The 144179-nt window shown below is 35.8% G+C and overlaps 12 protein-coding genes, 2 long non-coding RNA genes and 3 pseudogenes across 26 annotated transcripts; 7 read left to right on the top strand and 10 right to left on the bottom strand.

Annotated features, from left to right (window-relative positions):
- The first annotated feature begins 19465 nt into the window (after positions 1–19465).
- Positions 19466–22501, top strand: LOC125200909 (uncharacterized). Its single transcript, XM_048098735.2, has 10 exons — positions 19466–19762; positions 19870–19948; positions 20046–20140; positions 20346–20450; positions 20586–20665; positions 20972–21062; positions 21145–21252; positions 21622–21708; positions 21943–22011; positions 22150–22501. Exons 1-10 carry the CDS (start codon positions 19574–19576, stop codon positions 22312–22314), a joined length of 1068 nt encoding a protein of 355 aa, XP_047954692.1. The 5' UTR covers positions 19466–19573; the 3' UTR covers positions 22315–22501.
- Positions 22502–22595: 94 nt separating this feature from the next.
- LOC125200908 (membrane protein of ER body-like protein) lies at positions 22596–27039 on the bottom strand. Of its 3 annotated transcripts, none has more exons than XM_048098732.2 (10): positions 26543–27039; positions 25777–25878; positions 25295–25489; positions 24686–25186; positions 24482–24613; positions 24196–24372; positions 23831–24097; positions 23511–23744; positions 23331–23392; positions 22596–23222 (listed from the first exon to the last, which is right to left on the bottom strand). In XM_048098732.2, the coding sequence occupies exons 1-10, from the start codon at positions 26715–26717 to the stop codon at positions 22749–22751; spliced, it is 2319 nt and encodes a 772-aa protein (XP_047954689.1). In that variant the 5' UTR covers positions 26718–27039; the 3' UTR covers positions 22596–22748. The 3 variants fall into 3 exon arrangements, with proteins under 3 accessions (XP_047954689.1, XP_047954690.1, XP_047954691.1); XM_048098734.2 differs by having other exon boundaries at positions 23061–23222; positions 23471–23744; XM_048098733.2 differs by lacking the exon at positions 25777–25878.
- A 3467-nt stretch (positions 27040–30506) lies between these two features.
- Positions 30507–31076, top strand: LOC125202235 (protein RESPONSE TO LOW SULFUR 3-like). The gene has a single exon (XM_048100598.2). It carries the CDS (start codon positions 30570–30572, stop codon positions 30891–30893), a length of 324 nt encoding a protein of 107 aa, XP_047956555.1. The 5' UTR covers positions 30507–30569; the 3' UTR covers positions 30894–31076.
- Positions 31077–33373: 2297 nt separating this feature from the next.
- Positions 33374–36056, bottom strand: LOC125199321 (chloroplastic import inner membrane translocase subunit HP30-2-like). 2 transcript variants are annotated; one of them, XM_048097396.2, is made up of 6 exons: positions 35614–36056; positions 35058–35173; positions 34212–34338; positions 33886–34034; positions 33727–33789; positions 33374–33648 (listed from the first exon to the last, which is right to left on the bottom strand). In XM_048097396.2, the coding sequence occupies exons 1-6, from the start codon at positions 35908–35910 to the stop codon at positions 33606–33608; spliced, it is 795 nt and encodes a 264-aa protein (XP_047953353.1). In that variant the 5' UTR covers positions 35911–36056; the 3' UTR covers positions 33374–33605. The 2 variants fall into 2 exon arrangements, with proteins under 2 accessions (XP_047953353.1, XP_047953390.1); XM_048097433.2 differs by having other exon boundaries at positions 33374–33645; positions 35614–36052.
- A 2822-nt stretch (positions 36057–38878) lies between these two features.
- Positions 38879–40008, bottom strand: LOC148932711 (uncharacterized). Its single transcript, XR_016135473.1, has 2 exons — positions 39059–40008; positions 38879–38963 (listed from the first exon to the last, which is right to left on the bottom strand). It is a non-coding gene; the product is annotated as an uncharacterized LOC148932711 (long non-coding RNA).
- A 4665-nt stretch (positions 40009–44673) lies between these two features.
- On the bottom strand, positions 44674–46998 carry LOC125201611 (F-box protein At5g07610-like). 4 transcript variants are annotated; one of them, XM_048099792.2, is made up of 2 exons: positions 46853–46998; positions 44674–45997 (listed from the first exon to the last, which is right to left on the bottom strand). In XM_048099792.2, exon 2 carries the CDS (start codon positions 45945–45947, stop codon positions 44838–44840), a length of 1110 nt encoding a protein of 369 aa, XP_047955749.1. In that variant the 5' UTR covers positions 45948–45997; positions 46853–46998; the 3' UTR covers positions 44674–44837. The 4 variants fall into 4 exon arrangements, with proteins under 4 accessions (XP_047955749.1, XP_047955750.1, XP_047955751.1 ...); XM_048099793.2 differs by having other exon boundaries at positions 44674–45978; XM_048099794.2 differs by having other exon boundaries at positions 44674–45983; positions 46853–46991.
- Positions 46999–49751: 2753 nt separating this feature from the next.
- LOC125201342 (transcription factor TGA2.2-like) lies at positions 49752–54975 on the bottom strand. 5 transcript variants are annotated; one of them, XM_048099413.2, is made up of 9 exons: positions 54668–54975; positions 53822–53919; positions 53573–53632; positions 53436–53495; positions 51691–51768; positions 51550–51601; positions 50916–51187; positions 50245–50490; positions 49752–50140 (listed from the first exon to the last, which is right to left on the bottom strand). In XM_048099413.2, exons 2-9 carry the CDS (start codon positions 53879–53881, stop codon positions 49994–49996), a joined length of 975 nt encoding a protein of 324 aa, XP_047955370.1. In that variant the 5' UTR covers positions 53882–53919; positions 54668–54975; the 3' UTR covers positions 49752–49993. The 5 variants fall into 5 exon arrangements, with proteins under 5 accessions (XP_047955370.1, XP_047955366.1, XP_047955365.1 ...); XM_048099409.2 differs by having other exon boundaries at positions 53822–54012; positions 54668–54974; XM_048099408.2 differs by having other exon boundaries at positions 53822–54007; positions 54668–54974.
- Positions 54976–56497: 1522 nt separating this feature from the next.
- On the bottom strand, positions 56498–61600 carry LOC148932709 (uncharacterized). The gene is made up of 4 exons (XR_016135966.1): positions 61308–61600; positions 60025–60101; positions 59610–59696; positions 56498–56765 (listed from the first exon to the last, which is right to left on the bottom strand). It is a non-coding gene; the product is annotated as an uncharacterized LOC148932709 (long non-coding RNA).
- On the top strand, positions 56722–58902 carry LOC148932710 (uncharacterized). The gene is made up of 2 exons (XM_089063755.1): positions 56722–57984; positions 58088–58902. Exons 1-2 carry the CDS (start codon positions 56790–56792, stop codon positions 58900–58902), a joined length of 2010 nt encoding a protein of 669 aa, XP_088919881.1. The 5' UTR covers positions 56722–56789.
- Positions 61601–61911: 311 nt separating the features above from the next.
- Positions 61912–63121, bottom strand: LOC148932708 (uncharacterized; annotated as a pseudogene).
- Positions 63122–67319: 4198 nt separating this feature from the next.
- LOC125202820 (uncharacterized) lies at positions 67320–68156 on the top strand. Its single transcript, XM_048101296.2, has one exon. It carries the CDS (start codon positions 67345–67347, stop codon positions 68020–68022), a length of 678 nt encoding a protein of 225 aa, XP_047957253.1. The 5' UTR covers positions 67320–67344; the 3' UTR covers positions 68023–68156.
- Positions 68157–82581: 14425 nt separating this feature from the next.
- Positions 82582–86063, top strand: LOC125218750 (glutamate receptor 2.7-like; annotated as a pseudogene). Its single transcript, XR_016135908.1, has 5 exons — positions 82582–82933; positions 83123–84439; positions 84523–84835; positions 84925–85331; positions 85405–86063. The product of XR_016135908.1 is annotated as a glutamate receptor 2.7-like (transcript).
- A 1329-nt stretch (positions 86064–87392) lies between these two features.
- On the bottom strand, positions 87393–88091 carry LOC148932707 (secreted RxLR effector protein 161 pseudogene; annotated as a pseudogene).
- Positions 88092–108414: 20323 nt separating this feature from the next.
- Positions 108415–112151, bottom strand: LOC125190497 (uncharacterized). The gene is made up of 9 exons (XM_048087852.2): positions 111897–112151; positions 111079–111322; positions 110823–110972; positions 110237–110294; positions 110037–110129; positions 109573–109671; positions 109268–109359; positions 109044–109103; positions 108415–108939 (listed from the first exon to the last, which is right to left on the bottom strand). Exons 1-9 carry the CDS (start codon positions 112061–112063, stop codon positions 108676–108678), a joined length of 1227 nt encoding a protein of 408 aa, XP_047943809.2. The 5' UTR covers positions 112064–112151; the 3' UTR covers positions 108415–108675.
- Positions 112152–113041: 890 nt separating this feature from the next.
- LOC125202526 (large ribosomal subunit protein uL6) lies at positions 113042–114454 on the bottom strand. The gene is made up of 3 exons (XM_048100931.2): positions 114021–114454; positions 113368–113490; positions 113042–113236 (listed from the first exon to the last, which is right to left on the bottom strand). Exons 1-3 carry the CDS (start codon positions 114393–114395, stop codon positions 113150–113152), a joined length of 585 nt encoding a protein of 194 aa, XP_047956888.1. The 5' UTR covers positions 114396–114454; the 3' UTR covers positions 113042–113149.
- Positions 114455–117424: 2970 nt separating this feature from the next.
- On the top strand, positions 117425–121386 carry LOC125201973 (WAT1-related protein At5g64700-like). The gene is made up of 8 exons (XM_048100285.2): positions 117425–117541; positions 117629–117853; positions 117932–117994; positions 119104–119220; positions 119308–119533; positions 120335–120493; positions 120848–120999; positions 121145–121386. The coding sequence occupies exons 2-8, from the start codon at positions 117663–117665 to the stop codon at positions 121317–121319; spliced, it is 1083 nt and encodes a 360-aa protein (XP_047956242.2). The 5' UTR covers positions 117425–117541; positions 117629–117662; the 3' UTR covers positions 121320–121386.
- A 15610-nt stretch (positions 121387–136996) lies between these two features.
- Positions 136997–140505, top strand: LOC125221323 (putative calcium-binding protein At1g02270). Of its 2 annotated transcripts, none has more exons than XM_048123769.2 (10): positions 136997–137338; positions 137793–137897; positions 137992–138097; positions 138514–138734; positions 138823–138899; positions 138992–139100; positions 139179–139322; positions 139490–139600; positions 139690–139797; positions 139891–140505. In XM_048123769.2, the coding sequence occupies exons 1-10, from the start codon at positions 137192–137194 to the stop codon at positions 140221–140223; spliced, it is 1461 nt and encodes a 486-aa protein (XP_047979726.1). In that variant the 5' UTR covers positions 136997–137191; the 3' UTR covers positions 140224–140505. The 2 variants fall into 2 exon arrangements, with proteins under 2 accessions (XP_047979726.1, XP_047980523.1); XM_048124566.2 differs by having other exon boundaries at positions 136998–137338; positions 139197–139322.
- Positions 140506–144179: the final 3674 nt, after the last annotated feature.

Genomic DNA, 144179 nt, shown 5'->3' with positions numbered 1-144179 from the left:
CTTGCCTCAGTAATACCATCAACATATTCCTTATCATCATCCAGCAAACCTAAAGCAAAAGAATATTAATTCAGCAATTTAGCATGATAGAAAAGATCAATTTCAACTGCAGGAATTTCAGCTGAAATAAACTTATCAATCTGCTCAACAACAATCATTCTGTCTGCCTTACTAAGAAAAAATAATTAGCTGAAATCACATGTTCTTAACTCACCTATTTAATATTTTAAATTTATATAGTTAATACTTTATATTTTTTTATAGAATATTACATAGCAAAAAGTATATTATACAGTGTTGTTAAATTGTATATTATATTGCTAAGGTTGGTACTACAATCTAGCCCAACAGATTACTAAATCCTATGGGGATAGATTTAACTTCGATCACTTAGTGAACACTATGCTATTGAGTCGGTACTACACTCTAGCCTCGCGGACTATTAAAATAATGCGCATATGATGATATTGATAGTAACCAAATAAGTACGTAATAATGTATTATTTATACATGTGAACTTTAGTACTGCTATATAGTATCAAATTGTTATACCTGTGAACTTTTTTCATGTACATTGAAACTTTTGTAAATTCACATTCATAGTAAAAAGTCTTTAATTACTAATACACTTAACTTTATTATTGCGCATGATTACAAAAGGCATAAAACCTTATTCACATATGTTATTTTACTTACAATATTTAAGAATAAATTTTTATTGAGTTAAATGGAGAAAATAAAATAATCGATAAAAGAGGAAAAAGTAGGATAAATAAAGTAAAAGTTGAATAAAAAATAATTGGCGTTTAAATAACATAGTTGTTATGTGAAATCATTTTAGATGAATAAAAATAAATTGTAAGAATAGGTGATTGTGCAAAATAATTCCTAAATAATAGCCTATAAATTAATTGCAATTTAACTTTTACATGTTTGCACTGTATTTGTTCTTGTGCTGTTCAGAATCAATGAAATATGTGAGGTCCAATTATCAGTCAATAATAAAGTTTTGTAAATTTTCAAAAAATCTGCTCGTGAAGAAAGTTTACTTCGTTATATTTTTATTTTAATTTTGTAGGCACCATGTTAAATTTTTTTTATATAAAATATTAATTTATCTGTATGAGCAGGAAAAACATTCGACCATCATGTCAAATTTTTGAATCACCTATTTTGTTTTGACCTAGCCTCATCTATATCTTAACTAATGTGTAGCAATAGTTATGACTTATTAGGAATGGGTGAATGAAAATGCATGTTGGCACTTCTATTTGTCTTTTTTGTCACTTCAACTTCCAATCTCTTTTCTACACATTGTCAACTTGTCTTTTTTCTTACACATGTCAACTTTTTGTTATTTTATCATGCACTTCAACTTTCTTTACGTAGTAATCAAGTACTATTGACATACATTATTAAAGTATAATCATACTAATTTATCTTTCTATGTTTTTTTTAAAAATAAATATTCATAAATATATGTTAATAATTTTTATAAATGTTTGATTATTTAAATATTAAAAATAAATATATCTAATGGAAACTTGAATATAAATGAATTTATTTTATGAACTGCCACTGATCTAGATTCTAATTATTTTTCGTATAGTACATTTTCACTTAATTTTTTAATTGGAAAATATATTCACTATCCTTAATTCTGCTTCTCAAGTAAGATCTTATATGAGTCATCTACTTGTTCTATTCTTAGTTTGTCAAATTCATCCAATTTGAGATGTTGTGCTTTTTGTTGTAAACACAATTTGAGAGCAAAATATTTGGAGTCAAGACAAACAATTAAGGTACTTTTCATTTTCAATCAAAGATAATGAACTATATAAATCTAGAGAAATTAAGGTATTCTTCATTTTCAGTCAAAGATAATGAACAAAATCTCTGGAGTCAAGACAAACCATTTATATATTCCGTACATTTTTTAAAATTTCCAACAAAAGGAAGATTATGTCCTTAATATTTAAATTTAGGTAATTAATTGTAGGCATATATAGTTCTTGATATTTTAAATAGTCTATTGACTAATAATCTAATATATTAATAATTACTAAAAATTAGTATTTTCTTATGATAGATGGTAAGAAGAAATTATATTTTATGAAAATGTAAGAAGGTGACAGTTTGATTGAGTATATTTAACTTAGAGAGGGCTAAAATATTTGTCTACTTTGTTAACATTTATGATACTATGTAAATAAGTTAGCATTAATACGAATATTTTATTTAAAAAATTAATGAGTATAACTTTTTTTTTTCTATTTAAAATTTTTAATTTTTATTTTTCATAAAAAACAATATTATATGTTAATGTTATATATTTTTTTTATCTCTTTCGTAAAATCAATAAATTTAAATTATGGTTGTATGTATATTCCATGTAGCTATATTTACCATGATATAACAATTTATTAGAATAAGATGCTTGGTTTACTTTTGTTTCAATCTTACCTACATAATTATTAAATAACACATTAACCCCACAATACTATTAATAAATTACAACTATAAATTACACAATAAAATAGAATTTTCTAAGTAATTTATTTATAAATATTTATAAAAAAATTACATTAACTTTAGAATTAAAATATATTTAAAATACTGCAATAATATATAACATAAATCAAAACTAAAATACTGTCAGTATTTAATTTGACATTTCCTTTATTTTATTAAAAATAAAAAATTTACAAACAATAATATGGAATAATTGTGTAGATTACAAAAAATAAAAGAATCTAATTATTTTTAAAATTTTATATGGTTAATATTTATTTTTTATAAAATATTAAATTTTTATCTCATTCACGATATCATACAATAAATTAACTGGAGCATAACTTTTCCCCAATTTTCCCCTCATGTTGCAGTTTGAAAGTTGTCAGAAAATCCTTTAGAATTCTCCCAAAAAATTGTCAGAAAAGCTTGTAAGTACTATATGTATGGATTAAAGTATGGAAATAAATATACATATTTTTAATTGTATGTCTTGCACATCTTTGCCAAAAAATTGACAATGACCAATTTAATTTCATTTGATTTAGTTTCTAATTCAATTAATTTATTACGATAATATTTTTTCTTCTTTTTATAACTTTAATTTGATTGGAATTAAAATTTGGAAAAAGTATACATATTTTCAGTTGTTTGTTGCATATGTATGCTAACAAATGATTAAATGAAAAAAATTGTCTCAATTTTAAAGTTTAGGCTAAAAAAATGCTGTCGACATTTTCGGTCTTTTTTCTAACATACCGTACGAAATTGATTGGTAGTAGTTGAGACAACTTGATAGTAAAAAAAAATGAAATAAATAGGATGATTTACTTTAAGGAATGAAATATGCATTAATCATAGATAATATTTTCGGATTAAAAAATTATGCTACTCTTTCTTACTTTTTCCTCCCATCTCTCCTACTTTATCTTTCTTCTCTTACTTTTTTTTTCTTTTTTCTCTTTCTTATTTTATTATTAATGAATTAATTCACTAAACACCATTATCTAAATTCTTGTGCCAAAATAGAAACGTCTCGCTTAGATAGGGAAGAAGAGTGCATAAAATTATATTGAAATAACAACCCATTTAAATTTCAAATCACAATATGAGCGAATATATGAGAGAATATTGGTAGCAAACATTAGTCCACTTACAACTTTTTGCAACTAAATAGATACTCACAGGTTCTAAAACTCAAATTTCTAACCTAGATCAAAGTATAAATATCTAACATAAAATCAAAATTAATAAATACAAAAAAATTAAATAGTGTCATTTTGATTTTGTAATAGTTGCTCATCTCTAACTATTAAGAAGTGGAGCATACACATCAGATAATCTACACTATATATAACTCCTTAACAATCTTTATTGAGCAGTTAATCTACACTATATAACTCCTTAACAATCTTTATTGTGCAATTAATCTAGAACATATATACGCAATCTTTAAATTTGTTTGGGTCCAAATTTATTTCTAGGGTTTGGTTCACACTATATATAACTCCTTAGAGCATCTCCACTCTTTTTTGGGGGAAAACACATTCTTTTTTAAGAGAGAAGACCCCTTCTTTTTTTTCGGGAAAAACCTGCTCTTTTTTTAGGAGAGAAATTTTTGTTACATAGAAGTCGCTTATTTTTTGGGGGAAAATCTTATTATGTATAATTGGGTTTGTCTCTATATTCAAAAGTTGATTTGATGTCTATTTGATTGTAAGTTTTATCAGCTTTAAAGTAGTGTTACTCACTATTAATCAATAGTTTTAATGCATGAAAGTACTTTTGTCATATCATAATTATTTTATCTCCTAATCAATAACAATCCTGCAGTGTTTTAAAATATTTTTAAAAAAATTAAATAAAATGAAAAGGTTGTAATGATAGTTGCCAGATAGCTTCCTCTCATTTCCTTCCTAAACCAAAATTTCAATTCAGAAGGGAATTCTCTTAGAATTCTCCCAAAAAACTCAAGATTACTTTATTACACAAATGTTTATTTATTACAGTATAGAAAGAATATGTTTACTATTTGGTTAATAATTGAAGCAATAAAATCAGTGTTTTAACTACTGGGCCAATATAATTTATACTTGTGTCAGAAAGCTAATTATTAGGCTGATAGCTCACCTTTTTTTAATATTCATGTTAGAAGTATAGAATACTAATCACACGCAATGAATAATCTAGATATATGTTCCATAAAGTATACTTTCATGATCGTTTTTAATATTTTAACATATGATAGGAAGAAATTTTATTAAAGTGGGTGCCAAAATGGGACAACAAAAAATTGCAGCTTTATATAATAATAATAATAATAATAATAATAATAATAATAATAATAATAAAGTATTAATAATGTATAATATTTTAAAAATTATTAAAACTTGTTAAAAATAATAATTAGTTCTATTTTTTAAGAGTTTTCATATCTAAAAATATTACTCCGCATAAAATTGTTGAAGTAAAGTCATGGGTTCCAATAATCTAAATATATTTTTATTTATATTTAAATATTTTTAAATAATAATTTCTTGGTTATTATCAATAATCAATAATTTAAATAAAGTAGAATTAGAATGAAATGGCTATTAAAAAAATTGAAAATTATAAATAGAATTAGAATGGAGTCGCCATGAAACAACAATAACAATCAAACCAATTTATTTATTCAATTAAATCAGTCATTAACTCTTTAAGTGAGATAGATCGATTAGGAAAAAAATGAAGAAGAACGGTTGTCTTCCTCGTCTAAAAAAAAAAAACCAGATCTGAACTTTTCTGCAGCTTCTACCTCTGGACTTCCCCCATATTCCTCCTCTATTCTTCACAACGATTCTTCTTATTCCTCTCTTGTTTACTTTCAAAGACTGAAGGATTTGGCGGGGGTTGACCGGTCAAATGTCAATTATTCAGTTTTACCTACAATGCTTGTTATTATCTGCAATAGCCTAGAAGATGTTGTTAGAGAATATATTTATGCTGAATTTCTTATTTACAGATTCATGATTATCATCAGATTCAATATGAGAAAGAATGGTAAGCCTTGATAGAAGGTAATACAGTTCCAGATAGAACGACTGAACGACCACATCAAATGAACTTGTATTGCTGCTTCTTATTCTGAAATTTCCTCTCTTTTTCTTTGTACATAAGATATTTTTTTTTGTGAATAGATATATAGCGAATGTGATCTCAAATTGTAGAGGATGAAAAAATATGAATTTTGGTATAATTTTTTTTATTTATTTCATTTAATATATAAGAGCATCCGCAATGGGCGGCTAGCGACCGGCTAGCCGATTCGTCGCGCTGGCCGATCGGCTAGCCGAACCATTGCAATCGGCGAGGACGAAAACGGCGAGCGGATCGGCGTGGGCTGGCCGATCGCTCGTCACTGGCCGAAGCGCTGGCCGATCGGCTAGCCGCCATTGTGGCGGCCCGATCGGCCAGCGCCGAATTTTGTTTTTTTTTAATTCTTTTTTTAAAAAAATTTAATTCTTTTTTTTAATTTTTGAAAAACTATATAAACGCGATTTTCTCTATCTCTAAATTTCTGTACAAGAGCAACATCTAGCGATGGACAACAACAACTAGCCCAATACAAAATTAAGACCTAAAACAGAAACATGTCATACCGTAAAACTATAACAGCGAGACCCCCGTTCGGCTAGCGGCAAACTATAACAGATTCAAGGTGGCTCGTGCGTGGAAGCCCGGATTTTTTTTTATTATGTTATTTTTATGATTTTTAGTTAATGTACTTTTTTTTTATTTAAATAAAATTAATGAATTTTCCCGTATATGTCTCGTAAATTTAATTCCGTATTTTAATCGTAATTTTAATTCCGTAAATGTAGTATATTTTGAATTATTTTTATTGCGGCTGGCCTATGACTGGTCTATGGCTGGCCTAAATCTGATGTGGCAGGTGGAATTTTTAGTGTTGCTGACGTGGCAGGGGAGAGAATGGCTGGCCTAAGCACCATTGCGGATGCTCTAAAGATATTTGAATAATAAATAAAATATTTATTGACCTATGAAATTGTAACAAATGGCATAATCTCATTGGTCAATAAAATGAATGGAGAGAGAGTAATTGATATCTTATTTTTATTAGATGGTTTAAAAAGTATGATTTGACTAATTGACATCTTTCTTGGGAGTGATTCTTTTGACCATTAGTTAACATATTGGTTGGATTTGGAGTATTATAAATGAGGGAAATTCCATCTGATTTCCCCCCTAAATTTCCTACCAAAAAAACTGTGGCTTTATATATTTATATAGATTATATAGATATGATGTATAATACCAAATATGGTGTTACTGCAAAAATTTATGAGATATTGCAAATCGGTCCATTATTATTTAATATGTGAATTAAAACACGAAAAAAATTACAATAACAAATGAAGATGCTCGATTTCAACAGTATTTGGCTATATATGACGCAAAAAGAGGTAAAATGCTCATCTGGACTTGCACTAGTTGATCAGTTGTGGGAACAAACCCAAATTTCGAGTCTTGAATTTCTTTTTCTATTTTATATCCATATTGTGGTGTAATTGTGATATATTTAAATATGTTTTTTTATTATTATTAATTTTATCATAGCATAGCATGTGAAGTGTATATTAAATTTCAAGTAAGTGTATTTGTAAAATAAAGTAGTATATAATAAGAAAATGTATTTTATTATTTTATTTAATTTAAAATTTTGATATAATGTAGTGGGATTGATGTGTAATTTAAAATGTAAATGATTGGAGTAATATGTGTTAACATATATCCAAAAATGAGTTTGAGTTTGGTGTGTATATGGTTGGAGATGGCCTTAGCTAATTGAATTGAGTCTTCGGTTATCTAACGTTATTTTTGGTAATTCAAATTTTAAAAAGAATAATTTAAATTGGAACGAAATAACCAATTAACCATTATTAATTATCTGATTGAGGATTTTTTTTGGTGGTTTAATAATTTAATGTTACTACAATATATATATATATATATATATATATATATATATATATATATATATATATATATATATATATATATAGGATTGTGATCAATTGAGATTATTTAGGCTAATTGAGAAATGAGATGCAATAACAGCCACTCATTTTTATTAAATGAGTGGTCCAGATTTTGCCACACAATAAATATTTTTAGATTAATTTATTATGAAAGGGTATAATAGTAAATTCAATGAAAACAAATGAAAACAAACATCTTCGCCGCTTCCGTTCTTCAATTCTTCTCCCACCAAATTCTGGCGCATCCGATCTGATGCACCTCTCCAGCGACGACGAATTCGAGCTCCTCCGCCGCTGCCTCGCTCCAGAACTCCACCCACCGCGCCGTCCTCCCCTCGCCGCTGTCTAGGCTCCTCCAATTATTCAATACAGCCGATTTCTCGATCTCGATCTCTCTGGATTTGTTAATTGAGATTAGAAGCAACTGAATCCATCTAACTATATCTCAATTTCATGAGCAACAACTGTTCTCAATTTCAGATCTGTCTCAGTGATCTGTCTCACCGAAATTGGCCTCGAGAGGTAACGAATTGAATTCCGACGTCGATTCGAAATGAATCCCCTCCAATTACTTGATGCAGCCGATCCGCAAAGGCTCGGTATCCTAATCGAAGCGCAGTCGAAACGAGAATGATGGAGATTTGGTGAGAAGAAGTCAGAGATCGAAAATTGAGGAGAAGAAATCTGTTTCCACACAGCCGCACATGCTTACCTGGCTTACAGATGTGTGAGAAAGAAAATTGGAGCTGAGAATTTGGAGAGGGCGATTAAAATTGGAGGAAATTAGGATATTCAAGAGTGATGATAGATAGCATCTCATGGTCTTGGTTGACCGCAGCAACGGCTGCTGCATTTTTATTTTGATAAGTTATATACACCGAAATTCCTTTTTATTCTCAGAACTTTTATCTCGATATTTAACATTTAAATCAGTGTTGATTATTGATTGATTACGCCTGCTTTTATTTGTTTCGGTTTGTTTATCAGATGAGAGTATTTGGATGTTCTATGTGGGAATATTAGCAACATTTATCTTTACTCTATTAATTTGGATCTGTAATATAATATGGTTGGAAATCGCTAACTTGGTACAGGTTTTGTGGTTGAATTTGTTCCTTTTTGAAGTTGAATGTGATGCTTTGTTTTGATTAGAGCAATGTGGTTTATGAGCATTTCTTCAAATTTAAGGTTAATTATAATGCACTCCAGGTGTTTGGTGATATTCTCCAAATGCAAATTAGTTGCTAAGAGATAGATTCAAGATTTAGCTATCTTCCTTTTTTAATGTCAACTGCATATATAATCTATGTCAACTACATATATAATGTCAACTATGTGTACAATCCATGTCAACTACATATATAATGTATGTCTAACTACATATACAATTCATGTCAACTACACACGTATAATGTCAACTACACAAGCCCGTCGGATTCTTTGTCAGCACCGGGACTCAAGGGGGCGGACAAGAGACCACTGCGTAAGCTTCAATTTTACTCTTGTATTAATTTATTATGATAACGTTGCTTGCTTCAATGATGTTGAAACATGAATTGGAAGATAGTTTGTTGGAGATGAATCGAATTGTTTGTGTGATGCTTTGGATTTTTCAGATTGATGTGGAAATGCGTTGCAATTGTTTGTTTTACTTATGTATACTGCAATTTTGAAAATGTTGCCTTGCTCTAACAAATGCAGATTAATGTGGTGTTTGATTCATTAGAATCTTTGTTCACTTGTAGTTACCGAATTATTGGATGGAACTTTTGGAATGACTTCTTGTATCTGTGTTTGTGAAAGTTTGGAACAATAGTCACTAGCATCTGACTGAAAATCGACTGAGATATTCTTCTAATTTTGTTAGAATAGATTTTGTTAGAATAGATTTTGTTGCTTCCACAAATGATGGAAAGTCTGGGATCTTGTAAGACACTATATCTGTAGATGCAGCAGTTTTGAAGTTGCAACTGACTAAATTGATGAAAATGTTTTTTTTTACATGAATTATATAGCTCGTTGACATAATAACGTTTGTTGTTGACATGAATTTTATAGGACGTTGGCATAAATTTTATGAAAAATGTTGTTGACATAAATTATATGTAAAACATTGTTGTTGACATGAATTATATGTAAAATATTGTTGCTGACATAAATAATATAGGTCGTTGACATGAAAATATTCGTTGTTGACATTAATTATTTGTAAAATGTTGTTGTTGACATAATAGTTGACATAAATAACATTTGCTTTTGACATCGTGGTTCCCATAAATAACATTTGTTGTTGACATCGTAGTTGACATAATGTCTCCGTAGTTGACATCGCGAAAATGACAATTATGCCCCATAGTTGACATAATGTTTGAGTAGTTGACAGGTGCTATTTTATGGGAAGGTGACATTTAACAAGTTTAAAGCAGCTGTGAGGGAGCATATAGTGGACTTCGCAGCAAAAGCCCTTGGATCGTTGCCGTATTGTTCTGCAGTCAAATCCGGCTTCAACGACATGAATTATATGTAAAACATTGTTGTTGACATGAATTATATGTAAAACGTTGTTATTGACATAAATAATATAGGCCGTTGACATGAAAATATTCGTTGTTGACATTAATTATTTGTAAAATGTTGCTGTTGACATAATAGTTGACATAAATAACATTTGCTTTTGACATCGTGGTTCCCATAAATAACATTTGTTGTTGACATCGTAGTCGACATAATGTCTCCGTAGTTGACATCGCGAAAATGACAATTATGCCCCCTAGTTGACATAATGTTTGAGTAGTTGACATTGCGCGAAAATTGTGAATGAGTGGCTGAAAATGCATCTCAATTCTCAATTAAGCTAAAAAATCTCAACCTAACAAGACCCGTTGTTGATATTTGATTTTGCTCTCTATTGACATCTATTGTATGATTTTGTTTTTTTTTAATTTTAAGATTTGTTTTCTAAGTTGTACACTCTTTATACAAGCTGTCGACATTTGGTTATAAGTTGTTGACATTTCAATACAAGTTGGAGTCAGACTTGCCTCCGTGCTACTCGCTGATGAGGGCGTCCAGGCTTGACATTTCAATTACAATTACAATTTATGTTTTTAAGGTTAATTACAATTAAAAATTATGTCAACTATATATACTAGCCATGTCAACAACTAATATAATTATGTCAACTATGGTGCATATCGTGTCAATGGTACATACAAGTCATGTCAAGTACGGTACATATCGTGTCTACTACACGTACAAACCATGTCAACTATGTTACATACTATGTCAACTACACGTACAAGCCATGTCAACTATACATAGAAACCATGTCAACAACAATTATAAGTCATGTCATCTACACATACAAGTCATGTCAACAACAATCAGAGTTGTTTCTTAGTTGTTAACATATACTAAAAGTTATTGACATTATCTTATTAGTTGTTGATATTTGATTCTGCTCTCTAATGACATCTATCTTATAATTTTCTTTATTAATTATAATATTTGTTTTCTGAGTTGTTGACACTTTATACAAGCTGTTGACATTTGGTTATAGGTTGTTGACATTTCAATACAATTTGTTGAACTGATTAACATTTGATATAACTGCTAAGTTCAAACTTCAGAATCCACAATAATAGTTTTAAAACCCATCCAACTATATAATTTAAGATTACTTACACATGGAGATGTAGTCATATAATTTAAGATTACTTAAACATATAATTTAATTATGCTCAATCATAATTCATGTTTTTAAGGTTAGTTACAATTAAAAATCATGTCAACTATATATACTAGTCATGTCAACTACGGAACATATCGTGTCAACTACACGTACAAGCCACGTCAACTATGTTACATACTATGTCAACTACACATAGAACCATGTTAACAACAATTATAAGTCATGTTAACAACAATTATAAGCCATGTCAACTACACATAGAACCATGTCAACAACAATTATAAGCCATGTCAACTACACATAGAAACCATGTCAACAACAATTATAAGTCATGTCAACAACACGTACAAATCATGTCAACAACAATTATAACCAAATGTCAACTACACTTTCAAGCCATGTCAACAACAATTCAGTCATTTTATAAAAACAATATACTATTTAATCTTGGTTTTAGTTATTTTATTTTAACAATATTCTCTACTTTCTATTTTCTTTTCTCCTGTTGCATTTCTTTGTTCGCTTCAACTTGTGCGTCATCCATTGGGCTTGTGGTTGGTGGTGAGATAGGAGAGGCTGATTCATTGGCTCACCCCTTTAGGATCATAACCTGACGATGTAGGGATATTTTTTCTGTTTCTTTCTTCTGCATACTGCTTGTAAATTAGTTCTACAATGTTAGTATATAAACTGTAGGAGTAATCTAATGTCAACTCAGAGAAACATATGTAAACAAAATGATGTACTTACTTCATCAAAGAAATGTCCAAATTTAAAAGTTGGAAATTCAGTCAAATCTTCAAGAACTTCCTTTTCTTTTTCAGCAATAACTATTGATTCAGATATTGTTTTCCAGTGATCAAAAGTATCAGACTTGTCTTGAAGGAACGTCTTGGACAAATGAAGAAACTTGTCGGCCATAGATTCAAGTGAAGTCGTTTGGCTTTCAAGTGCAGATCAACTCAAACAGTTGCATCAAGAAGCAAAACACATATGATGACTGGTGGGAGGGGGTATTGATTGACAAGAGAAACCTCAGATATTTATTCAGGGACAATAAAATTACAAAATCCACTGGATAAAAACAGGCATAAAACACCAAAATATGATTACACATCATCCCTAAGACCCTAATTGTTGGGAACATCCATGAATTGATACTTGAGATTCTAGTAGAGATTGAAAAGACTTACAGCTATGCCACATGCAATGAGTCCAGGCTTCTCCCTGTCATCCATACAGACACATAGCAGTAGAAAAGCTCCATAATACCAAGGGATTGCACCCAAAAAGAAACTGGTAATAAACCTAGCAAAAAAGCAGCAAAATCAGAGAAGTTCCTATTTCACTGAACAAGATGGTAAATCATTCAACTATCATGAAACTATCAGCTGCACCGCATACATTATCTCTTAAGAAAAGCAATTTTGAAATAATTAAGTAGACAATGACTGCTAGATAAACTTACAAGAGCCATCCAAGACCAATACCAAAACAGGGGAGCCGTTCCTCCCTAAAAGGTCCATGAGCAACAACATGACCTAGAAACATTTGTATGTTTTCTACAGCCATTCAAACAAGCATACACTATGTCAATATAATTATGTCAACACATATTCAAACAAACATACACTACTACTGTCAACAATATATTATTATAGCTATGTCAATAGCTAGTATATAAAATGTCAATAATCTTAAAATTTTTAAAATCAAGCAGAATAAATCAATATCAATTATACACGATATCATGTCAATAAGAAGTATACCATGTTGACAACAAGTGCATGCATGTTTTTACGATTATGTCAATAGATAAAGTACATAATAAATCTATGTCAATAACAAGTATACCCTATCGACAGCAAGTGCATGTATATTCTTAAAATTATGTCAATAGATAAAGTACATAATAAATCAATGTCAATAACAAGTATATCTCATATATAGCAAACATAATTATCTGGTTACTATTATGTCAATTTGACTATGTCAACAACGATTCTAATAAGTATACACTATGTCAATAACAAGTATATCATGTTTAAAGCAAACATAATTATCTTATTACTTTTATATTAATTGTTAAAGTTTATAATGTCAACAGCAATCCAAACAAGCATACACTATGTCAACAGTATACAATATCATCTCAATGACAAGTATATGCTGTTTATAGAAAACACAAGTCTATTATCATAACTATGTCAATAGCTATTGTATGAAATGTCAATAATCTTAAAAATTTAAACAAATCCTTAACTGGAAGCAGATGCATGTTCTCTTTCGTTTTTTCCAGCAGCCTTGTTGATTTTCCTCTCTTTCGATTCTACCATCGCTAATCAACAATAAAAAAATCAGCAGAAATCGAATTCAGAAGAAAACAAATCCAGATCTGTTTTAATACACTAAAATCGAAGCAATATACTTAAAATTTGAATCAATTTCTTAACCTGAAGAATTCACTTCAACGACCGCCGATTTGGAATGCCTTTTTCTGGCTACAATCGGTGCTTCAACTTCAACTACTTCTCCGATCCTCATTTTTGGAAATTAATTGATGTAGAAAACTGAACGAAGTCTAAGATTAGGAGATGAATTGCGACGAAGGGAAGAGAAGATGCAGAATTGTAGAAGAAATTTGGGAGAGAACTCAGAGAAATGTTCGAGAGTTTTGCCGGCGTGTTTTGAATACAGCTGAAACATTTTAGAGTTGAAATGACAAAAATACCCCCCTGTTGACATAAACCAGAGGTTGTTGACATCGTGCTAAGATTGTGAATGGGTGGCTGAGATTGCATCTCAATTCTCAATTAGGCCCAAAAATCTCAACCTAACAGGACCCTATATATATATATATATATATATATATATATATATATATATAGGGGTGTACTAGTATAACAACTAATTTTAAAGTTACAACGTACATCCAACCACGTGCTGCCACATGGCACGAAAAATGCAATATTGTATACAGAAAAATGCAATACGCATTTGTGAAAGCTATAAATGAATTTCGGCAGATTGCATTTTTGTTATATGCAGATTGCATTTTTTATTGCTAAGTTTTGCATTTTAGATATTGACTGTTTAAATTGCATTTTATATATAGACGGATTGCATTTTTATATGTGAAAATGCAAAACTTAACAATAAAAAATGCAATTTATGTGAAAATGCAAAACTCAACACTATAAAATGCAATTTACATACAACAAAAATGCAATCTGCGAAAATGCATGTACAACTAGATTGCATTTTTGTGTTTAAAATATTGCATGTTTTGTGCCACATGGCAGCACCAGATTGGATGTACGTTGTGACTCTAAATAAGGGGGCACCCTAGTGCTCCCTATATATATATATATATATATATATATATGGTCTTGTTAGGTTGAGATTATTTAGCTAAATTGAGAAATGAGATGCAATATGGGCCACTAATCCACAAGATTAACAAAATGTCAACAAATACCACATTATGTCAACAAGGGGGTATAATTGTCTTTTCATTAAATTGTGTTTGAAATCATTTTCTAAAATCCTCTCTAAAATTCTAGCTACAAAGTCTTCAAATCTTCAACATTCAACTATTCAAATCTTCAAATCCTCTCTAAAATTCTAGCTACAAAGTCTTCAAATCTTCAACATTCAAATCTTCAAATCTTCAAATCTTCAAATCTTCAATATTCATATCTTCAAATCTTCAACATTCATATCTTCAAATCTTCAAATCTTCAACATTCATATCTTCAACATTCAATAAAATAACACTTATAATTCACATATCAATACCGAGAATATCGAATGTCAACAACTCGTATTAAAATGTCAACAACTAACAAATAACACTTACAATTCACATATCAATACCGAGAATATCGAATGACAACAACACGTATTAAAATGTCAACAACTAAAAAACAACACTTACAATTCACATATCAATACCGAGAATATCGAATGTCAACAACTCGTATTAAAATGTCAACAACTAACAAATAACACTTACTATTCACATGTCAATATCGAGAATATCGAATGTCAACAACTCGTATTAAAATGTCAACAACTAACAAATAACACTTATAATTCACATATCAATAGCGAGAATATCGAATGTCAACAACAAACATTATTTATGTCAACTACAATGTCAACAACAAACTTTATTTATGTCAACTACGATGTCAACAACAACTTTATTTATGTAAACTATTATGTCAACAACAAATATTTTCATGTCAACGACGTATATTATTTATGTCAACAACAATGTTTTACTTATAATTCATGTCAACAATAATGTTTTACATAAAATTTATGTCAACAACATTTTTCATAAAATTTATACCAACGATCTATATAATTCATGTCAACAACAAACGTTATTATGTCAACGAGCTATATATTTCATGTAAAAAATAAACATTTTCATGTCAACAACTTATATAATTTATGTCAACAATACTATTTTAGGCAATATCACAAACACCTTATCTACACAACTCAAAAATTCCAGCAACATAATCGAATTAAAAACTGCATCCATATATTTCACAAATTTCATCGTACAATTAAACACACGCAAATTTAAATCTACAAATATTGACAAACACCAAACCCAGCATGGCTCCGAACAAATACACAAAAAATACAACCTAAACTCAACCCTTCTCACCATCACCCACAGCTCCATCTCATCCACAACTCACATACCTTCCACAACATGACTCTCCACATCTTTCTCGACCACCAATCACACTATTTCTATTCAATTTTTACAGTGAACAAACACTTCATTTATTGCTCAACATATGAGCACAACAATCACTTATTATCTCTTTGCATCATCAACAATCATATACACTATAATTAATGTCAACCACAAATATTTTCATGTCACCAACCTATATTATTTATGTCAACAACAACGTTTTACGTATAATTCATATCAACAACAATGTTTTACATATAATTCATGTCAACAACATTTTTCATAAAATTTGTGTCAACGACTTATATAATTCATGTCAACAACATTTTTCATAAAATTTGTGTCAACGACTTATATAATTCATGTCAACAACAAACGTTATTATGTCAACGAGCAAATGCAAGTGATTTACGAAGCAGATTTGAGAGGCATAAATCGAATTAAATAAAAAATTGCAAGATCTGTGCTGAAGTCGCGAGATAAAAGCGAAATTCAGCATTGAAATGAGCAGAAATCAGTATTTTCAGATTTTTTCCCAAATGTTCAAGCATTTTGATAAAAACAGCGAAAATCGTGAAGATGAACTTCAAAATAGTCGACTTTTACACAGAGCTCCGGCGAAAAAACAGAGGTAGCAATTTCTCTCACTAAAAATCAGTTCACATCCAACACAATTGATAATGCAAAGCTTAATACCTCCAAATCCGTACTCGAATCAACAATTAAGCTTCCGGCGAAGCGACGGCGTGAGAAGCGAAGTTGTTCGGAGCTTCGTACAGCAGGAGCGGCGAAGCGCGGTGAACAGCGGCGGCGTTAAACCACGAGCGAGAGAGAGAGAGGGCTTGTCTGGAGGCGTCGAGGATTTTCCTTTGATTGTATTTCGAGGATTTCCTTCGGATTGGATCCGGCGGAGCTGGATTTGTCGCCAGAATTCGGCCACCTCGCCTCCTCCTCTTCCCGCCACCATCCACATCATGATCCTCCGCCTTCGCCGCGCCGATCTCTATCTCCAGTTTCGCCTTCTCCGCATCGTCTTCTCCGAGCTTCGATTTCAGCTCGCAGATATGCTCAATTCAACACAAATTCAAAAATTGAAGCTCAGTTTTCCCTGCCGCCGTCCAGATCCTGATCGTCCGCCTCCGCCGCGCCGATCTTGATCTCCAGTTTCGCTTTCTCCGCATCGTCTTCTCCGAGCTTCGATTTCAGCTCGCGGATCTGCTCAATTCAACACAAATTCAAAAACTGAAGCTCAGGTTCGTGAGATTGAGATCTTCGTGTAATTGAGAAGAGGATGAATCTAAACCCCTTTCCTAACTAAAACATGGAATTACTATTCTACCCTTTCATAATAAATTAATCTAAAATTATTTTTTATGTGGCAAAATCTGGATCACTCATTTAATAAAAATGAGTGACTGATATTGCATCTCATTTCTCAATTAGCATAAAAAATCTCAATTGATCACAATCCTATATATATATATATGAACTAAAACCCATCCACTCATCCCCAAAAAAGTGAAATATTTTACACACATTGTAATAGTACTCCATATAAGGTATTCTTAACGCACGTTTTGGAGTTATTTCAGAACAATTAAGTTTATAAAAAAGTTCCAGCACAATATTTTATAACTGCAAATACAAAAGATAATTTAAATTTAACTTTTAAAATCATATCCAAACTCAACACAAACGCATCGTTACTGATTAACAAATTTCAGCATCAAGTATTTCGTAGTAGTATTCTTCCAGTTCTAACTCATCTTAATTGAGAAACCAAACAATCATAGGCTTCTTTCCGTCCAAAGGCTTTCTCTATTGTTTTCTATCATTAATTTTATATCAAAACATTCAAATATGGTCCCCTATATAAATTAAAACATGTCTATTTCAAGGTAGGAAGGAAAACCTACGATATCTAACTTGAATTCATTCTAGAATTTTGAATAGTGAAATGATATAAACATGTCAACAATAGGCTATATACTTCATATTTTGTTCATAAAACACACTTGTTTGGTGTAGTCATTCAATTTTAGCTAGGAGTCAATTTAAAAAATCTTAAATTTTGATCATATAGATATTTTATGAAATGATATATAGAGAACTAGAGTAAATGGATGAAAATAAAGGTTAGTCAAACTTAGTTTTGTTTCTTTTACGAGAACAAGGGTATCCACTGACAGACTCATTGACTATTTTTTATGCTGAAATTTGTAGGCACTTTGAAGAGTGGAACATCTTGAACTTGAAGGGTGGAATAGTTGATTCAAGGATTTAAAGCAATTTTTCGTGCTGATTTGTATGCACCTTGAAGGGTGAAACAATTGGCTCAAGAATTTAAAGCAGTTTCATACCCAAAATCAAGGATATTGATACACTGACCATTTGATTAAGGATGGACTGAGTCTCATGCCACTCGACTACATCCCTTAGTTAATAACTAAATTTGAATAAATAGTAAAATCCATTTTTCCTTCTAAACATAAGGCCATTTTACAAAGTTGGTCCATGACATTTTTTTTATTTTCGAATCCCTAACAAACGAAAACATACGTAGTCGTCCTTTTTTTGACGGAGCTGTCAAAACTTGACAGTCAATGCCAACAAAGTCCATTTTGACTAAATTAACAAAGTCTATTGTAAAATATTACTCCCCTTCATTCTCCATTTTTAATCCACTTTATGTCAGACACTTATTTTAAAATATGTAAAGAAAAGTGAAAAAATCAAGTGGAATAAGATTCACTTTTATATATTAATTTTTTAATAAAATACTATTAGTCAAATGAGCCAATGAAATGTGACGTCAAAAATTATAATTAAAAAGAAATGGGGGAGGGAGGAAGTAACAAACAAGTTTTGTAAAAAATTAATTGAATGAACTAAAAAAATTATACCCAAAAGTGGCGTTCACACCTTTTTGATACCCAATGTCCAAATAATCATATTTAATGTCCAAGACAACGAATAATCAATTTTTAGGAGCCAATTTTTACCACACTTTATCTCACAATGATTCTTTGTTTTATACTTATTGTGTTAATTGACAACTTCTAATTGCAGTGATGGTAAATCATAGGTTTACATATTGCAAAAATTAGCTCCTAATCTTTTTACAGCTTTCTAATCAGATTACAATTTCATATGATGAATTTTGATTCGGCTATGTTTTCGAACAAGCAAAATTAGTTTCAGAAGTTGAGGAATGACAACACTCTTTACTTGTTTTGTTGTTCATATTTTCATGTGTCAAGAGAGTCAAGTTATATTCACATAAGTAGTAATTAAATCACGTTTTCATTACTAGTATTATTTAGAACCAAATTTGAGCACTAATCTTAGGAAAATGACATAGCGAGTGTTGATATCCACCTGACCCCCCAGTATTCACCATAGCACAGTGCCACCAAGTCCACCCATTACACCCTAAATTTACGAAAAAGCCCCTAAACTTTTAATAAAATGTCAGCGGAAGCATTTAATTATTATTCCAAAACAGGAAACAGAGATACCCTTCTCTTTCACATTCACCCCCAAAACTCAAACTCATATCGATCCGTTAAATCTGAAAATCCTGATTGATCGGACGGCCACCGTCTTCCGATGGAAAACTCACCGGCCGCCGGCATCTCTTCTCTGACGGAGCAAGCCAAGGAGCTGCAGGAGACCGCCTCGTCCCTCATCTCCCGCACCTCCCGTGAGGAGGACGCGCTCCGCCAGCGCGTCGCCGCACTCGACGCCCGCATCAGCTCTCTCCGCTCATCCCTGCGCGGCTCCAAGGATTTCGATAAAGTATGAGCTGCCTCCATTCCTGCGCATGCATGCGACTAATTTTTACCGTGATTCATTTTATTGTTAGTGTGTACTGATTTTTGGATTGGATTTTGGGGGATTGGAAGCTTGATGAGGAGCTGACGAGAGTGAGGTATATACTGAGTGAGGGGGATGCAGCGGCATTCCTTCCGAGCAAATCTCATGGTGAGTTGATTTTGATTACTTTTATCTGGTTTGATTGTGCTGCATATGTTTAGAATGGATGATGATTGTGAATTTTTATTTGTTTCTCTTTGTTTAGGGAGGTTTCTGAGGATGTTTTTGGGGCCTATTAATGTGAGAGCTAATAGGAAGGATGTGCAGTTGAAAGTGAAAGAGGAATACAATAATTTCAGGGTATGATTCCATTGTGCTCTTAATTTGATTGGGCTGTGTCTGCTAACATTTTAATGATTAAAAGCTCAAGAAAACCTTATATCCTACAATGAATAGCAGTGTTGTTGAAAATCTAGTTCGCTTTGAGTGCCTGCCTGCTTATATAGAACTGTTGGAAAAGCATACACCTTTTTGCAGTAACTGAAGATGTATGTGCTGATGACAGGATAGAACAGCATTTTTGTTCCTCTGTTTGCCATCGTTATTACTTATTTTAAGGTCATGGATTTGGGGTGGATGCTTACCAGCATTACCAGTTCAACTTTACCAGGTATCACATGTTCTTCTGATTTTGAACTCTCTCTCTTTCTCTCTCTCTCATGCATTATTGTTTTTGTAATATTACTAGTACTATTTTTAGGGGGTTTGTGTGTGAAGCTTATGTTGGTCAATTTTCCTGTTACAGGCATGGTTGCTATATCTCTACACTGGTTTGGCTTTGAGAGAAAACATCTTAAGAGTTAATGGAAGTGATATACGTCCTTGGTATTTTGATTTTCTTAAATCACTCCTTTTCCCTTAAAGTGTAGTTTTTTATTTTAGTTTAAAAGATTGGACTTTTCAACTTTCTGTGTTAGCAAATAGAAATATGGTTTGACATGTAGGTGGACAAAATGTTGATTAGAAGATCAAATGTTATCCTACTTCTTGTAGCAATATTATACTTATGGCGTTAAGAATCTGCTTACTGTCTAAGCTATTCCTTCTGTCATTTTAAATGTTTATATATTCTCTGAAGTTTGGATGTAAAGAAACAGGCCAATAATTTGATCTATTCATGCTCTTATGCAGGTGGATTAAACATCATTATTTTGCCATGGCTATGGCTCTCATCAGTCTAACTTGGGAAATAGACCAAGGGCCTGACTGTGCTAAAAGACAGGTAGTGAAGCCATATCATCATTTCCACCTACATAAAAAGCAAGTGCTTCAGTCCACCAAATGAATTTATATGTTAATTGCAGATAGGTGTACAACTATTTCTGAAATGGGCAATAATGCAAGGAGTTGCAATGATTCTTCAGAACAGATACCAAAGACAAAGACTTTATACACGTATTGCACTTGGCAAGGTAGTTTAGCATGCCTGGGATATTTGATTTCCTTACCACCTACTTCTCCATGTGCTTATTTTATTATATTTTTTTTAAAAATTGACACCTTTGTTGGGTTCATGTTTCCAAGATACATAATACATGTTCAGATTTCTACTACATGTAAACTTGCAAAATGGTTGTCCGTTCGATTATCCTTATATAGTTTATCCTTTTCTTAAATAAATATATTTAAGTTTGTAACTTTTTTATGTCTAATGTGTGATTCTTACATGAGTTATTACCTTCACTCATGGGCTAGACTAGAGGGAGATCATCCTTCAAATTCATTGAAGCACAATATTTTAACTTATCCTGTCAATAATGTTCAACTATTGCTAAATGTAGGCTAGGAGGATGGATGTTGTTTGGGGAGAAACTGCCGGAGTTGAGGGCCAGCTACTTCTGCTATGCCCGATACTTTTTGTTTTGCAGGTCTGTTAAATCCCTTATTCTCGTATTAGTAACAAGAGAACACTACCCCTCTTTTATATATTGTTGGAATCAACTCCTCATGCGAGTGATATTTTTGCAAATCTTTATGTACGCTCATTAAGTTGAGACCCATGAATGTTTTCATAGCCACTCTCGTTCCTTCTCATCTATACTCATGGCTTCACTATAGCCAACATTTATCCTCAAATCATGATCATTGTCCTCTGTTTTCAGGGATTTGAAGCCTATGTTGGTGTGTTGTTGCTTAATACTTCTCTGAATGGATCCAATTTGGATTGGCAGGTAAAGTTATTTAAATTTTAAACATATGACGTCGTGGAATTTTTGTTGCATACTTCTTCAATACTGTATATGTTGATGTCCAAATTCAGTTTCATCAAATATTTTTTTCCTTACATGATTTCTACCTACAACTTTCAGGTAATTACATGCGGGGTTCTTCTCATAGTCATGGCTGTTGGAAATTTTGCTAACACGGTGCAGACCCTAATAACGAAATCTAAGGTTAAGGCAAAAATCAAGAGAGGTAAAAGCAGGCAAGAGCTGCATCAACTGAATCATGGATCAGATGACAAGAGTTCGTAAACAGCTCGCTGTACCAAGTTTGCTTATTTGTGCAGTTTCTTTCCTCACAGCAGGTTTTTGGCCTTTTAATGTTTGTAAACTGTCAAGCTGTTTTATGATAGTAAACTTGAATACTAGGAGTTAGAAATCCATATTTGTCATAGGATTTCTACACTGTTTTGGTTTCATATAGAGAGCTTTATCTACAGTGTCGCATGCTTGTGTCCTTTATTGAGAGTCCAAACCCTTTATGGGAAGTTTGCTTTATTAATAAACATGACCTGCACATTAGAGACATTGACTAGAGTAATGAAAATTCCTATGTGAAATAAGATCAAGTACAAGATGAAAATAAAATAAAATTACGAGGTCTGGGTAAATGGGTTCCATAACTAGCAAAAACTTATTCCAGCTCCAACAAAAAACATGTGACTACAGAGAGAGAGAGAGAGCACTCAGTCGGAGGCCCATACCGAGGCAACTAGTCTCATCTCCGGCACAAGGAAGTTAGGAGCTGCTGAGCTTGGCTCGAACAGACTGAGCTTTTCCAGTAGGCGCTCAACTAATCCGCCAGCAGCATACGACACGCCCGATACTGATATCCCAAGAATCAAGAAGGTCATGACTGTTTTCAAGTAAGGCTTCGGAGGCCTCTGCACATAGGCCTTCCCAACAGTTAGCACAAGTATGCACACAAGGGTAGCGGCTGCGACCATCAAAAGCTTCAACTGTTTGTCGTCTGACTTGCGGAATGAGAAGCCGTACATGACTGGAGGCACCAACCCGAACAAGATGTATGATATTATGGCGACAACAGCATGAAGCGCAAAATTCTGCCTCCGGCCTAGGAGCTGTCTGTAACGATCCTCCTGCTCGGTTATTTGGTTAGAGAGCTGATCCTCGAGGCGGTCACATCTTAAATCCCAGAGCTGCACATTTATTCAGAGAACAAATCCATAAGGGAGCATTTATTTTGGGTGATATATCAGGTCAGTGATGCATATAATTGAGTATTCGAAGGATTAGACACAATTTACATTGTGAGCTATGATGAAAAGGCCTCCAATCAAATTTGCAGCTCCCAGAGTTAACACATTCACTACAAATGGTGACATTGCAGATCAAGATAAGCAATAGTACTTCATATTTTGAATGAAAAACACTATGGTTATGTTACTTGTGCATGTAATGGTAGAGATTGTGTGCAGCATTCGTACATGTGGCTGCGCCTCCACCAGCGGCTGATGATACAACGCTAAGGCTAGTCATGGTCTCTGCCAGCCCACCGTAGACGATGCTTTTAATCACTTCAACTTTGCGTTCTTCTCTCGCTCCACGCCCTTCTCCATCAGTAGTATTAGTTTGAGTTCCCAACTGGGATGCTGTCGGAGGAGGTATTACAGTCGCAGGTGGATGTGCGTCTATTGTTATCCTGGTATCATTGCCTTCACCTGCATAAAGATTTCATGATAGTTAACTCGAGAAACACGAGGACCTAGTTCGTCTCTTTACACAGTGAACACGCAATTAAACTTACCTTGTGCAGCTGGTGCATCTCCTATTTCTGAAGTGTTTCCAGTTCTGAGTGGCTTGTCTAGAACAGATGTAGTCACAATTGTGGCTCTAACGTCTTGCTCTTCGCGAGGAACAGATACCGAGATATTCAATGTGCCATCTTCAGCCATTGAAACTGATGGCTGTGGGAGCTGGACGATGTCCTTGTCTCGACTGGTCTGAACTTCCCGGCTAGGTTTTGATGCCATTTGCTCATCCGCGGCCAACATATCTTCTGACCTCATATTATCTGAGGTAGACAAGTCATTTACAGCAGTCACCAAAATACTAAACTAACTGAGCAATGCTAAAATATCATGATGTGAAAATGTAGTTAAAAAACAGTACCTACTAACAAAGGGAGTTTTAGATGGTCTAGGCTGGGAAGAGTTAGATCCCGGCCTTCGTTTGCAGCAGTTTCTGCGGCCGTATCTTCTAAAACTAATGATCGGTCACTTTCACGAGCAGGGCCAGACGACAAAATTCCTGAGCTAACTTGTTGCACATTCGTCTCAGAACTACTTCCTGCATGTGAAAGAACCGAGTTATTTGAACTCGAGACATGCATTCACACCAGACTCCGCTATCTGCAGGGACGATGCCACATATACAATCCGAAAGGGAAAATAAGTACCTTCCTCAACTGGTGTTTTCTGCCTATTCAGGTTAAACATGTCGAACCAGCTCTTCTTTACATCTGGTGCTTGTCCGTCCCTTGCATATTCTTTCCCACTTTTCCCACCAAATGATCGGAACAATCCATCACCTGCATTACACTTCACACTCATAGGTAGAAAATTGCTACATCATTAGCACAAAGAAAAGAAAAGTTGCTAACCAGTTGGAATGAAAATGCTGAAGCATGATAAGCAACGAAACATAGTTGCCCCTCTGTCATGGTCATCTTCATCGATTGGTGGTGTTTGGGCATCTTGGTCACCAACTTCCCCTTCTCGATGAACTTGGTCCTCGGACGAAATAGTCCCTGTGGCTGCTGCTCCTGTTTTGGGACGCTTAATCTCCTCATCGGGTATCCTCATTCTGCGCTTTCGTTTGGTAAGAATTACTCTCTTTGTGATGCAAGAGTTGCAGTTGGGACAATGCAGATCATGTGTGGTTTGGTTCCGTATGACTCTTTCGACATCTAACTCTGTTATTTCCAGATCATCCTCGGTTTCTGCACTCTCGATCTCTTTGGAAGGCTCGTGACTCATTTCATTAATGCCATTCGTCTCAGTCTCCTCCCCCTCCTCGTATTGATTGCTAATAATGGATGCATCATTGAACTCAACAGCGGGATCAAGAGACGAGACGTGTTTTACAGGTTTTGCAACCAAATCTACAAAACAATGTGAGTAAACAGTTTTGTAAATTTCAGATCCTCATCATTATCTGTATTTCTTGATCTTACTAGTATTAGAAAGCTCATATCATAACTAGTTCTTACCTTCTTGAGATGAACTGTCTGAAGGCCGGACATCTGAACTGGAAACGCCATTCTCCTTGACCTCTTCCTTGTGTTGATTGTTTATGACAGAAGCACCATTGTACTGAATCACGAGATCAAGAGATGATGTGTCATGCGCTGTACGCGCATGACATTCCACGATTTGTGTCTTACAAATAGAATTAACACCTAAACCTGCAAATCAACACCGAGAAAACAACTGTTAACGCCATAAACTTATATAGAGCCATACATCATCACAGTTTCGCCCATAAACAGATAATGCAGACAAGTAATAGAGTGTAAACGGGGACAAGAGTTGGTCTTTTTGTTACTAGAAGCATAAATGTGCAGTGAAGAAACATATTCACTAACATTGGTTAAGTTATTCATACATGAAGTAATGAATTGAAGAATTGAGACACTCTGAGATGTACGTATCTTAACCATGATACTTTCGTGCGATTCTGATATCTACTGACCTTCATATACAAAATTAAAAGTTTTGATATGATTCTGAAAACGATCAACACAGACACTTCCATTGCCGTATGTCCAAGGGCAGATTCGACACTTCCATATTCCTTCATCCACAAAAATAGATTGCAACTGTGACAATTGCAAATAATGCCCAACATTTATGGAATTTCAAGAGAACTCCATCCAAAAGGCCAAGAAACTCAATCTTCCTCACGTTTCGGTACATCAATTCGAGCAAAACAGAAGTTGAAGAAAATCATTCTAAACTACCCTCATTGCTTTACACTAAACAGCAATCATTCAGAACCTACCCAACTCACCAAACTACCAGCTTGCAGTTGACCCTTCTTCCATTAACTCATTGGTTTTCTTTGTTTTCTTAGATGCAAAGGCTAAGTAGAACTAAAATCTGAGACACAAAAAGCACCAATCATTCACAGCATTGCATATCCAAGAATTTCAACTCCATACACAACAGAAAAACTGTAACAGAAAAAAACCAATTTTTTTGGTGCAGTACCTCAATTTGAGGTCCCAACTGCAAATCTAATTGAGGTCAAGAAAATGAAGGAAAACAGACCACATGCCACAACTTTATATATATATAGAAACAACATGAACATTGAAGAGGGCCCCTTTACTTCTTTTATAGTACCACATATTTTACAGACATGTAGGGTTATGGAGTGCAGTTAAAGGCACAAGAAAATTAGAGTGATGCAAATGTTGCTAAAGAATGATGAACTGAAAATGCTTATATAATTCTACCTGCAGCTTTGTCATGGAAAACAAGATTTTCCTTGAAACTCTTGTCCCCTTTAATTGCTTCTGTTTCTTTGTCAAGAACCCAATCACTCTCTGCAGGAATGTTTTTTGAATTTCTCACCAGTGGATTGGTTTCCTCAGCTTCTTGCTCCTTCAACTTCTGTTCTTCCTTTTCCATCTTCACACACACACACACACACACTGAGAGAGAGAGAGGGGTATTGTTTATATGAATAAGGTGTTGCTCATGTCTAAATATGGAGGCTGTCAAGGCCACTGCATTGCGTTCAAAGGGTGCAGAAATTCACAAAATATTACTAGTTAATTCCATGCACTATTAATGCAAGACTAAGTTAGTTGTGAGAAAATTGACAAAATACTAAAAACATGCCATCTTTTGCCATTAAAAATTGAAATCAAATTTAGGATTGTAGAGGTGGGAGTGTAACAAAACAGTCTTGCACAATGCAAAATTACTAAAATATAGGAGCACTAAATTGTGAAGATTAGGTATGGTGATGAAGCAATAGAGTAATTAATGTTTGACAATATATAAAGGTCATGAATTTGAATCTACGGTCACATATTCTTTAAATTTTTATGTAAAATTATCTTTAAACAAATACTGAGGTTGTAAAACGAGGGACACGTGTTCAGCATTAATGAACACCTCTCTTTAATTTACATTTAGAAATTTTGTTTCTCTGTTGTTACCAGTATACTCCAAAGATGTAACTAACTACCTTATTGATGATCCCTAATCAAAATAATTATGATATACTAATGATGTAAAAAATGCATTACTAGAATTTAAAGTTTAAGGAAGTTATGTACTCTAACTAGAATTTAATTAATTATAAATTGAAATAAAATACGAAACAATTATTAAGTATTTTTATAAGTGACAAAACCCAACCTTAATTAATACAGTAGTTGCAAATTAAATTAGAGATATTGCGTAAACATATGGGATGGTACAAAATAGGGCTCAATTTAGAGGTTTATCTTTTTATATTGGGTTAGACAACTTTCGTTGTATTTTTTCCTAAAAATGATATAGCCTTTCATCCATATGTTTCCATGGTAAGGGAGATTGTGATTTTTCATGTCATTGTTGTTTTACAAGCATAAGAAGACAAACCATTCGTACAGTTGGTAGGTGATTGCATTACATATGTACTAGATTTATTAAATCAAAAAAAATACAGAACTACTAGAATATAGCAATTTACAAGCACACGAGAAGAAAAGATAATTTGTGGGTGTGATATCACCATCACGGGAAATTATTTGAGTTCCAACTTTCTACTATACTACCTAAGTGACTATAAGTAGACCATAAATGATGCAATTATGTCATGGTAGGAACTAGATAGTACCATTATTAATAGCTAACAATAGTTTATTAGAGAGTAAGTTACCTTGCTGTATAGATCTGATTTTCTTTAAAGCAATGACATATTAATAAATAAAATTATTGAATTACAACTCACATCTACCAAAACAAGCAATACATGTTCAATTGCCTCATCCCAAATTATCTTGCAATTATTTATACAAGCGAAATGAGTCAGTTATTTTGTTAGCTAAAACAAAAACTATGCACGAATTATTTCTTTACAGATAACACTATTAATAGTTTGTTAGCTAAAATAAAAGCTTACATTATCTATTATTGAGAATCCTTTTTTGTTTAAATATATTTGTGTGGTTAGATTAAGAAGGTTGCACTTCTTCTCGGAGCTTCTATCACATGTATCAATGCCTGGTTGGTAAAAAGATAAAACAGATTTTTACTGGAAATCGTCACGTTTTTGTTTTGGAGAGTTAAGTTGTCTCTCTTTCTGATCACTTGGACCACCAGCTTCATAAATTGTACATACTGGTATGAGTAGATATCATTTCTACATGTTTACTAGATTTGTGATCAAGTGGGATAACCAAACCTATCTCTGTCTGGCCAGGACAGGTATGCCTCGGACCAGGCCCAACCCAACGATTAAATAAAGCGCACTTTAGTTGGGGTTATCGGTTAACACGAGCTCTATTTGGGCCGGACCGGATTGATGCCTAGCCCGCTTTAGTCATAGGTTCATGTTGAATTAGGTCAGTTTACTTAACAACTCTAATATTTACATCATTACTTGATCGATACATTTCTACCTAAGAAAATAGTTGTTGTATTATTATTGCCTTTCAAGTTTAATACGTAGAATTTAGGTCAATATTGATTTGTTGTGGAAAACTGCTATGTCAAAAATTTATGGGCCGTTTTAAAGGTTTTGAAGCTAAATTTAGAATAGTCCCCTTAATAAAAATATTTATTATAGAACTATAATATTATTCTTTATATTGTTAACTCACCCTTAAATTGCTAACTACACCTAAATGATAGACATTGGTTCATTAAGTCAAGGCATAAGATCATTTAGTCACGAGTATCAATGCAGTATAAAAAATTGTCAATTAGGAATATTAATAACTAACTTTAAATGATTATAACTATCTCAAATTAAATTATTTTTTCACATAACACATAACAAATTAAAGATAATTATACAAGGATTCCAACGAGGGGTCAATTGCATATGTTTCGATGTCAAAAAAAAATTCATGAATTTTTGTATTTTTCGACAAGCAAATAATGTCAACACCAATGATAATATGTCAATATAATACATATACAATGTGAATGCTACATTGAGTTGATATATTTAAGGAATCGTATTGATATTTTTTATACACTAGATTGACGGTTTTTCCAAAACTTTAAATTTGGTGATTCTTCGTACCTTTTTAAATTTAAATAATAATAAACTAAAATTACACATGACAATTTATAAACTATTAGATCACTGGAAATTCTATAGTCTAAAATGAATTATAATTAGCCATTAATAGATGAGTTAGCAATTAATCAAATCCTTGATCTCTTATTCTCAACTGGATTTGTTAAACAATGGGCCTATGAGAGGTCAGAACTTTATATTTTCTCTTGAATATCCCATAGAAAGAAACAAGTTTGAAATTTGAAAATAACACGATTCAAATCCATTTATAAAAGTAAACGTTCCCACTCTAAAATGAGGTTGTTCCTATCCAAATATTTAAAAGTCAATATATATCCGAAGCTTCCCGAAGTTTGCAAACAACGCGCTTATATCACGTAAACGCAATCGATGACGATTAGCCGACTTATAACTGGTCCTTTTATTTGTTGGGAATTCTATTTTTACCCTCTATACTACTTATATTTTGTCTTACATTTATGATTGTGCTATTCCTTCACTTCATACAAACTTCCTTAAACCGATTTTAAATATTGATACTTGTAGTAGTAATTACTCCGTATTAATTTTCCTATGCTTGAGCGATACATTTCCAAAATTGAACAGAATTGTAACAAAGAAGATTTTGAATGTTCCCGTACTTCAAAAATATAGATAGATAATGAGAGAGAACTCACGAACGATAAGAGAAAAAAGTTACTAAGTTCCTCCTTAATCTAAAAAGAATCGATTATATACATTTAACAGAAGTTCTCTATAGGCCACATATGATTTGACTCTCTTAATTAATATGGCTAGGAAAGAACCGACAAAACATCGTGACGGAGCTTATAATTACATTGGTGGCATACTTTATTAAGTTACAAAAATAAATTATCCCTATATAAGATTATAAGATGATCACCAAATCTTCATCCTTCGTGACATGACACCTTCACTCATTACATTAAGCTACAACTTATGATTATGAATACATGAATTAATTAATATTCATTCCTGTTTCACAAAAATTAAAACATATAGGGGCCACCCTGTAAATAGACCAAACTCGTGGGATCACTAACTAAACACGTCACAAGAGAGATGGGAAGTTAGGAACCTCACAATTGAAGGAGCAGATACATTGAACCTAGACACCTCAATTTCATGCCTATATAAACAACATGCACGTATCATTTTTCCTTCATCGACTCATAACACAAACTCACAAACCAAACCACACATCAATATAATTTGATAAAATGGCGCCAAGCATTGCCATTCCCGCGGCCGCGCAGCAAACGAAAGGAGAGGCGGCGCTGAGGCGGAGGAACGGGGAACTGGAGAGGGAGCTGAGGGAGAGCCTCGAGAGAGAGGAGAGAACGAGGGCGGAGTTGACACGAGCAATGGAGCGCCTCATGGTCACGGAGGAGGCCGAGGAGCGCCTCTGCTTTCAGCTTGGCGAGCTCGAGGCCGAGGCCGTGGGCCAGGCCCGGGAATACAGGGCCCGGATTATGGAGCTGATGGAGCAGCTTGCCGGAATGACTCGACAAACCTCCCCATTTTCAAGCCTCATTTCTCAATGACATTTATTTTTCTTTTCTTCAATTTTACGATTGTCAATTCTCTTTTTGAGTAGGCACCATTTATATGTATAGAAGAGATCCAATTTCTCAATTGGAATTCGCTGAATAAAGATGAGAAATGTAAAGTTTGTTGAATTTCGCACTAGTTTGAGAATATATAATTAGTAGTACTATTACGATCGAGTTCATAACAATTTAACTAAGCCTCAAATTTTCAATTTTTTATAATGATGATTTTTAGTACTAATATAGATTATAGAATAAATCATTCTTCAAATGTTTAAACTTATTAAAATGTTTAAAACAGTATAGTGTATAGATCGATGAGCTTTGAAAATAGCTAGATACTACTATTAGATGCTTATCAGAGTTTTTATTGGGACGAGTTTAATCGAAATAATATGCTTGTTTTGACTTTTGACCGACTATTTTTCAATTGTCAACAATAAAGTCTGATATCGAAATTCAAACCACGAGTCATGACCGATTTCGAAATCCAAACCAACAACTAATATCACGAAAATAGTGTAGATGTATGTAACTAATGACACCATCGAAATACATTACATATAAATATTTTATTAAGTACTTTGAACTTCAGAAATTTAAACATAAGACATTCTACAACTCAGATTACTTAAAGAGTTCTCTCAATAAAAAAAATAAAAAATAAACAAAATAAATCATGATTTTCAATTTAAAGGAAATTTGATCATAGGTTGCTCAATTTCTAAGCATCGAAAATGATATGTTGGGAATTGGTAAACACTTTCTTCATCTTTCAACGTTTCACCATGTTTTTTGTCGAAGAACACGGGAAATTGCACAAAAAAATATAAAAATAAATAAATAAATAGGAAAATATAAATGTACATAAATTATACATGTACATAATGTTTTTAAATTTTTAAATTTAAGTGAATTTAATTGAAAATTAGTTTTGTTATTCATTGTACTATATTAGCAATAAGAAAGAAAGAAATTTTATGTCGAATTGTAACATGATTTTGAACTTGATTTGAATTATTTATACAATATTTAGTAAAAATTATTTTTTGTTTAAATATACAAATATTTAAATAAAAATATTTTTTTTTTCAAGTGTTACAAAATAATTAGTACTCACTCCATCCCAGATAATTCGTCCCAATTTTCCATTTCGATCCGTCCCACATAATTTGTCTTATTTCACTTTTTATCATTTTTTATAGTGTACCCCATATTCCACTGACTCATTCCTACTCACATTTTATCAGTGTTTTAAAAACCGGACCGGACCGGCCGGTTCGACCGGTTGGACCGCGAACCGGTAAGTAGTCCAGTCCGGTTTGCTCATATAAACCGCCTCCACATTGAGCCGCCTTGAACCAGTGAAACCGGCCGGTTGGACCGGTTGAACCGCGAACCGGAAACCGGTTTCCACTAAAAATGCTTAAAATTTTGTTGTCAAAGAGGCTTGAACCCAAGACCTCTTGTCAAATTAGTAACACCTTTACCACTCCACCACAATGCATTGAGTAATATGACATGAACATTAACTAAATTTATATATTAAACATGATAAATTTTTATTTACACTAACTTATAATCCAAATTTAATAAATAATTATTAATTATATTATCTATACCTATATTTAGCACTCACTAAATTTTAATATTATTTATATATAATCAGTTATAATAAGGTTTAATATTTTTATATATTATTAATTGCATTTTGTTATTTATTGAATCTTAATGTATATAGTATGCATTTACATTTTATATAAATGTTATATTATTGCGTCAAATAAAACATATTTGAAAAAAAATGAACTTTATTTGTTTTTATTATAAAATATCAACAAAATTTTAGTATATTTAAAATATATTTTACTATAAAAAGTATTAGTATAAATTTAATATTCAATATATTTTACTACTATTCTTTGTGTAATATATTTTTATATAAGTATACATAATGTTAAATGTGTTTTAGTAATAAATTATTTATTACATTTATCATTCATTATTTAATATATATTTCATATATTATATATTTAATTATATATGTTTATAATAATATTCCGGTTCGACCAGTGGTTCGACCAGTGAACCGGTTGAACCAGTGAACCAGTAACGACGCCGGTTCGCCGGCCGGTCCGATTTTTAAAACATTGCATTTTATTATAAAACTAATATATAAAGGTAGGATTCACATTCCATTAACTTTTTCAACCCACTTTTCATTACAATTTTTAAAACCCGTATCCGGTCAAAGTGACCCGAATTATTCGGGACGGAGGGAGTATAAAATCTATTTAAAATCAATTAATATTTATAAAACAATTTTCAATGTAAAATGTTAAAAAAATTCAGTTACACTTCCAATTTTTCAAGCGAGTAAAGCTTTTATAATCACGAGCTTTGTATATTTGGTATAGAACAGCTACAACTACAAGGCTCAATCATAGGTGTGGTGGTGAAAAAAATTAGAGAGGTAGCTTTCAATCAACAACACTTGCTTGAATATAGCGAAGGACATAACTGAGGAAAATCACATTTCTCTAATTAAGATCCCAAATAAAAAAAATCTAACACAACATTCTACCACATAACTTAGCCATGGTGCAAAATTCTCGCCAACTCTCTCTCTCTTAGAAAAGATACTAATCTCTTCTCTAGCAACACAATCGTACCATAGCAAGTAGTGTGTGTCGTTGCAGTAGCCCTTCAACGAGGCCCCTTTCGCCTGTTTTTGAACTCAGGTTCCCTGCTGACACAAGATACAATCACAACTTCAAAATTTCAAAAAATCAGCAAAATAGTTACCAAGATTAAGCCTTGCATTTACCTCTCTATGTGCTCCAGAATGAGCAATCTTGGTCCAGGAGGTATTTTCACATCTCTGAGAGCACTGAAATTTTACATAGGAGAAAAGGCCATGTTATTAGGCAAAGACTCCGACTTCATATTTTTAGGCCATTCTGGTGACACTTTTCAGAATTTTTACCTGTCAGTTATCAGTGGCAGTGTGGTATCCGTTAACAGTCCTCTCTTAAAATTCTTCTCGTAGTTCTGCAGGCCAAGATTGTTCAGCATCAATCTCGTTTTCACATAATTCAGATCTTCAGCTGGTGGTTGTGAAAACTTCTGACCCAACTGTTCAAACAATGAAAAGGGTCTCAGGGTAACAAAATCTGAACTCTTAATGCGAAAAATCCAATTTATTTACATCCATTAACAGATCTGAATCCCAAGTCTGCATCATACTCTGTATAGTTATAGTAGAAATAACAAGTTTACAAGGACAAGTTCCATGGACTTGAGTATAATTACCTGGAAAATTCCACCTTGAACAAGTGCAAAGAAAAGACCAGATGTAAGAGCATTTGCTGCTGGATTCGGGCCACCCATACCACTTACTAATGAAAACAAGGCCCCGGAGCCAAAAGCTGCAGCCATACTACAGTGACCAATACCAGAGAATTAGCATTCACAACAGAAGAGAGCAAGACCAACATTTGCGTTCAAAAAAGGAGAAAGGAAAATATATGAAAAACAAAACAAGCCTATATCCCTGACAATTGACCAATGCATCCGGTTAGAGAATTAAGTGAATGACTGAGACCTTCAGCTTCATAATAATATCAAGTCTTTAACTTTTTAGGTTCAATCTTCTACCTTATCCTAGATCTCAAAATTAAAATAACAATATGAAATTGTTGACTCATCTATTGGCAAGACTTAAGAGTATATCCCCAAAAGACAGATTTACATGTTGCACAGAAGTAAAAGATCACTCAGGTATTTTCAAATGAATTTTATATTCATCAATGTAGCACACAATATCATAAAGCAGATTAAGAGTCTGTAAACATTCTTCTCCTTTAAGAATTATGAATTTGAATATAATTAGTAAAGAAAGATAAATGTGAAGGAAAATTAGGCCACTCTTTTGGATAAAGAGTTCAGCTTTAATTTGAATAGCCATCTATACAGATCTCAATGGGCGCTTTCTAGTTCAACAAACATTTTAAAATTTGTTGATCAGCCTGGCAATAAACAGAGCTTCAAATTCTTGCAGCAATGATTGAAAGCTAACTTTATATAGTTCATATTTCCTAATTGCAACTCACCCCGAAAATGGAGATACAAAGTTGGCAAGGTTCCAGCAACGCATACCTGGTTTGAACATCATCCTTGCCTCTCAATCGTTTCATAACACAAGAAATACCAGCATTTGCACCTGTCATGACAGCAAAGTTGCGAGCTTGTACAAATGGACCTCCAGCAAGAGCCTGAACATGAAAAATGAGGTATAAACATGACCAATTTCATGCAGTACGAGTCCCGTTATGAAACTTGCTAAAGCATAATAGGCTTCAAATCTTAATCATTGAACATAATCAGCAAAATAACTCAACACAAACGTGCCCACCGCAGAGCAACCCTCATCATCAACCCCATCTCCAATATCAAATCATGCTAAACAATCGATATATCGAAATGCAATAAAAACAATACCAAAACAACAAATAAAGCTGCAAAAGAATAAGGAAATGCAATATTTTCACAAACTCACAATAACAGAATCTCCTGACTCACGAGAAAACAGACTATCTAACATAGAAGCGGAAATACATGGATAAAAAGTTAAAAACCATCAAACATGCCTATCAATAAACAACAAACACTCCAATATTTATTTAATTTTATCCAAAAAAGGAAAAAGGTATACCTGCGCCTGTTTGAGCGACGCCATAGCATCGGGATTAAGGTTAGCAGCGTTCGGAGGCGGCATGAGAAGTGAGTTCCCGTCGCCGCCAGTGATCGTTCCCATAAAGGCGCCAATAGCGGCGCCTTGGGCGGCGCTGGTGACGGTGACGACGGCGGCCTCAACCGGGAGAGACTGCTTCGCCAACCACCCTTTGAACTTCAATTCCACCTCCTTGAGCTTGGCCTGCACCAAAGCCACCGGATTTTGCTGAGAATTTCCCATCAACCCGCCGGCCTTCGTTGGGACTTCCACCGCCATGAATCCTTGCAAGCTTTCAACCGCGATTCGAGATTTAGTGTAGGCGATTTCCAGATGCTTTCCCCCTCTAATCAAGGGTGAATTTGCGAGAGGATTTAGGTGTGTAGTGAGATTTTTGGGGAAGGTTTTAGAAAGAGAGCTCTATGAATAGGATAACAGTCTACACTAATTTATTCATATTATCATTTTGACCCCTAAAACTCAAGTATTCACAAATAATGAATTTTTATTAAAGTTTTTAGAGGAAGAATATGTGCATGAAGTCATTCACTAATCCTTTAATTAAACTTCAGTCAAAGAAAACTAAATCGAGAACAATGCAATACTCGAAAATATGACGTAACTCGAATTCATAATCATCATACTCCTCTATACCTATGAAATTATTAGTAATGAGAGAGAAAACATGCATTATTTTTTACTTGAAACTGTACATAATTAATCAGATGCTGTTGATTACTATAACGGCATAATCTTTCTACTTTGGATCAACTCAAAAACAGGCCAGTGCCAGTCCAATTTGTGGGCTCAACATAATACAAATCTGAACTGTGCTATGTATTTGTATTTTAATACAGTACTATATCTTACAAAAATTGATACTATTAAATAAAATACAGTACTATATCTTACAAAAATTGATACTATTAAATTTAATATAGTGTTGGAATGAGTCACTAAAGCAGCAGCTTAATTATTTTTCACATGAGCCATTATTTAACTTGAGGAATTAATGCGGTACTGTTAATCTATGTTTCAAGTGAGTGTGGTTTATTTATTTGCTTCAGTCCAATTGTTGGTAAGTAACATAATTATTTCTTCAAAGTTGGCCACTTTTTGAATCGATAATTTCACCCAACTCTAATTGGGTATGGATGGTCTTCCACGTTGGGATCACTCGTGCATCAATGGTTCATATCCCTCAGCCTTGGGAGTTGTGGGCATCCTCGGGCGCCATTATACATGATCCCCGCCAGTCATGTTGCCCAAGGACCATGATGCTCGTGCTTCGTCAAGATCAAATGGTGTAAATCAAATTACAATAATTTTGATATAAGTATTACATTTTGAGTGTTAGTTTACTCTCGTGTGTCGGGACTCAAGAAAAAATGGCGACAAGACGAAATTTTAAGCAAGAAAAATCAAAACAATAAGCGTGCAAAGTGCACATATCTGTGCGGGTCAAACCATACGACTCTTGGATAATTAAAATTGTGCAACAAAATATGTCACTTAGAGCATCTCCAAGGGGAAAAGGTATATTGAGAAGGTATATTTTTCATTTACCTCCTCAAAAAGGTTATTATACCTTCTTAAAAAGTAATGGACTCCAAGGAAAGAAGGTAAATTCAAAAAGCAAACAAAATAACTAACTTTATACCTTTTCTATCAAGAAGAGGTAAAGATACCTCCTCAAAATGAAAGAAGGTATAATACCTCCTCAAATACCCTTTCCTTGGAGCATGAAATTTTATGAAGAAGAGGTAAAAATGGTAGTTATTTCTCTTTACCTCTCCATTTACCCTCTCCCTTGGAGTTGCTCTTAAACCATGCACCAAGCGTCAATAGTTGTCATAGTCAGTCCGTATCACTCGACCGAGTGGAGTGTCAGAGTCATGAATATGTAAAAAATCTTTGGAATCCACACGGGAGTTTTAAACAACACACGATTGAAGGGATTGTCCATATAATTCATCCCTTGTGAATTTGTCTACACTTATTAGTCCTTCACTCCTTCACTTATTTGTCCATATAATTCCAGATTAGTCCTTCACTCCTTTTATTAGTAAGACTATCATTAAATTAAAACAGGCAGATGATTCTTGCAATGCCATATAACCTTTTTTATACGCGACAGAATATGATGGAAAAACCAAGGAAGAATCCACATATCTGGAGTCTTAACTTAGTTTAACTAATCTCCAATTATAATAATTACACTCAAAGATATTTTAAACACGCAAAGTTTTATTACCTTACTAAACAGACAGAGATAGTTTAACTAATCTCCAATTATAATAATTACACTCAAAAGATATTTTAAACACGCAAAGTTTTATTACTTTACTAAACAGACAGAGAAAAACTATACAAGTTTGCTTTGACCAAATTCTGAAAGCAAAATCTTAACACCTTATTAATTATTAACAGTGGAAATTACAAAAATACCAAGCAGAGAAAGTGAGATATTAGAAATGGGTAAAGAAGCGGGAAAGAAAGGGGGAAAACAACAAAACTCGACCATAGCTCAAAATAAATAGAGTATATCGAAAAAAATCAGAGTATTATCTCAACAACTGACAACTCAAAGGAGTACAATATCTCATCAATAAATGAACTCAAAAGAAATAACATCTCATCAATAAATGAACTCAAAAGAAACAACATTCAGCGGGAGCATTCGAGAGAAGAATTATACTATGTATGAAGACATAATATATTCGAAATCTTTATTTATTATATTCTTTACTTTTATGCTCAACACCCACCGCGCTCGTCACAGCTTAACCTGCATATTTTTTAAAAGAAATACAGGGCTGAGTACTTGATGCACTCAGTGGACTCATGCCGAAAAACATTTTATAAAAAGTATTTATCATGCCACCATTGAGTGAACTCGGGGTTTAACTTTGAAAAATGCCCAAGACACTAAAACCATTTACATCGTAAAAGTCGACTGATCAGTCATTTTTCCATAGATGTCTACCATATCTGATCCATTGATGACAAAGAATGTGGCCACATTCCAAGTCACTAGACCGGCCGACCCAAAAGACGGCTCACAATCCCCATTGGTGTACACTAGTCTGAGTAGGGATTCACTCTCTAGTCAGAACCGAATTCGATTATCCATAGATGGCAAAAGCCACCGCAGATAGGTTCCATAGATAAAACAAAACACAGGTTCCATAGATAAAACAAAACATGGCATGGCAAATATTCATAAAAATATACTTAGGCATTGCCCTTATTTAAAAAGAAAGTCCACCTCGTTCTCTTAAATCCTCAATTTGTTTTCTGTTCCATTCTCAAATAGCTTGCAAAAATTCACCCTTTTATGAAAGAAAATAATATTGCAATAAATTAGACTTTGGGAAAATACATTTAACTAAACAATGCATATATTCTATGGAGGTTAAATTCTTACCCTTCGATCTTTACTTGAGAAAATCTGAAATCCACGCACTTTGATCTAAAGCAGCCAGACACCTTAATCCAATCCCTTACGCTACTAGCTGCTGGCCCAAGTTTAACACAATCATCTCCATTATTTCCTTGGCCCAAACAGAAACTAAGAAAAAGACTTCTCTTCTCCATTTGAAACACATCCTCTGTCGCCTTTCTCTCTTCTTCACTGAATTTGCAGCACCGTTGCAGTGGTAATCACAGCGGCGACGGACTGCCGTTCTAGCCCCTTCACCGTCGCCTTGAGACAAGTCGTGGTTGTCTATCAAAATTCAGCCCGTCTCGGCCACAACCGCCGCTCAGTCGTTGCTGCTGCTGTTCGGAATTCATCGAGCAGACGCGAGAAGTGCCATCGCTGTCTCGATCAGCTTCGCACCGCCACTCTTGCTGCTCGCCGCTGCCATCTCCACGCCGCCCGTTTCCACCCGTCGAGTTTACAAGATCGACGCGCTGTTCACCCCTCCGTCTCCGTCATCTCCTCTCTTTCTTCCCCTTCACGCCGTCGCCCTCGCAGCTGCTGTCCGCCGTTGCTGCTGCTGCTCTTGATTCCGAAACTCGTTGCAGATTGTGCTGCCGTGGTCGCTGCTGCCAGCACAGAGCCGGCGCCGCCTTCCTCCAGCACGTCGCTCAGCAGCCTCGCCGCTGCTACGTTTGGTTGAACGGAGCCGTCACGCTCCTAACATGGTCAATTTTCTTTCTCAACCGTCGCTGCCTCACTCTCTTTTTTTTATCTCCTCAACTCTCGGTTTCTTCTCTCCAAACTATTTCTTCTCGTAGATTGGTGGCTTCTCTCTCAGATTTTTAGTTGCGGAAGAACGTGGAAACATGGACTATTTATACTATAGTTGGAAAAGATATCTATGTATATATCTCAAAGATTTGATTTAATTTTGGTTGAAGATTTTTTTTCAAATAAAAGGGGAAGATGGGTGAAGAGCCATGGGAAGGGAGTTGAGATATATTTGACCAACTATTTGACTGCATAATTTGAAAAAGGGATGGGTATATGGGCCTTCTCAAAAGAATTTAATTTATATGAATAATTTGGGCTTGAAAAGAATAATTATTTTGGCGCAAAAATGTAGAATCATTTTCTCGACAAAAGAAATTAAGGCGAAAAATTTTCAAACGCACAACCGACATCTTTCGATGATAATTAAAAAGATAGAAAAATTCGGGTTGTTACAGTCACTCATCCCTTAAAATGCGTTATAAGGGAGAGAGTTATCCATACTTTTATAGGTGAGCTAGGATCGTTACCAAGTCAATGTGGGACAAGATATTAAGAATTTTAACACGCCCCTTTATATGTGGGCCGTAATGATACATCGGACTTCCATCACGTGGGTAGGCAAGAGAAGGATAAAATTCATCGTCGACCTTCATGTGTGGGGCGTAATGACATATCGGACTTCCATCACATGAGTAGGCAAGAGAAGGATAAAATTCATAGTCGACTTGGGCCCGCTCTGAGACCATATTAGAAATAAGTCACTCATCCCTTAAAAGGCCGTATAAGAGGGAGGATTATCCATACTTTTATAGGTGAGTTAGGATAGTTACCAAGTCGATATGGGACAAGATATTAAGAATTTTAACATGAGACACTATCGCTTCTAGAAAGAGTATACTTCCTCCGTTCCATAATAAAAATGACATTTGGGACGGCACATGAAATGCATAATTGGTAAGAGAGGGAATGAAAATGGTAATTAAAATAGTATTAATGGATAGTGAAACTCATATTATTATTGGTGTTTAATGGTAGGCTTTAGTGATATAAGTTTTAAATATATAAATTTATGTATATGGGTAATGTATTGGGGAGAATTTTCCAAAAATATAAATGAGTTATTTTTATAAGACAGACCAAAAGAAAATGGTCTCTATTTTTATGAGATGGGGGAGTATCAGTTTGATTAATATCATCATATACAACTAAATACCATGATCAGCAAAAAACTAAAAATATAAACAATCACTTCCAATAATTTCAGTCTACATATAACATCAACAAAAGAGCAACTAGACTAAACAACTTGTGTTACCAAGTCTATATAAATAAAGTTGGACTTAAACTACTATAATGAGAGCATCCACAATAAGAGCATTCGCAATGGTGCTTAGGCCAGCAATAGGCCAGCTATTCTCTCCCCTTCCAGGTCAGCAACACTAAAAAATCTACCTGCCACATCAGATTTAGGTCAGCCATAGGCCAACCGAAATAAAAATAATTCAAAATATACTATATTTACGGAATTAAAATTACGATTAAAATACGGAATTAAATTTACGAGACATATACGGGAAAATTCATTAATTTTATTTAAATAAGAAAAAAGTACATTAACTAAAAATCATAAAAATAACATAATAAAAAAAAATCCGGGCTTCCACACACGAGCCGCCTTGAATCTGTTATAGTTTGCCGCTAGCCGAACGGGGGTCCCGACGATATGACATGTTTCTGTTTTAGGTCTTAATTTTGTATTGGGCTAGTTGTTGTTGTCCATCGCTAGATGTTACTTTTGTACAGAAATTTAGAGATAGAGAAAATCGCGTTTATATAGTTTTTCAAAAATTAAAAAAAAAAAAAGAATTAAATTTTTTTTTTTAAAAAGAATTAAAAAAAAACAAAATTCGGCGCTGGCCGATCGCTGGCCGATCGGCCCGCCACAATGGCGGCCAGCGCATCGGCTAGCGCATCGGCCAGCGCCGAGCGATCAGCCAGCCCACGCCGATCGGCTCGCCGATTTCGCGCTGGCCGACTCCAATGGTTCGGCTAGCCGATCGGCCAGCGCGACGAATCGGCTAGCCGGTCGCTAGCCGACCATTGCGGATGCTCTAAGAATAGGCCAGCCATAGGCCAGCCACTCTCTCTCCCAGCCACGTCAGCAGCACTAAAAATCTACCTGCCACGTCAGCATTTACTCAAATAGGCCAGCCGCAATAAAAATAATTCAAAAACAACTACATTTACTGAATTAAATTTACAAGACATATACGGAAAAATCCATTCATTTCATTAAAAAAAGGGTACATAGATAAAAAAAAATACATGATTTTTTTTAAAAAAAAATGGGCTTCCACACACGAGCCCCGCCACTCTCTACTCCTCGTCGCCGCCGCCGCCGTCCTCGCCGCCGCCACCCAGGGTATCTGAGCCCGCCTCCGAACCCCCCACCAGTGCCCTCGAGGCATCCAAATCCACCCGCATGTTCTCGAGCATCGAGTGGAGAAACCTCTTCTCCGTGGGTCAGTTGCGGCCTTCCACTCTTGGAAGACCTTGTACATCCGTTCCTCCGTTTTTGCACGCGAGAATAAGGTGTACGCGCGTGGGGGGGGGGGTGCCGAGATGACCTCCTGGGGCGATAGGGAGGATCCTCCCCTCGCTGCCCGTTGCGCCTGCTTTTGGCCAACCGGGCGAGGGCGACGAGTAGAGGTTGTGGGATCCGCCGCTGCTGCCGCTGTAGTCGCCGGAATAGTTCAGCCTCTGCTTCTTCGGCCAACCAGCGTCGCACCCGGCCCGGAACTTCTCGGAGTCCTTCAGCAACACATAGCATTCCCAGAAAGTGAACTTCTTATACTTTCCCGGCAAGGGGAACTGACTCTCCGCTATCCTCCGGGCGTCCTCCTCATTCTGCCCACTAGTCAGCTGGCGGAGGGCGTTGGCGTACAACCCCGAAAATCGTCCGACCACGGTCCTGATGTGTTCCCACCCCTTCCGACACTCCTCCCGCTGTAGCCCTTCCCGTGCGGGCAGTTCCTCCTGAAGGCTGCTCTAATCTTCGCCCACATGTTGACGACCCGCTGGTTGTTCGCAACCAGCGGATCGTCGCAGACCGACAACCACGCCTTGGCCACGCCGGCGTACTCATCCTTCGTCCACTTCCTCCGCGTGGGGGTGTCGTGATCAGCGGGCTGCGACGACTCGCCGACCACCTTGCCCTTCCCCTTGGCCTTCTTCTTCTTCGGCGCGGCCCGACCCGCTGGAACGGGAGTGTTCGGCTCCCTGAGATCGATCCCCATCTCATGTAATGACAAAAGGTCATCACCAGTGAATTGCGTCTCCACTTGGGTCGACGTGTGAGACGAAGCCGTCAAAAAATCAAGAGAGGGACGATAGACCGTGTCCCCCCGGTGACCCCTGCATCCCGGGATGTATACCGGGCTGCATCCCTCCCTGCCATACCGGCATCATCCCCATCATCTGCTGCATCATCTGCTGCTGCATCTGGGGCATACCTCCCCACCCCAGCGTCGCCTGCCCGCCGCTGGCCTGCACCCCGCCCGGCATCCCCCCCCCCTGCATCCTCCCCTGCGCTCCAGCCATCATCCCCATCAATTGTTGTCAAGGGACGTTTTCCCGCCCATCTGGCCCCATCCAGATCCCACGGGTACCGTGGGAGTCTGAGATCTGCTCGTCGTCGGGCTGGACTCGTTGTTGTTGTCTATCGCTCGATATTGCTTTTGTATAGAAATTTAGAGAGAGAGAAAACTCGTTAAAACAAGTGGTGCAAATGAAAATGAAACTAAAATCACGTATATATCGGTTTAAAAAAAATAAAAAAAAACGAAAATTGGCGCTGGCCGGTCGGCACGCCACAATGGCGGCCAGCGCCCTCAATTCGGCTAGCCCACGCCGATTTTTTCCCCGATTCTCGGCTGGCCGATTGCAATAGTTCGGCTAGCCGACCGGCTAGCGACGCGAATCGGCTAGCCGGTGGGCTAGCCGCTATTGTGGATGCTCTAACTGTGGTAGTACAAGTTTTTTACTACAGTATATTTTAAGATTGCTTCTCTATAATGGGTGATTCAAACAGCGAACTGTGGTAGTATCGGAGTCGGAAAATGGAAGGGGCGAAAAATAAGGACTAGGGATGTCCATCTGGTCAACTCGGTTCGATTGTCGAGTTGTCGAGCTATTGAATTACATGTCATTCGGATTATAAGTTTTCAAGTTATATATTTTCAACTATAACCCTAAAATTTCAGAGTTTCGGGATAACCCCCGTTGCACCAATCGGCCTTGAAACTCTATAATTTTTTTAACCTAATAGTATGTTTGTATTGAATCACAATGTCTAGGATTCCCAATCTTTGCATAAGAAAATATGGTTAGTTTAATGTAGAATAGAAACATTCTTAGATTGAAAAAAGGATACATGTTGAATGGACATGATTTTGTAGTCTTTCAACTCTTCATTAATAATTGGAAACACCATCATATCTTACTTGGAACCATGGATTAATTATTGTTTTGAATGAGAAAGATGAGTTTTTAGCATGATTATTCAATCTTGAATTATTGATTACCGTAACAACTAACAAGAAGGTTGTATATCAATAAAACTTCATACTCTCTCTTGTGGCCTAAATTAGTTATCAATGAGAAATGATTTCATCTATATTTGTGTTTCAAAGTTGGTGAGCAATCATCATTACATTTACATTGTCGTAATGACAAATTATATGTGCATATGTAAAGCACACTTGCTAGAAATGACAGCCATGAACAACATAAGTTTGTCGTAATGACAAATTATATGCGCATATGTAAAGCACACTTGCTAGAAATGACAGCCATGAACAACATAAGTTTTGGGTAATATTCATGAGTTGTGCCCAAGACATGAATCACAAACTTTGGGAGTTTAAGAATTTTCCCAATACATAAATAAACAAGATAACCATGTTGTGAGATCAAGAAACATGAAAAACATAACCTTGAAACTACCGGATCAAACAGAAGCTAGAGTTTCAATGACTTGAAAACTACGGTTCACAGTTGATTGAGCCTGTCCCTCTTTGTAAAACTCCTTCCCTTCGAAATCAACCAGCCCCTTCACGCAATTCTCTTGCAGCGCGTAAAACTTAATCTTGCCCGGTTCATGAAGCACCAACTTGCTATCTTCTTCCTTTTCGCTATCTCCCCTGATGTAGCTCAGCACGGACAGTGGCGCCAAAGCTCCACCAAGGTTAATGTGATACTTCAACGACCATTCAGAGTAGTCACGTTGCAGTTCAAAGACCATAACAGATTTCTTTGTGGGGAAGTGAGCAACATTGTGCAAAAACCCGTTCGACTCTACATATTTCTGGAGAAAACCCCCCGTTTCAGCATCCCCGGGAACCACAATTTCTGGATGCTGTCCAATATTACACTCTTGAAGATCAAAGAAGACCCCACACCAGTGGATGCAGTCTTTCCACTCTATCCCGTGATCAAACAGCAGTTCACGTGGAGCCAGAAAAGGTTCGCCACACACCTTCCAGGTGCTCGTTTCAGACTCGTACACCTCAATCTGACAGCGCCTCCACCAACTCCGGCAGAGGCTGAATGACCTCCTCGGAGTAGACTTGATGCAAACAATCTTGTAATGAGGCGATTTCAGGGGATCGAATACCAAGTTGAGCCCCAAAACACTTCTATACATGCGATCCACGTTGAGCAAGATCTTCTTGGACTGCTTTGTGGCTGGATTGTAGACGCGACAGACTTCAAAAGGGCTCTCGACATTGCGGCACTGGAGCAGAAAAAGGCCGTTGGAGAAGCTCCGAATAGTTGGAGAAGCTAGAGCCGAGGAGAAAGCATATGGCACCAAATTTTCACCATTGGGGCTGCTGTGAAGATACAAGTAGCTTGATGCCTCTGCGAGATGGAGGAGGAGGGAAGGCCTCAACTTTGAATGACGGCGTCTGTGGCGCTGCTGCAGAGTATGCTGTTCGGAGAAATGATGGCTCGATATCAAATTGAACCATTTCTTGCTCACCAATTTGAATCTGATGAGGGATTTAGCCGGCAGCCAGAGGAGGATCTCGATCAACAGATCTTCGTTGTCAGTGACCATATCATCAGAGTGCAGGATCGATCTTGCAAAGCTGTTCTAAGCATGTCAAACTGAGATCAATAATGTCACAAAACAAAGGATAAATTTGTGTGCAGATATAAAACACTAAACTAGCCTATGGATTCACAAATTAAGTAAGTTATAAAAAGCTGTGCATCTTTGTAGTCAACTTGTACAAGCTGTGCATATAATTTAAAACAAATTGCGGATTTCTTAATCAAATTCAAGTAGACTAGATGAAGCAAACAAAAAACGTGGAAGATATGAAATAATTAATTAATGTTTATGCATACACTTATTCTAAAAGATATAATTAATAACTCAAACAAAACTCAGGAAATAGTGAGCATCAAATTTCATGAATTCGTCGCTGCCGGTGATTATAATTTAGATTATCAGAATTCATCATCACAAAACAAGAAATATTAGTCAATTTGAGCATATTTCCTAACAAATTCCAGCTCAAAAAGCAGCAAACCGAGGCAAAATTCAGCCAGCCACATCTGATTTGGATCTAATTTCTTAATCGAGCTCAACTAACTGGATAAATCACAATAAAACGTGGAAATAAAGTATGAATAAATTATTGTTTATGCAAAGAAAGCTTCAATTGATCAATAATTGAAACTAAAAGCAAGATAAAAAGTCGGAGGAAATTTGTGAACTAAAATGCAGAACGCAATTGGTCGGTGGGAGATAAATTTATTTTCTTTTCATGAAAATGATGTTAATTGAAAATCAGAAGAGATCTGAAGAAATCCTCAATAACGAAGGAAGTATCCAATCCAATAGCCGAATGCTGAAACACACACATCAACTCGAATGAATGAAACATCAGAAATACAGGCAGAAATCATAACAAAATCGAGATGCGAATACAGATATTTGAGGTGAGGGAAACATACTCGGCGGCGGAGTGGAATAGCTCCGGCGTGGCCAATTGTTTGCGATTGGCAGAGAGTTTGCTAATTGAATATCAGCTATAGCTTTTCCCAAATAAGTAATGCAAAATATTTAGTGGTTGACTAAAGTTGTGGTGTAGATACAATTACTACACGTGTAAGTTTGGTGATAATCAAATTATACTGTTTTATTATAATCAAATCACATGTTTTGTCAAGGCCTTCAACTCTCTCTCATTATTCCTTCCTTTTTTTTTCTGTTCCAAACTACTATATAACTGTGGTCTCTCACAATATACACTCTCTTCTTAGGCTTCTTCTCACGTCACAACATTTAATTTGACTATTCATTATTTTCAATTCAAAAATCGAAAACCAGTACACAATATATAAATTGAAATGACTCCATAGATAATAAAAACGGAAGTACAACTTCATAGAAAATATAATAAAATTAAAGTATATTTTCCATCTAAATAGACCGTTATAATATAGAAAATGCTAAATTTATTCAGATGTTAACAAAAAAAATTATATGATTTTAACGACAAATTTCATTAAAATTTTAATTGAATGTATAATTGAGATTTGAGAGATGTACAAAAATTGTAATTTAATTTGCTAATTTTGAAAGATGTGGAATTGATAAGAAATCAACCAAAAATTATGATTTTAGTGAACAATTTTTCCCTATAAACAAACTAAATGTATAAAAGAATAAACAATGCTAAACATAAGTTTATCAAAAGTAATCCTCATAAATGAGGCTCATATAAAGTCTGTAATATAGCATTTCTATGTAAATATATATCAAACGTTAGAAACAAGAAAATTTACATGCCATAAATAATTAACAATATAAGTAATATATAAGATAACTAAATCCTATATTCTAAATTAAATTAAACCAAATCAAAGAGATACAACTTGATCTGGATTGACATTCTTGTTTAAAACGCATTGTCAAATACTATACCCAAAATAGGTAAGTACGTTCATCGTCATTTGACCAAATATAGTATTAATAAATGTTCAAAGCGAAATTCAAGATATGGTTGTGTAAGAGGAGTGGAAATGCAATAATATTGCGCCAATAATCAAAGTTGAGCGTATAACTGAAAGTCTAATTCTTGACTTTAGTGATCACATACACACTAGTATTATTTTATTTCACATTCAACGCAATTCTTGACATTTGCTTGTTTTAAAATTATAACTTAAGAAAAAAATTAGTTATAGAAGTAAATCCCCTAATATGAGAATTCACATATCATGGGCAATATCATTTATCATCCACGTTCGTATAATTTACTATACCTAATAAGAGTCTACACATATTTTATTACAATTTCTTTTTATAGTGGAGTGCTATAAAATATGTATGTATTTTGTGTCCATGACGTTTGTTTTAGGTATACGTATGCACCTACGTATTTAGATAATTAATGCAAATGTGAGAAAAGTAATCACGAGAATTTAAATTGCTAGGATAAAATTCACCCCACGAATTTAGGCATTTAATGCATAAACATAAAGACATTAGAAGTTAAATGATGAATTAAAATTGCACGCCAAACCTAGTATCTTTAATTAAATAATATCACTACCTAGAGGAGTCCCAAAGTTTGGCTAGTTCTACCTTACACGCATACACACATTGGAATAAAGGATCAAATCGTATCTCAATTTCTAATATTATTATTAATCATATTCCACAATTTCAATTTTAACACCAAAGCCAATTATTTAGTATGCATATGCATAGTTGATTTATGCACAACTCATTTCTTCACTACACAACAATTCAATAATCCAATATCTATAACAAAAATAAGAAAGAGTGAAGGGAGAGAAAATTAAACAAAATGAGAGGATCAAATCGGAGGATAGAAGTATGAGTGGGTCGGTATGGTACACAATGTCAAAACTCTCAAACCGTATAGGCGTACATTATATCGAAAATTCAACATAAGTTAAATTCATATTTTTAACTTGACAAATTGATTAATATTTACTATATAAATATAAATAATAGTAGATATTTTTTTGGAATGACGGAGAGTGTTATATTGCTAACTCAATACTTAATTGTTAACTACAACTAAATAATAGCAATTAGATATTCAAATTAAGGGCCTAGATCATCAACCCCGAAATATCAATACAATCAACAAAAAACGTAGGTCAATTTACAACAAATTAGTTGTAACTAACTTTTAAAAAATATCTCATAACTTTAAAACGTATATAACTTTTTTGATTTAAATTATTTTTTCGCACAACATATATCAAATTAAAGATAATTTCACAAGGATTCTAACGAGATCTCACTTGCATATGTTCCGACGTCAAAATTTGAAAAAAAATTCAATTTTTTTTTTCGTACAACACAAATGTCAACATAGTATATAAAATATGTCAATATAATACATGTAGAATGTCAATATATGCAATGTGTCATTATATTGACATTCTCAAAGCACTGTGTTAATATTTTCGAAACACTATATTGACATTTTCATCCAAAACCCTAATTTGATAGTTTTTTTTTATCTTTTTTGATTTAATTAATAAAAATAAAAATTATACGTAACAAATTGTAAACTACAAGTTTTTTAAAATTATATGGTTTCAAATTAGTTGTAGTTAACAATTAAATGATGAAATTAGCAATTGATCACTCCTCTGAGATTTGCTACGCAGAGAGAAACAACAAAATTTTAATTGGAAGAAAACAAAATGTCAGTATACATTGTTAATTTAATCAGAGATATTTTCAATATTTTATTTCTCATCATTTTTTTTGTTCTTATATATATTTTGCTTTGCTTGAGACAACGATAAAAGACACTTTTATTTTCAGTTTTTCTTATAATATCCAATTTTGAATTCCCAACAAGGCTACAATCAACAATTTCTTGGATTTATATTAAGCTAAATTGTTAAACCAGTCACTTACTACTAAAAATGCTACAAATTATACAATGGGAGGAGAAATTATACAATCAGTCAAGACATATGCACTTCCACTATTAAAATTGCAGGAGAGCTAAATAAATCAGCATCAACTCCCACACTGCTGCTGCTTCCAAGTTTTAAATCAACAAACTCAGTCATCAATAAGGCAATATCCCATCTAAGTTACTATTCCCGGGGACGCGCAAGCCAGAGGGAGCTGAGGGCCCGCAGACGGGAGAAGTAGTCGCTGATAGCTAAGAGAGCACGGGCTGACTGGCGAGTTGTTAATATCCGGTGCATTTGTTGGAGGGTCTGCTGCCGCAAATTATCTGCCTGAAACCCAACATTTTTCCTTTCGTCACGTTATATGTAAACTCAGCGTAGGCAAGAAGAACACGGTGTTACTTTGAAAAATGCTAAGGCGAGTGGTAGCTAACCTGACGAATGAAGCCCTCGAGAGTTCCCAACTTTCCCATCGCCATTGCCATTTGGCCCATGTAGTTCGCAACGTTACCAGAAGAGCCTGTTGGAGCGAGGGAACCAGCTAACGTCTCGGCCAACGACTGCTGCAACGCTTCCATTCCTTGAGATAGAGCATCTTCGGCTTGTTGAGACGATTGTTGCAAGTTGTTGATTGCCAATAATTGCTGCTCAGTCAATGGCTCTAACTGATTAATTAGAAGCTGCAACCAAGATTATTGCAAAAAACAAATAAAAAAACTAAATATAATAGCCAGAAATCAAATAAGGGAATCAAGAAACTTGAAATGATAGAACGTGAGGCATTCTACACAAAATAAAAGGAACCAAACGAAAACGGAAGACAACAATTGAAATTTAAGCTCAAGAAGAACAATCCTCCGAGGAGGCCTATGGTTGATATCGTACTGAATCATTTGTTTTTCGAGGTGTTTATAGGACTCGTACGAACTCTAAACTAGGAAAGTAAATCAACTTAAGTATAACAAATGAAAGAAATTCTCAAACATGTAAAGTAATTATCAAAATCTCCATAATAATCTCAAGAGATAATGGAGATCTATCTCTAGCTAAGTTTGATCTATATCTTAAACCCTTCAAGGTTGGTCAATATCAGAATGTGACTTACCTTAAGAAGTTCAGATGAGCGGAAGCCACCAAGCCAGAGGAAGCATCTTTCAGCAGGCGTCTTCCACATGCCTGACAAGATGTGGAAGACGTCGGCCTTTGCAGCATCACCTTTTATCCTAAAGATGTCGTCATGCTGAGACACAACGCCGTCAACGATTATGCGGAGTTCACCATCCCCCGCGTGCGAATTGACAGCGCCTCTAAGCTCATTAATCCGTTTGTTGTGCTCCTCCAGCCACCTCGCGTACTCAACATCAAAGGCCAAGGCACCTAGAAGTGGATATTCACGGAAGTCAAAGTCGCTGAAACGGAATTTTTAGGAAAAAGTAGTTTCAAGTACCGAGCTGGCTATAAAGATTCCTCATTTTGGGATGCGATGTTTTTCAAATCTAGAAACTCCAAATGACAAGCAACGGCCCCAAACCAAGACTCACAGACTTGCCTCCTAGATTATCGATTTCTACTCTTTTTATTATTAGGTCAGACAGAAAGCTCTAGCATGCAAAAGACAGAAGCTTATAACCTTTTTCCTCTTCAAAAACGAAACAAGACAATAACACATCTACAAATTTGGACGGAAAATCTTCTTATATAAGGAACAGAAATAAACAGTCAAAATAAGTTTCGCATACCGTTTCCACCAATTGATTGAGATTGATCTCCTGAACTCGAAATAAATATTCCCTTCAGAAAAAAACATTCATTCACTAAATTGAAAAACAAAAGAGACGAAATGGGAATCGCATATTTGTAAGAAGAAAACAGCGAGAAACCTGCTGTCTAGCTCGTTGAAGCTCTTGCTCGAGTTGTGTCAATTTCATTCTGCTGCTTTCTAGCTGTTGAACATAGGCCTATATCACAAATACAGAAGCAAGTTATCAATGAAATCGGGAAAAATCAAAGTAGCAATAAATTAAACTCCGTATTGGAAAAGCACCTCTGAAGAATCATAGTACAAATATTGTGCGGGTGAGTGTCCTCAAACAGTTTCCGAGTAAAGGAAAAAGGAACAAATAAAATTATCACTCCAAGACTCCATCTAAAGCATTTTAAGTAACAAAGATATGAATATAACAGTTTTCTATTTCTTTATAGAGCCCGGCAGCAAGATGTGAGTGACCTTGCTGGAGAGGCAGATAGACTCTTAGTAAGATTACTATTAGCAGGCTTACTAATAATCCAAGATATCACTATTCAATACTAATGATGAATTCCTCTTGATTAACCAAATTCGCCTATAAAACTATCCAACTATAATGGGTACACCATTACATAATTTCTGAAGCCCTAAAAGCTGAATGCTTAAGAAAGTCATAAATGAATGAAACCACAATGATATTAATATGCTTGGAAAAGCCAGGCTCACCCAAAATCTCGATCACTCAACTGGAAAGAGGATTTTCGTAATCATTGATAACATAGATATATCACTTCTGACACAATGCATGAACAAAACTTTATCTTGTACAAACTCGGTGTTTTGGCTTTATTTGCTTTAGACACATTCATCTTCCTTGGATTTTGTCTTACGTGTACCAAATCTATGTCTAAGTGTTCTCTTTTTTTATACTACCTCCATCCACAAAAAATAGACAAAGTTGTAAATGGCACGGGTTTTAATGTGCAATTGGTAAAGTAAGAGTGAGAGAAAGAAAAGGTGGTGGAAGTAGTGTTAGTGGATTGTGCGGTCCACATTATAATATGATGTGTAGGGTTAATATGCCGTTTAAAACTTTCCATATTCAGAATTGAACTAATTTTGGTGGACGGCCCAAAATGGTAAAAGTAGTCTGTTTTTTTGGACAGAGATAAAATTACCTTTGCCAAGCTCCCACCCAAACCTAGAAAATTAACTTATGCTCACGGAGCATTTCCCTAGTCGGAAAAAATAATTATGTTAGGCTGTCAGCAGACAGCACTAGAAACTGGCAATGAGAGATCGGCGGTGGTGGGAACCTGGAGCACAGCTGGATAGGATGGGTGGTAGTTTTGTTGAAACTTGAAAGACAGACAAATTTGGCAGTCCTACATTCGTAAAAAGAAAAAGTTTGTTTGAATGAACACTTGGGGTACTGGATTACTTAGCCGAACTCACATACTGATCCTCACTTATCATCTGTATCTGACTAAATTATTTAAACTCCCCAATCAATTACCCCATCTCAGCATCAATCCGTCGACTGCAACTATCCAATACCCAGAAACCCGTCTATGCATTATGCCAGGAAAACAAAAATCTACAACCACATATCACATGAAATAACTGGTTTTCTTAGGATCATATCAAAGAAGAATAACCAAGATTTTCTAAACATGGAATTTCACTGGATCTTTATAATGTAAATCAACTTCAAATTTAGAAAATTACTAAGAATTGACAATATACAACTATACCAATAAAGCAAAAAACTATCGGAACTACTAGAGCCACAACTTGATACCATTGAAGACCTAAAAGGTGGCATTTTGTTATTGATTGAAAGTAAAAGGGATTTACTAAAAATACCAACAAACCTACCTTTTTTCTCAAGCGGCTTTTCCTTGCAGCTTCCCGGTTTTGAGCAAGCCTACGGAGAGTCTACAGAAGGATGTGGCAATTACACATCTGCATTAAATAAAATAAAACATGTGGGGGAAAATTTAGAGTTCAAGAACCTTTTGATCTCTAGACTTATCACTGCCATCGGAAGCACCTATTCCCTGTAATTGATTGCTCTGCACAAGAACAGATCCCATGATCAAATCATCAACTAACTTCAATAGCTTTAAGTGTTAGAAGAATGTAAACATAAGACATCAAACATAAATTAAAAGCCGAATCCAAGCATCACTTCATATTTCATATCATATATACGTATACACTTCTGAAAAACGGAAACAAACATCATACTGCATTATAAGTACCATTTTATCTTCCGTATCAGCATCAGTGGACGAATCCGTCCTAGGACTATTATCTTCCATTTTGGAATCTTGAAAATCTCCAAGATTGACGCTTCAATCTGAAACACGTACATGCATCACTGTTGGGAGCGAGGAGATTCAGTACCCAATGTCACTTAAATCCTCTACAAACTGCAGAATGCTTCTCTGCACTTATATACGACAACAAGAATTCAAAAGAAAACAAAAAAGTAGACCATCGAGCAACTAGATAAGCAATCTTAATGACTGTCCAGCATTAAATTATCAACATCACTGCACAACTGAATATACAAAATATCTTCCCCCAACCATTAAACCAAATAAATAACACTGTCCTTGAAATATTTTACTACTACTATTTTTTTCAATTAAATAGAAATTATTCATCGCTTCAGCCAAAACCTAAATTTAGATGCCCCGTCTTTTCACAGAAACTATTCATTGTCACGAAATTAATCAAGAATCAGGGGAAAAGGCTACTAATATAAGCTAGCATTCGAATCTTAACCCTTTTTATTACATCTGCAGATGAATACTTAATAAAGCTTTTAAAAGATTAACTGGTTTGTACATAAATACACATACAAAAGCAAGCATATGCACACATCAATATAATCTGGATCTCATTCGCATTAGCAAAATTCTATGACAAAATAATCTTCAGCAAAAAACCAATTCCAAGCTCAATCCACAGCCAAAACCACATCTTTTCTGAACTAGCAAATCATTTGCCTCAATCCCACCACCCAGAAGCGCATTAATCGAACCCCAGCATGGGAAATTAAATAAATAAAGAAGGGAAAACGAAAAAGATTAAAACTTTACCTGGCTATCTCATATGGGTCGCAGAAATTGGAAGTCCTATTACCAAATACAGGTAGAGAGAAAGTAGTGAAAGCAGAGAGAATGAGATCAAAGGGAAATGAAGTGGTGTGGAGGGAGAGAGAAATTACTGCAACCCAGTTTTGACTTTGAGTCTCTTTTTCCTTTGTTGATTTATTTCTCTCTTTTTGGAGGGTTGGAAGTTTCGATGAGGCTTCTCATTGGTTTTTTACATATAAAGGGAAAGAGGGAAAGAGGGAAAGTAGAAGATACAGTAGAGAGATCCTCAGCCTGGTGGTGCGTGAGCTTCAGAGAGAAAATTGAATTCAATTGGGCAAATCTTTATTAATAATATTGTTGAGAGAATCTATTAAAATTTATTTTGATTTTCTTTAATGTCTTCAAAGATTGAGAATCCATTGTGTTTGTGTTACTAATCACATTGTTAAATTAATTGAAAAACGAGCCAACTTAGCATGAGAATATAAAATGTATTTTATAGTAGTTAATGGTACTTAATTATTCGGAAACACGTCATTTTTGAACGTCAGAATAAATAATAGAGATTTTTTAAGAAATTTATTTCAGTCTATTTCCGGTATGATTAACCAAGGATGAAAGGGTATGCTTTAGATATACAGCAATATATTGGATGACATAACTTATATTGTAATAAGTCCAAAATTTGGAGTTTTTTGAGTTAAGAGTTTTGTTTGTTCCGATATAAGTATATAATTTTGTATGCAACCATCGAGAAAGAACATTTAGTAGTAATATGATTTTAGTTTCATAAAAAGACACCAAACTATAATAAATGGGGGTAAATGTTGAAAACTAATCAAAATACAACATTTAAATGGAGGAGGGAACTTCATAATAAATTTCTTGTAAATGTAGGTTGTACATTTTAAGTCTATGAAGAGAAAAAATCATATTTTAGGAATATGGATAAAGAAAAAATTACATATATAAAGTAAAATGAAGGTTTTATGAGTTTTTTTTATATCTCGCTATTATTTTATGATGTCGTTATTATAATACATGCAAAATTTCTTTATAATTGTAATAATTTTCTTATTTGATTAATTGAAATATACACCCACACCGGAAAACATTCCCTTTTTACTAGTATGTCACATGAAAGACTTTTCTCTCATTTACACTTTTCTTATAAATATTTTAATAATTTCACATTTTTAATTAATTAAAAATAATAATAACCATTTAAATCATGAAGATTATTTGTCAAATAAACGTCTTTTGGTCATCAACAGGGACGGATCTATTTACACTCTACAAGGGGCAAATGCCCACCTCAAAAATATTTACTTGTGCTATTTTGATCAATATTTTTAATTTTTTTTAAATACCTTTATAAATGCCCCTTCTCAAAACCTTAAAATCTCTTTGTATAAGAATTTTGTCCTACTTATAGAGATTTTTTGGCTCCGTCTCTGGTCATCAAATACACTTTATATGCAATTTTTTCTTATCCATATCCTTGAAATCATTATTTTTGCAGGGACTTAAAATTTGGTGAAGTCTATTTTCCATGGGCTAATTTTTAGCTCACTTTAAACGGAAATCGGCTTTGTACCATTTTCGGACATGAGTAGTTCCCAATTGAAAAGTAAGTTGACAAAAGATCTTCAACATCGGCGAGGATTAAGCCTCTAATCCAACAGATAAAAAGTCTCAACACTTTTCTTACATAGTAGGTACAGAAAGTGAGATAGTCCATGCATGTATGCATAAGTGTTGGAAAGACAAGATTTAAACTAGCCGTTATTCATTTATTGTAGGAGAGTTTCTAAGTAGTAGAGAGTTCCTATGTTGTGTAGAGTTCCAATCTTCATTTATTGATGTACTTGAAGAGTCTCAAAAATCCCTATAAATATTAGGGTGATGAGCAAATTTAATACACAACAACAATAGTGAAAAACATACAAGAAATATTCTCTACTCCAAAATGGCTATCAAATCTTCATCTACCTCTCTCGATTACCATCTTAAAGATGGTATTAGAGCAGGATTTCCATTTGTGGAACTCAGAAAAATGTCATCATAGTCCCAGATATACCTTTCCCAACCTTTTGTAAATCTGCAAAACCAACAGAAACAAACCATGTCAGATTCTGACGGTGAAGAATCAAAACCAGCCCAAATGGAGTCCATGGCAGATCTGGCAACACAATTTGCCGAATTTCTGAAATTCATGGAAAACAAATCAGGAAGCAGATCAGGAAACAAATCAGAAAACTCCACAAAGCAAGAGTCAACCCAAGTAGAATTTTTGGGGGATATAAAGGTGGAAACCAAACTCAATGGGGATAATTATTCCCTCTGGGCCAATCTGATGGAGAGAGCCATAGGCGGAAGAGGACTGACTTCTCACAATTCTGGAGTTTCAAATCCTCCTCCGTCCGACGACCCCGGCTACTCAAAATGGCAGCAACGGGATCACTGTTGTTTTAATTGGATCATCAGCAATCTGGAAACAAGCTTGGTGAATGAAGTATCGCAATACAAAACTGCCAAAGACCTATGGGAAGGCCTGGCAATAACATATGGAAGTGGAGCAGATCCATTTCAAGTGCATGACCTGCACAGACAAGCAATGGCAATGAAGCAAGGAGAAATGAGCCTGGAAGCCCTCTGGAACAAATTTCAAGATTTGTGGCTGTCTATTGATACCAGGGATCCAAATCCTATGGATAGTCCAAAGAGCATTGACAAGTATAACAAGGTAACTCAAAGACACAGACTTTATCAATTCATATGGGCCCTAGATGAAAAATACGACAAAATCAGAAGAGAAATACTCAACCAAGATCCTTTACCAAGTGTTCGCAAAGCTTACGGAATGGTAAGAAGAGAGGCAGTTAATGAGAAGGTGCTCAAACCAGAACCCGAGCCTGCCGGAATCGCCACTGGACTTGGCGCCTTCGATCGGAGCCGACCATTCTCACCACCAACAAAATTCCCACCAAGTCGGAGACAGGATGAAGAGAGCAAGCTTGTTTGCTCACACTGTGGAGGAAAGAAACACACACATGAAACGTGCTTCCACCTCCACGGATATCCCAAATGGTGGCTAGAAATGAAGAAAGCTCGACAAAATGGCAAACGTGGCGGCGGAGGAGGCGGCGCCAGTGGCGGAAATGGAAGGGCAGCAGCGGTAATTGTGGTAGGAGGCGACAGAGCCACCTACACCGAAGGAACGGTGAGCGGGGTCGGCAACTCCACAGGCGGCGGCGGCAACTCCATCACACCGCCGCCACAATTCCCAAACGGCGGCGGTGTCGATACAGGCGGCAACGGCATCACAAACCCGATTAACATCGCCATCTCTTTGGGGAGAAACTATTCAGGGGGAGGGAGAGAACAACCAAATGAATCTGTCAGTCCAAAATCCTGTCATAGAATTTAGTCCAACGGAAGGAGTCAGCAGTACCATCGAGCAGTCCAATTCCCAAGAAAGTAACACCGCCCAACTATCTGACCCGTCTTTGACTCCTGAGGTAAATTCTTCTGATCTTAATATTGGTACTTCACATGAAACCCCTAACAGTGACAGGAGTAGTACTGATGAGCCACCCATGGAACAACATACAAGACAGTATGGATTACCTCACAGAAGCACGAGGGGTATTCCTCCCCGGAGATATTCGCCAGATTGGAAAGGGCCGAAATCTCGATACTCAATTTCAAATCTAACACAGGGTTACCTCACAGAAATGGCTAGGGCATTTGAAGCCGCACTTTATGAAGAAGAGGAAATTCCTCAATCCTTCGAGATGGCGATGAAACATAAGCATTGGAGAGAAGCTATGAAGAAGGAGATTGATGCCTTGATCAAAAATGGAACATGGGAGAAATGTACTCTACCTTTAGGAAAGAAACCTGTAGGTTGTCGATGGATCTTCACCATAAAAAGGCGTGCAGATGGTTCAATCGAGAGATACAAAGCAAGATTGGTAGCTAAGGGATATACTCAAGTATATGGAGTAGACTATGAAGAAACATTCTCTCATATCGCCAAACTGAACATTGTAAGAGCCCTTCTCTCTGCTGTAGCATGTAAGGAATGGCCATTATACCAGTTTGATGTTACAAATGCCTTTCTTCACGGAGAGCTTGAGGAAGATAAGGAAGTCTACATGGAGGTTCCCCAGGGTGTTATGAGGAATTCGGAAAAAGGCAAGTATGCAGACTTAGAAAAACTCTATATGGGTTAAAGCAGTCCTCCAGAGTATGGTTTGGAAGATTTTGCCAAGCAATGTTCAAGCACGACTTCAAACAGAGTCATTCAGATCACACACTCTTTCTAAAGAAGAGAAACGGAAAAATAACATGTTTGATTATCTATGTGGACGACATGATCATAACAGGAGATGATAATGAAGAAATCCAAAATCTAAAGGAGAGTCTCTTCAAAGAATTTGAGATGAAGGATTTGGGAGCTTTGAAATACATTCTAGGAATTGAAGTGCTAAGATCCGGGCACGGAATATTCCTGAGGCAGAAAAAGTATGTTCTTGATTTGCTAGCCGAAACATGTAACACCCCCAACTCTTTAAAAACGGGTGACGCTACCAATTTACTAAAATACGAATTTCTTCTATTTTGAAAATTCAGATATTTAAATGGAAATAAGAAAAACGGAAACGATTTTATAAACTTAAAAGAAAAACATCATAGACATTATTTTTTTTTATAAAAAAAAAAAACAATTTGAAGAACACTAATAAGAATATTTTTCCCAACATCAGAAATATGTGTGTGTAGGTATCTATGCCAAAATGTATCACTATGTTAAAAAATATAGATACTTCATCCAGCAACCAAAATAAAATATCCTGCTTAATCGGATTGAAACCTACATCATTCAAAATATAATAGCATAAAAGTTATCAAGTTTACTCTCCAACCAATTCACTTTTACCCAAATACCAAAAGGTCTACTAGTCAAACATAGCGGCTGGGAGACCGTGGACCACGTTGACTGCTGCCCCATCACCGACTCCTTAACCTGAAAAACATTAAATAACGGGGTGTGAGTATGCAAGCACACTCAGTGGGGAATACGCTGCAAGCAGTTATAACCAATTGTGTAATGAATCATAACATAATGGACCATCTCAACTTTGCTGACATCTATATGAGACTAGTCTCGGTCCCTCGTGGACCTGACCCCTCGTGGGCCTGCCCCTCGTGGGCTATTGGTGGGCTGTCAGCGACCCATATGATCCCTCGTGGATCTGACCCCTCGTGGGCCCATAAGCTCATACGAATGACGCACGACACAACAATGATTATAATCATGTAACCACTTTGCTTACAGATAAAGTAAACCCCACCTCGAAAGCTGAAATTCAAAATAACCTCCTCAAGCTTGGTTTAGGTTGTCCATCCTCGAGCCTTGGATGCGCCACCCCTAGCACTTAAGCATTTTAACTTAGTCTTTAAACTCTCAAACTTAAACTTGACAAATTAAACTCATTTTAAACTTGGAACAACTTAATCTTCTATTTTAAAACACATAACCAAACAAGCATAGCAAAATAACTTCCAAATAAACAAACAAAGAATCATAATCCACTTTTAAGCAATTCTTTTATCCAACATAATATTAACATAAGCTTTAACACCTATACAATTTCATTCAACTCACAACACACTCCATTTTAATCAACTACAACAATAAATCCAAACAAACCATCAAGTATAAAAGCTGTCAAACTACTCATACGATCAACTGAAATAATTCACAAAACAATACAAAACGGTATTAGACAATTCCAAGAAAAATCACACATCCTCCCTACATCATTATTTAAAGCATATCTCAAGTTCATAATCATCTCACACCAATAGGTTACTCAAATAAAATCAACAAGAGTTACTCAAATAAAATCAACAAGAGCACTTTCACTACTACTATTCACAGCAGAAAGCACTAACTTTGGAAAATCATTCCGCTCGACTCATAAGTCGAAAACCAACGAAACCAAAAGCAAAAGAAACATATGAAAGTCAGGTTTATGAGGATTAATTTTGAGCTTGAAATTCCTTTTCGTTTAGGATATATGATTACTTTTCAAGAACCTGCCAGAAACAGGGCAGTCCTTTTAGAAAAATCATAATAAATCGATTTGAACTTGGTTTAAGCTGAATTTTGGTGACAATGCAGAAGACATCTAAGGATAACTTCTGGTAAAATATGAGCCGAAAATGAATTCATTTGGTCTGTCAAATAAACCCCGAAACCCACTGTTTAAACAGTGTACTCATTGGCTATCAAAGACATTGCTCCAAAGTTAATTTTCTTGATTCTAAAATAAAAGTATAGTTTCAAAAGCATCAACACAAATCAAAATCAAGCATCCCTTTGCATCTAGGGTTTCAATAATCCTACTAACTAAATGAAAATTGATTCAAACCATCACCTCATACAACTTCATCCCCAACTACCAAGTAAAAGAAACTAAAACAATCAACATAACTAAAATCCCCAATTCTAGACAAAACATAAAAATTCTCACTTTTAGACATTGACAACTAAAAAGCACAAAGCTTGAAATCAAAACCACAAACATCAACTTAGGAAGTGAGATAATCCAAAGAGGAATTCAATTTCTACCTTAATTCGCAAGAAACTTGAGTTTGGGGAAACAAAGCTTCAACCTTGAAATCCCTTAATGGAGGTTAGAGAAGATGGAGAGGGAGAGGCTGCGAGCAAGGAGGGGAGGGCCGATTGCCGGCGGCCACGGCAATACCGGCGGGTGGCAGCCGGTGATTTCCGGTGGCTGCAATTCCATCAAGCCGGAGGAGAGTGATGGGTGCAAGTGTTTAGCCGTGGGTAAAATGATGTTCGGTGTGTTTGATGTCTAGTGTGTATTAGGGTGTAGTGTGTGTGTTCTTAAATTATGGTGTGTCGTGTAGAGTGTTCTAGATTAGTGTAGATTTTTATTTTTATCAATTCCTTTTTCTATTTTCTTTTTCTTATTGTAACTATCAAATGGACATAAAAATCAACACAATTAATTTTATTGTTCAAACATGTAGAAATTTTAAAATCTCAGTCACTCTATTAAGTGCAAAACTAACACACAAAAAGAGCACAAGATGAAATATGAATGATATTAACCAAATTCTCTATATTCTAATTTCAAAATTTCAAGTCTCTAAAACCACTAATTTCACCCAATAAATCAAACACGAACACTTAAACCTTATTTATTTTGCTAAGGCGCATCTTCGATCAAGTAGGACAACCTGTAAAACATTTGGAAAATCAAACTCATTAGTTCAAAACGTTTATACCAAAAATCAATTGACAGTTAAAATAATCCCAAAAAATACTTTTGAATATACCCAAAACATATAATAGCTTCTTTTTATAAATTAAAAAGATGTGGGGTATTACAAAACAGGCTTGTTAGACTGCAAGCCCGCTGAAACTCCAATGGTACCAAACCACGGGTTGAAGATTGTGGATGGAGCTAAACATACTGACCGCGAGAAATACCAACGATTAGTTGGGAAGCTCATCTATCTTTCTCACACTAGGCCCGACATCACATATGCAGTTGGAGTTGTCAGTCAATTCATGCATCAACCTCAAGAAGACCATATGGATGCAGCCATGAGGATTGTGAGGTATTTAAAGGGAACAGTCGGCTATGGAGTTTTCTTAGAAAAAAAGGAGGACTTGGAAATTGATGGTTTTACCGATGCTGATTGGGCAAGCAATCCAGTTGACAGAAAATCCACTGGAGGATATTTTATCTTTGTTGGAGGTAACTTAGTTACATGGAGGAGCAAAAAACAGAAAGTCGTAGCCCTTTCAAGTGCGGAAGCTGAATTTCGAGGGATCAGAAGTGGCCTAATGGAGATACTTTGGCTCAGGAGATTGCTAACAGAGATTGGCTTTCCTCCTACTCGGAAAAGTCAACTGTTTTGTGACAATAAAGCAGCGATCAGTATATCAGAAAACCCTGTACAACATGACAGAACTAAACATGTCGAAGTTGATCGTCACTTCATTAAAGAGAAACTCGAAAGCGACATTATAGAATTTCCATTTGTCCGATCTGAGGAACAACTTGCAGACATACTTACCAAGGCGCTGAGTCCTAAAGTTTCAAAGAATTTCTTGGCAAGTTGAGTATCGGAGATACAGTCGCTCAACTTGAGGGGGAGTGTTGGAAAGACAAGACTTAAATTAGCCGTTATTCATTTATTGTAGGAGAGTTTCTAAGTAGTAGAGAGTTCCTATGTTGTGTAGAGTTCCAATCTTCATTTATTGATGTACTTGAAGAGTCTCAAAAATCCCTATAAATATTAGGGTGATGAGCAAATGTAATACACAACAACAATAGTGAAAAACATACAAGAAACATTCTCTACTCCAAAATGGCTATCAAATCTTCATCTACCTCTCTCGATTACCATCTTTAAGAATAAGGAATTCATATAGTGTCCGTTCGGTTCTCAAGATAACTTTTATCTTTTCCATTCACACTTTTTAACCAAATCTTAGCTAACAATTGTAGATTTGAGCCTGTTTCAGCCTATTTGAATGGACTCATTTTCCCCTAATCTCATGACTAACCATCTCACCCCACCCCCTACCTACTAATTTGTCCATCTCGCTCTCCTCATTATTCTCCTCTCCACCCTACTCTACTACCATGCATAAGACTAATTTAATTCTAGCCAAGGTCTATTTTAGTGTATCTTAAACTTCATCTCAAGATAATTTTGTTTCATAAACCGAACAGCCACGTAATAGAAGAAACTGGACCATGATCATATTTGTCATTAACGTAAATAAGAAGAGTCCAAGAATTAAAATAAGTAGGAGTAATATATGAATGCGTAAGAAAATTTTGGCAATTTCCGAATTTGCAACCAAGTTAATTACTAGTATGATATAGTAATTGAGTATAAAAATGTACGTTTAGATCCAATTTATAAGAAAAATAATGGTACATAAAAGTTGGCGCCACAAATATAGCCGGTAAGTCTCTTTTCGTCTATCAAATATGTCTGATTCGTCTATCAAATTAAGAAACCATTATTAATCTTCTTTACCATGAATAGTTAGTCTTGAAGCCAAAGGTATCAAATACATATTCTACCAATACTTTATAAGAGTTTGAATCGTATTCTCAAGAAATTAGTGTGGTTAAGAGTTAATTAGACACTGCCCAAAGAATCAAATGATCAATCAGGCGAATATACTATGATACTAACCAAACAAGAGAAAAACTCAAACCCAAAAGACTAGCATGTTAGGAGAGACTTCATTTAGTCTATATACCTCACATCACTTATTCTCACAACTGATGTGAGAATTGAGTCCATAACATTCGACATAACATTCGGCCCTCCTTTAAGGGCCAACGTCCTTGTTGGTAACGACCACCATTCCGAGTCACGGCGGATTCTTTGCCCGAACACCACTCCGAGTCGGCCCCAAACGTACTCGTTGGTCACGGCGAGTTCGTTGCCCGGCCACCAATCCAACCGGACCGGCCGGTTCGACCGGCAGCTGGTCCGGTCCGGTTTGGCCCCTAAAACCGTTAGTTTATTAATCCGCCTTGAACCGCCAGAACCGGCCGGTCGGACCGGTTGAACCGGAAATCGGGAACCGATTTTTATGTTTAAAAGCTTGTTTAAAATATGAGACTAGAGAGGATTGAACCCTAGACCTCTAGGTAAGAAACCAACACCTCTACCACCCCACCACATGGTCTTGAATGAAATATTGTGAACATTAATTATTTTTATATATTAACTCTATAATTTTTTTTCCACACAAATTAATAATTTGTGTTTAGTTTTATACTTTAAAATAATTTTTAGTTTTCATATGTTTAATTTTAATTATAAGTCACTAAATTTTATTTTTTATTGATGTAATATATATATTATTAATATAGTTTATTACTCCATATTTACTAAATATTACTCCAAACTTACTATTAATTCAAGTTTAATTTTATGTATTAACTAATAATACTATTATAGTATATATTTATCCAAATTAACTAAAAATTGATGTTTAGTTTTATATATTACCTATAATATTATTTCACCACATAAATGTTTTGAGATAATATGAATTTTATCTATTTATTATATGTAAAATATGTACTCTTTTTGCTACATTAATTAAAAATTTATATATTTAATAAATATTTAAATTTTACCATTCACTTACTTTAAATACTCTTAATATTTAATTTTCTTAAAGTGTTTAATATATATTTTTGTTATATGTTAATATTAATTGTAATATATTACCCACTAAATTTAATATATTTTGTAAGAGTATATTTAATTTTATATTTGCAAGGTAAAACGGTTCAACCAGTGATTGAACCGATCGGACCGATTAAACCGTGAACCAGTAGCCTCACCGGTTCACCGGGCGATCCGATTTTAAAACATTGCTTTAAACATTGTGTGTGTGAGAGAGATTATTACCAAGAGAGCCTCATTAACACGATAATCGACAAAATAAACACTTACTACTATTTGGAAATTAGATTAACCTTTTGTCTGTTGTGCTTAAATGAATTCATAAGTGCATACGGTTGTTTTCAATTCCAAAAAGAAATTGTCAACTTATATTTGACTTTGTGTTTTCAACTTATGTTAAACATTTGTTACTCCGTTCGTCCCATAAAGATTGTCCTATTTTTTTATTTCTGTCCGTCCCACAAAGTTTATCCCATTTCATTTTTACCATTTTTGGTAGTGGACCTCATATTCCACTAATTCATTCCTACTCACATTTTATTATAAAACTAATACTTTAAAAATAGGACTCACGTCCCATCAACTTTTTCAACTCACTTATAATTACATTTTTTAAAATCCGTGCCGGGTCAAAGAGGGCTATCTTTATGAGACGGAGGGAGTATTTTTTAATAAAACAAACCTTAAATTGTTGAATAAAGCTGCCCAACCGCAATATGGGATTTACTATAAAATGATATTGGTTTTTATGTAGGACTGTAGGAGTATAAATTAATTCTATTCAATGCTCAAAAGTCAAATCTGCTTTCATATCTGCATTTTCTACCTATTTCAATACTACTACTGCTCTTAAGGTTAATTTATTCTTTACTAAATCACTATGATAAATTGACAAGACAGTAGTATAACTTAATAACATGGCATATTGTTTTCCCAGCTTACGTAAGCCCAAAGGTGTAGAGAAAGGTAAAAATGACTACAAAGCTACTAAGCAATTAAGTCATACATTAATTTTGTTTATATAAGCGTAAATGTTACTTTTACTCCTAAATAATTAAAACATTCACTTTTTTAAAAACGAGTCCATAAGAAATGTAAACGTCGTCGAAGTAGTCATTTTTTTTACGATTCCGTCAAAAAACTAACGATTAACACTAATTGCACAGTGACATGACTGTTAGTTTTTTATGGAACCGTAAAAAAAGGACCACTCCGACAAAGATTTTCTTTAGATTTCCTTTATTATGGATCTATTTTTTTAAAAAAAATATTTTAAACCAAATTCATATTTTGGTTATGTTTAGAACAGACATTTCCTCTTTACTTTATATAATTGTCAAATTTACGACACAATACTTTTTATTTTAACATATTAGCACCCAGGGAATATTTTGTGTTTCAAAATTAGAGTGGGCTGGTACCAAAAATCTCTCTCTCACATACACACGTATGCCTACATAAATACTCTATTTATGACATTGCATGCGGATGTGATTTGATTTCCCTTTCTTAGTTATCACATTATAAATTATTGATTTTTACTTTTAAATATAATCAAAATAATTAATCTTTCTTACTACTACTTTACTATATTTTGTTATTAGGGTTCATTGGTGCACACCCGAACTCCACAATACATTAGTATAATTTAACAACAATAACATTATCTCTTGTCTCTTATCTGTCTCTTATTTATCTCTTCATTTCACTTTTCATGGGTTCCACACCACTTTTTGTTCCGTCTTTTATTTAAGAGACATCGCCTACCTACAGCTCTTGTGTTCACTATTTGTGGATCACACTGTTTCAATTTCATTTTATTTTCTATTTTAATTTATTTATTATAAAATATAATTAAACTATTTTATCAATTTAATTAAAATACGAGAATCATTAAAAATAAAATATTCACACATAAATAAAACTCTCAAATTAATATTCAAATGGATTATTGTGAAATTAATTCCTATTTATATATCTTTTTCCTTTAAAATTAATTGCTTTTTGGAAGAATATATTTTCTTTTTAAAAAATAAATAAAAGATATACATTTTCAATATACTTTTTCCTCTTGGAGATCATCTATTGAAATTGGGTAGTCCATATATGATATATTTCTTGCAATTCTCCAATATGAGATATGATTTGCATCCCGATATTTATCTTTCCTACTCTATCATCTCATCTGCTTTATTTCCTTTTCTAAAATTTTGTAAAAAGAAAAATCAATAACCAAGTATTACTCCAAATTCCTAAATAGCAGTAGAAGTGTATTTAAAGCGAGGGCGAGTTGAGTATATAATTACACAAAGGAAGGAGAAGAAGCAGCATTAAACTTTTCATCTCCAATCCTGTGTTTAATTGAATCAAAATCAAACATTTCATCTTCTTAATTTTTTTTCCCACACATGGATAAGCAGATTCTTGATTACATACTCGTCCCGCTGGGTCTGTTAATAATGCTATCCTACCACCTCTGGCTCCTCCGGCAGGTCCTCCGCCGCCCATCCACAACCGTAATCGGCATCAACGCCGCGAGCCGGCGGGCGTGGGTGGGCGCCATGATGGCCGACACGGCGAAGAACGGCATCCTAGCCGTGCAGACGCTGCGCAACAACATCATGGCGTCCACCGTGCTGGCGTCCACCGCCATCATGCTCAGCTCCATCATCGCCGTCCTCATGTCAAACAGAAACGGCAGCGGAGATGAGTTTTCTGTGAAGTTTTTATCGATACTGGTGTGCTTCCTGTTGGCGTTCATGCTGAACGTGCAGTCGATAAGATACTACAGCCACGCGAGCATGCTGATCAACGTGCCGACGGCGACGGGGGATTTCAAGACGGCGGAGTATGTGTGCCGGACGGTCAACAGGGGGAGCTATTTCTGGTCGGTGGGGCTGCATTCCTTCTACGTTTCGTTTCCCCTGTTTTTGTGGATCTTTGGGCCCATTCCTATGTTTGTCTCGTCTCTTGCTCTGGTTTTCATGCTTTATTTTCTGGATGTGGCTGCTGACATCACTACTGTCTTCACTACTTCTGCGCCTCAACACTTGGACTACTCTGTTGCTTTGGAGAATGCTGTTTAGTTTTTTTTTTTATTAGTATGAATTATGGTTCTACTAATTTGCTCAATTTCAGTTTTTGTTTTTGATTGGACTGTTGAATTGGATGATTGAGAGGGATGGTGTAGTAGACATGATTGGGATTGCCCTAATTTACACATGGTAAGGAGCTTCTCTATTAAAGAGGGCTATCAATTACATACTAATCACATGATTTTTTTCCCTAATCATATTATACGGTTTCTATAATCCAACATGGACCAATTTAGATAATACTATCGTTTAACATACCTTATAGTTATAGAGATAGCTCCGATATCTTTTAATGAATAAGTCATCTAGTTGTAGTTTGCTCGATTTCAATATGTTCGTCGATCGACTGGATTAATTGATTGGATTGGACCAACTTAATCATTACTGTTTATCATCATCTTAAAGAGATGGCTTGGATTTTGGTAAACTTGCACATTTTGTCTAAGAGCATAGTATAAAGGGTGATTTTACTCCCACCATTTACGCTAAATTCAAATTGAAAAGAATATTCTTTATTGTATATTAGTACATGCTGAGTTTGAGATTTGAATATTACTGTATACAAATGGGCATGCATAGGAAAAAGATACAAAAGCTAACAATAAATGTCGCACCTTTCAACAAAAATAGGAAGACGAAATAATGCTCTAATTTAAAGCGCACCGAGTGCATGAAAGATTCGAATCATTCAATGCAATTAAATTGAGTAATCAAACAAAAAGTAGAGGTGTGATACGTGCATATATTTCCTCATATCTATACTAATTACTTCCTCCGTCTCGGCTAAGATGACACATTCCTTAGCCGACACAGAGTTTTAGGAGTAATTGGTTAATGTATTTAATTGGAGAGAGAAAAGGTGGGTGGAAGTATTAAAATAGAGAGAGAAAGAAAGGTGAATATTTTAATAGGGGTAGGAAAAAGTGGTTGAGTGTATTAATTAGAGAGAGAAAGTTTCTGAAAAAGGAAATGTATCATCTTGGTTGGGACAAACTAAAAAGGAAAACGTTTCATCTTAAGCGGGACGGAGGGAGTAGTTAGTTTTGATCTAACGTATCAATTATCATTGAACGAATGAATAAATATATGAATTTACGTCTCTTATTATTTTTATTTTATTTTACGCACTTTGTTTAAGCTTGAGTTGTCGGATTCCGCCTCCATGACTTCTCTTTTATTTCTTTTATCGTCTCCGGCTTCGCGATAAAGGTATCGTGATAAGGGAGATACCCTTATCAAGGTGCATCAGTACTCGATATATACACGATATACAAATCTGCATTGCACTAAACTTAATGTGAATCTTATAAATTGAAGACTCATGAATTGCCTCGGACTTATTCTTGTAAATAAACCCAACAAATAAATAAGATAAACCAAGAAATGGAACAAGAAAAATGGATAAAAGGATAGAGGAAGGATTAATGTTATGAGTTAGGTGAAGAACAATAAAGAAATCCCAAAGGCACTTTCACATACAAACACCAAATGACTCCACAAACTAGCAACACAAGAACTAGCAAGCATACCTTTACAATCAACCTTAGCCTAGCAAAAGATCGAATGCAACCCGAAGGAATTTGATAAGTCTTCAAAAGATGAAGAAGGTGAACTCTCAAATATGGAGAAGTTGTCTCGTACAAATATTCAAAAGTTGCTTGAAATGAACCCCAGCAAAAGTATTTATATTAGGAGTTAAAAAGAAGCAAAACAAAACAAGTCTTGGTCAAAAAGTCACATTCCGGACAAAACACCCGACCAGGTGATTCCCACGGCTCATTTCCTCCGCCCGCGTGAAGTTTCTGGACAAAAATTGATCTCTCGGCAAAAACGCCCGACTGGGTGTTTTCGTGTTGGCAAAACACCCGCCCGCGTGTTTCTTTCTGCATTGCGCGACTTTCTTAAAACGATCATATGTCTCTCATCCGAACTCCGTTTGGGGCGTGTGAGGTACCCACGCGAAGGTATTTCGACGATGAAGACGATGGTGGTCTTGGATCAGCATTTGGACACCATCTTGATAGGTATATTGATGTTTGAAACGGACCCCAGCTCCGATGTGGTTCATTGGATGCCTTCGTTTCTTCTAATTGTTTGGCACGTAGCGGATTCACATCAAAACTGCTAAAGCATGATTATGTGGTGGCTACTAGAAATCGAAAATTCAGTATTCATAAGCTAAATAAGAAAACGACAAGTAGTCAATACATTCGACTATATTACAATGTAATAACCATGTTATACCATTTGTTTTACTGTAATTTATACACTTGATTATTACGATACAATGTAGTGATCTTGTTTTGATATATGTAGAAACCAAAGAAGCCATCCGGCTAGAAGTTGCTCCTTTCATTCCACTTGATGCTGCACATTACGTGACAAAAACATTGGATTAGTTTACATTCATATCTCATAATTTCAATACTCATTTCATAAATAATGTCCCATTTTCCACCTTTCGTGTGTCAAATTACATGTTTTCTAAGCTCGATTGATGCCTTTGTCTAATGCAAGTTTATCAGAGACGAGTACCTGAGATGATCAACAACACAGAGGTGTAGAGTAGCAAATTCAGCTCTGCAGTGTTACAGATATATTAAGCTTCTAATCATACAGTAGTACAAAAAGTCATTACTAACAATACTAGGAGAAATCAACAAATTAGAAAGTCCAATTCTTGAAATTTAATAATAAGCTAGAAATACTGCATATCATCATCAAATAAACTTGCAAAGATAAAACAACAAGTAAAAACTAAGTTCAGAAAGTCTAATTTATGAAATCTAGTGAGCTACAAACACTATAACATTCAATAAACTCAAACAACCTGTCAAAATAGATGCAGATGAAAGGGAGATCAAATGCAGTGTTAATTGGACAGAAGAGCCACAACGAATTTGGCAAAAACGAAAACTAACTACAGTAGGAGTTATAAAAATATAGTACTACTATCATTCAATAGACTAAACAAAAACTGTCAAAATGGATGTAGACTCAATGAGGGTTTGAAAGAAACTGGCAAAGATGAAGACATCGAGGAATTCTAGAGCTTGAAAGTGCCTCGTTAACTTATCTCCGACAGCTCTATTATGTTTTCAGTTACTTATTTGGACTTATGAATGCAGTCAAGTAGGTGATCAGGACTGGGAAAGCTACTACATTTAGCAAATCTGTGTAGTTGCTTCATCTCACAAGCCTTTTCATTTTTAAGGTCCTAAATCTAACTTGTAAATACTGGAGTAGCTTTTAGCATCCATTTATGAGGTCTCAAAGTGATTCAATATCATTATCTTAGCATATCATAGTTGATAAAGCATCACTAAACAATTACTAGTACATAAGAAGAAAACCACAAAATTCTACATCTTTTGCAAAAATAATCAATCACACTTGTTCAAGTGAACCACATTGGTGTTCCTTAGAATGAACAAGTACTAGTCTTAATCAATAACCCTAGAAGCAAAAGATTCAATCCCAACACACTAAAACATCAATGTATTCCGGGGATAACTGCCCCTCCCATTGATTTTCCTTTATCTACATCATCACCATAATCATCATCTTTCACAGCCTTCATGATCAACAAAACCAACAATTTCTTTGTAGTTAAGTTTTATCAATTTCTTTCATGTCTCGTAATTTTATTGTTTTTACTACTTGTCTATGAGTAGTTAAACATCCTTTGTAGTTTTTTTTTTGGTGAAGACTATTATAAACATGTACTTTTCATAGCTCTTGTGATTGTTTTGCTTGTTCTTGTGCTTTTATTGTTCTTTTGTCAGGCTAACTTTAGAACTATATCTGTTTAACTAGATTAATGGAGAGATAGTTAGTTTTACGTGGTAAAAGGAACGAGTACAACACATAGGTTTATCTGCACAGGGGACCCTTTGTGAGGGATTGAGTCTAATATCAATTATACTCTGTAAATTTGCAGGTATTTTTGGTGCTAATAAATAATGCATCATACATCTATGTATGCACTTGTTAGATATGTTTTGGAATTGATGTGTAATGTTAGGACAAATTTTGGATTGTTTGCAGTATGTAAATGAAAGGAAATGGGCTAGAATTAGATTAATATGGATTAAGTAATTATAGTTGGGCTATAATTATAATAGTCCATAAGCCCAACAATCATGAAACCCTAGTGACTCTTCATCTATATAATGGTTATTTATTCTCCATTGTGGGATAGGTGAAATAACGTAACATTAGAGAGAAAATACGTAAAGCTTTGTAGAGAGAATTCCTAGCATTCTTCTACGGAGCAATTGTACCAGGATAGTTCCTGCATCGGATTGGATTGCACGTGGACCTCGATAGTAGTGGATTCAACTTGCAGGATTCAATCGCAGAAGAAAACAACACAACAAGTAAGATTTAGTTCCTGTGTTTTACATGCTCAACTTGCAATATGATTATGAATCTAGATCTGTTATTCTTGTATGCAATTCTTGTATGCAATTTCCGCTGCGCTCATTAGATGAATACAAGAATTCCAACAGTGGTATCAGAGCTCAGGGCTCGATTCATAATTATTTTGTTTACTAATTAATTTGGGGATGATTTTGGAAATCAAAATTCTGAAATTGGATTTCAAAATTCTTTCGAAAATTAGTGTTATAATTGGAACTTGATTTTGGAACTCAATAAAATATCGAATATGAGTTGTAAAGTGTAATTAAGTTTTGAGGTTTTGGAAAATTGAAATTGGATTTCAACTAAAAGATAATGATATTTTTCAACCATATTTGCAATTGAATTTCGAAAACTGAAATTGGTTTCCAATCATTTTTGAAATTAATTTTGATGATAAGATTGGTTCTGGGAACAAATCACTGTCATGTTGAATGAATCTTATTGAACAAGTTGTGTATAGCGGAGGTGATCGGTGCTTGGCACCGGAGGGGATGCTAGTGGTTCGGTGTCGTTGCGGCATAAATCCAGCCAAAACATTCATTCCCACACAACCGTGCTATACTTTGCTCGACATCTCGGAGATGACGATTGATTGCCGGGAAAACGGACCTAGAAGAGCCGCTTCTGCAGACGCTGTGACCGACGAGAAGGAGAAAAGGAAGTCAGCGCAAAAGCTAATGCCTCAAACCCTAACGGGTCTTAGGACTGGATCGGGTTATACCCGATTCGGGCCGCGGGTTTAAGCCCACCGTGAGGATGATTGTGCTGGTGCTATGATTGTGCAGTAGCTGCACTACACTTATTTGATTCATTTAATTGGTTTGTGAAATTTTATTCAATTTTGAATGAATATGTACCTTGTTAGTTTGGAACTGACGGTAATTGTACATATTATATTAATTTGGAATTAATATAGATCAGATAGTTAATATATTAATTAGATTAATAGATTGTGATTCATCGTTATTATTTTAGAAATAATAATATTGTGTATCTTATATTGATTTTGAATTATTCGTGTACAATTATTATAATATAGATTATTATTTAAATTCATTAATTCGATTACTGAATACTAATAATAATAAATATATTGTTAATATTAATTTGGAATTAATATTAAATATGTGATTATTTTATTTTAGAATTAATACCTGAATTGTTTAAGTCCACATTTAATTAGAGAATAAAATTTGATTTTATTCATTGAGCATTATTTGATATCCTATGTGATAAGCATGCTATTTGATTTATGCTTATTTATTTTAACTATAGTAGTTAGAGACCGTTTTATTGTCTGGGTAGGCGGCGCTCAGTATGTGTAGTGCGTGTTATACTATGTCTGGGTAGGCGGCGCCCAGTATTTGTAGTCCGTGTTATACTATGTCTGGGTAGGCGGCGCCCAGTAATTGTTTGAAATTTAATATTGGATATTATATTCACATAACTAGTATCACACTTTTTCCCCATAAAATATAAGTCTTGTTTTGAAACAAACGCGTCGTCCATCATAATTGTCTGATGTTCCTAGCCTTTTCGACCACGAGTTTTATGCCCTCGCGTTTACTCTAAATCCACAAGGTTTAGGCTCATTCATAGATGCATGGTTGGCATCGTGTGATGGGGTTGACTTGCTTAAATTATTTTGTGTAGCCCTCACAACCAAAATAATTTATGGACGTATATTAATTAGATTAATAAACCAAGAATTGTAAAATTGTTGTTACAATTGGCTTGGAGGCCTACCTAGTGATATTATTGTAGTCATCAGCCCTCGAAGAGGCTACAACTATATAGACTTGGATCTTGGACCACTATAATTTATATTTGATATAAATTCGTATTTTATGTTTGGGGGGCATAATATATGTTAAAATTAGTGGGAGCTAATCAATACAATAAACCCTTGTTTGATTAGTGATGCGAATGTGATCTGTATGCTTTTCTAATTTACTTTTCATTTTATTTTCTGTTTAGATAATATGTCAAACTTATCTTATGAGAATATGATGGAAACAAACAAATTGATTAGGTCAAATTTCACGGAGTGGCAGAGAGACTGCCCAAAACTCAAGGCACAAGGTGCAATGAGTGGGAGCTCAACTATGTTTGTCATTGAGATAAATATGTCTATGAATAACTCACAATCATGGGTATTGGATACCACTTGTGGTTCACACATTTGTAATAATGTGGAAGGTCTAATAGACAGCGGGAAAGTGAGGCCTAGGGAAGTAGACCTACGTGTTGGAAATGGAGCAAGAGTTGTTGCCGAACGCATGAGAACTTATAGATTAGATCTTCCCTCAGGACATAGACTAGATTTACATAATTGTTATTTTGTTCCAGTTATTTCAAAGAATATTATATAAGAATATTATATCTCAAAGAATATTATATCCATTCCGATGTTGGACATCGAGGGTTTCTCCTTCCATTTTGCAAACATCAGATGCTCATTTTCTAATAATGGAGTATTTTATGGAAATGCCTCTTTAGAGAATGGATTATATATGCTTGAATACAAACAGAATATTCTCAATGTGCAAAATAAAAGACTTAAGCTAAGTAATACGGATAATGCTACTTATCTTTGGCATTGTAGACTTGGTCATATCAATGAGAAAAGGATAGCGAGATTGAGAAAGTTAGACTATCTAAATTCATTTGATTTTGAATCATATGGTGCTTGTGAATTCTGTCTCAAAGGAAAGATGACCAATAAGCCACTTTCTGGGAAAGGGGTGCGTGCTAATGATGTGCTAGAGTTGATCCACACAGATGTGTGCGGACCGTTTCCAACTCATGCAAAAGGTGGTTATTCGTACTTCATTACTTTCACTGATGATTTGATAAGGTATGGATATGTGTATCTTATGAAACAAAAATCTGAGGCCTTTGAGAAATTTAAAGAGTTTAAGTGTGAAGTTGAGAAACAACTTGGAAAAAGTATCAAAACTCTTCGATCAGATCGAGGAGGGGAATACTTGAGCCGAGAATTTCTTGATTACTTGAAATCACATGGAATTCAGTCAGACTGGACACCTCCTGGTAAACCACAAATGAACGGAGTATCTGAAAGGAGAAACCGAACATTATTAGATATGGTTCGATCCATGATGAGTTTAGCTAGTCTCCCTTTATTTCTCTGGGGTCATGCTTTATTGACTGCTATTTACATTCTGAATAGAGTTCCATTTAAATCAGTTGAGAAAACACCATATGAGTTATGGTGTGGCAAAAAGCCTTGTCTTAACTATATACGGACCTGGGGCTGTCCAGCTTTTGTTAAGAAACAAATGACTGATAAGTTGGAATCTAAAAGTGAGAAGTGTTACTTTGTGGGATATCCTAAACAAACTAGAGGATATGAATTCTACTGCCCTAGAGATCACAAGGTGATAATCTCTAGGAATGTGACGTTTCTTGAAGACAATTATGTCTTAAAGGAACAAGGTCACAACATTGTAGATCTTGAAGAAATTCAAGAACCACAAGATAATATTGAGGATGAAGTATTTTCGAATGGTTTGAACAATAACTCAATGGGAGTTTTTGATGATCTATTGGGAGGGAAATTACTATTAGATGAGACCTTAGAGGGACTCTCGAAGAACCTCCTCAAGACAATGAGATGCATCAAAGACAAGATGATACAATAGTTGCATCACCTTTACCTCAAGAAGATCATAGTGATATTCCTGAACCTACTCACATTCAGAATGAACAGCCCGAGCCAGAAGAAAACCAACTCAATAGGCCTAGAAGGATTCGTCGTCCACCTGAGAGACTGAATCTAATGGTTGAGAACCAAGATGATGAAGTTGATTTAGATGACGATGAGCCTAAGACCTATACCGAGGCGGTGTCAGACACCGATCGAGAGAAGTGGCTTGAAGCCTTGATATCTGAAATGGACTCGATGTACTTCAACTTGGTCTGGGAACAAGTTGACTTGCCAAAAGGGGTTTACCCTATAGGCTGCAAATGGATCTTCAAAAAGAAGAGAGATGCAGATGGCAAAGTACAAACCTACAAGGCTAGGTTAGTGGCAAAGGGTTATAGTCAACGCGAAGGCATTGACTATGATGAAACCTTTTTGCCAATGGCTAAGATCAAGTCCATTAGGATATTACTTGCAATAGCTGCATACTACAACTTTGAGGTAAAGGTGAATGGATGTCAAAACTGCATTTCTCAATGGAGAATTAGAAGGCGATGTCTATATGACACAGCCTGAAGGTTTTGTATCGAAAGAAAGGCCGAATACAGTGTGCAAGCTGAAGAAGTCTATTTATGGACTTAAGCAAGCTTCTAGGAGTTGGAATATTTGTTTTGACAGAACAATCAAATCGTTTGGTTTTGTCAGAAGCAAAGAGGATCCATGTGTTTATAGTAAACGTGAAAATGGAAAAGTCGTATACCTTATCATATATGTCGATGACATCTTGATTATGGGAAGCGATCGTTCCATGATGCAATCCGTGAAAGAATGGTTGTCTAGTTTCTTTATGATGAAGGATCTCTGGGTGATGCTTCCTACATCCTTGGAATCAAGATCTATCGAGATAGACCGAATAGGATGTTAGGATTATCACAATCCACTTACATAGACAAGTTGCTGAAGCGCTTCTCAATGGAGAATTCTAAGAAAGGTTTTCTTCCTATGGGACATGACATTGTATTGTCAAAGAAGGATTGTCCTTCTAATGACAAAGAAAGAAACAACATGAAAAAGATCTCATATGCTTCGGCTATAGGATCTATTATGTATGCCATGATATCTACTAGGCCAGATGTGACCTATGCGCTTAGCATGACAGGCAGATTTCAGCAAAATCCTGGTGAGGAACATTGGAAAACTGTTAAGACTATTCTTAAGTACCTTAGAAGGACTAAAGAATATTTCTTAGTCTATGGTGGACAACCAGAGTTATCAGTTACTGGGTATACTGATGCTAGTTTCCAAACAGACCATGACGACTATAATTCTCAGTCTGGATATGTTTTTATCCTTAATGGTGGAGCAGTGAGTTGGAATAGTTCCAAACAAAGTACAACTGCCGATTCCACCACCGAAGCCGAGTATATTGCTGCATCTGAAGCTGCCAAAGAAGTTGTTGCTTTGTTAGAGTTCGTTAAAGAACTGGGTGTCGTTCCGAGTGCCAGCAGTGCAATACCTTTGTACTGTGACAACACCGGTGCTGTTGAACAAGCAAAAGAACCCAGAGCTACGACCAGAAACAAGCATGTTCCTAGAAGATATCATCTGATTAGAGAAATAATTGAAAGAGGCGACATAAAATTAGAAAGAGTACCCACTGATGATAATTTGGCCGATCCTTTCACCAAACCATTATGTATAGCAAAACACAACAAGCACTTTGAGAGCTTAGGTGTTAAGCATGTTTGTAGATGGCTTTGAATCAGTGAGAGTTAAGGTTTTATATGTCTTAGAAACATTTTGTATTGAGACAATAATACTTGATCACATTCAATGAAAGTTTTATTTTCTATGGGTTTTGTGCACTTATTGGAATAATTGTTTAAATGTTTGTCTTTATTCTAAATATTTGTTCCCTGGAATTATGACTGTCGTTAATGGTGTGAGACATTAATGATATAGTATAATTCTAAAATAGCCCTAACCAATGATCATCAAGAATGGGATATTGATGATATGTTATAGGTTAGCATGGGGTTTGCATCACATTCTTCGAGAATGTAGTTGTTCTCACAACTATGAGATATTTGATACTCGTAATGGACACATGGTATACTTTGGAGAGTATTGGTATACCCTACTATTAAACTGTTTTGTTAAGTGTCTATAGTTTATTAGTGCATGAAGTATGTAATAGTCCTTGGATCTGACGTCATTACACATTTTGTTTGTTGAGTGGTGTACTTTGATCTTATCCAACGTTTTGGCTCCCAAAGGAGGATTGAGACACGGACCTGTGTTGGGTATATCATAAGATAAATGAAGATGGTAGTTGAGCCAAGAATGAGATTCATTCCTCGATTAGAATTTCGAGAGAACACTCAAATTCTCTATATTACTTGACCATTAAGTCATTGGCCAATGCAAAGATATATTCGATTAAAGTAATTGAATATAATCGAATGGGTCATTTAATAAAGATGAGATAAAGTGATTGAGCTATTTGGATGACACATAGCAAATCTTAGGCTCAATCGGGTGGTTCGTGAATGAAAGGATATTACTATAAACTTTATGTAAAGGCATGTTTACCGAATTCACGTAAACGTCCTTCATATATCGAGCTACGCTGCCAACGCAGTCTAGGAGTTTTGTGCAGACTTCGATTAGATCGTCGTCGATAATGAGGGCCTAAAGGGTCACACTATAAGTGTATTTTGATCCGCTCAAGGGTACCAAGTTGGAACTGCGTATTATATCTAATGCTAGTCCAAGTGGGAGATTGAAAGGAAATGGGCTAGAATTAGATTAATATGGATTAAGTAATTATAGTTGGGCTATAATTATAATAGTCCATAAGCCCAACAATCATGAAACCCTAGTGACTCTTCATCTATATAATGGTTATTTATTCTCCATTGTGGGATAGGTGAAATAACGTAACATTAGAGAGAAAATACGTAAAGCTTTGTAGAGAGAATTCCTAGCATTCTTCTACGGAGCAATTGTACCAGGATAGTTCCTGCATCGGATTGGATTGCACGTGGACCTCGATAGTAGTGGATTCAATTGCAGGATTCAATCGCAGAAGAAAACAACACAACAAGTAAGATTTAGTTCCGTTGTGTTTTACATGCTCAACTTGCAATATGATTATGAATCTAGATCTGTTATTCTTGTATGCAATTTCCGCTGCGCTCATTAGATGAATACAAGAATTCCAACAGTAAATAGGGGAGAGTTTGCTTCAAATAATTAGGGATAAGTAAATATACTGAAATATCGTTATACCATACTTATCGTACCAAAAAAATACAAAACTTACCTAATTTTCAGTACCGTAACTTTTTGTACGAGATGATACGTACATGTTAATATAAACTCAGAGGTGGAGCTAAGAACGAGTTATACAATACTCGTGTTGTACAAGGATTATATAATTTTCACTTAATGAATATAAGTTTTAAATAATTCAACAGGAATAAAAACTAATATTATTATGTACATTTTAAAGAAAAAGAAATACACTTTATCATCCCACTCTAAATGAAATATTTTCTATTCGGCACGAGATTTTATGCACATAATTACTTTGTTGAGTGGAAACGGAATAAATTAAATGAAGGATGAAGTTTACTATAGCATATTTTCTACACATACCGTGCGGGTGCACCCCAATAGAGTATTCACTTTATTTTACAATTTCACTTTCAAGTAAATATTTATTTTCAGTCACCAAAAATCCGATTTACGTAAATTACTAGTAATAAACTCAATCATTTTGTTGAGCTATTTAATTTTACAAATTCAAATATCCATTCACAAATATAGCAAAAATGAGTCAGCACTTAATTAATAAAATACAACTCCATTATGTCATTCTTGTTTAGGGCATCCGCAATGGGGCGGACGATGCGACGGACGATGCATTGTCCGTCGCATCGTCCGTCACTGCAGCATTGCGGACGATGGATTACCCATCGTCCGCGCCCGATACATCGTCCGCGGACGATGCGCGGAGGATACCCATCGTCCGTCGCATCGTCCGCCACTGTGGACGAGACGGACGATGGATCACGGACGATGCGACGCGGTTTAGTTTTTTTTTTTTTTTAATTTTATTAAATTTTCAAAACCTATATATATCAAATTCACTTCATTTTTCACACTTCATTTTTCTCACTTCACTCTCATCAAATTCACTACATTTTCAAGCAAAATGGATTCCGGAGATTATCTGAATAGTCCGATGTTCGGTGGTGCACGATGGCCGGGTACAGAACCCGACGAATACCGGCCATTCGACACCAACGCCGAGTACGATCCCGACTTTTCCATCGACTCATACGGGCTATCCGATATGGAGCCGTCTCCACACCGCCCCTCCGCCGCCGCCGCTTCCGGGTCCGCCACCAAGAAGAGTTCGCCCCGGGCAGGACGAACTACTCCGACCCCGAATCCATCGTCTTGACGAGATGTTGGATTGATGTTTCGGAGGATCCGGTGTACGCCAACAACCAGAGGGTGACTGCGTATTGGGAGCGCATCACCGAGAATACAACGCGGCCAAGCCAGCGAACGCGTACAAGCGCCACAAGGTGCAGCTCCGCAAGCACTGGGATCAAATAAAGAAGCAGGTAAATTTGTTCGCGGCGGAGTACGAGAAGTGCGAGAGGGAGCAGGCCAGTGGCGAGAGTCTCGCGGATGTGCGCGACAAAGCGATGCAGTCGTACATTTCATTGTACGGCGATTTCAAGCACTACCAGTCCTGGGCGCTCTTGAGGGACAAGCAAAAGTTCGTTGGTGGTGTGATTCCCCAATCGACGGCGACGAGGAGGAGGGCGTCGAAGCGCACCTTCAATGATTATACAAGTAGCGATAGCGGCGCGTCTCCGATGGACCTTAACAGTCCGGTGTTCAAGGATGAGAGTTTCGGCACACCGATGTCCTCCCGGCGTCCCCCTGGCGTCAAGGCTGCCAAGGGCAAGGGCAAGGCCACATCCTCCTCCGTCGCGCCACCTGAGCAAGCCCCGTCGCCGACCCCGAGTTCGACGCCATCTGCGACTTCGACCGCGGCCATGCGTACGCGGATTTGGCGGCCTCCTCCGACTACCGGACGTTGTTGGATGCGCACACCGCCCTCATGCAGGCGACCAACCCGGCTCAAATCGAGGGCATCCAGCGGATGATCGATGACCTCAGCCGCAAGTTGGGACTTCTTTAGACTAGCCTCCTTTTTTTGTATTTTCAGCTTTTTTTTATTTCTTATTTTGTAAATTTTTTTTAATTAAGTATAATTAGAATTTCCCTTTAATTGTGTTGATTTTATTTGTTTAATATTTTTATTTACATTTGCAAACATAATAAAAATATAAATACAAAATAGTGAAATGCTTAGGCCGTCGCTTAGGGCGGGCTATACTCCGCCCCACTGCAGGTGAAATAGGAGGAGGATAAAATGCTGACGTGGCGGTGTATAGGGCGTCGCTTATGGCGTCCCATTGTGGATGGCCTTACAAATATGTAGAAACCCTATCCAAAATCAATAATTAAAAATGACCAGGTCCACGACCATTTAGTTAGAAAGTGACAGTTTTTCTTCTTCTGGGAATTTTCTGATTGTTTAGTTAGAAAGTGTCAGTGGCAATACCATTTATTAGCTCTATTTCTTTCTTACATAAGTCCAGCCGGGTTGTTCCCGTTCTTCTTCTGAGAAATTTCTGTAACACTTGCATAAGTCAAGTTCTATAAATCAGAAAAAGAGCTGGAACAAGCTCACTGAGCTTATGTAAGAAACCGTTCCTACATATGATTCGGTTGGATTGAGAATTTCTGATTATTCCAATTTAAGTGATCGAATCACTATGTTTCTAATTATTAGAAACATAGATTTTCACATACAATTATGAATATATAGATTCAAATTAAAATAGCTAGTATAACTCGTCCAGTATTAACTAATTAAAACTCAATCCCAATATTTATTCATCCTTTTGTATTGTGATTTTTGTGATAATTAAAGACATTAAATAATACTCCTTCCGTTCCCTTTAGCAGTCCCATTGACTTTTCTACTCTCTTTTTTATAAAAATGATAAAAAATAGTCAAAGAGGAGAAATGGTAAATTAAAAGAGAGAATAATATAGAGAAAAGTCTTATCTACATTATTGTCTCTCTTACTTTACCATTTCTCCACTTTAACTATTTTTAATCATTTTTATAAAAAGAGGGCAGAAAAGTCAATGGGACTGCTAAAGCGGGACGGAGGGAGTAGTTTGATATAGACATATAGTCAAGGTAAACGCTAGTTTACAAATATACTAACATTCGCAAATCGCAATAACTCCGGTCCCATCACCATACATTACTTCGAAATCTCCTATGCAGTATGTAGGAATTTCCATGTGTCACAATTAACAACCCGATTTTAATGGAGTACTATGACTTTATTTGCTGTGTAGTCAACAGTGGATGCGACCATTGACAAAATTATAAACTCGTAGTGATGCCCAAATTAACAAATTTGCACATGATGAAGTTGGAGGCTCATGCCATGTTAGCAAATCTTCCATTTCTTGCTATTATTCTCTTGCTGAATAGCATGTCATTGTCCACGTCGCAGAGGCAGAGTGCACCTTTCCCTGTAAGAGTTGGAGTGGTGGTAGACATGGACGATTATGTCGGAAAAATGGGGTTGAACTGCATCGTTATGGCGCTCTCGGATTTCTACGCGGGACATGGGTACTACCGGACTAGGCTGGTCCTCAACACGAGAGACTCGAAAAATGATGCTGTTGTGGCAGCTGCAGCAGGTATTAAATCAACACCTACAATTACATATATTAGACATGTATGATTAATTTTTTTTTAACAAATTATTTGCATTCCAAACTTATGATGGTTGATGTTGTACTGATAGAAGTAATCATATGTGCTGTTACTGAAGCAGTTATGGTTCAACTCATTGCATAATTTTCCTGCAATCTACATATGAAATGCAGCTCTAGATCTACTGAAGAATGTTGAAGTGCAAGCCATTCTAGGTCCCTTGTCCTCAATGCAGGCAAATTTTATGGATAAAGCTCAAGTACCGATCATGACATTTTCAGCCTCAAGCCCGTCTCTCATGTCAATCCGAAGTCCATACTTTGTTCGGGCTGCCTCAAGTGACTCTTCCCAGTTGAAGGCCATAGGTGCAATAGTCCAAGCTTTTGGATGGAGAGAGGTTGTGCCTATCTATGTGGATAATGAGTTTGGACAGGGGATTTTGCCATTTTTAGCAGATGCCTAAGAACATGTAGCTGTGCACGTGCCTTACAGGAGTTCCATCCCTTGATCAGATTGTTGCAGAGCTTCACAAGCTTATGGCAATGAAAACTAGAGTCTTCGTTGTCCACATGTTGACGGGTCTTGGTTCTCGCCTATTCACCAAAGCTAAACTGCTTGGAATGACGAGTGAAGACTACGCGTGGATCATCACTGATGGCATGGCAAACAAGTTAAACTCAGTTGATCCTTCAGTTGTGGAAGCTATGCAAGGAGTTGTAGGTGTAAGACCCCATATTCCAAGTACGAAAGAGCTTGATAACTTCATAATCCAATACAAGAAAGAGCTTCAGCAGCAAAGCCCAGCAAAGCCTGATCTGGATTTGAACATCTTTGGACTCTGGGCTTATGATTCTGCTGTTGCACTAGCAATGGCAGTTGAAAAGGCAAGAATAAGAAATGCTACCTTTCTGAATAAACAAAATGTCACTACAACATCAACAGATCTCCAAGGCTTTGGAGTCTCGGGCAGTGGACCTGAACTCATTCGGGCATTATCAAGTACGACATTCAGAGGCCTTGCTGGAGAGTTTGAACTTGTTCAAGGACAACTCCAATCACCCCCTTACCAGATAGTCAATGTGATCGGTGGAGGAGCCCGAGTTGTAGGATATTGGACAAAAGATAATGGAATTGTTAGAGATCTAAACTTGGCAAAGTCTACCACAAACAGATACTCCACTTCCAGCTCCGACATTGGGTCCATTATATGGCCAGGCTATAAAGTATCTCCACCCAAGGGTTGGGTCATTCCGATTAACGGGAAGAGATTGAGAATATGAATACCTGTAAACTCTCGGTTTCCTGATTTCGTGCAGGTCACGTGGAATTCAAACAATTCCATAGAGATGCACGGTCATTCCTTGGATGTTTTTCAAATGGTAATCGAAGCACTACCATATGCTGTGCAATATCAGTATGTTCCTTTTGCCACGTCTGACAACAGGAGTGCCGGTAATTACGATGATTTGATCTATGCAGTATCCCAAGGAGTAAGTATGATTTCAAAGATATACTATATGTTTTGCTTAGCCTGTTAGTGTACATATATAACCTTTTTCTGATTCCTGGGCAGATTTTTGATGCAGCAGTTGGAGATGTAACTATCTTAGCAAATAGGTCACAGTACGTGGACTTCACTGCGCCTTATTCAGAGACTGGTTTTGCAATGGTTGTAGCATTGAAAAGCAGCAAGAGCAAAAAAGCATGGGTATTTCTAAAGCCACTGACATGGAAACTTTGGTTGACAAGCTTGTGCTCATTCGTTTTCATGGGCTTCCTTATTTGGATTCTAGAACATCGTATCAACGAAGATTTCAGGGGCCCTCTTTGGCATCAAGTAGGCACGATATTCTGGTTCGCCTTCTCAACAGTGGTGTTTGCACACAGTAAGTAACAATTTATGTCAGCATTAGGCATGCATAATACACTAATCTAATAGTAGTAGTACGTAATTTCATTTGGATTGATTTTGTAGAGGAGAGGGTGATAAGCAACCTGTCTAGGTTTCTGCTTATCATATGGTTCATGGTGGTTCTGATACTGACTCAAAGCTACACAGCTAGTCTTACTTCCATGTTGACAGTGCAAGAGCTGCGGCCGACCATCACAGATGTCAATGAGCTCATAAGAAGCAAACAAACTGTGGGCTGCCATAATGGATCAATTGTTTTTGAACTTCTTAAAAGTATGAATTTTGATGAATCCAGACTTTTGGCATATAACATGCCAGAGGAAATGGATGAGCTTTTCAGAAAGGGGAGTGGAAATGGTGGTATTGCAGCTGCTTTTGATGAGTTGCCTTATATGAAGCTTTTCCTCGCCAAGTACTGTTCGAAATACATCATGGCTGGCCCAACGTACAAGACAAATGGTTTCGGCTTTGTATGAAAACTCATCCCTTTCATATATCCATTGCATTACACATGCTTGTTCTTTACTGATCAATTCAAAACAGGTCTTTCCTATAGGATCTCCACTAGCACCCGATATCTCAAGAGCGATATTAAATGTGACCGAGGGAAGGAAGATGCTGGAGATTGAGAAGAAATGGTTTGAAAATGATACCAAGTGTGCAGACCCTTATGAGGACTCCTCATTAGACAGTCTTGGGCTAGAAAGTTTCTGGGGGCTCTTCATGATTGTAGGAATAGCCGGAGTTCTAGCCTTGATAGTCTATGTGTCTAGTTTCCTACACGAGAATCGGCACATTATACGTGATGCAGAGGTGACATTAGGAAGCAAATCAATTGAGTTATGCAGAAGGTTCAACAACAAGGACCTCAGCTGTCACACATATAAGAACACTGAACCAAGAGAGGAGCACAATGGGTGCTACGTACAATTTCAAGTCGACTCTAGTGTGATAGAACGTGTAATCGAACTAGTTTGTCCATGCCAAAACCAGCAATCGGCATCAACATCCATCGAAGCAGGGAACTCACCGCCTCCTATAAATGGCATTAGTAGTCACGAACTTGTTGGGTTTTCTTGTATTCATCTAATGAGCGCAGCGGAAATTGCATACAAGAATACAGATCTAGATTCATAATCATATTGCAAGTTGAGCATGTAAAACACAACGGAATTAAATCTTACTTGTTGTGTTGTTTTCTTCTTCGATTGAATCCTGCAAGTTGAAACCACTACTATCGAGGTCCACGTGCAATCCAATCCGATGCAGGAACTATCCCGGTACAATTGCTCCGTAGAAGAATGCTAGGAATTCTCTCTACAAAGCTTTACGTATTTTTTCTCTAATGTTACGCTATCTCTCATGTCCCACAATGGAGAATAAATAACCATTATATAGATGAAGAGTCACTAGGGTTTCATGATTGTTGGGCTTATGAACTAATATAATTATAGCCCAACTATAATTAATTAATCCATATTAATCTAATTCTAGCCCATTTCCTTTCAATCTCCCACTTGGACTAGCATTAGATATAATACGCAGTTCCAACTTTGTACCCTTGAGCGGATCAAAATACACTTATAGTGTGACCCTTTAGGCCCTCATTATCGACGACGATCTAATCGAAGTCTGCACAAAACTCCTAGACTGCGTTGGCAGCGTAGCTCGATATATGAAGGACGTTTACGTGAATTCGGTAAACAAGCCTCTACATAAAGTTTATAGTAATATCCTTTCATTCACGAACCACCCGATTGAGCCTAAGATTTGCTATGTGTCATCCAAATAGCTCAATCACTTTATCTCATCTTTATTAAATGACCCATTAGATCATATTCAATTACTTTAATTGAATATATCTTTCGCATTGGCCAATGACTTAGTGGTCAAGTAATATAGAGAATTTGAGTGTTCTCTCAAAATTCTAATCGAGGAATGAATCTCATTCTTGGCTCAACTACCATTTTCATTTATCTTATAATATACCCAACACAGGTCCGTGTCTCAATCCTCATTTGGGAGGCAAAGCGTTGGACAAGATCAAAGCACACCACTCAACAAACAAAATGTGTAATGACCTCAGATCCAAGGACTATTACATGCTTCATGCACTAATGAACTGTAGACACTTAACAAAACAGTTTAATAGTAGGGTATACCAATACTCTCCAAAGTATGCCATGTGTCCATCACGAGTATCAAATATCTCATAGCTGTGAGAACAACTACATTCTCGAAGAATGTGATGCAAACCCCATGCTAACCTATAACATATCATCAATATCCCATTCTTGATGATCATTGGTTAGGGCTATTTTAGAATTATACTACATCATTAATGTCTCACCCCATTAACGACAGTCACAATTCAAGGGAACAAATATTTAGGATAAAGACAAACATTTAAACAATTATTCCAATAAGTGCACAAAACCCATAGAAAATAAAATTTTCATAGAATGTGATCAAGTAATAATGTCTCAATACAAAATGTTTCTAAGACATATAAAACTTCAACTCCCACTGATTCAAAGCCATCTACCAACATGCTTAACACCTAAGCTCTCAAAGTGCTTGTTGTGTTTTGCTATACATAACGGTTTAGTGAAAGGATCAGCTAAATTATCATCAGTGGGTACTCTTTCTAATTTTATGTCGCCTCTTTCAATTATTTCTCTGATCAGATGATATCTTCTAGGAACATGCTTGTTCCTGTTTGTAGCTCTGGGTTCTTTTGCTTGCGCAACAGCACCAGTGTTGTCACAGTACAAAGGTATTGCACTACTGGCACTCGGAACAACACCCAGTTCCTTAACGAACTCTAACAAAGCAACAGCTTCTTTGGCAGCTTCAGATGCAGCAATATACTCGGCTTCGGTGGTGGAATCGGCAGTTGTACCTTGTTTGGAACTATTCCAACTCACTGCTCCACCATTGAGGATAAAAACATATCCAGACTGAGACTTATAGTCGTCATGGTCTGTTTGGAAACTAGCATCAGTATACCCAGTAACTGATAACTCTGGTTGTCCACCATAGACTAAGAAATATTCTTTAGTCCTTCTAAGGTACTTAAGAATAGTCTTAACAGTTTTCCAATATTCCTCACCGGGATTTTGCTGAAATCTGCCTGTCATGCTAAGCGCATAGGCCACATCTGGCCTAGTAGATATCATGGCATACATAATAGATCCTATAGCCGAAGCATATGGGATCCTTTTCATGTTGTCTCTTTCTTTGTCATTAGAAGGACAATCCTTCTTTGACAACACAATGCCATGTCCCATAGGAAGAAAACCTTTCTTAGAATTCTCCATTGAGAAGCGCCTTAACAACTTGTCTATGTATGTGGATTGTGATAATCCCAACATCCTATTTGGTCTATCTCGATAGATCTTAATTCCAAGGATATAGGAAGCATCACCCAGATCCTTCATCATAAAGGATCTAGACAACCACTCTTTCACGGATTGCATCATGGAACGATCGCTTCCCATAATCAAGATGTCATCAACATATATGATAAGGTATACGACGTTTCCATTTTCGCGTTTACTATAAACACATGGATCCTCTTTGCTTCTGACAAAACCAAACGATTTGATTGTTCTGTCAAAACAAATATTCCAACTCCTCGAAGCTTGCTTAAGTCCATAAATGGACTTCTTCAGCTTGCACACTGCATTCGGCCTTTCTTTCGATACAAAACCTTCAGGTTGTGTCATATAGACATCGCCTTCTAATTCTCCATTGAGAAATGCGGTTTTGACATCCATTTGCCAAATATCAAAATTGTAGTATGCAGCAATTGCAAGTAATATCCTAATGGACTTGATCTTAGCAACTGGCGAAAAGGTTTCATCATAGTCAATGCCTTCGCGCTGACTATAACCCTTTGCCACTAACCTAGCCTTGTAGGTTTGTACTTTGCCATCTGCATCTCTCTTCTTTTTGAAGATCCATTTGCAGCCTATGGGGTAAACCCCATCTGGCAAGTCAACTAGTTCCCAGACTAAGTTGAAGTACATCGAGTCCATTTCAGATATCAAGGCTTCTAGCCACTTCTCTCGATCGGTGTCTGACACCGCCTCGGCATAGGTCTTAGGCTCATCGTCATCTAAATCAACTTCATCATCTTGGTTCTCAACCATTAGATTCAGTCTCTCAGGTGGACGACGAGTCCTTCTAGGCCTATTGAGTTGGTTTTGCTCTGGTTCAAGCTGTTCATTCTGTATGTGAGAAGGTTCAGGAATATCCCCATGATCTTCTTGAGGTGGAGGTGATGCAACTATTGCATCATCTTGTCTTTGATGCATCTCATTGTCTTGAGGTGGTCCTTCGAGAGTCTCTCTAAGGTCCTCTCTAAGAGTAATTTCCCCTCCCAATAGATCATCAAAAACTCCCACTGAGTTATTGTTCAAACCATTTGACAATACCTCATCCTCAGTGTTATCTTGTGGATCTTGAATTTCTTCAAGATCTACAATGTTGTGACCTTGTTCCTTTAAGACATAATTGTCTTCAAGAAACGTCACATTCCTAGAGATTATCACCTTGTGATCTCCAGGGTAGTAGAATTCATATCCTTTAGTTTCTTTAGGATATCCCACAAAATAACATTTCTCACTTTTAGTTTCCAATTTATCAGTCATCATTTTCTTAACAAAAGCTGGACAACCCCAGGTCCGGATATGGTTAAGACTTGCTTTCTTGCCACACCATAACTCATATGGTGTTTTCTCGACTGATTTAGAGGGAACCCTATTTAGAATGTAAATAGCCGTTAGTAAGGCATGACCCCATAGGAATAAAGGAAGACTGGCGAAGCTCATCATGGATCGAACCATATCTAATAATGTTCGATTTCTCCTTTCAGATACTCCATTCATTTGAGGTGTACCAGGAAGTGTCCAGTCTGACTGGATTCCATGTGACTTCAAGTAATCAAGAAATTCTCGGCTCAAGTATTCCCCTCCTCGATCTGATCGAAGAGTCTTGATACTTTTCCCAAGTTGTTTCTCAACTTCACACTTAAACTCTTTAAATTTCTCGAAGGCCTCGGATTTATCTTTCATAAGATACACATATCCATACCTTGACAAATCATCAGTAAAAGTTATGAAGTACGAATAACCACCTCTTGCTTGAGTTGGAAACGGTCCACACACATCTGTGTGAATTAACTCTAGCAAATCCTTAGCACGCACCCCTTTCCCAGAAAATGGTTTACTTGTCATTTTTCCTTTGAGACAGAATTCACAAGCTCCGTATGATTCTAAATCAAATGAAGTGAGATAGTCTAACTTTCTCAATCTTGCTATTCTTTTCTCATTAATATGACCAAGTCTGCAATGCCATAGATAAGTTGCATTATTCGTATTACATAGCTTAGGTCTTTTGTTTTGCACACTGAGAATATTTCGTTTGTATTCAAGCATATATAATCCATTTTCAAGAGTGGCATTTCCATAAAACAATCCATTAAAAGAAAACGAGCATCTGCTGTTTGCAAAATGGAAGGAAAAACCTTCAATGTCTAACATCGGAATGGAAATAATATTCTTAGAAATAACTGGAACGAAATAACAATTGAACAATTCTAGTCTATGTCCTGAGGGAAGATCCAATCTGTAAGTCCCCACGCATTCGGCAGCAACTCTTGCTCCATTCCCAACACGCAAATCAACTTCCCCAGGCCTCACTTTCCTGCAATCACTTAGACCCTGCACATTATTACAAATGTGTGAGCCACAAGCTGTATCTAATACCCAAGATTGTGAATTATTCATAGACATATTTATCTCAATGACAAACATACCTGAGCTCCCACTTTCTGCACCTTGTGCCTTGAATTTTGGGCAGTCTCTTTTCCAGTGTCCCTTCTCATGACAGAAAAGACATTCATCCTTTGATAACTTCGACTTCTTCTTAGCCCCTCCACTCTTAGGCTTTAGAACAGCATCCTTAGATGCTTTCTTCTTCTGTTGCTGCTTATTCTTCCCTTTAGAAGACTTCACAGAAGAGCTCACCATGAGCACAGATTTTACCTTAGTAGTGGAAGACTCATAAGTCTTAAGCATGTTGTGCAACTCTGGCAGCCCAACCTTCGTGTTGTTCATGTTGAAATTCACAATGAAATTCTCAAAACTACTAGGAAGAGACTGCAAAATTAGGTTTGTTGAGACATTTGCGGGGAGCACCGTTCCAATCGATGCTAACCTCTCAATCAAACCAATCATTTTCAGCACATGCTCAGAAACCTTGCCTCCATCATGAAGCTTGCACTTGAAGAGATCGCGAAGTATCTCATACTCCATAGTTTAAGCTTGTGAAGCATACAAACTCTCCAAGTGTTTAAGCATCTCATATGGAAGCATGTGCTCATGTTGTCTTTGAAGTTCCAAACTCATGGATGACAACATGATGCACTGAGCATCATTTGCATTTTCAACATGTTTCTCATGAGCAGCAGCGTCAAACGTAGCAAACTCAGAGGATTCCTTACTGGGAACGACACCAATTGGTTTGTCCAAGACATAATCAATTTTGTCATGCCTTAGCACCAAGCGCAAACAACGGAGCCAATCCGTGAAATTTGACCCAGTCAACTTATGTGTTTCCATCAAACACTTGTAAGTCAAGTTTGACATTTTATCTGAACAGAAAATACAATGAAAAGTAAATTAGAAAAGCATACAAAGATCACATTCGTATCACTAACCAAACAAGGGTTTATTGTATTGATTAGCTCCCACTAATTTTAACATATATTATGTCCCCCAAACATAAAATACGAATTTATATCAAATATAAATTTTAGTGGTCCAAGATCCAAGTCCATATCATCGCAGCCCCTGCTTTGGCTGATCACTACAATAATATTACAAGGTAGGCCTCTAAGCCAATTGCAACAACTATTTTGCAATTCTTGGTTTATTAATCCAATTAATATGCATCCATAAACTATTTAGGTCGCTTTGGCTTTACTAAACAATTTAAGCAAGTCAACCCCATCACACGATGCCAACCATGCATCTATGAATGAGCCTAGGCCTTGTGGATTTAGAGTAAACGCTTTGGCGTAAAACTCGTGGTCGAAAAGGCTAGGAACATCAAACAATTATGATGGACGATGCATTTGTTTCAAAAACAAGACTTATATTTTATGGGGAAAAAGTGCGATACTAGTTATGTGAACATAATATCCAATATTAAATTTCAAACAATTACTGAGCGCCGCCTACCCAGACATAGTATAACACGGACTACAAATACTGGGCGCCGCCTACCTAGACATAGTATAACACGGACTACACATACTGGGCGCCGCCTACCCAGACAATAAAACGGTCTCTAACTACTATAGTTAAAATAAATAAGCATAAATCAAATAGCATGCTTATCACATAGGATATCAAATAATGCTCAACAAATAAAATCAAATTTTATTCTCTAATTAAATGTGGATTATATTAATTCAAAATTAATATAGAAATAAATTTATCAATCTAATTAATAAATAAATAACTGAAACTATAGTTCATTAGTCTAACTAATGAATTATTTCATGTAACTGGAATTATTAAGTTACGCATCGAAGAAAAATTGGGCCCAACCATTTCTTTAAATATAGGCCCAGTTCCAAAAGTAAATTTGCAAAGCCCAATTTCCAAAAGTAACGTAACCTAACTACTACCCCCACCATCAGCTGCCATTAATTCATCTTCTCCTCCAAGAGTCAAGATGACGAACAGCCACAGTCTCCGATTTTCGTGCAACAGAAAACTAGCCGCCGCCTCTAAGGAGAGGCCGGTGATGGAGCAGCGTCGGGAATGAGAAAACACAGCCAGACTCGTCCGAAAGATGATCGAGCCTCGTGCTTCCTCTGACGCCAAGCGCCACGCCTTCTATGGCGATTAAATTCCCAGTGAATATGATGGAGATAGGTGTATTTCTAAAATCCATAATTTTCTTTCATAATTCGAAACCCGTTTTGCTTCAAAAACAAATTTTTGATTTCAAAAATCAAGTTAATACCTTTCAAACATTATAAAATCATGACAGCATGTTCAATGAACAAAATTGAAAATAGATTTTTGATTTTAAAACATTAATTTTACTTTTGGGTTTAAGAAAGATTTTCGTAAATTTTGATTGAAATCTAATTTCAAAATTCCAACTTGAAATCTAATTTCTCATGCGTTGTTCATTCCCAGAATTCAAAATTATCCCAGTAACATTATCACAATTAATCCACAAATAATTCGCAAACAAAATAATTATGAATCGAGCCCTAAGTGATACCACTGTTGGGTTTTCTTGTATTCATCTAATGAGCGCAGCGGAAATTGCATACAAGAATACAGATCTAGATTCATAATCATATTGCAAGTTGAGCATGTAAAACACAACGGAATTAAATCTTACTTGTTGTGTTGTTTTCTTCTTCGATTGAATCCTGCAAGTTGAAACCACTACTATCGAGGTCCACGTGCAATCCAATCCGATGCAGGAACTATCCCGGTACAATTGCTCCGTAGAAGAATGCTAGGAATTCTCTCTACAAAGCTTTACGTATTTTTTCTCTAATGTTACGCTATCTCTCATGTCCCACAATGGAGAATAAATAACCATTATATAGATGAAGAGTCACTAGGGTTTCATGATTGTTGAGCTTATGAACTAATATAATTATAGCCCAACTATAATTAATTAATCCATATTAATCTAATTCTAGCCCATTTTCTTTCAGAACTAGCTCCGGTTTAGGCCAACAAACATATCATACACTACCAAAGTTGTGTTTTTATATGAACGATGCACAAAATCAAGTACTATCCATAACGCCAAAAGAATAGAATATGCAAGTGCGAAATTACAAAGGCTTATCATTTATTTATTTTAAGATATTAAATGGAGTATATATTTTAGTCCGAGACATCAACATGGAGCTATTTTGAAGTCGGTAGTCTCCAAATAACGCCTTCCTACTATTTTTCTTTCTTTAAATTTTATTTGTGGAACTCTATTTAGAGTAATTGCAATCTAGAATGCAAAATTGATAATTTGGCGTTAGATGTAGATTACACTAATGCCAGGGGATATAACGTTATTGTTATAATTGAATTTTACTTCCCTCGATTCATTCTAATGGACGCATTTTCCTTTTTTGAACGTCTCACTCTAAATAACACATTCCAAAATATACACAACTCTCTCTACTTTTTTTATTCTTTTTTTTATCTTTCATACTTTATTTTTTTCACTTAACTCACAAAACAACACTATATATATTTATCAAAAGGGTAAATAGTCATTTAAATCACCAAGTTTGGTCAAAATCTGGTATATCCCATAAAGTTTAAATTCCGCTAATTGAATCACCACGAAGTTTCAATTTTTCTAGTGTTGAATTTAAGGTGGAATCTTTGCATCTCTACATTAAAATCCATCTTGAAATCTCAAAATTCAACATTTAAGATCAAGCTCCTTGTGGTTACACTTTGGAATTTGGATTATTTAAGCATCTTTATCGTAATTTAAATCTCAATCCATCTTGAAATCTCAATCCACGTCAACAAAGATTCCACCTAAAATTCGATTCATGGGATAAACTAGAAAAATTAAAACTTCGTGATTTAATTAGCGGATTTCAAACTTTGGGGGATAGACCAAATTTTGACCAAACTTGATGGTTTAAATGACTATTTACTCTTAACAAAAATAATAATTAGTGATCAAATTTTGTGAATTTGAATTACTAAAATTTAATTGGAAATTAGTTATTACTAGTACTAGATTAACATTGTAACTCGTTTGATAAAAAAGATGAGATATGAGAAGATATGTAAAACAAGATAAGAAATACGGGCTTTATGTCAAGGTATGCACAGATATGATTTTTTTTCATTGTTGTTTGATTGAAAAGAAATTATCTAAATTTGTATAGTAATATTATATAACATGGCTTAACTTGATAAATTGGTGGGTTACATAAACATGGTTAAAGTTATAATTTTGGTAAGATTGGGTAGGGCCCTTGTCTTATATTGGGCTTTAAGTTAAGTTAATTATGATATCAAACAGTTAGAAATGTCCATGTATAATTCTTTATCTTGGTATTACTAACTTATCAACCACGCCCTACGTACAAATGGTGGTAATCAAACCCACACTATAGTTAAATTTTTATGATGATTTACAAAATTGAATGCTAAGGAAAGCCACCTCGATGAAGTGACGAATGTCACTATAGCAATATACCAACTCATCCATCTCTTCCCAATCACGAATCCCCAATTTCTGTATCATCTCTACTATGGAGACTGATACGGAAAGGGGATTGGTGGAGTGCTTCACCGCGCTCGCGCAAGGCTGGGCCGACGTCGGGGCAGCTCGGCGGAGAAGCTCACGGTCTTGGAGCTCCGCCGCGCCGCCGAATACTTTTGCTTCATCACATTAGTAAGTAGAATATAACTTGTAACATCGCATATTGGTTTCCCAGCATTCGTAAGTCCAAAGGTGTAGAAGAAAGATAAAAATAGACTACAAACCTATAATTAAGCAATTAAGTCATACTAGTACTTTAATTTTGTTTATATAATTGTCAAATTTACAACACACTAACTTTTGATATTGACATATTAGTACCCAGGGAATTTTTTGTGTTTCAAAATTAGACCGTGTTGGTACCGAAATTCTCTCTAACACACACACCCAAACTCAATAGAGCATCTACAATTAATGATGGATAAATCGTCTGGATGGTCCTCGTAAGCGCGCTTGCTCGGCCACTGCAGGCCAACGGATGACCGCACGAACGATCGCCACGCCCGAACTTTTGGACATACATAGACGACACGTCACACTAGCATCGTCTGACCTATCGTTCGGCCACTGCAGAGGCCCAGATGATACAAACTCAATTTTAACTATTAAAAAAGTCATTTTTTAATTATAAAAAGTGATTTTAATTGAAAAATCAATTATTAAATTAAAATAAAAAAGACTATAGTTTCACAATAATCCATATTAAAAGACAGGTCCGTAAATTAGTAAATGAGAAGTTTTGCATTGCTTGACTAATCTTTTATAGATAGGTTTTCAACTCCAACTTTCGTTATGACTTCGATGTTGGAATAAATTATTGTTTTCTAGATAGGTTTTCAATTCCAATTTTTTTTTTTTTAATTTTGATATGGGACAATTAATGTTATAATAGTACTTAAAAGATAGTTTTTGTTGGTTTATTTGATTAATTGTTTTTGATTGGGATACAATTTCTGTATATTGATTGATGGAGGCGATCCTCTTAATTTACATATGGTAAGGCTGGTATAGTGTAATCTCAATTTTTTTGTTAGGCCACCGGACCTAGCAGGCTTTTTATATTTTTTCGGGCTTAGAGATAATTGTATCTAGGCCTGTCAAATCGGGTATCCGCGGATACTCGATCCGAAATTTTCGGGTACCCGATCCTGAAATTCCCAAAATTCATTATCCGATATCCGATCCGAATTTGATTTCGGGTACCCAAATACCCGACTCGGGTATCCAGTCTCGAAAAATCGGATATCCAGTCCCGATTGTGATTTTGATTTTTGATTTTTTAGAAAATTAACTATAATTTTTAGAGATTATTTAATACTACTATTTAGTTCAAATTTAATACAAAGTTGAAGTAGTATTCAAGGGAAATAACTACAAACTTTAGAAATACAAAATTGTCGTAGTAGTTTCAATTTAAGAGAAAATAACTACAAATTTTTAGAAATACAAAATTCGTGTTACAGATCGAATTTTAGAGAAAATAATTACAAACTTTGAGAAACCAAATTCATAAGTTAAATTACATTAAGAAATTAAATTACATATTAACATCTTTCATCCATCCACATGTAAGAAATTAAATTACATATTAACATCTTTCATCCATCCACATGTAATTAAGAAATTAAATTATATTTTCATTTTTCATCCCTCCAAAATAAGAAATTAAATAAAATTACATCTTTCATTCATCCACAATAAGAAATTAAATTACATATTAACATCTTTCATCCATCCACATATAATTAAGAAATTAAATTACATTTAATTATAATAAAAAATATAATTTATTAATTTTAAAAACAAATCAGATATTCGGGTATATCCGATCGGGTATCGGGTAATCCGATACCCGATCATCCAAAATTCTCACTACCCGATCCCAATCCGATATCCGAAAAATCGGGTTTTGGGTATTCAATTACCTGACTTTTTCGGGTTTGGATATCGAGTATCCAATACCCGATATCCATTTTGACAAGCCTAATTGTATCAAGGCAACCAAACAAAGAAATAAGCATAGATAAGAAGAACTATCTAGGCCTATCTAGCCATCAAACGAAACCTTAGTGTTTAACATGATTTTAAAGAGATGGCTCAGATTTTGGTACATCCTTGCACATTCTGTGTAATAAGAGCATCTTCAACTATTTACATTACACTAAACGCATTTACGCTAAATTTAAACCAAAATGAATATTCTCGATTTATGTCACTATTTAGTGTACCATTGCGTACACATATGAGTTTAAATTTGAATATTACATGTTGAGTTTTTTATTTGAATATTATTCTATACAAATGGGCATGCATAGAAATAAATTACAAATGCTAACAATAAATGTTGCACCTTTAAACCGAAATAGGAAGACGAAATAATGCTCTAAATTATAGCGTCACCTAGTGCATGCAAGATTCAAATCATTCAATGGAATTTATTGTGTAACAAATTTCCGAGGTCTAACCGACTTCACGTGTATTTTATACTCCCTACAATACACATTCTCAACATGACAACATCTATACAACAAAATATATACTTATCCCATCTGTCCCGCTTTAGCAGTCCCATTAACTTTTCTGCCATCTTTTTGTAAAAATGATAAAAAATAGTTAAAAAGGAGAAATGGTAAATTAAGAGAGAGAATAATATAGAGAAGAGTCTTATCTACATTATTGTCTCTCTTATTTTACCATTTCTCCACTTTAACTATTTTTTTATCATTTTTACAAAAAGATGGCAGAAAAGTCAATGGGACTGCTAAAGCGGGACAGAGGGAGTATAAGCTAAATATTTACAACATTTTTAAAACAAATAAAAAATATAATTACACAATCAGCTCACATTTCCCGCCTAAAAGGGTATATTAGTTATTTCACCCAATTGATACTTTGTATTAGTAAGATATAGATATAGATATGGATGAGAAATCGAGAATTCATTGTTTTTTTAGTTAAGTTAATTAAAAAATGAGCCAACTTAGAGCATCTGCAATGGGGCACGATAGCTCACTAATGCATCGTCTGCTCCATCGTCCGCCACTGTACCGCAGCAGATGATGCGACGCCCTTCGTCCGCGTCCTATCCATCCTCCGCGGACGATGCCCTCGGATCACGCATCGTCCGCGGTATCGTCCGCCCATTGGGGGAGGGGGGGGGGGTACATACGATAGTCGCGGATGATGCGACGCGTTTTCTACGGGGACTTGGTGAGGGTCGCCACGCAAAGGACGTTGTTGGACACGAACAATCCCTTTAGGCAGTGCGAGGACGCGGGTGAAGCCCAATACTTCAAGAAGATGATCGATGATCTCTAGCGCCAGTTGGGAATGATGTAGACCAGCCGCCTTTAGTTTTTATTTGTAGTGCACTTGTTTTTATTTTCATTCTTCCTATTCTTCCTATCATTGTAACTTTTTTTTAATTAAGTAAATATAGGGTTTGCCTTTAATTTGTGGTGCTTTTATATTTTTTTGCTAATTGACATATTTGCAAACATAAAAAATAAATATAAAATAGTACTCCCTCCGTCCCGGCTAAGATGAAACATTTCTTGGTCGGCAAGGAATTTTAGGAGTTTTTGTTTAAAGTGTTTAATTGGAGAGTGAAAAGATGTGTGTAAGTATTAAAATAGAGAGAAAGATAGATAAATATTTTAATATGAGTGAGAAAAAGTGGTAGAGTGTATTAATTGGAGAGAGAGAGTTTCCAAAAAAGGAAATGTGTCATTTTTGTTGAGACAAACTAAAAAAGAAAATGTGTCATCTTAAGCGAGATAGATGGAGTAGTTAAAACTATAGAGCGGTCTATAGGACGCCCCACTATAGATGGATGAGGCAGAAAATAAAATACCGATGTGACGGAGGATATGACGGCCTATCATGTATGATGAGAATATCAAATGTATTTATAGTAGTTTATGGTATATAATTTTTCGTAAACATGTCACTTTTTAACGTCAGAATAAATAATAGAGATCTTTTAGGAAATTTAGTTCAATCTATTTCCGGTATGATAAACCAAAGATGGAAGGGGATGCTTTAACTATACAGCCATATATTGGATGACATAATTTATACTGTAATAAGTCCAAAATAGAGGGAACAGAGGGAGCACCATATTTCGCTTTGTTTTAAAAAATGTGAATGTCTCATTTGACGAGATTTATTTGGGTGTTAATTTATTCTCACTTTTTATTTAAATATTGGCTAGGTATACCACGCTATATTAATCCCTCCGTCCCTAAAAATTTATCACTTATTTCTTTTTTCGTCCGTCCCTAAAAATTTGTTACCTTTCACTTCTACCATTTTGGTTAGTGGATCTCATATTCCACTAACTCATTCTCACTCACATTTTATTTTAAAACTAATATATAAAAGTAGGATCCACATGCCACCAATTTTTTCAACTAATTTTTTATTACATTTCTTAAAATTCGTGTTGGATCAAATAGTGCCAAATTTTAAGGGACGGATGGAGTATCATTTTGGTCTGTACATCTTGAGTCTCGACTAGTAACATATCTCAAAGTAGAATACAAAGATATAAACAATTAAATCCCACATTAATTTTGTTTATTATTGTCAAATTTATGACACATTAATTTTGATTTAAATAAGATTGGGTTGGTACCGAATTTTCTCACACATTATATGCATACAAAATACTCTTTTTGTTGCACTGCATACTATTAATGAATAGAAAAATACACATTTACTTTCTTTTAATCTCCCTTGTTGAGTCCGTGAATGATGGGATTGAGTAATACTACGGCATATATACTCAAATCGGGTGGCAAAGCAAAATATAATTAGCAACTTGATTTCATTTTTGGTGTGCATGTATAGCTGTTATTTACACTACTTGTATCGTAAATAGGACTCCTTTCGTTCCACTTTAGAAGTCCCAATTAATACTTTGGGGTGTCCTATTTTAGGAGTCATGGTTTGTCATCCTACAATGACTGAATTGCCCTGAAAAAACCAAGGTCTAATATGTTTGTATCTGGAGAGTTGGGTGGTTGACAAACCAGCTGGATTTTAAATCCATTTGAGTTGGCAGCTACCTGAAATTCTGGATCTGTTGTGATGATGTGTGGTAATTCTGGATCTGTTGTGATGATGTGTGGTTTGTCATTATCCTGCTGAATGTATATCACCTTGCTTGCATGTATGGGCCAGTTGGCTTGAATTGATGGAATAATCTGGAAAATAAAAGGCACAATAAATGATGACCTATGATGAGAATTCCTGATGGATGGTATGATAGTGTTAAAAAGAAAGAATACCTTGTTGATGATCCAATCCCTTGTGACTTCCTTTGTAATTGTTGGAATTGCCTTTGTTTCCAGTGTGCCTCTCACTCTATTCTTTGAGTTTCTTTGTGCTGGAACTTGTTTAGTGAATGGAAAGATACCAAGCTTCCCATCAAAAATTGTGTCCCCATTTTCCCCAAACTGTGGCCTAGCAACAACACACATGACATTACTTTGGTAATGAACCTCTTTGATTTACATGATCTGCATGGGTCCTCTTCATCAAGAAAATGGTAGTACCTATCTGTACTTCTTGTCATGTAGAACCATTTTTCGTCAATGTGAACAATGTTCCGCATATCATGATATGGTACTTTACCTTCATATATGATGGGTTGGAGCTGACTGAGGCACCATCTTAGCCTTGCCAGCTTGTTCTGATCAGTGAGATGAGGTTTCACTGCACTTGTATGTACTCTAAGATGGCCCCCCTTCACCCATCTGCAAATGGTGCTTTTGCTTACTCCAACCTTTGGTGCCATCTTCCTATAGAATGACCTCTTAAGGATAGATAAAGATTTTATCTTTTCCTTATCCACTACTCCCTCCGTCCCATAAAAGTTGAGTCGTATTCCTTTTTAGTCCGTCCCAACAAAGTTGAGTCATTTCCTTTTTGAAGAAAAGACAAAACATCTAATCACTCTTTTTTTATTCCATCATTTACTTTACTCTCTCTTATCTTTCCTACTTTTTTTCATCTCTCCTATTTATTTAATATAAATTCTTAACCTCCGTGCCCAAAAGTTTTGTCTCAACTTTTATGGGACGGAGGGAGTACTATTTTATCTGCTCTTTTATACCCTGTAACTTTGCTACCATGATTGCAGGTTCTCCATTTTTCATTTGCTGTGAGACTGCCTTCCACAACCTGTAGATGATCTTCCTATTCACTCCAAAGGTCTTTGCCGCCTTAACCACTGCCCCTTTGTGAAGAACACCAACATTACTATTCTTGAGCAAGTGCTGCACAATATTGTTCTTGATGTTGCTGCTCAAGAACTTGCTGACTCTCTGCTCTCCATGCCGCTAGTCCCTCCTCCATTTCCAATGAAAAAAAAAATTCTGAGGGAATTTTTTTTTGAAGAAAATGCAGTGGGATTTTTGGATTTTTTTTTTATGGTAGTGGTAGTTGGATGAAGTAGATGAAGAGATGAATGTATTTATCAGTTTAGATGTTGAATTTGGATAGGCAAACAAAATTTCAGTTTCCCTCTAAAATATTTAAGAGGGAACTTAGCTAGGGCTGACAATTATTGATCCGACACGAATCCGCACGAAGTTAACCTGACACGAACACGCACGGTTAGAGTTTGGGTCCTTATAGGGTCGACCCAATAAGACCCAGAAATTTTGGGTTGGGTTGGGTCGGATTTGGGTCGGTTTGGGTTATCCGTTACGAAAAAAATTATTATTTTGATTATTTCTATTAATTAAAATAATATATTAAATTTTAATTTTAATTATTTTTATTAATTAAAAAATATTATAATTTTAATTTTATTAGTAAAAATATGATTAATACTATTATTAATTATTTTTTATGATAAAAAAATATTACTGCATCCTTAAAATTTTATTAAAAAATAATTATTTTAATTATTTTTTACTTTATTAGTTAGATTTTTAATTTTAACATACTTTAATTTTATTAATTGAATTTAAAAATTATGTAAATATATTATTTTAATTTTTTAATATCTTAATTTATCATGTAATATCATATTTTAATTATATAATATCATATGTTGGTCGTTATCGTATAGCGTTTATATTGTGTAGTAACTTACTGTCATTAAAAGATGACCGATATTTTTTTGGATGACACAAAATCCGCACGAATCCGACACGAATCTGTTTGGGTTGAACCCGATAAGAACACAATGGTTTGGGTAGGGTAGGGTTGGGACCCGATAAGGTTGGGTCGATATTGCGTTGACCCGATAGCGACCCAATCCGCACGATTTGTCAGCCCTAAACTTAGCCAAACGTAATTCCCTCATTTTTTAAAATATAAGTGACCTTTGATTTCCAATGAAAGGTTGTGCATTTCGGCAGTTTTTGAGAATAACAAAAAGAGAATAACAAAAATTTGAATCCATAGGGTATATTTCGGCAGTTTTTAGGGAGTAAATATAGATACAAATTTTATTTAAATCATCAAAGGGTAGAATTGGCACTTCATTATAAGAGAATAAAATTTGAATTAAAAATGACTAAAAAGTGGGTCCCAAAGTCCACTATCACCCTCATTTTCTACAAACTCCAACATTTTCTTAAAACTCCCACCCAACTCAACCGGAACTCTTAAAGTAGGACGGGAGTAGTAATACTGTGGTGTTGGTGAAGATTCTTTTGAAGAGCAATGGCGAGTTCGGTATTTGAACTTTTTATCTTCCATCCTCCTCTATTTATTTGGACATCGATTAACCATTTCATTTCATCTGAGTACATGGAGAAACAGATTCTGGAACTACACACTCGTCCCGCTGGGACTCCTGGAGATGCCATCCTACCACCTCTGGCTCCTCCGCCGCCCATCCACGACCGTGATCGGCATAAACGAATGAGTCACATGATTCTTTCCCTAATCATTTTATATGCTTTCCTATTTTCCATATTAAATGAATAAGTCACCCAGTTGTAGTTTGCTCGATTTCGATATGTTTGTGGGTCGATTTGATTAATTGATTTGGATTTTGGATACACGTGCATATTTTGTCTAAAAGCATCTCTAACCATTTTCACTAAACGAAAATCCATTTTAGTGTAAGTAGATATGGATCACTTAGTTCAGAATCCATTAACTCAACTAAATCCAAAATGATTTGATGGAAGACAAAATATGGACAAGTGTGAATTTGATATTAGCAAAATTCGACTTAGAAAATCACACTAAGCAATCTTCAACATACTAAATTCAACTAATGGCTCCACTAGCCAAAGGAATTCATAAGCCCTTTGATGCAGCTCATACTTGATTTAATCAATTGATATTCAATCAATCGTGGGAATTAGATAGAAACTCTCTCCAAATGGAAGAACAAAGCTCATAAGATTCTCAAATTTTCTCCTCTCGCCTCCCTTACGCTTGGGTAACATTGTTCCTAATTTAATAAGGTTGTGTGTGTGAATTGGTCTAGAAGCTGCTCTTTCATTCCCACTTAACTTGATGCTGCACATTTAGTTTACATTCATAACTCATAATTTCAACACTCATTTCATAAATAATGTCCCGTTACTTTCTCCTTTTCGTGTGCCTTTGTCTAACACAAGTTTATCAGAGACGCGCACCTGAGATGATCGAGTATCAACAATGCTCAAGAACATACTCCTGCAGATCAACATCACAGAGGTGTAAAGCAGCACATTCAGTTCTGCAAACCTCTCATCATAGCAAAAGTCATTACGAACAACACTAAAGGAAATCAAATACAGTGCTAATAGGACAGAAGAGTCACAACAAAACTGTAACACGATTAGGAATCTGGCAAAGACGACAGCAGCAAGGAAAACTAACTACAGCAGGAGCTATAAAACAATATCATAGCATAATTGATAAAGCATCACTAAACAATTAGTAGTACATAAGAAGAAAACCACAAAATTCTACACTCACACTTTGTTCAAGTGGAACGCATTGGTGTTCCTTAAGAATGAACAAGCACCTTTCTTAATCAATAACCCAAGATGCAAAAGATTCAATCCCAAGACACAAAAACATCAATGTATCCCTTAGATTTTCCTTCATCTACATCATCACTATAATCATCATCTTTCACAGCCTTCAAAATCAACAAAACCAACAACGGATATGTACCTAGTTAGCTGCCAGCTCGTTCACAAAGGGCACTTTATGTGAGTCGCTCTGCACAGAATCCCGTAAACCTACAAAAAAACACCAAAAGCAACAACAGCAAGACATGACAGAACCCAAGAAAATCCCACCTGCTAAGAATCTCAGTATCATCAGCCAATTCTCCAATCACCCAATATAACACAAAAGGCCCTGCAAAATCACTCCCATTCTTGAAATCCAACAGCCTAACACGCTTCCATTTTACATCACCACGGTCATAATCAAGCTGCTTCGCGAGCCCCCCTCCCCAAATACAGCAACAACCAATCAAAACCGAGTCAATCATCTAAGCAGCCCAGTAAAACACATTGTTCAGGCCCCTAGTCCTGACATTGAATTGTTCAAACTGGTAGCTTACTAGCCCAAGAAGCTGGCTTGAGATTTAAACTGGAGATTTCATAAAATACTATGTTGGGATTGAGATTGACGATGCAACTGACAGTAGGAGATTTTGTAGGATTAGTATGAAACACAAACAGTGTGTTTGGTTGGCATTAATTGAAAGAAGATGTTTTTAACTGAGCCTGAAGCAACAAATGCCTATTGTAAGATTGCAGTCATTGCAACTGTTGTAGGCTGAGATTCCTTATCTCGAAATTCTTGAATCTTAACATCTTTTAAACAATGATTGTATATATTAGTTCATTAATACTGCTTCCTTCCTCCACAAATAAATAGTAGTATCACATTTATTTCAAAGCATAGACTCTTTTAGAAGATGAGATTCAAATACCTTAAGCTGTACTTATTATGTACTACTTAGATTGTAGATCAAGTATCCTTCTAGAATCTTGATGGGATAAATTTTAATTTCCAAAATTTTGTTTTCATTTTCGTAGTTCTATAAATAATTTGATATACATATAATTAAACATAATACTCATACGACATCTTAAAAACCATTGACTATCATATCAATGGTCCACACTGATTTTTAGTTTCAAACACATGGAAAACAAAATTTGATCATCAAGATTTGTTAGGGATATTGACGCCTAATATCATAAACTTTACCCTGAGTTTGTTATTTTTTACCAATAAAAAAATTATGGCTATATTAAAATATAGAAGAACAAATTTGGAGGGTGTGCATCAAGAAAAACTATTCTCAAAGATTGAAAAACTTGAAACTCTCGAAGTTGTTGTCGAGAAATAACGAAAAAAAAATTGTATCATGATATTATTTTTCGGAATTTTTTCATTGGTGGTGAATAACAAACTCAGGGTAAAGTTCCTAATATTATTTGTCAATTTCAAAGTTCGTGGGAAAAACCCAACTTTTTGAAAATTTCTTGGTATTAGGTGCCAATATCCCTATTTGTTATCATCAATTAATATATGAAATGAAAACATATGAAAATGGTTTACGACCTATATATGAAGTAGATGATTTTTGAAGTGCCAATCACTTTTTTAAGTAAATATGTGCTTGTATGTTAGAGCATCCGCAATGGTGCTTAGGCCAGCCATAGGCTAGCCATTCTCTCCCCTGTCACGTCAGCAATACTAAAAAAACCACCTGCCATGTCAGATTTAGGCCAGCCATAGGCCAGCCGCAATAAAAACAATTCAAAATATACTACATTTACGGAATTAAAATTGCGATATACGGAATTAAATTTACGACACATATACGGGAAAAATAATCCATTCCATTAAAAAAAAAGTACAAATATTTTAAAAAAAAGTACATGATTTTTTTTTAAAAAAAAAGGGCTTCAACACACGAGCCCCGCCACTCTCTACTCCTCATCGCCGTCGCCGTCGCCGTCGTCCTCGTCCTCGCCGCCGCCGTCTCCGCCGCCGCTGCCGCCACCCATGGTATCTGAGCCCACGTCGGAACCCCCCAGCCGTGACCTCGCGATCTCTAAATCAGCACGCATGCTCTCGAGCATCTCGTAAAGAAACCTCTTCTCCGTGGGGTCAGTGGCGTTCTTCCACTCTCGGAAGACCTGTAACATTTGAGCCCGCGTTTGGTTACGCGAATGGAGAGTGTACTCGAGTGGGGCGGCTGGGAGGGCGGAGGACTGGACCTCGCGGGGCGATAGGGGGGATCCGCCCCTCGCAGCCCGCTGCGCCCGCTTGTGTCCAACCGGGCGGGGGCGACCAGTAAATGAAGGAGGGGATGGAAACTCCTCAGCATCCGGGGGGAGGTCGTGGGATCCGCCGCTGCTGCCGCTGTAGTCGCCGCTATAGTTAAGTCGCTGCTTCTTCGGCCACCCAGCGTCGCACCCCGCCCGGAACTTCTCGGAGTCCTTCAACAACAAGAAGCACTCCCAGAAGGTGAACTCCTTATACTTCCCCTCCAAGGGGAACTGACTCGCGGCGATCCTCCGGGCGTCGTCCTCAGTCTGCCCACTTCTGAGCTGACGGAGGGCGTTGGCGTACAAATTCGCAAAACGGTCCACCGCGGCCCTGGTGCGCTCCCACCCTTTCCGGACCTCCTCGTTGCTGAAGTCCTTCCCGTGCGGGCAGTGGCTCTTATAGGCAGCCCTGATCTTCGCCCACATGTTGACGACCCGCTGGTTGTTCGCAACCAGTGGATCGTCGCACACCTCCAACCACCCCTTGGCCACCGCGGCGTACTCATCCTCCGTCCACTTCCTCCGGCCAGTGGCAGCGGGCTGCGATGACTCGCCGACCGCCTTGCCCTTCCCCTTCCCCCTCGACTTCTTCTTCGGCGCGGCCGGCGTCGCTGGAACGGGAGTATCATCGTCCCCGAGATCGATCCCCATATCATGCAATGACAGAAGGTCATCGCCAGAGAACTGCGTCTCCACCGGGGTCGACGTGTGAGACGAAGCCGTCAAAAAATCAAGCGAGGGCCGATATACCGCGTCCCCTCCCGGTGACCCCTGCAACCCCCCCCCCCCCCCCCCCCGCCACATCATCCCTCCCGGTGACCCCTGCAACACCCCCCCCCCCCCCCCCCCCGCCACATCATCCCCATCATCTGCTGCAGCATCTGGAGCATACCCCCCCACCCGGGCGCTGACTGCCCGCCGCCCGGCATCCCCCACGGCATACCCCCGGCATACCCCCCTGGTTCCCCCCATCGCCCCCCCCCCCCCCCCCCGGCGCACCAGCCATCATCCCCATCATCTGATTCCAAGGGATGTTAAATCCCGGGCCCATCTGCCCCCGTCCAGATCCCACGGGTACTGTGGGAGTCTGAGAGCCGCTCGTCGCCGGACTGGACTCGTTGTTGTGATTCATCACTCGATGATGCTCTTGAACAGAAAGTTAGAGAGAGAGAAAACTCGTTAAAACAAGCGGTGCAAATGAAAATGAAACGAAAACCGCGTTTATATATGATTTAAAAAAAAAATTCGAAAATCGGCGCTGGCCGATCGGGCCTCCACAATGGCGGCTAGCCGATCGGCCTTCGGCCAGCGACGAGCGATCGGCCAGCCCACGCCGATCCGCTCGCCGAAATCACGTTTGCCGATTGCAATGGTTCGGCTAGCCGATCGGCTAGCGCGACGAATCGGCTAGCCGGTCGCTAGCCGACCATTGCGGATGCTCTTGTGCAATAATACAACAAAAGGGTAGTGATAAAACTAAAATCAAAGCTCCCCTGAGAAGTGAGAATAACATTTTCAAGAAATTAATGTGACTATTTGGGGCAGTGACAAAAGCCTTCATTAAGTAATATCATTGTCGATCAAGAATTACTTTTTTGGACCATGATAGTACCATGCTACACTATTGATTGTCAATATCGTGATAGGAAATAGAGCAGAAATTTATCACAAAATACAAAATTAATATCTGCATACAAAGAAGAAAAGTCCAAATGTGGATCCATCCAGCTACTCTAAATGGCGATGCAATAATAGTGAACAATTTATCCTTTCGAAATAAATGAATAATTTACTCGTATATTTAACGAGAAGAAAATAAATCATTTTGGTGTCAACGCTAAATATATCTAAAATGGCTGACAAAGAATATCATTGAGGCCTAATTTTATTTTATTGGAGTTTATGTACAGTATAACAAATACATATCTTTTAGGTAGCAAGAACGCACAAAAAATCCATATGATTCCCAATCAAGAAAGAAATTCACAAAGATGTAAATATCTGTGTACAGATCAGATTAATCCCGACTGAAAAATGGCCAATTATTTTCTAAAATTCTGGTGCTGGCTCGTAATGCTTGCCATGATTAATGAATGCAATATAAACTCCGCACAAAAATATTGCAGCACATCTTTTACTCTCTATCTCTACAGCTATTAGTTCACCTATCTCAAAATGAAACACACAGACAGGCATGGAACCACAAAATACAGCGCCCTCACTTTTACTTCTTGTTCTTCGTGCTTTGTAGAGAAAATATGGGTGCACTCGTGCGCTTTTCTACATCAGGTTTAGTTGCCGGGGAACTCTCCTCACCAAGCTCCAAAGGCGGACTAGGATCTTCTGTCTCAGCTTCAGCTTTGGATTCTGAACTTTCAGTTTTCTCAATGCCAGCCTGATCAACGATCATGCTCTTGTATATTGAAAAGGCTTGGGCCATCATGCTTGCAGGTTGGGCAGGATTCGAGGGTAGTAACATAGTTGTGCCCTAGAAGAATCATAAGGAAAGAATGAACTCGACAAAATAGTAATTTCAAAGTTTTCACTGAAAGAGGTGACTCTATAATTTGACACTAAGCTTTTGAGTTTTACCTTCTTTGCAAGCTGACTGAAGGCCTGAATATATTGCTCAGCAACTCTTAAACTTGCTGCCTGCATACTCAGTGCATTACGGTCTTATCATGCATTACACAATACCCGATCCAGATGATGTGTGTATGTGTGTGTCTCAAACTTGTAGTGCTTACAGGACACCCCAAACAAAAATAAATAAAAACAGAAAAATAATACTTAATCAATAAAGAAAAGAGATTCACCTCAACACCACCATGTTCCTTTAGGGCTTTTGATACCACAGCTATCCCTTCTGCAGTTGCTTGTGCTCTAGCACGGATAGCTTCTGCTTCTCCTGATATAGCAAAAATTTAAGGGATAAGCATAATTGGAGAACCCAATTTTTTATATAAAAATAAAAACTTGAAGCATCAATTGGCTAAAATCCCTTTAAAGGAATACAAAAGGCAAGCGTACTCCCAACTTCAACTTTTTAGACATAAATATCAATTAACCATGGAAATTGTATCACCAGCATAAAAGTGCAAACACAAATGAGATAACTGACCTAGAGCTCTGTTGACTTGGTCCATCTTTGCAGCTTCAGATTGAAGGATCACAGAGGTTTTCTTTCCATCTGCGATATTAATATTTGCCTGTCTTTCTCCTGTTTAAGATCAGACAATTAATTTCGTGAATGGAAAGAAGCATAAATATGCATGCACCACCTTAAATTCCTTATATATTGCACATGCTAACACCACAAGCAGCATGTAATTTTTCATTATTGGCCAGATAAGAGCTAATACATACCTTTACTTTTTCAGAAATATATTTTTTGGAATAAATGAATTTAGCCTAATCATTAATGATCAAGAAAATATTGCAAATCAATTAGTTCATTAATATGATAATAGTCAGAATTTTCTGTCAGTCATATTAACGAAACTTGTGATTATTGTGGATGCAGGATAGCTTTCACAGACAGAACAATTGTAAGACATGAGCGGGCTTAAGTTTAAGACAAATTACCTTCAGATTCTAAAACTTGAGCTCTTCTCTTGCGCTCTGCTTCAGCTTGCATCTCCATGGCGGCCTTAACTCCTCTTGGCGGAGATATATCCCCTAATTTGGTAAAAAAGTACCCCGGAAAATAAATTAGATGGAGCAGAAACTTGTATGATTTTTTCCAAATGCACACACAAATATTTCTTCTGATAAAATCAACCCACTAATTTCATAACGAAGGCATTGTAATCCCCAACTTTTCGCAGCTTCATTGATGGAAATCTGCACCACACACATGTAGAACAGTCAGTCCAGTATGTGCATAAGGTGAAAGCTTAATCAGCAATTCTAGACTTCTAGATGATATGCATAATATGCAGAATGAATTACCAACAACTAACAAATATCTACATATGTTTTCTGAACGCTGATACATATTTTATGATGCGCCAAAATGGATATAAGAACTTGATGAAGGCAATTTTCAAGTAAATGTGGGACATAATGTACCCACCAATCAATCTGTTAGACCTCTTCAGATTATTTTCTGTTAATAAATAATGAGTTCATGGAAGCTGTTCGATGTAATTTTCCACTGTTCAATGTAAACAAGTCCATAGTAGCTGTTCAATGTAACTTTCAGCAGATTCGTAGCTGTTCAATGTAATTTTCACAAGTAAAGATACTGCATGACACACTAGAGGAACAAAAGGAACATTGATTATAAACTACCACACTAGGCAGGAAAGCCTAAGATTTTACCAATAAACAAAAGAATCAGAGTTTAAAAACCAGATATCAATAACTCACCACTATCTTCTCGTTGAGAGTGTCCCTTTCCTCAAAGGTCTTGTCAAGTGTGATCTTACCTAGCTCACTTCGCATGGTAGTCTGTGCAAGCTGAATCACAGCATAAAATGGATTCTCAACCCCATACGATGCCAACTGTGGGTCCATTATCTGCAAATGAGAAAAAAGGAAATAGCAATGTTAACAATCCATATATTCAACATAGTAATTCATACACATGTCAAATAACAAGACATAGCACCACAAGCCTACATGCCTTGACATAGAGGACTCCGTCAATTAGAATGCTGACATTGTCCTTGGTAATAGCAGACTGGTCTGGAATAGGAATTGCCTCTTCTTTCAGTGAATGCACATAAGCAATTTTGTCGACAAATGGAACCAGCAAGTGTATTCCAGGAGTCAAAGTCTTCAAATATTTCCCAAACCTCTCAATAACATAGGCCTTCTTCTCTGGCACAATTCGGACTCCCCAGTTTATGGGCGGGGCAATCTCATACCTTCACCACAAGTCAGCACAATCTTTTATCAGGTGTCTAATTAATGGAGTATCAAATATCATTCCAATAATCAGGAAATCTAGTCATAGGAGGAACTCTGTATAAGCCTTATTCTAAAAACTCTTCATTAAATAACAAGCATTCCAAATATTTATCCAAACCTAGAATCTTATTTTTCGAAAATTTCGACTCTCATACAAATTGCCACATATATCACAGTTAGAAGATAATTGTAAATCCGTAGTAGTTTTGTGAAAAACTAACATTGTTGGTAATTATCCGTAGTAGATTAGAGCAGGATTGAAACTTTGTAATTTTGGGGGGTTTATCCTTTGAAAGAGAGAGTAGCATTGGAGAAATCCTAATGACTGGGATAAAAAATACTTAATCGCACCGCCCCTTGGAAGATGACACATAGTAAATCGGAAATGTCGGATAAATAGCTAAACTTGATTTAACAGCAGCTACCACGACATAGATGAAGATGTATCGAAGGAATAGAAAGAAAAAAACAAACGAATTCAAACAGAAGGAAATATAAAGGGGGAAATCTATAAAATGCTATCGAGAATACCTAGTGTCCGGGTCGCGCAAATGACGAATATGGCGGACGGTGGAGAAATACGGCGAAGCGTTAGCAGTCGGCTCGTTGAGAAGGCGAGGAGGAGCGGTGGAGATTCGGCGGCAATTGAGCGCCGATCGAGCGAGTTTGTTGAAAGAGTTAGATTTGACAATATTCATCCTCAAATTCGGAGAGAAATCTGTGTGGGATTGGTTTGGGGAATTGAGCAGCAGTGTATATTTTGAAAAGCCCTAGTTAAACCCAGATTGACTTCTTCTTATATAACCTTTATTTATTTTATTTATAATCTTTATGAAATGAACATATCCAACTACATTCACTTGCATTTCTAGGTTGTTTGAAAAATCATGTCATAATAAAAGTATGTTATTTACCGGAAACTACTAAATTACTGTTGAACAGGTTTTTTCTCCAACACTTTACATATGATTTATTTAAGGTCGATCATATAAACAACTAAAATTATTAGTCATGTACTAGTCATTGCAAAATAAATTGGTTTAACATGTAGAAACGATCAGTTACTATGTACTGTCACAATTGGTTTCTAATTCATTTTTGACATAATTTATTTCATCTTCACTTATTTACTCTATTCTTTATCAACTTTAACTCACCAAACAAAAATTTATTAATCTTAATATCCAAAAGAAACGTCTCAATTTCGTTAAAATGAATGGAGTATGTGTCAGTATAATTCTAGAAGTAGAACTTTTGATTAGGCACTAGTAGCATTTTAACAGAGTATTTGAACTTTTGACCCCAGTGAACGGCTTTTCGTTGCCAACGATGGAAATTCATAAGCCTCTCTGGTAATTATTAGGCACTAGTAGCATTTTTACTAGTGTAATTTCATGATAATATAACCGAAAGATTAATTAGAAATACAGGTAAATTTCAGATGTGTATTTGAAATTTTGAAAATTATTGATATAAAAGGCATGTGAGGTTAGCAAACAAAATTAAGCAAAATTAAAATATTTAAAACAAATTAAACAAAATTACTAAACACAGATTAAGATTATCCTGAGCAAGCAATCCATATGCATAAATAAGCAACATATTACATACTTATATAAATGGCAGACCGCAATATAGATTTTGGCACAAAAAGAGAACAATACACTCAATCAGAGTAACAAACACAAAATTTGCAGATTCATCATTTATATAAGTCTCAGCAGTCAACAGCGAAACAAGATATAGAAAAGGGAAATAAGTGATAAAAACATAAATTTGTGACTTCATTCCTCAGTCGCAATAGCTCCCTTCTCACTCACATAGATACCATCAAGGAACTTCCTGATATCCTTGTTCTTGACATGGCATTTCTGTCCAACAAACAAAACAAGGAGTGGTAAGGACAAAGAAAACAAGGCTTGGACTTGATCTTCCACAGCTATGCAGCTCTATATTGACAATAAAACAAAAAACCACAAAGAGTTTTTGGGGTGTTCATTACCTGGTTTATCAAGGCACAAGACCTAGAAACGAGCTCAATGTCGTTACCTTCCAACACCAACTCATCCTTGACCTTCTCTGATCGCACAATCGACACTCCCTCAAGCATATCAACCTTCCTAACCTATTGTAGGAGGAATTGCAAATCATCACACAGAGCACAAATTAAAAAAACAACTAAGCCATTTAACACCCAAACAAAAAAAGGCTAGTTTATGCACATGATATCATCAACAACCCTTACTGATGACATAACATTGTACCAAACATTAAAACATAAGACAAATTCAAAACAATAGCATTGGTGCAAACATAGAGGAATACATGGCATGTTCACATAATTATAATCTCTTACTATTTCTCATTACAATCCCATTCGACAATAAGCATATAAAATCACCAATAAATCTAGAGTTTCAACTTAAAATTAAATTCAGAACACATAGAATCAAGCAGCTTGAACATATTGCATGAAATATGAATTAATATATGATAGAAAAAAATTACCAAATAACGATTGAATAATGAAAATACAGAAGTGAGAAAATTAATTAAATTGCAAATAGCAGACTAAAAATGTATCAAGCAAATCAATGAGCAAACTAATTAAATTATAAACACGGTAAACAAAACGCTGAAATAAACAAACTTTACCTTCTTCTCCCCGAGAAAGTTTCGGATCTCGATAGCGGTTCCATTGTTAGTGATTGAGGCGTTGATAGGGAAATGAGCGTACACGAATCTCATCTTGTAGCGGTAACCCTTGGTAACGCCGTTGATCAGATTGTTGACGTGGCTGAGCGCCGTACGGATGGAGGCGGTGGTTTTCCTGCTTCCGAACCAGGCGTCGATCTTCAGCTTCTTCTTCCCGGTCTCCTCGTCGGTGATGAGCTGGAAATCGAGATTTAGATGCTTGAAATTCTTTGAGAGCGTTCCCCTTGGGCCTTCGACTTCGATGACCTTCGCCTTGACCTTGATCTTAATGCCGTCGGGAATGTCCATGGTGTCGGAGGACAAAATCGTCTTCATTTTGAGAGGTCAAGTGTTTGGGTGCTCTGTAGAGAAAGAGAAGAAGGTTTAGAGCAAATGGGCGAAATCCAGGAGAAACATATTTATATTAGGAGAAGAAAGAATGATGGAATCGTAAAACCCTAGTTCATTTTGGGCTTTGTTACCAGGCTTTTTGTTTCTACTCTATTGGGCCTAGTATGACCCAATAATAACTTTTATCATTTCAATGTACGGTGTATATAAGAATGACTAATTCTTTTCGTACACCATTATACTCATTATAGTACTTTTTTTTAAAAATTTTACTCATTATAGATCTCATTTGACAATTTAGGAAAAAGGAGGGGAACTGAAGATGTACTCAGAACGAATGGGGAGAGATTTCTGTTGTTGGATCGCGGGAAGCAATTTTCAATTGGGGATTGTTGATTATATGATTAATTAATTATAAATTTATAATTATTTTTTATTAATTAAGACTATCTTGAATAAAATAAGGGTTATTAGAACCCAATATTACAGAACTGTCATTAGTTCTTTTTTGAACATTCGACTTGGTATAATTATGTAGCATATTTTTGGGGCATGTTATTAATTTAAGACCATTTCGGTTATGTAGCATATTTTTGGTATAATTATGTGTTTTGAAAGTATCGTATATAGCCAAACGGGAATACCCGATACACCTGCCTAATACCCAATTTTTAATAATTTAGAGATTTTTAATTTTTAATTTTAGTTTTATTAGGAATTTAGGATTGTTTTATGGTTATTTCTATAATCTCTTCTCTTCCACTCATTCACCCGTAGTTGCACCTTCCGCCTTCCACCCTACCGACACCTCCACCCACGGTAGCAAATCTAAGAATCTAATGTTTAGCTAGAATGGTGTTGTTTAAAAGCAAACAGTTCCTATCATTGCACCAACACAAAAATTAGATTAAAAAAATTGCAGGGTTAGGGTTGGGTACCCGCAACATCGGGTATGGAATAGCTGACTTGGGTATCGGGATTATCCGACATGGTGCAAGACGGGTATTAGGATAGGGCATTTGGCCGAAATCAGAGGTTTCCCGTTTCGCCAGCCATATCTTTGTCAATCAAGTCGTGAGAGGCTGCTTTTACAAGATGAAACGGATGGATGGAACTGGAGTCCTCAGACCAATGCTCATGGAGAGTCACTCTATGAAGGCTGCATCGTCTAGTATTCAACAACTTGATTATGAGGGAAAGAGTGTAATGCAACAAAATCTCAGCGAAGAGCTTGGATATTGATTAAAGTTGGGATTTGATCAATATGCAAAAGATGTGGAACAGTTGATGAGCCAATAACACGTCAATCGGTGAAGTTACTTTGTTGCCCGACCCGACAATCATTCAACAGGAACATGATCTCAATGAATCGTTATTTGGTAATTAACTGAATTTATGAATTTTCATTAATGCTTAATATTACACGTAATTAACGAGTTCATCTATTGTTATTTTGACCATGAAATATGGAGTATTGTTTTGTTGAAACAAAATTATTGTAACAGGGTAGGTAAATAATAAATCAAATAAAACTAAAATTTGTAAAAAAGATTAGTGGTGGATTGCGGATTCTATTTCGCCACTAATATCATTTTAAACATTTGTGACGGATTATTGGCGAAATATATATTGGTGTATACTATTCCGCCCCTAGTGGCTAAATTTAATGATGAAACATATCTGCTAGTATTAGCGACGGAACTAGTGCTTCTAATCCACCACTACTTTTAATTTTTAATGGCGGAATTTCTTTGGCTAACTGTAAACTGATGCTAATCTATAAGTACAAATTAGTGGCGGAATGCGTATTAAACGAGTGGTATTTATGACGTGATAATCTGTTGACCATATAATTAGTTCATTCCATCAATATACCATATGGGAATTTGCTTAAGTTGACTTTTTTTTAAAGATATACTGTTTCTGTTAAAAGTTTGATAGGTGGATTTGGCACTTTCTAATTTATTTACAATCAGTTCACTTGTAGATAAATGCCAAGTTTGTCATTTCAATTTATCGTACACGGTATGATTTGGTGACAACTTCGCATCATTTCAATTTATTGTAATGTAATTAGGGGCGAACAAAAATAAAAGTCATAGTTGGTTCAAACTATTGCCATAACTGCTTCTTTTTCTTTAGATTTTATCAGGATGACACACATAATATCCAATTGCATCAGATTTGACTTTTTAGGATTAAAAGAAGTGAAATTAGAGAAGGAACTAAAAAATAATTACAAAAAATATTGTTTAAAGTAAAAGAATAGTGGAGAAGTGTTTTACAAAAATGTGATTTAAGCTAAGTTAATGTACTATTAGAATAGTTTTAAAATGTAGTGTGAAATATACTACTATTTAGTGATACATGAGTAATATGTATACACCCGACTATATAAAAATAAACTTAATAATATTCTTAATAATACTTTTTCTGCATCCATTTTTATATATAATTTTGTTCTGTGTTTGACACTATGTTAATAAATCTTATCAAACGTGTATACTTTGGAAATATTACTTATATGGAATAATAAAATCTTACCAGCACGTATGTAGTAGTACTAAATAACTAAAATCTGTGTTTCACTTGAGGTTTAAGATTTAATGTTTACTTGTAGATTTAATTTTCACTTGATCACGTTTTTTTTATAACATTAAAGCAAATAACTAGAGATTAAAATTGAACAATTAAGTTAATAAATAATTAAAACATGTTGACTGCAAAGCACCAAAAAGTATGGTAGAGTATCTCAACTGCTCAACGATTATTAATCTCGAAATTAATCAGATTTTTAAAAGAAAAAAAAATCACTCTCTCTCTCTCTCTCAATAGTTTAGTTTCTCTCCTCACACATATTAAACCTGTACAAGAAAATTCGTGTCCATCTCCTTCTAATTTGAGGCATCTTTCGCGTTTTCTTCATTCAATTCTATTACATCACGGTAAAACAACTAACACTCTCGTCCCCATTAAATGTCCCATGTGTTTTTTTTCAGACAATCTCCAGTCTCATTTCATATTTCACCACTTTTATTCACAATTATTATAAAACTATTCACTACAATTCCACTAACTTTTTCCTCTTATTTTTCTTCATAAAGTCCAACAACATCTTAAAATCCGCACAGGTCAAATATCAGACTTTAATAGGGGTTATTTTGTGTACTATTTATAGATGAAGGTCTCATCTCATCTCATCTCTCTCTCTCTCTCAGATTAATTAACACAGAGTGAGTAGAGGAGGGTGGTATGGATTTGTGGAAAGGGATGATGGATGCAAGAGTACTACTGGGGATGCTAGTGGTACAAGTAATTGCAGCGGGGTTGCAATTACTTTCTAGAGTTATACTGAGTGAGGGCACCTTCATTTTTGCTCTCTTAACCTATCGTAACATCCTCGCAGCCTTATGCGTCGCGCCCTTTACGCTCTATTTCGAGAGGTATGTTCGTTACGAGTCACAACAAGTGTCGAAAACCGATCAATCTTTTAATTTGGAGTTTTAATTTGTGGTGTGCAGAGGCGCTCTCAAGAAAATCAATTTTGCAGCATTTTTCTGGCTTTTCATGGTAGCACTAACAGGGTAAGTAAGATTTGGTCTTTTATTTTTCTTGCATGCACAAACTTTAATTTACTAAAAACAGCATCTCAAGATTTGCTGATTTTGAGTTTTCTTAATGTGTGATTTTGTTTTCCTCTTGAGTATCACTATTAACAGTTCATTAATTGCATACATTCTTAGTTTCCATGCATATACATCTTTAACTATTTCAATTTTCATCAGTGTGGTACACTTTTTTTTTTTTTTGAGGTCTTGCAGTTAGTTTATCTTATTGCATCAGATTTTATTTATTTGCAAGCATGTACAATCTACAGATACGGTAAAAATAACCGTTCAAATATATTATTTTAAATATATGGGAAATTAAGAAATGAAATGAGATAATTTTATTATGTAGAAAAGCAATTGATTGTATATAAGATAAATATAGTTTACTTTGAGAATTTTGAAACCTGCATTTTGTTGTGATTAATTTGTGCATTTTGTTTTGTTTTTTCTTTAAGGCATATAACATCTCTCAAATTTAAATTCCTTACATATAGTTTCTTTATTTAATCTGCAAATTTTTTTGCAAGGATTAGTAATCCCTTTGATTAAATATACTAACATCTTTCAAAGATTCTGTAAAAAGAAAGACAAAATCAAGGAACTATAATTTTTAATTCTATAGTAGTACTAATTAATGTTTGGGGTTGACTATTCTGTAACTAATGTATTAGGTACGGTGTATATGATATTCTTAAACTTCAATTTTTAGTAATACCAATAATTTAATAAATTTAATGACAATAAATATTCTGAAACTATGATATACGGTGCTATTTATGGTAATAATAATATTTAAATTAATTTATTAATGGCACGCGAAGGTGGCGGGAAGCCTAATCCTTACCTCAATAATATTCACACATACTATAAAATTAGAAATGACATAAAAATATTCGTCGCCAAACTTATTAAATTTCTATTATCTAGGCCAAATCAAAAAATCACGCGCTTTTCTCTTAAACTACATAATAAAAAGATTATGGTGACGCTTTTTTAAGGACTAAATTAAAGGACCATTTTTTTTCTGTTGCGTATTTAATTTTAAAATATATATTTGTATATTTTGCATAAATAAAATGCAGGATATTGCTGGCTATGGGACTATTTTACTATGGTTTGAAGGACACGTCAGCTACATATGCTACCAACTTCCTTAACCTTATTCCAATATTCACCTTTATCTTCTCAATTATTCTAAGGTAATACATATATATCGATATTGTGAATTTCATTAATTTATTATAAATTGCAAATTAGTGAATGCTAAAAGTTGGAATTAATTGAAGGATAGAAAAGTTGAATCTGCATACGAAGGGTGGTAAGATAAAAAGCTTGGGAGCGATTCTATGCTTTGCTGGAATATTAACAATGGCTCTCTACAAAGGCAAATCTTTCAACCTTAGTGCTCACAATCATCATAAAATTGTTATCAAAACCCACCAAAACAACACTAGAGGAACCTTACTCTTGATTGGAAGTGCAATTTCTTATGGATTTTGGTTCATTCTACAGGTACACAAATATATTACATGAAAATGAAATATAATAAAATGAAAACTCTAAATATTGTACAAATTCTAAATTATGATCTAAACCGTTAGAAAATGTCAACAGGTGACAAAATAACAACAACAAAAAATGTCAACACAGTGTCAACAGTTGACAGTGTGTTGACATCAAAATCTAAAAAATTTAGATTGAGTTTGGTTTGGAGTTTGTACAATATAAAGTTTGCATTTTATCACTCACTACCCATCACTTTATTCTAGTATTAGTATTGGGTCATATTTTTCATTTTGGATCGTTCCATTAGAACTGAGTCATTAACTCTTTTGGAAAAATTCAACACTTATATGTCTTATTATATTCTCTCGTACCTTTTCTCTCTTCTACTTTATTCTCACTCCATTTAACTTATTAAATATGTATTCTTTAATCTCTATGCTCAAAAGAAATGTTCCAACACTAATGCAACGGAGATTATCCTAAATTCACCTAGGTTTGGTTAATGTCAAATTATATCCATTACAAATTTTGGGTCCAAATTTTTTTATGGTGGATGACCTCTCCACAAAAAAATAGGGAACCCCTAATTTGCTAATACAATAAAACATTAATGCAACAGTTCAGAAGTCAGATTAAATTATAAATTTGATCAAAGCCGCTTAATATAATTTTACCAATTAATAGTGAAAGTGTAGTGTTTTTAGGAGCAATACGTGTGTGTGCAGAATATTGATATGAGCCTTTTCCTATAGAATGTAGCTTTTCAAGAATTATAATTATAATTGACTTACCATCTATCATGAACAGGTGAAATTATTCAAAGTATTTCCCTATAGATATTCTTCTACCATGATTATATGCTGCATAGCATCAGTTCAAGCCACAGTGGTAGGTTTGTGCATGGATGCAAAAGTTAAGTCATGGCGATTGGGTTGGAATCTTCAGCTTCTTACAATTTTATACTCGGTAATATTTTCTATTTTATCACCTATTTTTCTACTTTTAATTCAATTACATAAGATAATATTTGTGTGAAAAGGAATAGGGTGACTGAAGTGAATAGTATTTTTTCTACTTTTAATTCAATTACATAAGATAATACTACTTGTTTTGACTTTCATCATATCTATTGGATTCTTTTTCCTGAATTAGGCCCATTCTACATAGATATACATTAGGCCCAATGTCACTATACCGACACATGCTGAAATAGGGTTATAATTTATTGATATTAAGTTAGTTAACATTCTAATGCAACTCGACTGACATAAATTCATGTAAATAAAAAATAATACTAATATAAATATGAATTTATGACAGGCTACACTAGCGACAGGTGTAACGTATGCTTTGATTTCGATGGCTGTAGCAGAGAAAGGGCCGACATATCCTTCCATGTTCAATCCTTTATCTCTCCTATTCATCCTCATAATCGAAGCTATTTTCTTTGGTGAAGAGCTCTATGTTGGAAGGTACTATATCTATTTTTTCACATTAAGGTTAATAGAGTAATAATTATAGAATGTTAAAATACGGCAATTTCTGTAAATAAAATTGTAAATATTTATACTATATGGTTTATAATTGATGAAAATATATGTTAATGCACATATGCAGCTTGATAGGCATGGCATTGATCGTAGCTGGGCTGTATTCATTCTTGTGGGGAAGTGATAATGATAGGAAAGCCACGCCGCCGCCGCTCCCCCTCAAAGAAATCGGCAGCGGCGGATATGTGGAGGAGAGAATGGAATCTGGCTCCGCCACGATTGCTCCAACTACTACTAGTTAATTACCGCATTTTTTTATTCTAGAAAATGCTAAATTCATTATGAAAATGATATTACTACAAACACTTATTCAGGGGTATGAGTATGACCATGCCCATGCGGACCGATTAGATCCACAAATTTAACATACTAACTATTTAACAAAAACAATAAGAGTAAATAGTCATTTAAATCGTCAAGTCAAAATCTGGTCTATTCCACAAAATTTAAAATCCGCTAATTAAATCACAAAGTTTTAATTTTTCTAGTTTATCCCATGAGTCGAATTTTAGGTGGAATCTTTGTTGACGTGGATTAAGATTTCAAGATGGGTTTCAATGTAGAGATGCTAAGACGACTCCTAAAATTCGACCCCTGAAATAAACTAGAAAAATTGAAACTTTGTGGGATAAACCAGATTTTGACCAAACTTGGTGATTTAAATAGCCATTTAACCAATAGTAATAATTAGTGATCACATTTTGTAAATTTGAATTACTAAAATTTAATTGGAAATTACTTCCTCCGTCCCCAAATAAGAGTTACTAATTTCCATTTTGGTTCGTCCCCAATTAAGAGTAGCACTTCATTTTTATCATAAATGGTAAATAGGCCCCATATTCCACTAACTTATTTCACTTACATTTTATTATAAAACCAATATAAAAAAGTAGGTCTCACATTTCATTAACTTTTTCAACCAACTTTTCTTTATATTTCTTAAAACCCGTGTCCGGTCAAAGTGTCACTCCTAATGGGAGACGGAGTGAGTAATTAAAACTACTAAATTGACTATAAGTACAAAAGGACAACTCAAAACAATAAATTTTTAAAAATAGTAAACAAAATTTAATAGTTGTAATCAAAGCCACACCATTGTTAATTTTTTATGATGATTTAGAAAAGCGAATGCTAAGGAAAGCCTCCTGAATGAAGTGACGAAGGTCACTAGAATTAAGAACAATATAACAGTATATCAACTCCTCCATCTCTTCCCAATCACGGATCCCCATTTTCTGTATCATCTCAACTATGGAGAATCTGATATCCGAAAGAGGATTCGCCGAGTACTTCACCGCGCACACGCAGCGCTCCCGCAAGGCCGCGCCGATGTCGGGGGGCAACTCGGCCGAGAAACTCACGGTCTTGGAGCTCTGCCGCGCCGCCAAATACTTTTGCTTCATCAGTTGTGTGAAGGTGGTGACTTCTTGATTCTGAATCGCCATGTTGAAATAAGTGAAAGAGTTCCTACATTTATATATGTGTGTGCTGTGTTGTGAGAAAGTAAATGGAGGTGCGTGCATGTGATGGTGCATGGCGCGGGATGTGTCATGTGATGTAAATGAGGGGATGGGAATGTGAGTGTTTGTGGGGTCGGATGGTGAGAAGGTGGAGTGGGTTAGCATGTCCATGCATGTGCTCCTAGGCATGTTGGTGAGATTTTGAAAATACAATTTTATTACTCACTCCGTGTACCATTAAAAGAATCCTTTTGACTCGGCACGAGTTTTAAGAAATTGTTTGATCTTGTGAAGAAAAGTAAAGGAAGAAAGTGATTGGAATGTGAGACTTATTTAAAGTATTAGTTTTATATTGGATTGTGAATGTAAATATCAACAATATATAACGACGATATTATAATCCATGTGGTTCGAATCGTTTTGTTCATGGCACCAGTGACGGAACTACATAGGGCCAAGCCCCCGCGCCAGCGGGGGCTTGTCCAGCACCAAACCCCGACCCCCACCTATACAGCCGCCCTCCGACCGGTCTCCGCCCCAGAGCAGCCCTGCAATCCAGCCGCTGCGCCGTTCTTCTGAATTGAAAATTGAATCAGGATTCACGATTAGGGAAGGAGAAGACAACTTTGGGCTTACTAGTTTTGGGCCTAATAATTTATTGTTGGGCTATTTTTATTTTTGCCCTTTTGCCTTTTAATGTTGCCTTAAGTCCCCGAATAGTATATGCCCAAATCCTTATAAGTCAGAAATTCTTACGCAATACGACAACGCACGGTTATCAGGACTATATAATTCGGTATTTGTATTTGCAGCAATAGTGTAGTGCAGTACGTGATTTTTGATATACTTTGTTTGCCTGAATGCTTATTAATTTAATTGGTCTTTAGATTTGAACCACTTGATAGATTTTTTTATTAAATTAGAACTGATGTATTGTGCAAGCCAAGTAGTACTGTAGCAGTTAGTGAATTTATTTGCATATGAATTAAAATATACTAGAAGTACTATTTAACACTAAATAATCTTGTTGTAGTTAGTGAATTTATTAGCATTTGAATTAATATATACTACTATCTAACACTAATTAATCTTGTTGTTATTAGTTATAGTTATGCATCAGTATTTTTCCAAAATACAAATGAATGATTTGACTAGAAGTGCTCCAGATGATAGTAGTATTGCGGAAAACATAAATAGTGATCGGGCAATACGGAAACAGAAATTACAAAACATGGCGACTCGTCAAAAACAGTTACTCCCTCCGTCACTGAAAGTTTGTCCCATTCTCATTTCACTATTTACCATTTTTGGTAATGGACCCTACATCCCTCTAACTCATTTCTATTTCCATTTTATTATAAACTTAATATATAAAAGTAGGACCCACTCTCCACTAACCTTTTTAACTCATTTTTCATTACATTTTTTAAAACTCGTGTCGGGTCAAAGTGGGACAATATTTGGGGGACGGAGGGAGTATCATCTAGTGTGTCGTAAAAGTTGAACAAACATTACATGTAAAATCAAATATTTTTATTATGGAGTTTTTTTAAAGAAAAAATTAGCCCCGGCTTACTCAATTTTCTGGTTCCGTCACTGCATGTCACACACATGTTATTTAACACCGATCATACAATATACAACAGCGATGTTAGAATCCATATAACAACATTAAGTAACTACCAACAAATTTCGTTTTAATTGTTCAAGACATAGAAATAAAAAAGAAAAAAACAAACACATGAAAGATCGAAGGGTTAGACTGTATCTCGTCCTTGAAACTGTCTTAGTAGGACAAGTGCGTAAAGATCAGTTATCTCAGTCTAGCAGCGTGTTCGTGATCAGAAAATGTGTGTGCATGTCAAACTTATGCTAAAATCGAACCACCCTTCGCAAGCCCTCGAAGAGAATTCAAGCAGTTGTAACAGTAATCAGGAAGTTAACCTATAGGTTTGAGCGACCAATACGGACTTGGACCCGATGCCATGAAGTGTTTAGTATCCCCCTCAAGTTCCAGTTGATGCAATCATAGAGGCTGGATAGTTGTCTTTTAGTCTAATGAAGTGGTTGGTTTCTCCGTCAGTGTTACATTTAAGTACAGGGAAGGGTAGGAGTCGGAATTGCACACCTTTCAGGGTTTCACCAAGTTTGCATCTTCCAGAGAATATATTGCACTCTGCAAGGACATAGCACCAATCAGTCAAGAATCGTTTATCTTTGAGCAAATCAGCAAAGAAAATAATAGAAGGTCCAAACACTACATGTTTTTACATGTATTAGTCATTAGATTTGGGCCCAAAAATTTTATATACAAGGGGCCCTAGAATTTTTTTTCTTTATGTGATTGTTATTTGACGTCTTTATAATGATAGGTAGAGGATGTAGGAGAACATGAAACATGTTGGGAATTTGAAAAGGCTAGACCTTTGGCCTTTCATCTTTTGGTAACCTCCAAATGCATTATGGTATGCCTTAATGTCAAGACCTTTGAGGTGGTCTCCCCTATCCTATAAATAGGTGGAGTTTGGGAGAGGATAACACACCAACAATCATTCTCTCTTCTCTCTTATCTCTCAAGCATTCTAGTTCCATCTTAGAAGCATTGCATAGCTCGGTTCTTGCCTCCAATTCAAGTTCGCCGGAGCCTACGAGTTTGAGGTGCTTCAACTCGGTAGGAGGAAAGTCGTTTCATCTTTGGGGACGTTGCGCCAATCCGTGAGCACTAGCCGGGGCGTATCTCGTCTTGCGGAGAGAGGGTTACCTCGACTCGACTTGAAGAAGATAATAGTTTGCATCTTGTTCTTTTATTGTATTTCTTTTGTTTTATTTACCTTCTAGTTTTTGATTCTTTTGTAATAGCAAGAATTGCCCATGTAAAGGCTATACTATTTTCAATAGAGGACCCATTTCTTATTGTTCTTCTAGGGATATCTTTTAGAAATGTGGACGCCTCGATGTTGTTCCAATCAACTGAAGGTGGAAACATTTTATAATCTCTTTACATAAAGAAATTTCTTGAAGCCATGGATCGAATACCTCCGGCCACGAGTAAAGCAGTTTCTTCTACAATAATGATGATGCAATCAAGCCATTTAACAGAACACGCAATGGATATTCTGTTAGAATAAGGAAAAGAAATAATGTAAGTAAGGCAAGGATCATGTAATTAGTGAGTGATTGATCTTGTAATTAATGTGTGATTGATACCACCAAAAATAGGAGATAGTATTACCATTTGTAAATTAGGGTAAGCCTCTATATTAAGAGGCTTACTCCAAACGATGAAATACGAAAAAGAAAACAATTCTCCTACAATGTCTTCTTCCTCTTCTCTCTTGGATATCAATTTCAATATGGTACCAGAGCAGGTTGAGAAAAATGGACTCAGAATATAATTTCATCACCGTCCATACCAATCCCGACCTTTCAACCAAGAGTAGAAACCTACATCCAAAAACAAACAGCAGCGATGTCAGACACAGAAGATCACAAGGAGGACCAAAACTCAATCATGAATTTTTCCGGTGATTTTGCAGAAAAATTCGCAGAATTCATCCGTCAAACCATGCAGAAATCCCCAACTCCAACTTCAAAACCAAAGCCAACGGCCAATCCAAACAACCTAGGCGAGATAGTTATTGCCACAAAACTGTCCGGGGATAACTACCCTCTCTGGGCGACCCTCGTAAAACGAGCTATTGGTGGGAAGAGATTATCCTCCCACATCTCTCGGGATTCAGAGCCTCCACCAATCACAGATCCAGATCATGAAACATGGCAGACGCTGGATCATTGCGTGTTCGGGTGGATAATTAACAGCATAGAACCCGAACTCGTAAATGAGGTCTCGCAATATCCGACGGCGAGGGAGCTATGGGAGGCACTGGCCGTGACCTATGGCAGCGGAGGAGATTCGCTACAGGTATACGACCTACACGTGAAAGCAAGCACCATCAAACAAGGCGATATGACCTTGGAGCAATTGTGGTTTCGTCTCCAAAACATATGGATGTCGATTGACAGGAAGAAACCAAATAAAATGATATACGCAGAGGATATTGCAATTCGCAATGCAGAAATACAAGAGGAAAGATTGTACCAATTCTTGATGGCTCTGAATGAAAGCCACGAAGTAACAAGGAAGGACATCCTAAAACGGGATCCACTCCCGTCGGTGAAGAACGCCTACGCCATCGTCCGAAGGGAGGCGACGAACGAAAACGTGCTCAAACCCACACCCGCCGGCGCTGACAGTGGCGGAATTGCAGCGGGCTTGGCGATTCGCGGCAGCGGCGGACGAGGCGGGCAGACTCCGCACCGTGGAGAGGATCGTCGTTTCGAGGAAGATAAGAACAAGCTCTTGTGCTCTCACTGTGGAGGCCGGAAACACACCAAGGAGCAGTGCTTCCACCTCGTCGGATATCCTGATTGGTGGGATGAGATGAAGAAGCGACGGGCTGCTCGAAATTGGGCGAACAAGGGAAACAGGGGACCACCGGCAACAGGGGAGCGAGACCGGGCTACCAGCGCTGCGAATGCAGCGGGCAGCACCGGAGCCACCACTGTCACCGGTCGAGATGAGGCGATTGGAATTGGGACTGCAGCGGCGCCTTCTGGAGAAGAAATGGCATCGGCAAGGGTTGGGAAAGGTAATGGGGGGTTTAATTTTAAATTAAACCCCTCACATCCACCTTTATTATATTCCAGTCCCTCCAGTTCCGTAGAATATGAAAATATACCCCATTCTCTTTTTATGCAGTCCTCAAACACTCCTAAATTAAATATTGACCCCATTTACTCTCATATTGTTGGAAAAAGACCCCCAGACTCTAGAAAATTGGAATTTGAACCTCAAATTGATTGCAAAAATAGGTTTCAAGTTCTAGAAAATTTATCTGCAGCCTGTAGTATGTCTGAATCTTCATATAAGGATAAGGACTGGATTTTTGATTGTGGGGCTACTGACACTATGTCATTTGATGAATCTGATTTTACTGGGATGTCCGAACCTCATAAAAAATATGTCCAGACTGCCAATGGGGAATTGCTTACTGTCAAGGGAACCGGAACCATTAATATTTCACCCGCTCTAAAAATCTCAAATTGCCTATATGTCCCAACCTTGTCCCATAAGTTACTTTCTGTTAGTCATGTCACGAAAGAACTGAATTGCACCTTACTAATGCAACCTTCTTTTTGCATGTTACAGGATACTCAGACGGGGACGATTGTTGGGCGTGGCACTGAGCGACGTGGTCTTTACTATGTGGATGAGGTAGCTCAACAGAGTATTGTGTTGCTGACTCACGGATCCGCGGACAGACAGGCTTGGCTATGGCATCGTCGATTAGGACACCCATCGCTAGGTTATCTTAAAATTTTATTCCCTAGTTTTGATAAAATTACTCGTATGGATTGTGATACTTGTTTTTTGGCTAAGAGTCATCGACATTCTTTTAAAGCTAATAATACCCGTGTGGACCAAGTTTTTTCCCTTATTCATTCTGATGTGTGGGGACCAGCACCTATTACGGGAGGTCAAGGTCTTAAATATTTTGTGCTTTTTTATCGATGATTTTTCACGCATGACATGGATATATTTTATGAAATCTAAGTCAGAAGTATTTGATAAATTTGTCCTTTTCTATACCTTTGTTCAAACCCAGTATAAGAAAAACATACAAATCCTTAGGTCTGATAATGGGGGGGAGTATGTTAATACCCAAATGCAACAATTCTTTGCGAAAAATGGCCTTGTACACCAAACCACTTGCCCTCACACACCAGAACAAAATGGGGTAGCAGAACGAAAGAATAGGAAACTCCTTGAAATGACCAGAGCCCATCTTATAGAATCCAAAGTCCCAAAGACTTTTTGGCCTGAAGCCCTAGCCACTTCTGTCTATACCCTGAATCGCCTACCCACTAAAGGCCTCGAAAACAAATCCCCCATACAAGTCCTATCTACCCAAACACAGATACCTCTCCCACTTACTCTTGAGCCTAGAGTTTTTGGATGCTCTACCTTTATTCATATACCAAAACACGAAAGATCCAAATTTTCCCCTTGTGCTGTAAAAGGCGTTTTCCTAGGATATGCCCAACAACAAAAAGGTTATCGATGCTACGACCCCAAAGCCAAACGCATGTTTATCACAATGAACTGTGATTTCGTTGAAAATGAGTACTTCTATCACCAACTTAGCAGTCAGGGGGAGGGAAATCAAAAAGAAACTTCGATTGACCCGCTAAGTTTGTTCCAGAACCTAATCATCAGTCCTATACCAAGTCCTGTTCCCGAAGTGGATCTAACAGAGAAGGTTAGCTTTACCACCGAGCAGGCCTCAAACACACCGGCAGAGACCACTGCGCTCAGTGACAAGGCCCCAATATCTCTGACTGATTATCCTGAGGTAAGGAATTCTGATCCTAGTGAATTCCCTGTTATTGAGACTGACCTTGAGCATAAAGGGGAAACCATCCAAGAGGAGTCAGACACCTCCGGACAGCCTATCCTGCCTCCACGATGCAATAGAGGAGTGCCCCCAAAGAAATACTCCCCAGATTGGAAGGGAAGAAAAGCTCGCTACCCTATGGCCTGCTCCATGACTGCACAGATGACTGAAATGGCACGAGCATTTGAAGCTGCCTTGTATGAGGATGAAATACCAAACTCAGTAGAAGAAGCAATGAAGCACAAACACTGGAGGGAAGCCATGAAGAAGGAGATGGATGCTCTCCTCAAAAACAAGACATGGGAGAAATGTGTACTGCCAGAGGGAAAACGGCCAGTCGGATGCAGATGGATCTTTACTATAAAAAGGCGGGCAGATGGATCGATTGAGAGATATAAGGCAAGACTGGTAGCAAAAGTCTATACTCAGACTTATGGGGTGGATTACGCCGAGACCTTCTCACCAGTAGCCAAGATGAGCACAGTGAGAATTCTATTATCTGTTGCAGCAAATCAGAATTGGCCTTTACATCAGCTTGACGTCACTAATGCCTTCCTACATGGAGAACTAAAGAAAGAGGAGGAGGTATACATGGAGGTTCCTCCGGGCTACAATGGTGAATTTGGACCAGGAGAAGTATGTCGCCTAAAGAAGACACTTTACGGTCTAAAACAGTCACCCAGGGTGTGGTTTGGACGGTTTAGCCAGGCGATGCAGAAGTATGGATACCGGCAGAGCAACTCTGACCATACTCTCTTCCTCAAACAACAAGGTGATAGCATAACCTGTCTTCTGATATATGTGGATGATATGATAATCACAGGAAATGACTCAGTTGAAATCAAGAAGCTGCGAGAAAATCTTTCACAAGAATTTGAGATGAAAGATCTAGGAGATTTGAAGTACTTTCTGGGAATAGAAGTCATGCGATCAAAACGTGGGATATTCTTGAGACAGAAGAAGTACGTCCTCGACTTGCTAACGGAGACAGGACTACTGGAATGCAAGCCCGCAGAAACACCAATGGTACAGAACCATGGTTTGAAGATAGAAGAAGGAGCCAAACCAGCGGACAGAGAGCGATACCAACGTTTGGTTGGAAAACTGATCTACCTAGCCCATACAAGGCCCGATATCGCATATGCAGTCGGAGTGGTGAGTCAGTTCATGCACAGCCCACAGGAAGAGCACATGAATGCTACGATGAGGATAGTAAGATATCTTAAGGGGACAGTTGGCTACGGAATTCTACTGAAAGGTGGAGGGAATTTAGAAGTGTCCGGATACACCGATGCCGACTGGGCAAGCAATCCTATCGATCGAAAGTCAACAGCTGGGTACTTCATGTTCATGGGCGACAACCTTGTCACTTGGAGGAGTAAAAAACAAAAAGTGGTTGCACTTTCTAGTGCTGAAGCTGAATTCCGAGGAGCAAAGAGTGGAATAACCGAAATCCTATGGATACGGAGACTTCTTACAGAAATTGGCTTTCCACCTACTCAGAAGAGTCAACTATTCTGTGACAACAAGGCAGCAATCAGCATAGCAGAAAACCCAGTCCAACACGACCGGACGAAGCATGTGGAGATTGATCGGCACTTTATCAAGGAGAAGATTGAGAAAGGAATTATTGAGTTGCCCTTTGTCCGCTCAGAAGATCAACTAGCAGACATCCTGACCAAAGCAGTCCATTCAAAGGTGTTTGAAGAAGTATTAGGCAAGCTAAGCATCGGAGATGCCGTTACTTAGCTTGAGGGGGAGTGTTAGAATATGGAAAAGAAATAATGTAAGTAAGGCAAGGATCATGTAATTAGTGAGTGATTGATCTTGTAATTAATGTGTGATTGATACCACCAAAAATAGGAGATAGTATTACCATTTGTAAATTAGGGTAAGCCTCTATATTAAGAGGCTTACTCCAAACGATGAAATACGAAAAAGAAAACAATTCTCCTACAATGTCTTCTTCCTCTTCTCTCTTGGATATCAATTTCAATATATTCATGATCCCGGCCTGTTAAGAGTCTTTGCACAAGCAAAACGGCAGCTAAGATCTGTGTATTTATATAATAACAATTCTCTGCGTTAATACATCATAAGCTAGTAAAACATCAGAATCAACGGGATTGATGTCGTGTAAGGGCCTCCATCTTCTTCTTTAATCACAATGGAGCGAAAGGGAATTACCTTACACTTATCAATGCTTACAAATCCAACATGCTTTTGTCCAGATGGAATGCTAGAGTTTTATGTCACAGGCCATACAAGAAACTCATTAACAAAAATAGCTCCAGATCAATTGAAACTAACAACTTTTCTTGCAAACATCTCATCAAGAAAGTTGCAACAATAAGGAGCACAGGAAAAGTTTTGGAAATAAATAAAAACACAATTTCAAGCAGTCACATCCACCATCGTCGAACATTTGGGTATCAGTATTTTCCAGAAAAGCTAGCAAAATATTCACTTAAAAACAGAGAAACGTGGCTAAGAATTTTGAGTGAAAACCTGGAAAACATATCTATTCACTCAACATAAATATTTATATAATTTCCTTTTATTTAAATTAAAGGTATATTAGTACATATTTTAATTAAGTTTATGGTAAAATGATAGGGGCATTATGGCACATACATATTATCCAAATAAATTATAGTACTAGTATTTGATAAGTGGAAATATTACGAGAGCGTGACACTCAGCATCATAAGTTCATAAAAATAAAATTTAGAAAATGGCCTTGTACTTCTACTAGTACTTAATTCGTCTTAACCGATTCAAGAAATTACTTTAATTACTCTAAACCAACTTGGAAAGGTGGGAAAGGAAAATTTTAAATAATTCTCCCAGATATTTAATCATTGTTAACTGTTCTTATACTTTATAGTCGGTGTCAATGTTGAAACTGCATAAGCTAAAATTTTGAATTATTACTCAAATATTGTCGGCAAGATTAAAATCATTAAATCATGCATGGGTCAATTTATCAACTATCAACTGTGGGGCGGTGCACCTGTTTATGCAAAAAGGCAGGCAGCTTGTCACACATACATATTCGAGAAAATGTGTTTTTGATTTTCTTCCAATTGATCTTCGATCTAATTTCACTCGTGCATATTCGTTAACTTCAAATTCAGCCACAAACAGGACTTATCAACAAGCATTTACATTGATCCGAGAAGGGGGTTAATTATTCCCCTTTACCAAGGTAATTTTTTAATTATATATTTTGTCGAGTTTGTAAGGATTTTATGTAAATAGAGTAGTATGAAAGGCGGCCCTATAAAATATACAGTAAGAATTTCTTTTCTATATTCTAAGTTCATATGTAAAAATATATAGCCTCTATCAGTCTGCCTTGCTCATCAACCATTACCTAAGTAGACGATTAATCTAAATATTAGTCAGTATATATTACCGATTTGCTAGGGGTTGTGAGCATGTTTTTTTTTCTCAATTAATCAATTTATCATTTAATTGACAACCCAAACTCATCCACTTGTCTAAAATTCAATCTTCTTAATATTTAAAATCGATTTGTACTTTACCTTTTGGCGCTGCCGTAATACCATAATCTAACTTATGTCTGACATAATTAATTTGACTACATATATACTAGTACTATACAATAATAAAGCAGGCTTTCTTAGTAGTAATATATATTCATATAAAATAGTTAGCTGCATAACTACCATCAACTTATTTTTTCCAATATATGCTCCCCATTTTGAAAACATATACACTCCAAGGTGTCCCTTATATGTCATAATCTATACTAGTATATTATAAAAAAATTATAATCAGCAACTGAAATCACATGGCCAAATCTTCGGTTGCAGTAAAAGTCACTGCTTTAATTATTTATCTTGCCCCTAATTTTATATACCCGCAATCATAAGGTCTAGAAAACATAAAATATTTAGAGTCGGGGAGTAAATCATATCTCCCAATGAACAAGAATTGCAAGTATATATGAGCTACTCCAACTCTGGAGTTTTGAGGCCTTTTGGGGTACTCTCCTCAAGAGCAGAACCATGAGAGCTTTACCCAGAACGAATAATATCATACTAATGTGGAGTTCGAGTTTGCACCGCCGAACCTAAACAGAGTCAATTACAAAATTAATTCTTAAACAATGAGGTTCTAACATTTTCAATTCCCAATAATTTTACTAGCAATAATAGTCCCTGGGCATAAAAATAATTAATCATAATCTTTTTACTATTTTTTCAATTCTTTCTTAATCTTGATTTGAAATCGAAAACAATTTTGTTAGATATATACACTCTGTGTTGATATCGAAAACTATAATAATAATAATAGTAATAATAATGCCTACCTATTTTAGATTCTCAATTCTATCCACTATCTCTATTAAACTCATATTTCAATGGTGCTTATCCTCATAATTTACGCGTATATATGTATGTAAACAAGCACAAATTTTAGTATCCACATGTATCAGGAGGATACTTATCGAGCAAGGCAAAAGCATATGCTAAAATCCTTTAATGGGAACCACATATTAACGTGGTATGTAATAGCATAATAAGAAATTATTTTAAAACTTGCTTTGTAGGCAACATTACTAGATTTGAAACCCAATAAAACTTAGATTTGAAATTCACTTGTTGAAAGCATGCACAATATTACTATAACATATATATTTGTTTTCAATTGTACCTCAAAAATCATGACTATTATATGATGAAAAATTTTAATTAATGTCTTATTTTAGTTTAAGAAAGAATTGTTTTTTGATTAATTTCATGAAAAGTAGTACAGTACTAACAAAATCTTATTTAAATGTGAAAAGAACAAACATACATCATTATCTTAGGACCATTAAACCACTACATGCAGCAACTAAACTAATATCCCATCATTAAAGCACGATAGTTCATAATATTGGACTATGGTGTGAAAAAAAGGACAAATAGAAAGATTCTGTGTTTCTTTTATGGATAAAAGAATGTCATTCATTACACTAAGATATTATTTTATATATTGACAAATATACGTTGCTCCTATTCAGCTCTGCATTAGCAATAGCATATTCTGTTTATGTGATGTTCAATCACAATTGAGAAATTACTTGTGACATGCACAACTTTAATACTACTACTAACATTTATGGAATTCGAATTTAAGACTCTCAACTATAAAATATACTCTTGAAATTGACCTTAAATATATGCAATATAATAGAGTTCTAGCTAAAACATAATTTGATTGATTTTATTGAATAAACATTTTATCCTAAACAAAAGTGGACTGTTTTATCATACAACCCCAACTTTTTCATTGGACATTGCTTAGAAAAATAGATTTTTTCAGTGGCAAATAAAATTCTTCAGTCGGATTTGATTTAGAGCAGTTGTTAATAGTGGGGTGTGGAGCCCTCTTAAACCGTGTTTGGATCTCTAATATCCATCAATTCTGTCTACCTTCCATTTATTAATTATTTTAATGATAGGTAACTTTGTATTCAAGGGTACCTTTCGGCCAAAAAATTGCAAAATCAATTCTGAGCACTCATTTGCATTATTCCAATTAATATGCTTTATTCGATTTAGTAAAATAATAATTTATTCCATTCCCGAGAATAATACTAATACTTTTTTAATAGGAATATTATACAGTTTTCATTTTCAAAGAAACAAGGCACTACCTTAGAATAACAGAATGGATGAGATGTAGGGAGTAAAGTTTAGAATGTTAAACTCAAAAGTCTACTATTTAAACATGAGTATTAGGATAAACACTATCATCTTTTTTCTAGTGACCAAGTTTATAAATACATTGATCATATGATAGCTAGTATTCCATTGACTATCGATATACCTGTCTCTGTCCTATTAAATATTAAACATGAAACTTTTTAATATGAAATTTTATGTAATATTATTTTATAAGTAAATGAAAAAGAGATAAAGTAAGAAAGAGAAATAAATAGATGATGTTATTTCTATTTTATAAAATATTTTATTTTTAATGAGACAATCCAAAAAAAAAATATTTTTAATGGGACAAAGAGAGTATTAGATATTAAAAGAATTTCAGGAGTTAGACAATAATCTTCTTACCTATTAAACTAAGACATAATTATAAACATAAGCTATAAAACCACATAATAGTGACCAAACTTATCTTTATCTAATAACATTCGCGTGACAAAAATTCAATAAAACTAATAAACTATTATGGGAAACACTTTATATTAATGCTTGCGCGTAATTGATACTAAGGCCAAATTCAATTAATGCTTGCTTACACTTTTAACCTAAGTTAGCAATACACCTTTTATATATGCCATGCTCAATAGATTCATCAATTAAGGCAATATTCCATACTTTGAACTCAAGTCGAACAATGCTAGTACTTTTTTTTTTTAATCACCGTTCGTTAAAAGCAAAGAGAAAGAGCTGTGACAATTATGTAACTTGAAAATAATACTATAGGTTAAGATTATTTGCTTTAATATTTATAAATTTAGAATATTTGCAATTATATCGAGACTTTGCGATAGTTCCTACAATACCATGCGTTGACAATCTTAAGTGACAAAGGGCCAGACGGTTTAAAAATTTGGTTACTGAGCCGTAGCCCGCCCCATATCTAATAACTTCGACTCACAAGTTTTATTTTCTGGATCTGCGAAGACAAACACCCAAATATAAAATAATTCCGCCCAACTTTGTACAACGTTGAAATCTATGTGAAATTATTTACACTAACCAAAAAAAATCCTTTCTTATATTTCAGTAAAAAAAATAAATCAAAAGCACAATTCTTGACCTATATTTAATCAAACACTTAAGCACAACAATATCGATCAACACAAGCTTCTTTTATTCATTTGTTGACTTGTTTTACTTCAATTCCATTATAATCAAAACAAATCCTTCTTTCATTCTTAAGAGACCTAAATATTGTCTATTTATAAGTTCTAGTTGCATATTAAGGATTCCATAAAGTTTACGGTGCTTTCAACTAATTTGCTTTTAACTATTCTAAATCCGATTAAGCAAATTATAGGAGCACTTTTTTTGGAACAAAATAATAAGGTCATTGACATGTCACGGCTCTATCGTGGAGTGAAATTTTAATCATAAAACTGATAAAATTTGTAAAGATAATATACTATACAAAATTAATTAGTTAAAATATAATTATATAAAATCACTAAAGAGCTAAATAGATTCAATCGTAACCGTCTTTCCTTTCACGAGTCACGACTAAATGAAAGTTTCGAAACTCAATAACCAGATTTTAGGCAGATAATTGGTGCGACAGGTTTCATCAATATAATGTTCTAAACTGGTAGTAGTATTTTGTTGCGTAAAATGTAAATCTATATATATTATACTCCATATAAATAGTGGTACTAATTTCCAATATTCTAAAGAAGAAAAATCTGAAATTTGGGTCGCAATTAATTGGGTGAATAATAATAGTAGTCCATAGTGTCATTTTGTTTGTACAATATATATAATTAAATAAAATTGGTTCAAATTCGTTTTATTATCTACGAGTATTTATATTTTATAGTCATCAGATGCCATGTGGCCTAAAAGTATATGATTTGATCAGATGCCATGTGTCCTAACTCGTTTGTTGCATAGAATGTAAGAAAATATCTCTAATCTATTTTGGTATAACTCGATTTATATTTGCTCTATTTTCCACTTGTTTGAATATATTTGATTAATAAATGTAAAAGTGTGAAGATTCTAATTTCTAAAGGAGTGGTGGCGTCGTGTGCGTAACTTTGAATCAACAAATGGCAGCATGAAATTATTAAAATGGTGGCGCACTCGCGATAATATTTTATTACTAGTATTTAATATATTTATATTCAATTAATCTTTGAATAAATTTATACCCACTTAAAATTAAAATATAAAAACTAAAATAATAAACGATTCTATCTCCTGTCCAACTCACTCTTGTCTGTTGCCCTCCTCCAATATATATATGGTTTGCATAGTGAGTTAATATTGATTATCATCCTCATTGAGTTAATCGTCCCCATACATACAAACCTTTGCAATATTACAAAACACAATAAAAAAAATCCTTCTAAGGAAAAGTTCAGTCTTTTTTCTTGATTCTTGAAATTCCCCACTTTTCAGTTCATCTTTCATCAATCGTTAACACGGAAACACATTTATTCTGAAAAACCGCACATTGTGGTAAATGGGGAGGAAGAACAGAGCCTTGAACAACGGGAGATTGTCAAGAATTGGCAGCTACGCCATAGCTTCGTCGATTAAGGACCCCTCTTGTATTTCCTGCACGACCTTCAACATTCTCGCGCCTATTTACAAAAGACTCAATCACGAGGTCAGAATTCGACAAATTGGCTTGATTTTCGTTGCTGAATTGTGTGGATTTTGGTAAAAAGATGCTTTCTTGATTATGTGGGCTTTTCTCTACTAAGGTTGCTGTTTTTTTTGCATTGATTGGTATGTTGTTGTGTGTTTTGAGAAAAGGGCTTGATTTTGTTGCTAAATTATGTGGATTCTGAGAAAAAGCTGCTTTCTTGATTGTGTTTTGCTCGAAACTAAGGTTGATTTTTTGGCATTAATTGCTGTATTGTTGTGTGTTTTCAGAAAAAAAGTGGGTCTTGATTTTTGTTGCCAGATTATGTAGATTCTGGGGGAAGTTGCTTTCTTTATTATGTTTTGTTGGAAAATGAGCTGTTGCTTTACTAAGGTTATTGTGTTTTAGCATCAATTTCTATATTGCTATGTGTTTTGGTTGTTTTTGTTTAATGCTTTGAAATGTGGATTGGCAGGATCCCAGCTTCAGAGAAAGTGATGTTAAAGATTATTGGATGGATAGAAATCAGAGAATTTTGAATTGGTTATTGTGTGAGAGATCTTCCATAATCTGTCTTCAGGTTTTGCTCTTTTTTCCTTTGTTTGATTCAATTTTAGCAGCTGTTTTCTTTGATTTATTGTTTAAAAATGTCAATTTGATCATGTCGGTTACAGGAATTCTGGGTTGGGAATGAGGAGTTAGTGAGCATCTATGACAAGAGGCTTGGTGATGCTGGTTACCTCAATTTCAAGCTTGCCAGGACAAATAATCGTGGAGATGGTATGATTTTTAATCCTTTTCCGTGGTTATAAACGTTGTGATGTAGTGTTTGTAGCCTCTGCTATTGTGGATGTGTTTGATCAAAGTGGAAGTATGGTGGAATCCGTGGATATCATCTAGACATGTTGAATTTGGCCCTCTCCTTGCATAATGGATTTTTTAGTTGTCCTTGTTATATCGAGAATTTTCCTTTCGAGGATCTATGTGTAGATAATGCATCTGTTTTTGCAGATGTGTTTGGGGTTTTTGTAGGGATAGAACAGGAACAAGATGTGAATCACAAGGTAGTGGATGCCAATGAAAAGCCTTTTGTGTTTACATCTTGCTAGAAGAATCTTTTAAGAAGCAATTTATAACTTCGAGTGATTCTTTAAGCAATTTAAGCAATTTATGAAGTGATTCTTTGAATTTTACAGGTCTGCTGACCGCCGTGCATAAGGACTATTTTAGGGTCATCAACCACCGGGAGCTGCTGTTCAATGATTTTGGAGATCGAGTTGCTCAGTTATTGCATGTTGAGCTGAATGCGCCCTTTTCACAAAATCTGAACTGTCATGTTCATCAAGAACTTCTCATAGTGAACACACACTTGCTGTTTCCACACAATTCGAGTATGTGCTTGGAGCGGTTGCGTCAGGTATGCTCGATTCTATACCTTATCTATCATGTTTTTCAGGTCAATTTTATTATTAGTTTTTCAGTAATGCAATGTTTTCTTGTGACAGGTCTACAAAATATTGCAATATGTGGAATCATATCAAAAGGAAAACAAACTAAAACCTTTGCCTATTTTATTATGCGGGTATATATTCCTCCCACTCTCGTATTTTCGTGAACCATTCTAAAACGATATGAGACTCAAGAATCTTGTGTTCATTTCTCTTGGTGTAACAGTGATTGGAATGGCAGTAAGAGGGGACATATTTATAAGTTTCTCAGATCTCAGGGATTCGTGTCATCATATGATACTGCTCATCAGTATACTGATGCAGACGCGCACAAGGTAAATTACCGTTTCCTTGAAGCTTCAATTGTTTCTCGTGTATTTGAATTTTGTCACTTGAAAAATTGTTACGATTAGTATCACACCTTCGTGCAGTGGGTGAGCCACCGCAACCACCGTGGCAACATCTGTGGTGTTGATTTTATATGGCTTCTCAACCCCAATAGGTACCGGAAATTGCTAAATGCTAGTTGGAGCGAGGCGGTGTTGGGGATGTTTAAGGTGAGGTACCTAATTTTCGAGTCTTTTAACAACATGCAACTCGTCCAACCTAGCACGTGTATAGACGTTTAGAAAACCCGATTTTCTTGTTTAGGCTGCTCCCATTGCTTAGAGGTCATATATGTGACATTTAAAGTTGTTTGATGGTTTGATATATCTCGTTGCAGTATCAACTTAAGCGAGCTTCACTGACGGAAGAAGATGCCTTCGCGTTTCTGAAGGCTGATAATGACGGTGATTGCATCACATACGCGGGTTTCTGTGAAGCACTACGACAGGTACATAGTTCTTCGCTGTTACATATTACTCTCTCTGTTTGTTTTTCAACGGAATACTAATGAAACGTGTTATTTGGGTGTCGTTGCAGCTCAATTTGATTGGCCATTGTAACGGATTGAGCGATGAGGAGATACAAGGGCTGTGGGTGCAGACGGACATGGATGGGAATGGCGTAGTTGACTACAAAGAATTTAAGGTATTGCGCGTTTACTTTGTTTATGAATCGGATCAACGGTACATACGCTCAACTTTTTCGAAGGGTTCCTTAATCATACGCTCAACTTTTCAGCAACGGATATGGAGCACCTCGTGGTTCGAGCAGGGAGTTGAGGTGAAAAACGATGATGCTTTCTCCACGGATGCAGAGCAGGCAATCGGATTCAGTGTCAAGAATGCAGTCCTCTTCCCCACGGAGGTAGAGAAGGGGATGTGGCCGGAAGACTACTCTCTTTCTGACCATGCTCGGCTCACAGTGGTGTTCTCGCCGGTCAGAATGCCATGCCCTCGACTGATCACTACCCGTTGCTCGTCACAGGACTCACACACCAACAAACTAGAAATCACTGAGGGCTTGGGTTGTCGGATCGAAAGATCATTATGTCGGGGTAACACCAGCGAATAGAACCAGAAAGAGTTCCGATATGGCCGGGCATCATAATGGCGTCGGCTGCTTGTGCAACCACATGAGTATGCGCTCGCCCCGTTGCTGACGACGTCGTTTATAGACAGGAAAACCTCCTAAGATTACTACTACAATGAATGTTGTGATAGGAAATCACAGCTCTCTCTCATTTTATAGTAGTGAGTGGAGTTGTCAGCCTCTTGCAAAATTAGCAATTAGAAATGAAACTTTTTTCAAAAGGTCCACATCTCCAATATATCTTGAATTCACAATTTTTTATTATTCATTGGTCGCACACCATCTTATAAATAATATCACATGCCATTCATCAATCTCCTTAGGGCCTGTTTGATAGGTGATGTGAGATATGTCTAGGCTAGTTAGTGACCAAGATTTAGGATCATGTTAGGGAAAGATATGATTTTAATAACACATGTTTGATATCCTAGTTAATTGGTTTTCTAATAAGCTACTTTGTTTGATAGGAAAGTTATGAAATCAGAAATAAATATGTAATGACAAATTTGTCCTAATTAAATTCAATTATTTCCTAAATTGTCCTTGTTGCATTGACCTAATTAATTCTTATTTCCTATATAATCTAGGCGGGAACAAAAAGAGTATTCACTTATAAATGATTTAATTTCTAAAAGATATAAGGCAAACCTGTACAAAATTATAAAAATATACTATGATAAGTTTCTAAATGCCAATTATCATATTCCTGAATTATGCACAATAGATTGTTGGTGTATGAATACAAAAAAAACAAACAAGATATAAACCAAATTATTGAATAAGTAATGCTATAATATTTGCACAAAGAAATAGAACAGTGCACAATTGTGGAAGGAAGATAATGAGTTCACCTCAATTGTGAGAAACCCTTAAACAAATCCTAGAGAAGAAGTGCACGTAATCACACATGTAGGGTTTATAAGCAACAAATAGAACTCTTCAAAAACCTACGAGAAGAAAGTTATTCCAAATCAAACAAATTGAATCGGTTATATTGAATTGAAGGAAACAAATAAAAATAATATCATCACAAAAAGGCCACAAATTGAATAGCTCACAAAGAATTTTATTATTTTAAAAAAACGAGAGAAAGATTTGGAGATGAATGAGCACCGAAGGAAAATTTTGGCAATGAACTTTGGATTTGCTTGTTCATTTTAATGCAAATTTACTTGAAGGAAGAGTTGATACAGATTTACTTGTAGGATGATTGACGCAGGGCATGAAGGAGAAATTTTTTCTTTTCTAGGTAAATAAATTAAGGGAGATATGCTATCCGACCAAATTTGTGAGATACATGTCATAGCATTTTGGGGGTAAATCTACGGGCTCGGATGGGCCATGGAGATAAAACAAGGGCCAAGATGGTAACTTAAATATGATATCAAACACTTGAAAATGACCATATAAATATCTATATCTAGACATTACTAGCTTATCAAACGGGCACTTACTATTCATCAATATCTTTAATTTGATAATTTTTTGTCAAAAAATAATTTAAATCAAAAGAGTTACTGAAATTTAAAGTTTTTTTTGGTGATTTTGAATAAAGAGAAAATAGTTAGTTTTAACTGCCACATCATCAACATTAATATTCTTTTACTAATTATTTAAATTTAAAAAATAATACTTTTGTATTATTTTTTGAACCACATGATTTCCTGACTAAGAATTAGTCTTAATTTGAAATTGTTAGTTAGTTAGTCATCGATCACAATCCTATTCAATTAAATAAAGTGGTGTTTTGATTTTGAGATAAAAGAGTAGCGAGATATAATCTAGGATTAAGTTATAAGATTATTTAGTAGAAGGGAGTTGACTGTGACTAGATTCTAATTATCACGTGACTATACATCTAGGATTAAGTCATGAAATTTAATCTCATATACCAAATATAATACGTAATAATTTACATGTGATATAATCTTGTATACGGAACATTTTTAAGTGTACTAATTAGTTAGAGTTAAAATTCTTTCCAAACGATGGATTTCAAATTATAAATATTATAGTTTGAGGATCGGGTTGTAATGTACGTGTAGCATAAGGGTGTCCACTATAGTTGGCCAGGCCAAGCCACAAAGTGTGGTCAGGCCACAAAATCGTGGTCGGGCCACCAATGCCCATGTTTCCCACTATAGTGGACATGGCCAAGCCACCAAAAATTTTATTTTTTCCATTTTGTTTATATTTTAATTCTACTACAATAATAATTGAAAAAATGCATACGAACTAAAATTAAAACAAAATCTTTGTTGTATTATACAAAGGGGTAAAATTATACAACGAAAATTTTCGACTTCTAATAAACTACTTTCCTAACGCATATCACGCTCTACGCCCTCCTCCCCTACGATTCCAAACCTCTTCTATCATATCAGCCTGCAGTGTCGTATGTGATGTTTCCCTCCGCATATCGGCGAACCGTTGGATCAAGTATGCATCACTACGCGGTACACCCTGATGGGGTTTTGGTGCCCCTTGCACAGCGGAAGACTTGTACAAAACAAATAAATCAGACGTAGGATCTATTTGACCGATTATGCGATTAATCAATTCACATGTTAAACAGATAATTGCATGCTAGAACGCAAATAATTCATGCTCAAAGAAAGTAAATCCTAAAACATGAATTCTACGGTTTAGGGTTACCGATTTGATTCTCCAAAGAATAGTCGATTGCTCGCGCCTTCTTCACGTGATGATCTTCAATACTAGACCACAGATCTTCTCTCTGGTTCCCGAACTGTATCTTGATATCAGGGTGGGCTGATCTTATCAAAATACTAGGACTCGAATAAAGAAGACAGAAGAAATCCTTCTCCAATTAGGAGAGAAATTCGAACTCCTCTAGGTAGAGGGGGACGAAAATTATGAGTAATGATAATAATAATTTCTGTCTCCTTTATTCTCCTATTTATATTAAGTTCATTTTGGGCCCAGACAGGGATCTATGGAAGGTTTTGGATATGGGCTCGCCCAATTAGCTTTTTACTAATTAAATTGAACCCACAATTTAATACAAGCTTATATTGGAATATTACGAGCAGCCACTACAGAAGTAATATTGAACTCTCCCCATCCAAATCCGAAATTACAAGTAATCCAGGTTTTCACTTTTATTATTTATTTTTCGCGCTTAAGATATAAATGTCCATTAATTAATTAATGTCTGCTATGGACTTAATTAATTAATGTCTTATTAATTCTAAGAGTGGACTTAGCGAGAAACACTTATTTATTATTCATAGAGTAATAAAACTCCAACTGGCCAGTTTTCCGAATAATAAAACCTTGTTCGAGCTCCTCTTGAGGACATTATCAAACGAGACTCACCTCGTGCACGTTTCAACATAATAACAATCCTAGCACCGCTAGATATTAATCACCACTACCCAATATATCAGGATTATTGGGTTGCGAAAAACCCGCACCATTTGATATGTCAAAGTAGTGCATAATCAATACCGTATGCTCAATGATAACATATGTAGATTAAGAAATAGTATTTTATCAAGACCCAGTCTTTCAGTAGATAGCACAAAGACTCGTCTTACTGTTAGATCCGTTCAGTGCTATACCACACCAATGTCATCTTATTTCAGTAAGGCTTAGAAATATGCGGACTGACATTGCAACCTTTCACGATAGGTAGTCTAAGCCTATCTAGGTTGTGAAATTCTTCTTTTTCTTTTGCAAAGCATTGCATAGATATGACCGTGTTACTTTAAAGTGGACGACGCCCACAACCGGTCTACTAAGCAAAAGACTTAGACTTTGTTTACTTCTTATGCATTTAAATGTTTATAAAACATGATATAAATGCACAAGCAAACACAATGTAATAATAATAGTGATTCTATTCGTGTGCGAGACTGCTCGAATAATACTGAATCGGGTTAAAAGTGGATTGTAGAGTTTTACGTATACAAGCA

Source organism: Salvia hispanica, chromosome 2 (genome assembly GCF_029641045.1).
Source record: "Salvia hispanica isolate PSC_SH4W2 chromosome 2, Shi_PSC_v1, whole genome shotgun sequence".
In the NCBI taxonomy this organism is placed as follows: Eukaryota; Viridiplantae; Streptophyta; class Magnoliopsida; order Lamiales; family Lamiaceae; genus Salvia; species Salvia hispanica.
Note: the sequence above shows the minus strand (reverse complement) of the source record. Positions and strands in the feature narration are given on the sequence as shown.

What these genes read in the sequence shown, in the direction of transcription:
- LOC125200909 (XM_048098735.2), top strand. Translation starts at nt 19,574, where the DNA reads ATGGAAAACTCACCGGCCGCCGGCATCTCTTCTCTGACGGAGCAAGCC. An exon ending in AGGAATACAATAATTTCAGG is followed by an intron (nt 20,141 to 20,345) that starts GTATGATTCCAT and finishes TGCTGATGACAG; the next exon opens with GATAGAACAGCATTTTTGTT. An exon ending in GATCCAATTTGGATTGGCAG is followed by an intron (nt 22,012 to 22,149) that starts GTAAAGTTATTT and finishes TACAACTTTCAG; the next exon opens with GTAATTACATGCGGGGTTCT.
- LOC125200908 (XM_048098732.2), bottom strand. Translation starts at nt 26,717, where the DNA reads ATGGAAAAGGAAGAACAGAAGTTGAAGGAGCAAGAAGCTGAGGAAACC. An exon ending in TTTCCATGACAAAGCTGCAG is followed by an intron (nt 25,879 to 26,542) that starts GTAGAATTATAT and finishes TTGTGGATGAAG; the next exon opens with GAATATGGAAGTGTCGAATC. An exon ending in AAAACTCCCTTTGTTAGTAG is followed by an intron (nt 24,098 to 24,195) that starts GTACTGTTTTTT and finishes TGTCTACCTCAG; the next exon opens with ATAATATGAGGTCAGAAGAT.
- LOC125202235 (XM_048100598.2), top strand. Translation starts at nt 30,570, where the DNA reads ATGGCGCCAAGCATTGCCATTCCCGCGGCCGCGCAGCAAACGAAAGGA.
- LOC125199321 (XM_048097396.2), bottom strand. Translation starts at nt 35,910, where the DNA reads ATGGCGGTGGAAGTCCCAACGAAGGCCGGCGGGTTGATGGGAAATTCT. An exon ending in CTGCCACTGATAACTGACAG is followed by an intron (nt 33,790 to 33,885) that starts GTAAAAATTCTG and finishes GTAAAATTTCAG; the next exon opens with TGCTCTCAGAGATGTGAAAA. An exon ending in ATTCTGGAGCACATAGAGAG is followed by an intron (nt 33,649 to 33,726) that starts GTAAATGCAAGG and finishes ATCTTGTGTCAG; the next exon opens with CAGGGAACCTGAGTTCAAAA.
- LOC125201611 (XM_048099792.2), bottom strand. Translation starts at nt 45,947, where the DNA reads ATGGTCACTGACAACGAAGATCTGTTGATCGAGATCCTCCTCTGGCTG.
- LOC125201342 (XM_048099413.2), bottom strand. Translation starts at nt 53,881, where the DNA reads ATGGAAGATAATAGTCCTAGGACGGATTCGTCCACTGATGCTGATACG. An exon ending in TTCAACGAGCTAGACAGCAG is followed by an intron (nt 51,602 to 51,690) that starts GTTTCTCGCTGT and finishes TTTTTTCTGAAG; the next exon opens with GGAATATTTATTTCGAGTTC. An exon ending in TCAATCAATTGGTGGAAACG is followed by an intron (nt 51,188 to 51,549) that starts GTATGCGAAACT and finishes ATCCACTTCTAG; the next exon opens with GTGCCTTGGCCTTTGATGTT.
- LOC148932710 (XM_089063755.1), top strand. Translation starts at nt 56,790, where the DNA reads ATGTCAGATTCTGACGGTGAAGAATCAAAACCAGCCCAAATGGAGTCC. An exon ending in TGTCGATACAGGCGGCAACG is followed by an intron (nt 57,985 to 58,087) that starts GCATCACAAACC and finishes ATCCTGTCATAG; the next exon opens with AATTTAGTCCAACGGAAGGA.
- LOC125202820 (XM_048101296.2), top strand. Translation starts at nt 67,345, where the DNA reads ATGGATAAGCAGATTCTTGATTACATACTCGTCCCGCTGGGTCTGTTA.
- LOC125190497 (XM_048087852.2), bottom strand. Translation starts at nt 112,063, where the DNA reads ATGAATATTGTCAAATCTAACTCTTTCAACAAACTCGCTCGATCGGCG. An exon ending in ATGCCTTCGTTATGAAATTA is followed by an intron (nt 110,130 to 110,236) that starts GTGGGTTGATTT and finishes TTACCAAATTAG; the next exon opens with GGGATATATCTCCGCCAAGA. An exon ending in TCAAGTTTTAGAATCTGAAG is followed by an intron (nt 109,672 to 110,036) that starts GTAATTTGTCTT and finishes GATCTTAAACAG; the next exon opens with GAGAAAGACAGGCAAATATT.
- LOC125202526 (XM_048100931.2), bottom strand. Translation starts at nt 114,395, where the DNA reads ATGAAGACGATTTTGTCCTCCGACACCATGGACATTCCCGACGGCATT. An exon ending in ACTTTCTCGGGGAGAAGAAG is followed by an intron (nt 113,491 to 114,020) that starts GTAAAGTTTGTT and finishes CTCCTACAATAG; the next exon opens with GTTAGGAAGGTTGATATGCT. An exon ending in CTTGTGCCTTGATAAACCAG is followed by an intron (nt 113,237 to 113,367) that starts GTAATGAACACC and finishes TTTGTTGGACAG; the next exon opens with AAATGCCATGTCAAGAACAA.
- LOC125201973 (XM_048100285.2), top strand. Translation starts at nt 117,663, where the DNA reads ATGGATTTGTGGAAAGGGATGATGGATGCAAGAGTACTACTGGGGATG. An exon ending in TTCATGGTAGCACTAACAGG is followed by an intron (nt 117,995 to 119,103) that starts GTAAGTAAGATT and finishes AATAAAATGCAG; the next exon opens with GATATTGCTGGCTATGGGAC. An exon ending in GAAGAGCTCTATGTTGGAAG is followed by an intron (nt 121,000 to 121,144) that starts GTACTATATCTA and finishes GCACATATGCAG; the next exon opens with CTTGATAGGCATGGCATTGA.
- LOC125221323 (XM_048123769.2), top strand. Translation starts at nt 137,192, where the DNA reads ATGGGGAGGAAGAACAGAGCCTTGAACAACGGGAGATTGTCAAGAATT. An exon ending in GACAAATAATCGTGGAGATG is followed by an intron (nt 138,098 to 138,513) that starts GTATGATTTTTA and finishes TGAATTTTACAG; the next exon opens with GTCTGCTGACCGCCGTGCAT. An exon ending in TTGCCTATTTTATTATGCGG is followed by an intron (nt 138,900 to 138,991) that starts GTATATATTCCT and finishes TTGGTGTAACAG; the next exon opens with TGATTGGAATGGCAGTAAGA.